Source organism: Eublepharis macularius, chromosome 4, assembly GCF_028583425.1.
Source record: "Eublepharis macularius isolate TG4126 chromosome 4, MPM_Emac_v1.0, whole genome shotgun sequence".
Taxonomy (NCBI): Eukaryota; Metazoa; Chordata; class Lepidosauria; order Squamata; family Eublepharidae; genus Eublepharis; species Eublepharis macularius.
This window is the reverse complement of record NC_072793.1, coordinates 44264262-44390170: the sequence shown is the minus strand read 5'-3', so window position 1 is coordinate 44390170 and position 125909 is coordinate 44264262. Positions and strand designations below refer to the sequence as shown.

At 44.9% G+C, this 125909-nt stretch overlaps 3 protein-coding genes across 6 annotated transcripts; 1 reads left to right on the top strand and 2 right to left on the bottom strand.

Annotated features, from left to right (window-relative positions):
* Positions 1-59211: 59211 nt before the first annotated feature.
* Positions 59212-63297, bottom strand: LOC129327416 (protein PET100 homolog, mitochondrial-like). The gene is made up of 4 exons (XM_054976048.1): positions 63217-63297; positions 62036-62122; positions 61215-61247; positions 59212-59629 (listed from the first exon to the last, which is right to left on the bottom strand). The coding sequence occupies exons 1-4, from the start codon at positions 63241-63243 to the stop codon at positions 59552-59554; spliced, it is 225 nt and encodes a 74-aa protein (XP_054832023.1). The 5' UTR covers positions 63244-63297; the 3' UTR covers positions 59212-59551.
* Positions 63298-63326: 29 nt separating this feature from the next.
* Positions 63327-81010, top strand: LOC129327415 (pre-mRNA-splicing factor SYF1). 2 transcript variants are annotated; one of them, XM_054976046.1, is made up of 19 exons: positions 63435-63554; positions 65195-65343; positions 65953-66076; positions 67612-67809; positions 68356-68490; positions 68657-68821; positions 70612-70756; positions 71130-71281; positions 71788-71907; positions 73920-74051; positions 74788-74919; positions 76169-76282; positions 76865-77027; positions 77502-77692; positions 77908-78030; positions 79244-79415; positions 79525-79651; positions 80546-80658; positions 80825-81010. In XM_054976046.1, exons 1-19 carry the CDS (start codon positions 63510-63512, stop codon positions 80884-80886), a joined length of 2562 nt encoding a protein of 853 aa, XP_054832021.1. In that variant the 5' UTR covers positions 63435-63509; the 3' UTR covers positions 80887-81010. The 2 variants fall into 2 exon arrangements, with proteins under 2 accessions (XP_054832022.1, XP_054832021.1); XM_054976047.1 differs by lacking the exon at positions 65195-65343 and having other exon boundaries at positions 63327-63554.
* Positions 81011-82103: 1093 nt separating this feature from the next.
* Positions 82104-125540, bottom strand: LOC129327388 (calmodulin-regulated spectrin-associated protein 3-like). Of its 3 annotated transcripts, none has more exons than XM_054975995.1 (17): positions 125279-125540; positions 108383-108648; positions 102547-102681; positions 102115-102213; positions 98403-98541; positions 98116-98255; positions 97473-97566; positions 96178-96229; positions 94573-94649; positions 93785-93857; positions 90440-92162; positions 89314-89450; positions 86303-86529; positions 85980-86076; positions 85661-85779; positions 85169-85287; positions 82104-83825 (listed from the first exon to the last, which is right to left on the bottom strand). In XM_054975995.1, the coding sequence occupies exons 1-17, from the start codon at positions 125424-125426 to the stop codon at positions 83523-83525; spliced, it is 3948 nt and encodes a 1315-aa protein (XP_054831970.1). In that variant the 5' UTR covers positions 125427-125540; the 3' UTR covers positions 82104-83522. The 3 variants fall into 3 exon arrangements, with proteins under 3 accessions (XP_054831970.1, XP_054831971.1, XP_054831972.1); XM_054975996.1 differs by having other exon boundaries at positions 94573-94646; XM_054975997.1 differs by lacking the exon at positions 125279-125540 and adding an exon at positions 109995-110050.
* Between the last annotated feature and the right edge of the window lie 369 nt (positions 125541-125909).

Below are 125909 nucleotides of genomic sequence, written 5' to 3'. Positions count from 1 at the left end.
GTTTATCAAAAGTATTTTCATCCTACTATTGTGGTGGGGGGGATAAAGGAAGTAAAATATTGGAGACTGCTTCACACACTACATTTTTTCAATATGTACTTAAATCTTACATGTGTTTGTAACATTTATACCTACCATCTTCGTATCACAGAGACTCAGAAGTGGCTGTCACTTCCTATGGGATGTGCGTGCGGTAGCAAAGCTGGTTTTAATGCTCTGCAATGTGTAAATTGATCTTGGTTCATGCCTGCTGAATTTCACTTTCCTCCCCACTCTTAGCGCTGGCTTCCTTTTTCGGTATGTGAGCTAACGGCTGTCTGGCTGCTGTCCACCTGCTGTGTGATGAGAAGGGTCAAGACCCCCAGCAGCCTAGCCTGACATGTTTATTTGATGTCCTGCTGCAGAGCAGCCTTAGACACTCCCAGCCCAATCTGCTCTGGGGAGAGCTTTTAGTCCTCCTGATCCCTACTTGGGAATTATCAACTGCAATTAATATCCATTTGGATAATTGCTGCATAGCAGATGCCACGTGGGTGGGTAGTGGATTGGGGTGATGAATTAGTGTTAATGTTTGGTTGAAAGGCATTAACACCTGGATAGGTTTTGACCTGGCCACAGGAGGTAGGAGAAGGTTATCTAAGTCAATAACATGTTAAAGAGAGGAACTCTGCCACAGCCATGCAGGCTGGTCTTTGTGCACAGGCAATAGAGTCAAGCAAGCCCCTTGCAGTTCTCCCAATTGATGCTAAAGGGCTTGATGTCTGGAAAGATGTCAGCCCTTTGTTGCACTGATACTAATACTAACCAACTTTATTGTAGCATAAGCTTTCGAGAATCACAGTTCTCTTCGTCAGATGCACAGTTCTCTTTTTTTTAAATAAAATTTTATTGGTGAGTGGAAAAACAAAAGAAAATTTTCCAAATTTAACACGTATAATCCCATTTTTTCCCCTTACTCTGTCCCCCACCCTTTTCCCTGCCAAATGTGATCATTAGTATCAGTACAGTGTGTTGCACTGATACTAATGATCACATTTGGCAGGGTGACTTAAGCCAGCTTTTGGTTGACCAAGGCAGTTCATGAGGATTTTGTCATTAGATACAATGATTAAGGGGCTAGCCAATTGCAAAAGTAGCTAAACCAGGCCATCCGGAGGCAAGGTAGAGGTTTCTGCATACTTGGGGGCTCCCTCGGTACTCGGAGAAATCAGACTTGGCAAATTAACTTCCCCTTAAAAAATACTTCAAGTAGCCGAGTGTGGATTGAATATACACTGGGAATATAGAATGCTGAGAGCAGTGGATAAAGAAAGGGGGGAGGGGGAAGTAGCCTACTTAAGCCCTAATTATTAAATTGGGGGGGTGGGGAATGGGGAGTATGGATTTCCAAATGTTGCTCTCCCACAGCTGCTTATGAGCCTCCAGTATGGCTGTGAAGGTGGAAATTCTCTCACGCTGTGGTGAAATTCAGGAATCTTCAGTCTGTCATAAAATAGTAAATAGTGACTATGAACATTCCAGTCTACATCAGAACAAGCCAACACTTCCAGCCTAGCAAAGAGAGTGCCTTCCATCACCAACCTAGTCATGTCGCACAGTAAGTACTACTTGTCCTTCTGCTCTACCCTTCAGCTTCAGTTTTACCTTGCTTTTGCTGCTAAATAGAGAAGACAGATTCAGCACTCACCCATCCTTGACCCATCTCAACAGAATGACTTTCTCCAGCCCTCTCGCTTGCTTCTCATAGAGATTCCAGCACGCTCATTCACATTTTGCATAGTAGTGTGACAACACTGCCAAGTCCGTATTTTATTGCCTTTAATTTCATTTTACTGCATGCATGGAAGCTTCTAAACCACTTCCTGAAGCAATCATTTGGAAGGTTATGTACCAACTACGCTTTGAAAAATGGTGGACCATGTTAATTGATGCCATACACTTTAGGAAAACAGGCGTGTGGGTGTGGGTGTGTTGCATTATATATTCCAACTTTGGGAGGTCTTGACCTGGGGCAGATTGCTGATAACCCCCCATTCACACGCTGATGAGCCTGCATCCGCCTAGGTTTCTGACTATAAGAAGGTGCTCATGCAAAGATTTTCCTGTTGGTGCCTAGAAACTGAATGTTTCTATGAGAAACAAAAGCATAAGCTTAAGAGATGCATCTTGCAAGTCACAACACCAAAAATTGAACCCTGTACTTCATCATTGTTAAAAAGTCTCTGTGGTGTCCAGTATGCCCAAAACATAACTTTTTGCTGAGTACCTCACAGCTTAAGATCCATAGAAGCAACAGGTATAAGGCTTAAAGTCACGTCCCATTGCGTTGGCAGAACTGGATGTGTCCACTAATCTGTAGAATGCATTTTCTGTGTGTGAAGGAGAGCTCACACACATGCAAGCAATCTTGTCACTATGATATATGTCTGCTACAGAGAATATACCCATTCCCAGCATTCAAAGCACACTTTGATATTGTTGGGAAATATGATTTTCATACCCTAATAGTGTGGTTTGCTATACCGAACACACGTGAACCTGCCTCATACTGAATCAGGCTCCTGATCCATCAAGGTTAGTATTGTCTGCTCAGACAATTCTAGATCTTTGCTATACGTGAGGAACAGGTCATCTAGATCTTTTTATTTTTCTAGATAGCAACTCTTAAGAGTAAGGATGGGGAACAGGTTTTGCTATTTTTACAGTTATGCAACTGGCCACTAATGCTGTCTAAAACCTTGCTGGTAACCAGGCTCGAAAGCTGTTTAAAGAGTGACTTTAGAGATGTTCTATTGCTTGAAATGAAATCTCATTTCCTAATTACTGGAAAGGCTCCAGCAACACCTCCTGGACCCATCAGCCCTGTGCCAACTAGTCTGTGCAGTATGAAGGCGGGGACGCCACTGATTAATTTTTCTGATACAGTAGCACCCTTTTCAACCACAGCAGGCCTTTGAATCTGTCCAAGCCTGTCCAGTCTGCTAAAGGAGATATTCTAAACCTCACCCATTATCTATTCATCCTCTGGATCACACAGCCCTCTTTCCTCCTGTTCCTCCTAATTTGGTATCATGGCTCCTTTAAACGGAAGTTGTTAGTTATGAAGGTAATAAAGGGTCAAAAAAAATTCAAACTGACAGTTGCACCGCTATTGGACGCTGTACTTCATTCCTTACTAAAAAGGGGCTGTGGTGTCCAATATACCCTCAACATAATTTTTTGCTGAACAAGCCACAGCTTAAGATCCATAGCAACAACATGTTTTGGACATGTCCAGTTATTTGGTCCTTTGGGGAGGAAGTCATGACTCATATTAATTTTGTGTTAGATTACTCATTTATTTTTGAAGATGTGAATGTACTTTTAAACTATTTGTTTATCTCTTGGAACCTAACCAACGGTCAATGGAAATGGATCCTTTGTGCCCTTACAGTCGTCAAAAAAACTTCTACTATAACACTGGAAAGACAAAAGCCCACTTCCTGTAATTCATTGGATTGAGAACCTAATAAAATTATCAACATTTGAACGTATTGCATATAGGTGGCATTTGCATATGGACTTATTTTTAGATGTTTGGAAACCTTAAAGAATCAGCCCATTTGCGGCCCAAATTGGCCCAGCGTGAAACATGTGAGCGCTTCTGCAGCTAGGGTTTCCAGATGCCCGCCAGTGGCGGGCAAACTCCCAGGGATTTGCCCCCTCATCTGCCAATCGCCCAGTGATCAGCAGGAGGGGGAAACCTCAGAAATGTGCGCTGCATGTGCACTCCAAACCGGCTCAGCAACGTCACTTCCGGAAGTGATATTGCATTGGCCATGGGAGCATTCCTGCACTTCATTTGGGGCCGATTTGGGTCTCAAATGGGCTGAATCGGCCCCATGCGGAGCATAGAAGTGCTTGCGTGGCCAGCACAATGACATCACTACTGGAAGTGATGTCATTGTGTCAGCCCCAGGGCGTGCATGCATGAGCGGCACGAGGTGCCAGCTCTCCCTACCTCCCAGTGGGTGGTGAGAGGGACCTGGCAACCCTATCCATGGTGTGTACAATGACATCACTCCTGGAAATGACGTAGTTGCGCCACCTTGGGAGGCCAGTTCCCCTGTCTTTTTCCCCACCAGCCAGGTGAGTGGTGGCAGACAGTGGAGGGTGGGACCAGCAACCCTATACCATTTATCATCATTTATACTGCACTTCATTTTCAAAGTGCTGTGTTTGCTCTGCCAGTGGCCTAAGCAGGGGAAGATTGGTGGGCCATAAAATGGCTCAGGAGGAAGAAGCCCCATGGCCCCTGTGATACTGCAGCATTGGCAGGGACAGCTTGGCTCAGACCTGGGCAGAGGTGGTGACAAGTATGAGCTCAATGGACTGCACTGATGTTAGGCCTAAACAGCTTCTCTGTATCTCACCCAATCAGACAGAGATTGGAGAGTGGTTTATAATAACTTTTATTGCAATAAGAAGAGAGATCCAAGGCAGTTTGATGCCTGAAAAATGGTGCCCTCTTCCTCTCCCATGAGCAGCAGAGTTTTTATAACCTAATAACCTTCATGACATCAAGACATCGGCACAATTAATTTTAAGGTGATTGGTTAACAGTTCTTGCACAGTGAGAAATTTAGCACACGTGCAGTCTTTTAGGGTGCAGCTTCTGTTAAATACACATGAGTGACCTTATGCAGTCAGCTATTGTCTAGCTTGTTATGACCACTCTTTTCTTCTTTCTGCATGTATCTGAAACAGTCCCTGCTTGTTAGCTCTTAAGACAGGGCCTGCGTTCTTGCAGTCCACATCTAGTATAACTAAACACACAGCTTCTCAGAGCAATTATGCTGTAAATTACTTAGGAAAAACACGTGGCTTGCTTGACTGAGCTTGGCTAGGGAGGTTTGGAAGAAGTTGCTGGCCCTTCTTAAGAAAACCTAAATGCCCTTAAGCCCTCAGAACTGTGAGACTGCATACAGCCCATGTCTGAAGCAACTGTAGGGCCACACCATTCTATGTTGTGGATTTTTGCTCCAGAATGGCTTCAGTGTCCTCTCAAATGTTCTGTGCAGGCCCAATATTTTTTATGTGAAGAAACAGGCCAAGAAGCTTTGAACACTTTCCGCTTTGCCAGAGCACCCTTGATGCGCTTTCATTCCTTTCATTAAACTCTTGGATGAGTGCTTTAAAACGGAGGTTGGCCAGCAGAAGAATAAGCAGCTGCTGAAAGACTCCCCCCCCCCCCACCACCACGCTTAATGAAGCAAGCCTAAGACATGGTGAACACAGAAGAGGAGCAAGCTGTGTTGTTTTTCGCTAACCATGCTGCAGGAACAATCCAGTAGGTGCCAATAATATTTGCAATGTGCTTTAGTACAAAGCATGGTGCTCTCTGTGCAGGAAGGGGACTGCTACACTTTTTAAAATTGTAAACTGAGCACTCTTAAGCTTTTAGCAACACTATGGCATCCTGGCAACAAAACTGCAGCCTCCAGGGAACATATAAGGTCTGTGCACAGCAACTGGGCATTTACTGGGCAAAACTACTGTCAATGCAGAAAGCCATTTGGGTACACCAAGTCCCCAGACAAAACTGAACGCACATATGATTTCCATTCTGGGTGCTAGCATGGAGCGACTTGAGGTGAGAGAGAGAGAGATGGTTTCTTAACTGCTATCAAAGTTTGCAACAAATTTGTTTGACGTACATGTTTGTGAGAAGGCCAATATTCTGTCCCCTAGAGTTCCTATTACAACCCCACAGCAATTTGCCACACTAGAGGACTCTACACTCTACACTTCTTCCTAAAATCAGGAGCAACCCCTCATTAAGTTATTCCTGAGAGAGCATATTTAGAGAATATCACCTTAACAATGCTATACTCATGGAAAGTAGAACAGGATAGGGCAGGTCAGCTAACTTCTCTGAACAACCCCATGGACTTCTCACCTGGCAAAGAATCAATGAAGGCATAAAGCCAGATAAATTATCCATTTTATCAGCCCTCCTGGGACCAGTGATCAATTCATCTATTAGGACAGAGAAACTAGACTTTGTGGCTTTTGCACAACTGAGGTTGTTTTTGACGAAGCCTCAATGTGGAGTCTCTCCTGGCTGACACAGCCTTTGTTCCATGCAGTAAGAGTACTTTTCCACTTGGATCTTCATCGCTTTCAAGGAGAGAGAGTTCTTGCACCCTTAGGACCAGCTTTGCTTTCCATATCTGTCCACCAGTTTTCCTTTCCTACCAGCTCTCCCCAGAGTGGTCAGGTACCATAGAAACTTGCTTTAGGTAAGCTGGCAAAATGCAGCTATTGTTGGTACTAACAAGGCTCTAGGGGAGTGAGTGCATGAAGCTCTGAAGGCCTGAATTTAAAGATTACACAGCGCGGCAGACAGTAAGGAGAGTAGTTCTCCACGTACAGTGCATGTAAGTAGCATCTCAGGTAAGAGCGTGGAATAAATGGACCAAGGGGGTTCTGCTTTGAGTTCTTGTACCTGTGGTTTAGGAAGAGTGGGTACTGCTGGGATTCTTTTTTCCTTGCAAGCAATTCTGACTCCAGGAACATCATGAAAGAGAGACTTTATCTCTGTTAAAGATGTTGGTAGGCAAAAAAAACTTGAGGGGCTGTCACTTCAAACTATTCTATTACATTTGTTGGTAAAGTAATTTCACGACATTTAGCATGGATACAGATCACTGAAGTTCCCAGCGTTGTGTTTTGTGTTTAATGATGATGCCTGATATAAGACTGCAGTTCAGGTTCTGTCTCTTTACTTATCCAGCATTTATCATTAATATAGTTTCTTGGATGTTTTCTGTTTTAACTGGTTTGCTCCCATTTCCTCCTGCTTTCTTACCCATTCAAATTGGTCATGGGATCAATTTAAAAAATTACTAATCCCGCAAGGGAGACGCATCTGCACATCTGATGCAGGTATGCCTCTCCTCCTGCATCACAAGGCACATCTGTATCCCATTGAGCTTGCAGGATGTGAATGGGAATGCGCATATACATCCAAGGACATTAGCTGAATGTAACTCTGCTCAAATAGGAATTGGAATCCTCAAGCTATGTGCTTGCAAGAAAAGAGGAATAGGGAAAAGTAGTCACTTGGCAAATATGACTTTGGGGCAATTTTTCCCAAGCTCCTACTAGAATTGTCAAAGCATAGATGCTTATCACGCAAAAATGGAAACTGACCTAGTCATAGAGAAGAAGATTCCTTCTTCAATATTACAAGAACAATCCGTTTAAGGCTGCCAGTTCAAGATTTCAAAAACGTGGGATAAGATAAAGGGATGGTTCCTATTCTATGCATTTCTATAGAACTGTGGTGTTCCAAAATAAGTAGCATCAGTGGTAATCCACGCTCTGATCATAAAATGTTAAGAGTGTTATATGTGAGACTGGCTTTGAAGATGGTCTGAAAACTTCAATCAATGCAGCTAGTTATTGGTATGAGTTACAGACATCATACCACACCTGTCTTAAAAGAACTATACGGGGTGTCAGTGCATTTCCAGGCACAATTTAAATTTGGCATGTAAAGCCTTGAATGCCTAAGGCCAGAGTATCTGAAATGCCACCTCCTGCAGCATCAATCTCTCTACCGCTTGAGATCAGCACTAAAGGAACTACCTTGCATGGTCCCCACCTTCAGAAGTTAGGTGGGCAGCAACCAGAGACAGAGCTCTTTCAGTGGTAGCACCTTGCTCATTGAACATCTTCCCCTCAGCAATTCACCTTGCATCCAAGCTGTTATCAGTTAGGCACCAGATAAAGATGTTTTGACTTGCCCAGGGGTTCGTTAGTTTTATCACATGTTGAACCCCTGTAGAAGTTGTTTTGTCGCTGGAAGGTTGTAAGGTGATCAGACGACCTCATCAAATTTGGCCATTGATTGTTTTATTGCTGCTAGTTGTTTGGACATGTTTGATTGTGATTTTAAAGTAATTTTGGACATTATTTCTTGGCTACAATTCAACTACTATACATGTTTTATCAAGCCTTGTTTTTTATGCAATTTAATGTTTTTTCACATTTATGAAACTTAGTTGTGAGCCATCTCAGACATGTGTACAGGTAGGCGGTGAACAAATACTCTAAACAAATATTAGGATAGATAAGACTATATTCTGGAATAATGCTTTACATCCCTAAAAATAGAACACATACAGCTGGCAAGCTCAGGAGTCCCCAGTCTTGTTGAGCTTGTCGGTACTTTTAGACTTTTGAGATTAGGGAACACGTGCCGCCACAAAATAGTTATGTGGTGGTAAAGCCATTCACAAAATATTGGAAGGTTGCAAGCCAGGCATCTATTTTTAATGGGTTCCCCCTGCAGACCCAAAAGTGCTGCCTCCTGGGTCATCTGATGCATGTCTTCCTCCAGTGTGGTATAGGAAAACCAGGATTGGCTCTGTTTGCTTTGGGGAAGGGATGCTTTGTCTAAGAAGCTAATTGATGGAAGATGGTGGGCAGCATGGTGTCCATGGATTCCACATTGGGGATCACTGATCTAGGGGATGGCCTAGCCTCTTCAGCTTAAACCTGGCACTGGAAAGTAGGGGAAAGAGAGTAGGCAACGATGTGTTTAAGAGCCAAGCTACAAGTGACGCCTTACACAGGTTGGACACTTGTCAGCTTACCTTTTTTTAAAAAAAAAATATTGCATGAATATCAACAATACAAAGAAGTAGGGTAACAATCTTAATACAGAAACACTTGTCAGCTTACCTCAAGTTTTGATGGGAAATGTAGGCGTCCTGGTTTTACAGCTTGGCTCTCCATTGCAGCTGCAAGACCAGGATGCCTACATTTCCCATCAAAACCTGAGGGAAGCTGACACATGTCAAACCTGTGTCAGGCATCACTTGTAGCTTGGCTCTAAGAGAGCAATAGTCTCACAGTGGCTGTCTGGCTACTTACACTACTCAATTGTGTTTATCTCTCAGCATACCAGATCCCAGGCCACCATTGTGGGGCATCATAGCATCACCAGCAAAGCAGAGACATGTCTACCAAGGTAGGTAGTCAAGGAGATATATTTTGGGGGAGATATATTCTAAGAACATATATATATAATTGGTCTCAGTGCCTTGAAGAGGAGCAGAAAGCAGGAATTTTGAGAAGTGCATTGGTGGCTCCTTGTGACAGCCATGGAGAATTTCACTGGAAAATCCAGATAATTAAAACCAGAGCTTTTTTTCTGGGAAAAGGGGTAGTGGAACTCAGTAGTGGAACTCAAGACCACACAATGACGTCACTTTGGGTCAGCTGAAACAAGGGGGGAGTTTTTAAAAGTTTAAATTTCCCTCGGCGAAAATAGTCACATGGCCAGTGGCCCCGCCCCCTGATCTCCAGACAGCAGAGAGTTTAGATTGCCCTCCGCGCTGCTCGGCAGCATGGAAGGCAATCTAAACTCCCCTCTGTCTGGAGATCAGGGGGCAGGTCCACCAGCCATGTGACCATTTTTAAGAGGTGCCAGAACGCCGTTCCACTGTGTTCCTACTGAAAAAAAGCCCTGATTAAAACAGAGAGGAACAAACGGGAAGGGAAGAGGCAACCCCAGAGTATACGAGGTTATTTTGTGGAAAATGGAATGGGGATAAGGAACCAAAATCCCAGTTCTTCCCCCATGTATCTATCATCCAGCTGATCACCTGATTTTGACATTTTCTCAGGTGCTGAAGAAGAGTAGACTTGGAAGTACGAAGAATCCACAGAAGATGTTCCTGTGCTCGCTCAGAGCCCTGTCCATGCCTGGCCGTCAATACCAAGCTCTGCCTAGCGCCTTTCTTGGTGATTATGATACCAGCATCCGCTATGCCAGCACCAGGACTGCCAAGATGCCTCTTTCAGTGAGTGAGTGAGTGGCATGACAGCCCAAGACTTTTCTGTGCCCCTCTGCCATACTACCCTGTTTGTCAATCATCATTGCAGGTCAACCTCTCTCCCCCTCCATTAGAGATCACCCACTAGGACTGATTCCTTCCCCCTGACCAGATGCTATTTGGGACCTTGCTGCTGCAGTTTTGGGGGGCTCATTACCTGTTATTGCAGTATAGTCCTGCCTTAATCCAGGACCAAGATTTGATGCCACAGTTGAGCTTGTAAAGCTGCACTAATCCCCTGGCATCCTTGTACCCCAGAGGATTTGTGTGCCACCTGTTGACCCAACAACCAGCCAACTACACCAGCTGGGCCAGGCCAGCCTTTGACATTCAACTGCTCTTCCTCACACCATGGCAGTAAAAAATCTGAAGCTTAGCGCTCTGTTCTGGTCTAGGTTCAGGGTGTGTGCTCGCCTATCTTCCCTCTAATCCAGTACATAACTGTGAAAATTTTCTAGTAACATCTCCTTTGGCTTTTACACGCTAGATGTTCACCAACTACCAAATCCTTCATTTCTGATGATGACATTAAAGTTGTTGTTGACTTGACAGTCCTTACCCACTATCACCCTTCCAGCTTTAACTGCCGTTTCCCACCATTTAAAAACTAGACTCTGTGTCTGTGCATCATGCAGTGCGCAGAGAGCAGGGTTTCTGACTACCCAGTAACGCATTCTTTATTTGTCTAACTTGAGGCACGCGGCACGCATCTCTGCCACAAACTGTGCCTGCCTGGTTCAACTTATCTCCAGATACTCTCACGAGAAAGCAAAGTATAGACTAAGGTCGTAATGAAGAGATCCTGCTGCCAAAAGAACCCCGAGTTATTTTCTACAATCCTTTGGCTCCTAAATGGAACATGGGCAGAAAGAACAGAATCAGAGTTGTTTCCTCACCTCTGTGGTTAGGGACTAAATATATTAGAAGGATAGCAACTCTAGGAAGGAAGAACTTTGCAGTCAATGCTAACTGGACCATTTAATTTGCTCCCTCCTGGTTAGTCCATGCCAACATCTTCCACCCTGTTGTTATTGTGCTAAACATTTATTAGCATAGTGATTAGTAATGGTCAGGTATTTTACACCTTTGGGAAAAGTGATAACTGTATGCCCAAGATGAACAGGTAAGCGGTGTAGTCTTGATAGGGTTAAGACTTAGTGGCAGCCAGGCAGGAGCAGTCAGGCTGCCAGAACAGCCCAGAGGCCAAAGGCAGTTTAGGAACCAAAATTCAGAACTGCTGGCCCAGCACTGAAGTCCATACCTGGCCCAAGACTGAATTCAAATGAGAGGGGAAATATCGGACTTGAAGTGGAGCCTAGTGGTGTTGTGGCCTTTCTAGAAGTTTGACCATTTGTGGATAAGGACAACAAAGTATAGTCTGACAGACTCTGCCAGCAGCCCAGATGACACCAAATCCTAATAAGATTTCTAACCTTGTGAGGAAGGATGTCTACTTCCTTGAATTTCCTTGCAGTATAACACATGTGAATGTACACATACACAAACACGCAGATACAGAGGCATATACACACATTCACTAATGAAGTGTGTGTTGGCTCTTTTGATACAATTATCCAGGATAATCTTTATGCAGATTATGGAGATCTGATGAACAGACCAGATTGGATGCCTGTGTTTATTAAAATATGGATTTTGATCCCCGTGCAGCGAATGAGGCTGTGCGGGGGAGGGGTGGCACTGAGCTGCAGAAGGGGGTACTTTGTGCTACAGTTCCATATAAATCATTAAGAGCGGCAGGCATCAGGGCTGTCACAGTGGGCACAGGGCAAGCGAAGTGCGCCGTGCTGTGAGGTCCGACACGAGCAGCACAAGGGCATAAACAGTTTTGTCCCTGGAGGAAGCAACCTATTTCCAGCAGTGCGCAGAGGAGACGTGTCTCACAATGACAACAGTAGACGCCAAAGCTGAAGATGAGGAGAAAAAGGAGACAGATTCAGAGCCAGCATCAGATCCAGCATTAGTACCAGCACCAGAATCCAATTCATCCAGCGAGGTAAGGTTAACCCAGGTCATGTTGTGATGGAATATTAATTGGGGATTCCAGTCAATGGTTCCAATTTCCCCACTGCTGTGGAATTTGAAGTTTTGGGACTGGTCTATGCCAATCACTGAGTTTTAGCCTCCAAAGAAAAAAGTGACATGTCTTAAAATAGGATTTGGTGGTAGAATTCTAAAAGGTAGGGCTAAGAATGCAGAATAGTTTGTCCAAGAGCTTTTTAAGATACCCACATTATGCTGGAAAGGAAACATTGTGCCATGCCCAGTTCTGCTGGCTTTCCCCTATTCCTTTAATGTTCTGTTCAACTACCATCGTTCTATTCTTGATTAATTTGGTCAGTCTGTTCTGCCCTTTGCTCCCCTCCATGATAAGCATTCTGACTTGGCTCCAAGTTAACTCTCCTACTATGTCCCATGGAGCACTTTCTTCTAATACTGGCATTAAGCATCCCATGGGTTTGGGTGCATTGCCAGTGTATTGCTCTCTAACTTGGAGATTTTGTTTCAATAATGCCCATACTTTCTTGTGCAATAGCTGATTCAAATATGTATGTGGACCTCTCAGTGTTGTGACATCACTTAATGACTTGCAACTGAATGTATGAATAGCCTCCATTGAAAAATATTATGCTTGCGGGGATGGAAGGTGATAAAATTCTGTGAATTCAGTAACTGAGTGTTTTGCTAGTTTCTGAGCACAGGACAGAAAGATGCTAATATGAGCTCTAAAATGGGACTGCTACTTTTGGGCTGCTATTCAATATATATCCACTTGGTCCTCTTATGCTTCTAAAAAGGGCTTTCTAATTAGATTATGGGGTCAAATAAGTTGCCAATTTAATCATTGTTTAAACAAAATTAGATGCATTTGACTACTCCAATTTAACCCCAAAATTTAAAATTGCTTTAAGAATTGTTGTTGATGCAGTGGAGATACTAGGATGATATTTGTAATGACCACCAGTGCTAATTCATATTTATTTATATCCCATCTTTCTTTATCATGGAACTCAAGATTATACAGAGAATTCCTCTGCAGATCTCCCATTCAGACATTAATCAGACCCAACACTACTTAGTTTCAGCATGGTTGTATTGTTACATGTCTGTCAACTATACTCTAGAACCACTGCTTATGGAGTCCCCTTGCTTCCTCATTCACCTCTTTTACATCAACACATGAATAAAAGTACTGAACAATTAATAACTCCTTAACTCACCAGTTAGAACAGCATAAATGTTGTAATGATGTTTACAAGTACTTAGGAAATCCAGTGTTTAATATCCCCACTTTCTCCTTAATTGGGATATAATTGACCTCCAGTGACATTTGAATAAAAACTAGCCCTGCCACCCAAAGGAAGAGAGAGAAGTTGAAACACCACAGAACAACATCATTTATTTCAGGAAAATACATAGGGCATGAAGTGACATGTCTAAAAGGGAGAAGTTTTACTTGTTTTATATCTTAAGTAATTTTATGAATTGCGATCCTCCTCACAAAGCACAGAAGGCTTAAAAACAGATCCCCCCCCCTCAAAGAACAATTGAGCATGATTTAGGCGGAAGAGTTTCTGTGGTGGGTCAGCAGAATTTGAGTAAAATGGCACCTTAGAGACCAACAAGATTTTCAGGGTGTAAACTTTCAAGAGAGCTCCCTTCTTCAGACAATAAAAGAGGCCTGTTCTCCTCTTTTACCCACCCCTCTGTGTTTTACTGGTAGGAGTTGGGCTGCAAGGCCGCTGTCTGTGGGTGGTGTTAATGGGATTTTTGCTGTTTTTATCAATGTTTTAAATGTAACTTACGTTTTTACTGTTGTAACCCGCCCTGAGCCCACTTGCAAGGAGGGCGGGATAGAAATCCAATAAATAAATAAATAAAATATGCCCACCTACCATAGAGCTCTGTCTCTTGACAGATCAACTGATGGATGTCCACAACACCATCCATTCCCTATCATTTGTCTCAGTACATAACAATCAGTTGGCCAACCTCCCATGTGAGAAAGCAAAAGACACACACACCCTTCACTCATCCACATTTTTTTATCTTGTCACTTCTTTGGGAGTACTGAAGACAATTATACTTTCAATTTCTCTTTGATTCAAAGAATATGGGTGATTGAAGGTCAAGCTGCAAACGCCAAAATAATATGAGCTGATGAGGCGGGGAGAGAAGCAGGGGGCCAATTTGAGGAGCAGAACATGATTATGTATGGACCATGAGTAATTGTTGTAGGCCATTTTGCTGAAACACAAAATTGGGCTAAGTTAAACTCATGAATAAAAATGCAAAATAAAAATTGAGAGTATAGGGGCTACAGCAGTGTCTTAACTTTTAATTCACTACCACCCATCAAGTAAGTAAGTAAGTAAGTAAGTAAGTAAGTAAGTAAGTAAGTAAGTAAGTAAGTAAGTAAGTAAGTAAGTAAGTTTGTTTGTTTGTTTGTTTGTTTGTTTGTTTGTTTGTTTGTTTGTTTGTTTGTAGTCCACTTTTCAAGGCGGATTACATAGTGTGAGATTAGTACAATCAGTATCAGGAACATTTCCATACAGTATCAAAGACATTTCTATACAGTGTTAAGGACATTTCCACAACAATATCATAGGATTTTACAAAGATATAGCATTAGCAAGGATTCAATACAGAGTTGAAGAAGTTTGCAGTAATGTTATTTATTGTCCCTCAGAAGTAAAACATTAGAACATAAAAACAGTACTCTTGACAAGGCAACTTTATATATATATATATATATATATATATATATATATATATATATATATATATATATATATATATATATATATATATACACACATATACATATACATATACATATACATATACATATACATATACATATACATACACACACACACACACACACACACACACACTTACAATATGCAGATCTCCAGGATACATTAAATAAGGCCATTGTGACTTGCTGATGGCCATCTGCCAACTGCTTAACATCAGAGCTGCTGTAGCATAGTGGTTAAATGGTTGGGCTATGAATCAGCACTCTACTGGTTTGAATCCCACAACTGCCATGAGTTCAGCTGGTGGCCTTGGGTAAGCCATTCATCTCAGCCCCAATTCCGCAGCTGTATTGCAGACAAAATTATAACACTGATTTTGTTCAGTGCTCTGAAGGGCACTAATCTGTCTAGAAGAGTGGCATGTACACCCACTGTTCTTATTAGGTTTGGTTCCCATTTGCTGTCTGTCACTTTTTTAGTACCTGGAATCTAGGAAATGGGATTTTAACCTCAAGACAGGGTGAACAGTATAAAACAGCTTTCCTCTGCTGTCAGAAGCCACTGCGAGATGGGAGAAGAGGCTGCCTAAAATCTCAAATGCCCCCATTTGCTCCCCAAGATTTGTAGTTTGCTATTTGGGGCTGTAAGGCTTTCAGTGTAATCATTGGGTAGGATTCTCATCCATGACCTTAGGCCAGGAATGAGTGACTGGTCCAACCTACCCCACAGCATTGTTAAGATGTAGAGTGAGAGAAAGGAGAGCCTGAATTCTGTAAAAAGATTGCTGGAAGAAATGTAACTGATAGGGACAGAATGCAAAAGACGGACATCAGATGTGACTATGTTTGGGGTAAAAAATTGTATCAGTGGGTCTCTTCTAAAATGGGGGTTTACCACATCTTGGAAAACTTAAGCTTTTGATCTATCCTCAGGATATAGTATTGAGCCCCGTGGGGCAGAGTGGTAAGCTGCAGTACTGCAGTCCAAGCTCTGCTCATGACGACCTGAGTTCGATCTCAGCGGAAGCCAGGTCAGGTAGCCGGCTCAAGGTTGACTCAGCCTTCCATCCTTCTGAGGTCGGTAAAATGAGTACCCAGTTTCCTGGGGGTAAAGTGTAGATGACTGGGGAAGCCGATGGCAAACCACCCCGTAAAAAGCCTGCCAAGAAAACATGATGCGACATCCCCTCATGGGTCAGTAATGACTCGGTGCTTGCAAAGGATAATCAATCAATCTATCAATCAATACTTTATTGCTTCAGCACAGCCATAGCAAATAACAAGAAAAGTACAATATTATTAATACAAATTACTACATCATAAAATTTAAACTGAAATTGACAAAACTCCATCAAGATCTTTAAATCCATAAAATCCATAACAGCATGTAGTATAGTATAATACTACTAAAGGGAACTTATTGCAAAGGATACTCAGTAAAGGATACTCGGTGGTATCCTTTACCAGGATATAGTAAATCTCAAATTTAAACAAGTTGAGATGTATTCAGATGAAATGAAGAGAGGTCAATATTACTAGTCAGCTGAGATCTTTCCACTCACATGTGACAAAATAGTAAATTTTCAGTGGCATTTTTATTCCATCAAAATTAATTTGAGAATTGGAAAATACCAGCCTATGAGTTCTGGTTATTTCTCAGAGTTTTATTACAGCCCACCCCACTCGTCCTTTCTTTTCATCAGCAATCTCTTTGTAAACGTAAAAGAAAATTGCTGACAAAATGGTGAGACAGCAGGTCTCTTTTAGATCTCTCTGGAAATCCAAGTTAACTGGTCACCTGAGGCCTTTTCAGCAACATGTGAAGCAAGGAGCAGGCAGGCAGGGATTCCGAAAACCATTCAAGGGACGCAGTAGAGGCATTGTTCCATTCTGCCTTTGAGGACTCTGGCAAATATAGTGGCACAAGGACCAAGTGCAAGAGAAACATTGAGAAACAGCAATAAAGGAAGTAAAACCTGTTCATGCCACTGATGAGAAGTGGCTCGTCATGCTACATTGACCTGTCTTGGTGCCTTCCTTTGAAAAGTATAGAGAAATCTATAGTTTTATGGTCAGGAAATAAACACATCTGACATCAAGGAATAGGGATGCTACAAATTTTGCCATAAACATGTTTAACTGTCAAACATACCATGTTCAAAGGTGAAATCAGATGTGAATCAATCACTCAATCTGTTCAGTTTGTGCTGAGCAGTTGTGAACTCCTGCCAAATTAGTTGATAACAGTTTTTCCCCAAACTGCACACGCACAAAGGCATTGCCAGTTCAAATGGAAAGGCACCCATTAGCCTCAGGAAGAACTAGTCAGAGGAATACCAAAGGGTAGGATGTTATTGAAACACACAGCATGTATTGATGACAGATTTATATGATTAGTGACTGATTTAATTGTCTGTTTTAACAATTGCCTGCTGAACTGAGCAGGTATGTAGTAAGGATGGGAGGGTAGCAGAACTCAATTAGACTGTAGGAGAACATGCATGTGTGAAAAGCCAACTGCACTGTACTGCACTGTTAGTAAGGAATACAGGGAAACAACATGCCAAGCACTCACAAACCAGTCAGTCAACTATCAAACTGATAGTTGAAAAATCAGGTCTGAGTTTGCTACTGGAGACCAGGGCGCAAATCAAAGAGGTGGGCATTCAAGCATCCTCAGTAAGGAACTGAAGAGTCCATCTTAAGAGTGGTTCAGCTATGGGACAGGCTCCCCAATTAAAAGAGATACCAGACTACCTTTAATGCTCAAAGTCTGTGGTTGTAAAAGGGTCACAGTAGAGCCAAACCTATTATCCCACTGCCAGACATAGAATGTATCCTTGGATACATACAAGCTATCTAATCATGATGCATTTCCTTCCTTTCTGCAGCAGGATGACGAGAGTACACTGTTAGAAAGGCCAACCCAGATGAGATTAATGCCTTAATTCCTAACACTTGCTGGCTTTGCGCCAGCACTGACATTCCTCCCCATCCACCCCCGCTTCCCCTGTAGTCCTATCACTTCCTCTAGCCTTAATCCTCTCTGCATCAGCTTAAGGCGGCCGGTTCTTGATTGCTGATTGTCAGAAGGATTCTTTGCTCTTTGCCCTCTCTGGATTCTAATGGTACCTTCCACTTCTTGTATAACTCAAGCATACCTTGGGGTTTCTATTATATTTGCAGAAAGGTGATCCTCCTTTGAACAGTGCTATACCTTCACACAGATAACCCTATATGCCATTTTTCCTGTAAGCTTGAAAAACTATTGTTATTTCAGTCCCTGTCCTCATCACCTTTCTCTCTCCCTCCATTTCTGTAATGCGGTTTGAGACTCTCCTTTGCTGCCTCCAGAAGACCACCTCTGAAATTCAAACCCCTCCCTTGGTGTGTGTGTAAAGCACCATCAAGTTGCAACCAACTTATGGCACCGCCATGGGATTTTCAAGACAAGATATGAACAGATGTGGTTTGCCGTAGCCCGCCTCTGCAGAGTGACCCCATAGTCTCCCATCCAAGTACTAACCGTGGTGGTCCCGGTTACGCGTCTGAGACCTGAGGAGATCAGATTAGCCTGTGCCATCCAGGTCAGGGTGCCTTCTACTAGAAGCGGCTCCATATTTTACCTTGCACTCAGTTCCCTGCCTCCACCCAGTCATGGCAGGAAACTTCCTAGAGAGAGTAGGTGACAGAGACTAGAGAAGTCCCAGGCTTCTCGAGCTTTGTGTTAAGCTTACTCTCTGGTACTTTTTTACGCTTCTATCTTTGTTTTTGGTTATGAAGTTAGGGACAGGTGAAAGGTCCCAGTCCCTCAATCAGTCTGTCAGTCTGCAGAGAAGGGCAGGACAAGCCAATATCACTTCCCTCCACTCCACCTCCTTCTGGGGACTTTGCAGTCAGAGAAGCAAACCGAGGGAGTACAGCCTCATACTGCATGTCCACTCTTTGTAAATTACACACCAAAACAAGCAGCTTTAATATCGACGTGCCAACTCTCCCACCTTTGAGCAGAGCCAGTTGGTCATAGAACTGGCCTGTCATCCCTTGACTGTCATTCATATACGTAGGCTTACACTTGCCTTGTGGATCTTATCTCTTGGCACACTTAACTGTGAACTACTACAGTCAGAGCCCCCCTCAAATTATTTTGGAGAATCAGAGAAGAATTGATTAATTTAATTTCATTTACTTCATTTATACCCCGCAATTCTTCCCATTGGGGACCGAAAGCAGCTTACATCATTCTCCTTGCTTCCATTTACCCTCACAACAACCCTGTAAAGTAGGCTAGGCTGACTGTGTGTGACCAAACTCAATTGCCCTTTCTCTTCAAAGCAAGAAAAGTAAAGGTGAGTTTATTAAGATAAGGAAGGGCTGCTTTCTTTAATCAATCCTCCAGGATTTGGGGAATAGGTTTAAAGTGAAGAGGAGAGGTTACACTGTGTTTGTGGGAATGACATAAAAATAACAGATGTTATCTGCCACAAACCTGCCACTCATTGTAGGCAATGCAGTAAGAAATTACAGTACGTTAAAAGAGAAATTTAAATAAGATAATGTGAGCAAATGCGATGGCAACACACTTTCAACCAGAGCAACTAAAAGTGGTCAAACAGTCATAAATGTAAGATAAATATATTGTAACCAATCCTAGATACAAGGAGTGGGACCCAAAACCCATCCCTCTAGTTTTTCAAACATTATCAGATCAAATGATAGCAGCTGTCCACTGAATAACACCAAGTCCTGCGTACTATGCCTTTAAAAATATTATTTTAGTATCTTCTTTCTGATAGCCAAAAGATTCAGGTTTATTGTCGAAATATTGTCGAAGGCTTTCGCGGCCGGAGAATGATGGTTGTTGTGGATTTTCCGGGCTGTATCGCCATGGTCTTGGCATTGTAGTTCCTGATGTTTCACCAGCAGCTGTGACTGGCATCTTCAGAGGTGTAGCACCGAAAGACAGAGATCTCTCAGTGTCAAACTGTGGAGAAGATGTTAGCAGGTAATTTATATCTACTCAGGAAGGTGGGTTTGGGTTGCGTCATCCTGGAAGAGTTTCCCAGGGTTTGTACCCAGGGTTTCCCAGGGAATGCTAATGCTTCACTGTATCCTGAGGAGGTTCTTTTGCATATGGATTGGTGCTTGATATGCTAATCTTCTCTGCAGGGCTATTGTAGGATGTAAAGTATTTTGTTAGCCTGGTGTTTTTCAGGACTGGAAACCATGCTCTATTCATTCTTAAAGTCTCTTCTTTCCTGTTGAAGTTGTGCTTATGCTTATGAATTTCAATGGCTTTCCTGTGCAATCTGACAAAGTAGTTGAATGTGTTGTCCAGTATTTTAGTGTCCTGGAATAGGATACTGTGTCCTGTTTGAGTTGGGCTATGTTCAGCCACTGCTGATTTTTCAGGTTGGCCAAGTCTGCAGTGTCTTTCATGTTCTTTTATTCTTGTTCTCACAACAACCAAGATTCAGGTTTATTTGCTGTGTCTGAACCTAATATCACATTCCAAGGAATCAGGCTATGTATATTGAATTGCACGTGTATGGCAGTGAATCCTTTGACAACAATTGGCTGAACAGGTATTATGGCACCGAGTGTTAATAAACATTCCAATTGCTCAAAGATCAAAGCTATCTGGATATTTAGAGTCTAGCTTCTCTGAGGGAAAAGAGTTGGTTTTGTCAGGATTGAACCGTATGTAGACCCTAGGAACATAAATACCCTTCTGAGGCAGGCAGACCCAGGAAGAGGTCCTAGAAGAAAGGAAAACGTTGGGGTAGGTTTTCCAGAGAGAAGATAGCACAGCCGATGTTGAAAAATGAAGCTTGAGGAAAAGAGAAGATTTGAAAGTATTTGAAGTCATTTATTGACTTAATGAGCTTCAAAGTGATATTGATGTTTATTTGTTGCAATGCAGGATTTTGTGTGTGTATGTAGTCGATACAACAGGAGTGTATATACATGTGGATATGTTCACATATGTGCTCTCTATATTCAACCCATGCAAATATGGGATGTTTTCTGGTATAATGTAAGACCATTTTCTGAAGAGTCACCATTTGGATCTGATTTGTGTATACCCGTGCATGTATAAGAAGTTCCTGAGAGACCATTGGCCTTTCATAACTTCTAAGGCAAGAAGGGCAGGATTGTTGTGCGCATGAGAGACCACATCTGACCCTAGAACCCAGGCTGTATCTCTGACCCCTCATTTTGCACTTAACAGCAATGATTCAGTCTTACAGAGACTATCCATGAGGCAGTGTGAAATGCAGTCAGTTACTGTGGGAGAGATACTAATTTAGAATAGATCAAAGAATCTAAACCAGACCTGATTAAAGCCCGGGAGAATCCATCCCGCTGTGAGCTGCCTATCTGTCTATTTTCCACTTTTCTCAATGAGACTCCAGGAAGATTACACAGTGCAAATCAATATGAACACCAGCTGGGATATTCAGTAAATAATACAATAGGGTATGCATTGCAGAAATTTGAAAAGAAGCATACATTCGAGTACAGGAATACAGAAGCGTACATTTGAATACAGAAATACAGAGATGACTGTTGAAAAACAAACATAAGTAATTTGAATATGACATATTCATCAATGAGGAAACTACCCAGTAAGAGCATATCTATGTCAACTGACAGTATGCAGTAGTACAGTCTACACTCTCTGTCCTTTTACCAAAGCCTCTTTCCAAACCATTCCCTTACAGCACACCCGACTGCCTGTGTAAAAACTCCTTCCTGAATAGTTCAGTTATGCATGGTTTGTGGAAAGCCAAGAGAGTGGCCATTTAGAGTGCCTCTTCAGGCAGAACATTCCATAAGGTGGGGGCCACCACAGAAAAGGCATGCGTATAGGCAACCTGTTGATTTTGCCCATGGGCAGGATGGTGTCTGAAGAAGGCCCTGTTCAGATGAGCAAAGCTGCCATAGTAAAGCATAAGAAGGAGAGATGGTGCTGAAGATATGAGGGGCCAAGGCCATAAAGGGCTTTGTACATAGCCAATATCTTGAACTGACCCTGGTAGCTGATGCGTAGCCAGTGGAGTGACTGCAGAATGGGAATAATATGCATGCTCTGCCTTGCTCCTGAAAAAAAATGGACTGTGGCATTCTGCACCATCTGGAGTCTGTGAGTTGACTTTGAAGGTAGACTAGGGATGCCAGTCCCCAGCTGGTGGCGGGGGATCCCCCACTCCCACCCTCCACCCCCACCTCTGCTTACCTGGCCAGCAGCGGGAATGCACATCCTGGGGTGCACTCCCACGTGGCACAGCATGCTCTCAGGCAGTGCAGTGTTCTCTCACGTGCTGCAACAGCCCAATTCAGGCTGGATTCCGCAGAGGCCAGATTCAGCCAATTTGGGCTGAATACTGAATCAGTCCCAATTCGACCCCCTGGGGAGTGCGGGAGCATTCCCAGGTCAGCACATGACCCCCATATGATGATGTCACTTCCCAGAAGTGATGTTATCATGCAGGCTGGGAGCATACGTGTGACAGGGGAAACCATAAGGTAGATGCCGAGCCTCCGACCTCCTGCCCGGGGGGGGGCAGGGGGCAAGGGACCTGGCAAGGCTGATGCTGAATGTATTATAATAGTCTAGTCTCAGTGTTATGATGGTATGAATCCAGATGGCCAGATTGGCCATGTCAAGGTAGTGGGGGGGGGGGGGTCATCTTCCTGCATAGTCCGAGTTGGGAGAAGGACTTTTTTGCAGTTGTATTTACTTGCTTCTCCATCAATAGTGCTGGATCCAGCATAACCCCTTGGCTCTTAACTGAGTCTGCAAGAGTCAACTGAGCCATGAAGCAGACAACTAGTGGCACAACCAGTTTTTATGGGAAAACCAGTAACATATAGGAAATTAGTTTCTCAGCAGGTTGAAGCAGCTTATTTTGAAGAAAGGAAGGGAAATAGACAGTGGACTGAAAAGCCAGCATCTAGGTGTTAAATGTAACTGGGGATCAAGGTTTGGGGGACTTTCAACTTTGAACTTCATGAAAGCCCTTACATGCTTCTAGTTCAATACAAATGGGCTGTGAGTTTCAAACTTTGATAGTTACGTGGCCCTACCCTAATTTTAGTTTGTTTGCTTAGCATATTTATTATGATGCTTTTCTTCCCAATGTGGACCCAAAGCACCTTACAAAAACAATACAATATAAATTTAAACAAAATACAGTGTTAAGAAAGAAAGGGGTAAGGTACACAAAATATCCTGGGCTAGGCTGATATCCACCATGTTGGTCCATCAAGGCCACAAGCCCTTGGCCAAGAGCCACACCCAAGGGCTTGTGCCTCTGGCCTCGTCCAGACTCACCCAAGTACCTGCAACAAGAGGGAGACATATGCTCATCCTGGATCTTATAAACAACTGGCAGGCATCTCCCCACAATCCCCCTCCCCACTGATAATTCCAGGAAATACGCTTGACTGCTTTACTATTCTTTCTGTATTTCTCCCCATCACCACCCCAGGGGTGGCCTTCTTGGCCATCCCGCTCTCATGAGGATGTGTCCATGCTGGTTTTAACATGGTGGATGGCTGCCTAATCCAGGCTTCAGATGACAAATTCTTGGCACTTCTTTGAGCATCTTGACACTCCAAAATTTCATTCAAAATATTCAAGATCAGAGAAGGGAGAAATGGGTCGTTCTCAACCTTCAATGGCTTCTATTTGTAGTTCCCAGAATTCCCTTCTTTACTGGGCTTCTTAGACCAAGACTTTTGTGTTTTAGATACTATAGCAATCCTGTCTACATCATGAGGGATGTTCAAAACAGTAAAAGGCATGTAGGGATTGCAAGACTGTAACCAACTATGCCATGTGTTTCTTTTTGCTTTCACAATCCATAGTCAGGTCCTGCAAACTGGGAGCACTGGCATTCACCAATTGTCCTTTTGTTGCTTGGGACCTCTGCAGTCTAAAGTGGTACAATCCAAGACAATCTGTACTATGTGGTTCTTCTGCATGTTCAGGCCAGCTCTTAGTACCAATGAGCATGGTTTCACTGGGATGCCCTGGACCTTGACCATATTAGTGTTCTCCCTTTGAGCAGACAGTTGCTTGTGGGACAAAGCCATCCTGTTCTATATTTTATAATCCTCCAACATTCAAACCAAGAAATAAAAGATATATAATAAAAATATGAGTCCTTCCCATTCAGTCCACTGTATTTAATAGATTTTCTATCAATAACCTTTACATTTTTGACACCTGATCCATGTAGTTTGGATTGTATTTCATCAAATATTATCTTGTGGTTTTTTGAAATGTATATATTATAGTAAACATTACTTGTACATCATATTTTATGTTATCCTTAGTATTTCCCTCCTTCTATTCTTTGTTTGTTTGTTTGGAATGTCTTTGTCCCCTCTCTCCAAGAGATCAGCAGCAGGCTATCAGAGACGTACCGGGGCATATTCAAGAAAACCATCCAAGTACTAGAATTGTTAGAAGAAAACGCCTGTGGCCACCTAATAGTTCCATTATAGCCAGTTGCACAATTGACGGCTCTATCACAACAAGGTTTCTACTTGTTAAAAGACAGGATACCGATGCAAGGAATCTCTTCTCTTTTTCCTTCACTCAGCAGCTGACTGTGATGGGTTACAAAAACAACTCCAAAATGAACAAATAGATTATTTACTGTTAAACTTCAGTATAGAGCTATCACCGACTTCTTACGAAAATAGAGAGGAAACCAAATGGATACACAGTGAGTGAATCTTGATGAGGTGAATAGTGGTGGATTTTTTTTAATTGCTGAAGTTTTCTTTAATTGCAAGATGTCACACTTTCTATAATTCTAAAGACTCAATTCAGAAAGCTGCTTCCACCTGTAAATCTTCAGATTACTTCTCAAAGCCAAAAGGTGGTCTCCTCCTCAACGGAGACATCTAAAAGATGATTCCAAGAATAAGCACCCAAACCTCCAAACTCCCCCTTATTGTTTCCCCTTTTCTTGTATAAAATACACTTACCACGTTTCATCATATTCAGAATAATAACATATATGTTTGCTACAGGCACCAAACCTACAGACCAAACACAGCATTGTGATCCAGCCCCTTAGATCAGGTGTGTGTGTGCTGAGCCACGCCCTTTTACTTTGTTGGTGCCTCCTTACTGTACTGTTCCAAGTAGTCACATTAGTGGCTTTGCCAGAGAACTCACCTTGCCCTGCACAAAGGTACAAATGAATGTGTGAGGGGGGAAGAATGGGATAATGCCAGCTGGTCCTGCCTCCTAGTTTCTTCCCATTTGTCAGAATTTGTACACAGGGGCTGATACCCAGATGCTCCAAGGTATATAGGTTCTGAATGTACGTAGTATAAATGTCATCTTCAAAGCCTACAGTTATTTGGGTGTCTTCATGCACTGACCTCTATGTACAAGTTCTAGTAAATATGTGGGGATTCAGGTTGATGCCAGCAGGCATGCTCCCCCCCTACACACACACACACTCAATCACTCACTCACTCACTTGAGGCACTAAAACCATGTTTTGTATTTCCTTTAATATTTTAAAACTGAACACCATCTCATCATTTTTTATCCAAAATCCAAAGAGCTATGAGAATGACTTGTGGAAGAATGGAAGCACAGGATTTGCAGTGGAAGAGGCCTTAGGGGGCTTCATTGCACTATATTCTTCTTTAAAAAATAACCCCGCTGGCCCCCAGACTCATCTGGGGGACCAGATTGCAGGCTGCACAGCAGGGAGACCAGGAGCACATGGCAGTCGCCATGTTTGAAGGGCAGTGAGGCTCCCAGTGGCAGCTGCGGCAGCAGCCCGCACCACCTCAGATCTAAGCCAAGGCCGGCCAATCAGAGCTCCCTTTCATCACAACTTTGGAGTGGAGTAGGTGGTTTGGACACTGGACACCAATCTGTTTGGGGGAAAACAGGGACCGCAACCTCAGTTTCCCTATTATTGGGATCCCTATAAGAGGTGTGGAGAGTGAGGCATGACAGGTGCATGCCCAGCTCGGGGGGTGAGGAGTGTCAGGTCCGCCTCACTCTCAAGTGGCAGGTGGGTCAATCAATGCTTAGATCACTGCCTTATGCAGTGACAATGTTCCATGAGCTGTAAATCAATAAAGTTGTGTCCTCTTTCAACTCCATCATGGTTGTCTATTGTGTTTTATCACCTTACCCCTCCAGCTCTCCCGCCCTTCAGCACTAGCCTGCAAAACAGCATTAAAATTACTTGATTGAAAAACAGAACTTTCACTGAGAGAAAAAAGGGGCTTTCAAATCTGATACAAGGAGACAAGCAATACACAAGTATTGGGACTGTCTAGAAATCAGAGATAAAGAAAAGTCACTGTCTGTGTATGTACAAATTTTAGGGTTGTTGTGCTATTCCCCTTTTGGTTTGAGTATTTTTGTGGCGAAGGCAGCTTCACACATAAATTTTCTATATGGATATATTTTCTGTGTGGCCTTTTGGTGAACCCCACATTTATGTCATATGCTTGTTTCATCATGTTGACGTGCATCAGGAAGCCCCTTTAGATGTGGGATCCCATGACATGATGAAAGACATCCATGTGCATTTGGTGCACATGATAGTATACATATAACGTTCTATACGGAAACTATAGCCATGAAGGAAATTTGCTTCATGGCAAAGCATTCGTTGATAAGAGTGAGACAAAGCCCTTCACATAAACATTTTGAGGAGGCATTGGTGGTCCAGTTATAGCATGTTAACAACCAAGCTAGAGTTGAAGTTCTAGGTATATATGCCCTGTGTGGCCTGGCTCTCCCATTAGGCAAGTTGAGGTAGCCCATCTCAGGATAGATTTAGGATTGCTGTTAAAGAGCAGACAATATTATTTTGTTCGTTACTTTTTCATCTCAAGTGAAGCAAGTGAGGCATTATCTGTTTTTTCTGTCTCACAATTCATGTGATGCACACTTTCTGAGTATTAAGTCAGCTCTATTTTAGTGCTGCAGAAATAATACTAATTCCAAAAAGACAGCCTACCTTCTGCTCCAGCTGTTTTCAGATTTTCCTGTCCCATTAGCTCTTCAAACCCAGCTCCCACAATATGTCTCTTCGTCCTTATTTCTCTGTAACTCATCACTTACAAGAGTGAGAATCTGATTGGATCTTCCCCCTGCTATTTGTTTCACCCTGGGATCTCTGACAGTCAGTGAACAAAGCCCAAACATCCTTAAAGCCACAGAAGTAGATCCCAGATATTTTCTTAGCATTTGCCTCCAATGAGTTGCCAGGAGTGGCAGAGAAAATTAAAACCAAAAGCTCCAAAAAACAACCAGCAAAAAAGCTTGCATTTAAAAAAACATTTGTGATTTATTTTTACAGGTGCCTGAACTCTATTCAGTATCATTCTCTGCTAGAATTGATCTTGTGATTAAGAGGGTGAGCCATGAGCCGGGAAGTCCCCAGTTCAAATACTATGTCAGGCACAAAGTCACTAGGTAACCTTAGGCAGATCACTAGCCCTTATCGTACATCCAAAGTGTGAAAATGGAATATACATGGAGGGATCAGAACAGCAAGTTCTGCTCCTGACTGACACATGTACATTGTAAGATCTGAACAGAGCTACTGTGTGCATACATAATTATATGCATATGCAGGGTTTTTTTTCTAGGAAAAGAGGTGGAGGAACTCAATGGGTTGCCAGCACAGGGGGTAACTGCTAGCGGGAGGTGGCACCCCTGGTACCACATGCGCATGCATAAAGTCTGCGCACACTTCTGGGACTGCACAATGACATCACTTTGGGTCAGCTGGAACAAGGGGAGGAGTTTTTAAAAATTTAAATCGCCCTCAGCGAAAATGGTCAAATGGCTGGTGGCCCCCGCCCCTTGATCTCCAGACAAAGGGGAGTTTTGATCACCCTCCGCGCCGTATGCGGAGGGCGATCTAAACTCTTCTCTGTCTGGAGATCAGGGGCGGGACCACCAGCCATGTGACCATTTTCAAGAGGTGCCGGAACTCCGTTCCACCACGTTCCTACTGAAAAAAAGCCCTGTGCATATGGCTGTCCTCACATGATCAGGAAACCCTGGGTTCCCATCCACACAGAACTCTACATGTGGTATAACATGTAGATTCTAATGACACCTTACAATGAGCACATGTAGATCATGGGTGGGGCTAGCCACCCAGTCCTACTCTCCCTTGTCCACACATTCATGTTACACACTTTGCATGAAAAGAGCTTCAACCCCCAGCTCAATGTAGAACTAATAACATTGGCCTAGCAGACAGGCTTTGGGAAGGATTGTGATAACCTCAGTGAAGTGCTGAATACATTCAAAATGTGGTCTATGGATTCTAAATATTGTTATTAATATTAAAATGCTTTTCTTGCTCTTCTCTTCCCAGTGAATACTGTTGTGAAAGCCACCCTTGCTTCCTGATTGGTACTTATATCTTAGAAAGAAATAGGCAGTTCCCCTCCCCCAGGGCTTTTTTTCTGGGAAAAGAGGTGGTGGAACTCAGTGGGTTGCCCTCAGAGAAAATGGTCACATGGCTGGTGGCCCCGCCCCCTCATCTCCAGACAGAGGGGACTTTAGATTGACCTCCGAGCTATGCGGCGCAGAGGGCAATCTAAACTCCCCTCTGTCTGGAGATCAGGGGGAGGGGCCACCAGCCATGTGACCATTTTCAAGAGGTTCTGGAACTCCATTCCTCCGCGTTTCCCCTGAAAAAAGCCCTGCCCTCCCCTGATTCTCCATTCCTCCCCAAATTTCATTTCTCATGGGGGAATTATTTTGCTTATAAAGAATAGAATAAATAAGATGTTGCAGTTATACAAATTGGAATAAGATCACATACTGACTTATTGTATATAGCTTGTACGAGGTTATAATCTGACAAGGGGGGAAATGTATGAATATATAATCGAATATATAATTGCTAAAATAGTTTGTAGATATGGAAACATTGATAAAGCTAGGGATAAGCAGAGAGGATTGCTATATTAATCAGTTACATAAAGAGATAATATGAAATATTGTAGTAATAATAGAATGAGGAGTTTTTACTTTTTGATTATTAATTTTTATTACTAAGTATGGGGAAGGAGGTGGGAGGCACTAAGTATGTGTAGTATAGAGGAATAATTTATAGTAATGGGACTTAACAGTTGCAATCTTTATTGCTATATGGATAAACTAGCAACAAAGCCCATTGTGGGAAAAAATACAATGGGCTCTAGAAAGGGGAGGGGGGCAGGCAGGCATTGCCACTTGCTCCGCTCCTGATCCCGACCTTGGTTTCCTGCTGAAGCAGCGCCCTCTGGAGGTGCACCAGGGTAGGAGGTGAATCGTTTGGAACACGTTTACTCTTTTATATAGTAGGATATTGAAAAAGATTACGTTTTTGTGCACTCTGTATTCTAAGAATTCTTGTAGTGATAAGTCGCAAAACCTTCTTGACCTTATTAACTTTTCCCTCCCCCATCTTTCTTTTTGTATCCCTTTTTTTTACTTTGATAAAAGAAAATATATTTTTTAAAAAATTCATTTCTCCAAATGAAAGAAGAATCCACACAGCAGGGAAAGCGCAGCCACCATGTTTGTGAACCACTCTGTACCAAATAAAACAGCAGCAGCAGCAGCAAAAAAAAAAGTATTTGTAATTCAATAGCATACAGAACACTAGACGGTTCCACCTAAGACATATGCCTTCCAGTTCTAGCCGAGTCTTTTACAAGAAACCAGATAATCGCACAAGTGTGCTCCTAAAGTCCTGATATTGTTGACAGTGGTTGGCTGTAAGACGAGACCATGAGGACGCGGGATAGCTGGTGTCAGGGCATGTCTCCAGTCTTTGTTTTTCTGTTGCAGACGGGCTCCCCAGAACAGGAAGGGTTCTTCGATCTACTGACCCATGTACAGGGAGGGCGTATGGATGAGCAACGTTGCGACATTCAAATTGTGCATAGCAAGAACAGCACGGACCCTGAGAACAGTGAGTGAAGCAAGGTGCTTTCGGGGTGGGGGGAGGAGAGTTCAGGAACTGCTTGTATGGTTGATGCATCACTGGCAAGAGGTAGCAAAGCTCTTCAGTCTGCCACCAGCACCCCTTTTCCCCTGTAGTAGTGGTCCATCTAGATCATTTGGTATCTCTGAATATGGTCTGTATGGTTCTCAGCTAAACTCAAACATCAACAGTCTGATATTGCTTGCTCAGTAAGTCTACGTTGTAGTTCTCACAAGCTTTCTGTATCTGCGACTGGAATTGTACTCCACGAGCAATCTTAGGTAAATTACAGAATTACTGGGATCTTATACCGCTGGAATATTATCCTATTTTATGAAAGCACTGAGTTGCAATTTAGAAGAGTAATGGTGCCAAATAGGTACAGGAACGTTTCGAACCTAGGACATATAAAATCCTGATCCCTAGGAAAGAAATGCCAACACTAGTGCTGTATTATTTATCACTGCCTATTTTCCTCTCATGACCTGTGTTCCTTGGACAGGTGACAGCCCCAGCCCTCCACCAGAGATGGACCATTTAATGGAAATGCTGGCAAACACACAGAGCCGGCGGATGGATGATCAACGTGCCACCTTTAACTACCTCCCGGGCTTCCAGAATGCTGAAAATAATGCTAGCAGCAAAACAGCTTCTGGGGCCACCAAGGTGAGGGCAATTGGGAGAATGTCTGGGGATGGGGATGGGGGGACATTAGGTTATCTACATGCCCAGAAAATCACACAACTGGGCTTGCTATAGCCTCAACCTGTTTCCATCAGTTCAGAGGCCTCTTGCCATTAAGACTGGAAACAGACAATAAGAGTTAAAGAGGTGAAAACGGAAACCGCGTTGCCTGTAATGTACATACTGATTTCTTTTTTCCTCACTAATATAACATACATTTTAAAGATTGTTGAAGCATTACAAAAAACTGCAAAGTCTCTTGTTTGCAGATTGCTCAAGGATCATGAAGGCAGGGTACATATCTATTAAATAAATAGACTGATTTACCAAAAACGATAGCAAGATGACCACGCACAATCAAGTGCTGTGATGCCTATATCTCATCTTCAATGTTCTGCAAAAAAAAAAATCTGTCTGCTTAAAGAAACAAAATCATTGCATCTGGGCAGCCACCATTTGGTTGACGTGTAAAGAAAGCCAAGCTGCTTACTGAAGCCACAGCCATTAAACAGAAATTCCACCTCTATTACCACAACAAGCCCTTCTGCGGTTGCTTCCACACTAGCATTTAGTCGGGAACTGCCGTGATTTGTCCATGCAATCCTGACAACACGGTAGTCAGCCTATTGCATTCCAGAGTTTTCTGCGTTGCTTTCATATCTTTTTTTCTGGGAGAACAAGGAGTTTAATCTTCAACTGGCCCTGTACAATCAATTGAAATAACTCACTACCTTCAGACCAAGTAGGGTTTGGAGAATTTGAGCTGACTTCTCATGCCCGTCAAGATCCCATTTATTGCGTTCCTCCTTTTCCTATGTTATGATTACGCCTTTTTGCATACAGCTGATTATTTAACCTAACTTGAGTGCCATTGCCTTAGTTAAGGTTTAACTGATGCTGATGCTGGAGTCTCTCATTCTCAACAGTCATGGGACATTTTCATAGACAAGACAGGGTGCCTGTCTATTTTCCCTCCCGGATTAATTGCTGCCTAAGTGGGGGTGGTTTCAATCAGCAAAATGGCACAGAGATTAAAAGCTAACGTGCACGCACATACACTAACGCCGGTCACAGATCTCAAACGTAATGTGTAGGTCAGACCTCAAGTCAGCGCCTTTTAAATTGTCACCTAAAATCAATACGGAATCAGCAGCGTGCATTTCATTTTTCGTCCAGATTCTTTCCTGCCTCAACAACAACTGCATGAGGCACAAACAGCTCAGCAGAAAAGTTAATGTGTTCAAGTGTTCCACTTCATGAGACGTATGAAAACGTCCTACTCTTTGTATGCTAACTAGTCCCTCATGCCTTCTACTCTTTAAATGTTTTGCGTACCCTCATCTGTTCTCTCTCTTATAATGTCCAGCCCTTCCTGGGCAGAGATTTCAGTCTATAACATCCGTCCACTATGGAGGAAGGAATTGAGACTTTGGGTCACAAACAAACTCTGCGGTACTAAGCATTTTTACCTGGACCAGTCCTCTCCGCACATACACATCATGTCTGTTTCCTGTGGCCTTGTTAACACTTCTGATGCAAATATTAACCTTGCCTGTTGGCTCTCTTTTGACAAAGTGTCACTAACCTTGCTTCGTTATGAGTGTTCTTGTAATAGTCTCCTCATTATTCAACTGATTAACTCTCTGTTTCTCTCTTGTGTTTTCTGGCTGGATCTATGAGGCCATCTTTGTGCTGTGTCGTGTCTTGTCCACAAGAGGCTGCTCCTAGCTGACATTTTCAGCATAGCTTTAAAAACTTGAGACTAGATGACTTTGGGGTAGGGTGTAAAGAGAAGGCAATTGCAAATCTAGTACATTTCCTTGAGTTAACAGAATGGAAATGAAAAGTTAAGAGTCTGTACAAAGCAGAGATTAGGAACGGACTCTGGGGAAGAGGGGCAGGGAGCAAAAGGGCGAGCCCAGACTTTCCCCGGCAGACTTTCCCCTGGGACAGCCACCAAGCAGTAGCACCAGCCCGGGAGGCAATATGCTCAGCGCTGCAGAGGAGCCCAGCCTCTATAAAAGGCAATGCCGGAAAAAGGCATTATTTAACTATCCTAGAATAAGCTATCACATTTGCAAGGCTTGGATAGCACCCACCCCTTTCCTCGCACACATGCTGATCATCATACTGGTGGACTGCAAGCGATGTAGTTTCAGTTTCCACTTGACCCTAGCACATGGACCTTCCAAAGGCAACAAAAATCAGTTCCTCTACAGGAGTTCTGGTGAAGCTTCAAAACATACGTGAGCGAGGATCCCAACTCATATAGGGAGTGATCAGCCTACTGCCAAGAATTATCTTGTCTGACATGAGTGACCAAAGTTTCCAACAGTGAGTTTGAGACAGTGAAAGGTTCTGGAATAGGTATGTTCAGCGTTGGGAGGAATGGGGCGTTGATGGATGTACCCTGAAGACTTGAACAAGGGCAAAGTTATGTTGGTAAGTTCCCTTGGTAAGATATTTGGAATTAGAACACATGCCTCAAAAGGACAACCCATCGCTAACATGGAACAAAAAGGGATGGTCTCTGTTGCAGCCGCTGAGAATAGCCAAGGAACACACTGCACCCTCCCAGCCTCTTAGAAGCTTTTCTCAATCTGTGTTCAATCTATATGTGTCTGTACTTGTATATATGTATTTATTATGCAAACACCATGGGGAAAGGTGAGAGAAGGTCCTTCCTTCACTACACTACCACCATGGTATCTTCTTCTTTGCAGAAATGAGTATCTCCCCAACCCTGGTCAGGGAAAACAGCAGGCAGACAGACAGACAGACAGACAGAAAGACACCGGCCGATGCCACCACCAAGCACAGCACACCGCCACTCGCCCCCAAACACCCCCTTCCTGCAGAACCTGCCCCACTCATTCTCTGTACATGTCCTGCCATTCCAATAAAAGTTAAGTTGGTTTCTTCCTTGTCAGTTTCCTTAGAAGATCACCCTTAGTGTGAAAAAGAGGAGCTATTCCACTAGCACATGAAACCACTACTGTTGTTAGCGTGGTATGAGGTTGCTCTAGAGAGGAACATATTGGTTTCCTGCCATACATACAAGGAGGAAAACATGTAGATAAACTGCACTTTAAGAACATGGTAGAATGCTCTTAGAATTCTGTCTTCATCTTGGATATACTGAGCAGTACTGATGGACTCATACTGCATTTCAGTGCTTTAAAGAAAGGTGTGTTTCTGATACAAGTGACTGATGCCCTCCTTAGCATATTTAACACGTCTGGTATACACAGTTTCTTTTCTGAATTATGAAGTGAGAATGAAACCAATAAGAGGATCACAATGATCATTTACTCTACATGTCATAGTTAATGTTGTCCATACATAACCTCCCTCCAGCCCACATTCATGTTAAAACTCCTTATACTGCATAGGTTAATCATGTGTACTCATAACAGTAAGAAAGGCATGGAGAAGCAAAAGGCAGACAAAGAACAGTAGGTAAAGAACATGTACAGTGTAGTTCCCACTGTAGTTTTAAGGGCTCTCCATTTTTTCTCTGCTATCTAACTCTGTCCCTGAGAAAGCCACGACAGAAGTACACACTCAAGATATACTATGTCCAGGTGGCAGGGTGCAGAAGCACATAATTGAAAATATTCTGTAAAAAAGTGATACCTATGTTCCCAGGAGGTCCCCTGTACTTAGGAAATCAAACATGCCCATCCCAACCTAGTGGTGGTCTGTACCAGCTGAAAAACAACATGGACTGGAGCATCTCGCATGCCTGAACTATGAAATACTGGAACATCTGTACCTAATGAGCACACGTGAAGCTGCTCTATACTAAGATCACTGTTATATTAAGATCAGTATAGCCTATTCTGACCAGACCAGCTCTTCAGAGTCTTCTTGAGTAAATATTTTGCACATCACCTACTATTGGTTCCTTTTAGCAGGTGATGCCAAGGTGATGCCATCTTGGACCTTCAGCATTTACAGCTGATGCTCTGCCACTGAGCACAGCCCATCCCTGAAGTCTGAGCTGCTTAGGGATAAATGTTACGTTGTATGGGAGGATTGTAATTGGATTTCCCCACACTTTTTTGTAATTTAAGTCAGCTGCAGGGGGTTCCAAATTTTATCATAACAGCAGTAATGGATAAAAAGGTGTTGTACTTTTCCCCATGCTGTCTTCCCAGTTTGTCAGTGTAATCCTAAACAGAGTAAGATCCTTCTAAAGCCGTTGAAGTCAGTGGGCTTAAAAGGATGTAATTCTGCTTAGTATGCAATATAAAGCCCATATACCCAAAGCTGCTGTTGGAAACATTCGGATTAACCATGCTTTCCCCAAGGCCAATGCACTCAAAGTGAATCAAAAAAAAATTGAGAAACCCACTGTACCATCCTAAGAAGCGTTACTCCCTTCTAAGGACACTTAGAAGTTAATGGGCTTAGAAGGGTATAACTCTGCTTATGTTAGCATTGCAAATCACAGAAGTCGCTCATAATATGTAGCTTGGTCCATATACATGCCACTCTATAGCCATAGTGTCCCTGTTGCTGTGAGGAGGTTTAGAGTCACAAAAGATTGTGTTTGATCTATGCTCTGTCTCACAAATTCCCTTTCTCCTTCTGATTAAAATTCAGCTCTGTTTAGAGGAAATGGAATTCTAAAATGATAATAGCACCTGCATCACCTCCTGCTAACACTCACTTTTCCCAGCAATGACGAGAACGAGTTCACCATGCATCTGCATTAATAGTAGATCTTTGACCCAGCATCTGTATGCTCTGAACATAAAACTGTCAACATCTGTGTGCTTAAATGGATGGAATAAGTCGCTGATGTGTCAGCACCTGAGCCTGTAAGAACGGTTTACTGAGTTGTACAACTCTTGACAATGGGCTTCCATAAAACTGTTTAAAAATAAAAAATGCCTATGGGTGAAGTTAGGTAGGAAATGTTGGTTGCAAAGAAATATAAAATCAAATATAGTCTTCTGTATTTGGAAGGGCGTCTTTTATTACAAAGGTAGCATATTTTAGTTTTGAATAGTTATCCAGTTCATGTACTTCATACACATGAAACTTCCCTACACAAGTCAGAAAACTGGTCCATCTAGCTTCACAGATCTCAAGATTCGGCACTACTGTGAACCCCCACCCCCATTTCAATTTTAAACTGTTCAAAGACACACACACACCAAGCCTTTCCCCTCTTTCCTCAACAGTTCCCATCATGTTCTGGACAACTTCCTTTCAAAGTCCATGACAAGCCTTCAAAATGGGTGGGTGGGGGGACACTATCCACTTCCCAAGAGACCTTGCTACCATTTCTAGAAAACTGAGAAGGCTCCATTTTCATGTGGTCCGGGTGTGTATGAGAGGAACTCACACTCTGTCCTTACAAGGGACTCATAGACTCCATTGAATATCCTTGTGGACCCCCAGGGTCCCTAGAACTCCATATGAGGAAATGCTGATCAAGCTCAGTGCTGTCTGCTCTGACTGGTGGTGCCTCCACTGGACACAAGCTTTTCACATCACCTGCTCCCTAATCTTTAACTGGAGAAATCAAGACTGAACCTTCTGCATGCAAAGCAAGTGTTCTATCATTGACCCACTGCCCGTCCTCTTGAAAGAGTTTGTAGTTCCCATTGAGTTACACATATGTATGCCTTATACTGTTTGACCGCTGGTCCATCATAGTTCAATCCTAACTATTCTGACTGGCAAGACCTCTCCAGAGTCTCAGACAAAAACCATATTTCCCAGTACCTGCTTAAGACTGTTTAACTGGAGATGCCAGAGAATCTCCATCACCTGGGGCAGTTGTTTACAACTATCATCATGAGTTCTGGTAATCTCAGGTGACTGACAGAAGGATTTTAGATTAAGACAGAGAACAAAAGGAATCAGGACAGGAATTAAGAGTTTGGTTAGTTTATCATAACATGAACTTTTGTAGGAAAGATTGTACACTAGTTGATGCATGTTGGATTAAAATCACAGTATATAAAGTCATGTGGAATGAACAACACTGGAGGTAAACAGAGTTAAACATGATAATGGGATTTCTCTTCATATATCAGCATGTACACTTTTTTCAGTATCTCTTATTCCTGGGACCAGCATAGAGCACATGTAACATCCACAGAAAAACATAGGAAATAGCACATTTTCTTTACACTTTTCACTTTGCTTCCTTTCCTTCTAGGACCTTTCCCCAGCTCTCACTCTTCATTTCTATATTCATTAAGCATGTATATTAATTTGTTACATTCATTTCACACCTTACTCTAAATTGTCTAGAAAGATATTTTAATCTTTTTTGCAATATAATGTATTTTTATTTTGAAAAACAGAAAAAGGGATTGTATAACATAATTGTGTAAATCAAAGATAGTTATATATAACAGAATATATAAAACACAAAGTATTTTTCCCCACCACCCCTTCATGAAATTTCTTAAGACACTTTCTATGAGATACAATAATACTTACTTATATTGATACATTTATATTGAACATTTTAATTACAAATTTAATAACTAATATATTTTACAGATAATCATTCTTAATTTTCAGCTAAATGATTAAAAAAGCTTTCCATTTTTCCTGAAATTCTAGGATTAGCCTATTATGTATGTAAGATGTTAATTTTACTATTGACACATATTCAGATATTTTATTCAGCCATTCTGTCAAATCTGGAGAGCATTCTCCCTTCCATTTTCCTGCATATACTACTCTTGCCACTATTATCATACATTTAAATAGTTGGTTATGTATTTTTATAATATTACTTGGCAAGATATTTAACAACACATTTTTAGAGTTCAGCACAAAGCAAAACTTTAGTATCTTTTGCATTTCTTCATGTATTTCTAGCCAATATTTCCTCACTTTTTTGCATGCCCACCATATGTGATAGAATGTTGCATTCATATTTTGACATTTCCAGCACTTTCCACTGTAATCCTTATTAGCTTTTGCAATGTCCTTAGGAGTAATATACCATTGAAGAACATTTTATACTTATTCTCCATTAATATTTGACATTCTGTACTCCATAAATTCTCCCACTGGCTCATACATATATTTTATCTGAAGTTTTGCATCCATTTGATCATACAATTTTATCATACAAAGATATTCTAATCTCAACTGATCTGCAAATTAATTTAGGCTGGGAATTTGTGATTTCTCAAAGGCCACCCAATATTCCCACATAACGGCTTTCATAGATAAGTGTGGACTTGAACTTGGGTTTCCAGCATCCAAACCCAACACTCCAGTTACTGTACCACACTGGATCTCCAGTCCCCCCTACCTCCAGACACTGCAGAAGATAAAGATGTTTAGGGACATGTCCTGCTCACGTTGCAAAAGTTCTAAGGGAAAGCTGCTTTGGAAGAGTAGTTATGGGATGTGTGCGGATTCCCTTTGCTGTTCCTAATCAACCTCCAAATTGCTTTCTCTCTGTATGGTTTTGTATGCATGTTTATACAGGCACACATTTGGAATCTCACAGAATAAATTTGCTGTGATTTAGAAGCACCAGTTGCTGGTAAAACACATATTTGGCATTCTAATGCTTTTTACAAATATTATTTTATTTTGCTGGAATTAGCCTACATATAAATAGTAACGTGTAGAGAGGACTGCATGCCTATAGAAGAAAATAAAATGTTTCAGCATGTAAATATAAATTGATACCAATCATACACGTGTGGGCAGAATTACAGAGAATCACCATATATGGTGGCAGAGGAGACTGATATACATTCAGCAGGCTGTGATCACTTCCCACAAAAACAGAGAAAGAGTGAGCAAGTATAAGATTCTTTTGAAAGTGAGAATGTGTGATCAGATTCCCTATTAAAATTTGAATGGAATAAAAGCTGCAGAAATCAGAGAAATGTACTAACAGCCACCAGCTCAGCGAAATACCGGAACATTAAAAAGGACACAAAAGGGGGAAGGAAATTAAAAAATCACTTCCCAAAGCCACAAACACCACCCTGAAAAGCTAACTAAGCACTGTTCCGCTCCAGCAAATTTCCAAGGACATATGGACCCAAATTCATATTTGAGGCTCAATGTAGGAGGCATAGTGGCCCTACAAAGAGGTGCATCACAAAGGTGCCCCTAAGCTGAAGTCTCTAGGGCAGTCTGTATACACAGGATTTCCTTGTGCCTATCAGACCATGCACAGGACTCTGGCTTAGCACACATTTAACAGCCTGTTCCACAAACTTCCCATTATTCAAATACACCACGTTTCCTGTGTTGATGCAACCTTATGAGACCATCAGTCACCATCAAAAGAGCACCTGGTAATTCCAATGTTTTTCAATACATTAATTTAAATAGAGAATGCAAAATTAGCTTTTCTACCATGGCAACCATCAGTTCCAGCGACACAGTTAGCTTTCTCCACCTGGCAAAGGTCACAAGCATAGGTAAATGCTTAAGAAGAATAGCATCAAAGGAGCTAAATGCTTTGATAGAAACATAGGAATTTGGCACATTCTTTGTACAATAATATCAATCAAATCTTCTCATTCCTACTCTAGAAAATATTTCAGTTCTTCAAAAATCTGGTGAAATACCTGGACATGATTTTCTTCAAACTTCCAATGAATTACTTCATTCCTGTAGGTACAGAAACCACACCACAGAAGTCATTTCTCACATACGTTCAATGGTGGACTAGCCAAAAGAGCTACCAATTGAGAATGACAGAAGGCCGCCATGCCTGGATCATAGAGTTAGGCCTGCTTGCTTGAATGCAGCACTACACGCATCCACACTGCAGTCGACCTAAGCAAATCGCGCTTGAACAGAAACCCTGGAAGGAAAGTAAGATCTAAATGTAACAAATTAATATATGTGTCTAGCAAGTTATGTATACCTCGTCTTTCCCCATGACTCAAGGTGGCTTACAAATACAAATCTAAAACATTTAAAATACAATACCTCCTGAAAATGCCTGCATGCCATACCCCATTAAATGATCTAGCAAATAAAATGGTCTTGCAGCACCTCCTAGACGCCCCTAGAGACAGTACCCCCTGCTCTCTGATCGCTTGTTCCATAGATGGGAGCTACAATGGAAAAAGCATGAGCTCTGGTTGATGAATTAATGCCAGTTTGGTAAATATAAAAATACATAAATACGTCACTGCCATACACACACTCAGGGGTTTTTTTCTGGGAAAAGAGGTGGCGGAACTCTCAAAACGGAAATGAGGAAGAAACACACGGGATTCTTTGAAATCATATTATTTTCAAGCTCTGTTGCCAAGTATTTTCAAGAGATGCCGGAACCGTTCCCCCGTGTTCCCCCTGAAAAAAAGCCCTGCACACGCTACAGAACAGTCCTGGTGTGCATTATATAGAGAACAGCCGGAAAAGGAAGCAGCTTCTGTGTCAACCTATTTGTTGACCCATATGCACAGATAATGACTGGCATTGAATACTGTGTTTATCAACAAATATAAAAGGAGGATTTTTAGACCTCTCTGAGATGCTCATAGCATAAGCTGTTGGGGGAATGCACATAAAAGTGGGGGGTAATTGAAAGATGACTGCATACATACACATATAAGGGAATGAGCATATTCAAACATATCCGGGGATGATCGCTGTGGGATTAGCATACATATGCACATAATAAGAATAAAGGAGATACCTGAGATGTAATGTAGCAAAGATAAATAAACTGAAGGTACATGCTCACACAAACATTGTAACAAGATGGGTAAACCACACACATGTGGAGAGATTGTACACCACACAGGAAAGTGCAATGGGTATACATGCATGCATATCTGAGGCCAGTACACATTAAGAATGTGTATCTGTACTTGTTTATATATGGGAATAAGGAATCTGGATTTATGCAGTTGACCATATAGGGATTACACAAAAATAAGTACATAGAGATGGCACATTTATTTATTTCTATAAAGCATTTTTATCCTGACTAGAGATGGGCATGAACTAGAAAAAAACCGAACCATGCGTTTCACGGTTCGTCACGTTTCACGAACCACAAACTTTCACTAACCTGCCCCGGTTCACAAATTGGTTCGTTTTGGTTCGTGAAAATGTCACTTCTGGGCCAGCAAATCACCACTTCCAGGTCAGCAGAAGGTCTGCAGGAAGTCCATCCCCTGTTGCCTAGGAAACTGATTGACCGGAGCGAGGCTGTCTGTAGTGATGAACTGAAAAATGAACCAAACAAACCAGCCTAAAGTTTGTGGCGGTTTGTCAGAAATGGGATCTGACGAACCTCTGGTTCATGAACCACAAACTGGCCTGGTTTGTCACAAATTTTGGTTCGTATTTCAGTTTGTGCCTATTTCTAATCCTTCCTGATTTATCTCTTCAGATTCAAGGCGGCTAAGAAAAAATAAAACAACCATGTCCTGAGGACACAAAATATAACAGTTGAGTTAGCAAGATCAAAACACAGATTAAAAATCATAACTTTCAAATTTAAAGGCACATAGAATTTAAAAAAACAGCAAAATCTGTTGAAACTTATTTATAATCCATCAAGTGCTCTCTAGAATAAAGCTGTCTTACAGGTCTTCCTAAATATAGCAAGTGAAAGAGTACTCTGCACCAACTCTGGAAGGGCATTCCAAAGGTCTGGGCCCCCCACTGAAAAGCTAGTTCTGACTTAGCTGTAACAATATGAAGAGTCCTAAGGAGGGAACCTTCAGGAGAAAGCTGTCTGAAGAACATAGGTAGCCAGTGCAGCACACATTCTAGTTATGTGCTCCAAGCAACTCATCTCAGACAGGAGCCTTCCTGCCACATTTTATACCAACTGAAATTTCCAAGATATCTTCAAAGGCAGCCGCGCATACAGCAATTTACAGTAGTCCAAACTAGAGGCTGTAATAGTATGGATCAGCATAGCTAGGACAGCAAAATTTAAATAAAGGGACAGTTTATGAGCTATGCATAATTGAAAGAAGGCACTCATAGCAACATCATCAACCTGTTTATCCATTGATAAGTCCAGGTCCCATAGTACCCCCAAGCTATTACATTAAAGTTCAATCCCATCTAAGTCTGGTAGATCAACACCAGCCAAACATTCTGCCTTCCTAACTAGCATAACCTTGGTTTTGTCTGGATTAAGCTTCATTTGCTTTACCTTCAGCCAGTTGATGGCAGCCTCAAGACACTGGCCCAGGAGGACCTTCAAAGCTGCCTCTTGGATAATGAGATATAAAGCTGGGTGTCATCTGCATATTGTTGATGATCCACTCAGAAGCTCCTCATGGCCTCAGACAATGATTTCACCTAGAAGTTAAAGAGCATTGGGAATGTAAAAGAACCTTGAGGAACTTACGTATCAGGTCCCAAGACTCCCAGCTAGTTGACTCAGCCTGTCCTAAGGTATGAGAGTCAGTATGGCCCAGGATCGATCCCCACTCTGTCCCACAAGATGACCTTGGGCCAGTCACACACATACACACCTTCTAGCTTACCTCACAAGGTTGTTGTGAGGATAAAATAGAGGATAGAAGAACAATGTGAGCTGCTTTGGCTCTCCATTGGGGAGGAAGGCGGGATATAAATAAAGTAAGTAAATAAATCTATAGGCTACCAACAAGAAAAGAACAAACTCTTGTGGCTTGTGGACTGTAGTAATAATCAAATAATCTTGATAATCAAATATCTTGATTATCAAATGCTGGGTACATATTGGGCACAATTGAATAGTTGGTCCTCTTGAATTAATTAATTATAGTGTAGGGGTAGCAGAAATTTGAAAAACAAGAATAGATTTGAAAACAATGCTGAAAAAAACATAACCAATTTGATATGACATATTAAACATGGAAACAACCCAGTAGGAGCATGCTTACAGCAACAGTACTAGAATCTAGAGTCCCTCCCTATCCCTTTTCCAAAGCATCTCACCAAACCATTTCCTTACAGCACAATCCTATTACTTATTTTAAAAAGCCCTCCTAAATAATTCAGTTTTTTACAGTTTGCAGAAAGCCAGTTGAGTGGGAGTTTTCCTGACCTCTACAAGCAGGCCGCTCCATAAGGTGGGGGCCACCACAGAGAGGGCATATGTACAGGAAATTGTTGGTATTGCTTATATGTGGGGTGCTGCCTTCAGATGACCCTGCTCAGATGAGCGAAGCTGCCATGGTGGAGCATAGGGGGAGGGGCAGTCCCACAGATGCAAGGGACTTTAAGGGCTTTGTTTGTGATTGCCAAAACCTTTAATTGAGCCTGGTAACTGTTGGTTAGTCAATGGAGTAACTGCAGAATGGGAGTAATATGCACGCTCTGTCTATAGGGTTGCCAGGCCCCCTCAACCTCCGGGTGGGGGATAGGGGCCTGCCGTTTACCTTGGGGGAGAGGGGGTGCCCGCGAGCAAAGTGTGCTCGCGCCTCCCCCCCACAGGCACAGTAATGTCACTTCAGAAGTGATGTCATCACGCAGCCCCTGGGAGCACGTCCAGGCTCCGCAGGGGCTCAAAACAGGCCCGATCCACACAGAAATGGGCTTGTTTTTGAGGCACTGCAGAGCGCAGGAGCGCTCCTGCACTCTGCAGCGCCTGAAAATGGGCCCATTCTGCCACGGATCAGGACCATTTTGAGGTGCTGCAGAGCGCAGGAGCGCTCCTGCACTCCACAGCGCCTGAAAATGGGCCTGATCCATAGCAGAACAGGCCTGTTTTTGGGCACTGTGGAGCGCAGGAGAGCTCCTGCACTCTACAGTGCCTCAAAACGGGCCCGATCCTCGGCAAAACGGGCTCATTTTCAGGCACTACAGAGCACAGGAGAGCTCCTGCACTCCACAGCACCTCAAAACCAGCCTAATTCACGCTGAAACGGACGTGTTTTGGGGCTCTGCGGCACCCAGGAGCTCTCCTGCACTCTGCAGTGCCCAAAAACGAGCCTGGTTTGCCGTGGATTGGGCCCATTTTCAGGCGCTGCAGAGCACAGGAGCACGGTAGCAGCGGCCCCGATCCAGGCCAAAATGTGCCCGATCCCAGTGGCTGCTGCGCACAGGAACATGCCGCGGGGGAGCCCACAGGGAAGGTGCGCGCCCCGATGCCAGTTAGGTAAGTGGAGGTGGGGTGGGGGGAGCGGGGGTGGGGGATACCCCGCCCCCACCAGGGGTCTGGGATCCCTATCTGTCTAGCTCCTGATAATAATCGAGCTGCGGCATTCTGCATCAACTGGAGTCTCTGAGTTGACTTTGAAGAGTAATCTATGTGGAGCGCATTAGTATAGTTGAGTAATAATGTTACTGTGGTGTGGCTCCAGGTGGCCAGATTGGCTGTGTCAAGGTAGGGACTATCTTCCAGGCTAGATGGAGTTGTGAGAAGATCTTTTTTGCATCTATATTCTTTTGCTTCTCTAGCAGCAGTGGTGAATAGAGTATAACCCTCAGGCTCTTAACCAAGTCTGCAAGGGTCAACTGAATCCCATAGAAAGTGGGGAGCACAATGTTCTTCAAGATCTCCGCCTTCCCAACCACCATCATTTCAGGTTTTTTTCTGTGTTCAGTTTCAATTTGTTTGCTTTCAGCCATTTGACCACAGCTGTCAGGCAATGACTTAAGACCCCTACTGTATCACCAGGGAATTTGAATAGCAAGATATAGAGTTGAGTGTCATCCGCATATTGACAACATCCAATTCCATAGCTACAAATGATTTCTCTTAAAAACTTTACCCAGAAGTTGAATAACATGCGGGATAAGATTGTGCCTTGTCGAACCGACAAGATAATTCCCATACTGAAGATAGTTGGTCTCCATCAGCAACCCTTTGAGTTCATTCCGTGAGGAATGATTTGAACCAGTCCAAGGAATATCCCTTGATACCTACTTCTGCCTCCAGATGCCACAATAGTATGGCATGGTGTATTGTATCCAAGGCTGCTGATAGATCCAGGAAGAGCAACAAAGAAGGATGGTCTTTGTCTACACACAGACAGAGGTAATCAACTAATGCTACCAGAGCCATCTCCATCCCATAGCCTGAAACCAGACTGAAAAGAGTACTGAGCAAAGAGTTATCCAAGGTGCAGGAATGTGGTGGTGGGGATGAAGTGCACTCCTACGTGCTCCAGAGTGCCCCTTCATACTTGTTTTCTCCAAGGGAACTGATCTCTGTTGTTTGGAGAGTAGTTGTAATTCCAACAAATCTCGAGGCTCCATCTGAAGGCTGGCAACTCTAAAAGTAACATCAACTTTTTCTGGCCTGTAAACAATTTCATAGGTAGATGTTCCTCAGGATTTGAAAAATTAATTCAGGTGTTCCTCTGTGAAAAAAAGGTTGAGAAACACTGGTTTATCCTCATTTTTCCCCTCATTGTAATAGTGATTACATCATGGGCCAGCCCCCCAGTGGGCTCAGGTGATCCCCCACCCCCACCTTTCGCCCCCTGGCCCCATTCACCTGACCAGCAGGGGGAAAGAAGAGGAGGCAGACTGGGGCCACCAGAGCATGCAGCAGAATGGTGCACGCACGTGATACAGAGGCTCTGATGATGCACTTCCTGTTGACAACTGGAAGTGATGGAGTCGATTTGGCCCCCACTAAGACCCCATTGCTTCTGTTTTTCAACTAGAAGTGACATCATCAGTAGAGTTTCCAGATGAGCTCCAGGAAAATATCAGACTTGGGGGGGGGGGTACTCACCTCAGGAATGATCTTTGCACACTCCCAGCCCTGGCGCAATGATGTCACTTCTGGAAGTGACATCATCATGCCACCATCCCCAACAGTCCCCGCCCCAGTCAGCAGCTTCTGCTTCTCCCCCTCCCTTCCCCCTCTTCAGGTTTGCCTCCTCCACCACACCACCTTCAGGGCTGCCTCTGACTGGCTGGGGCTCCAGCCCAGCCACAGCCACCCCTTCATGCTGGGGGTGGGGGAGCGGAGGAGAATGGCACCTCAGTACCTTCTGTGTTTTCTCTCTCCTCCACTGTGGTGAAATGAAGGCACATCAAAGGGCTCACCCTCTGCCACTGCAGCTCTTTCTGGGCTCCTCTGAAGAGAATCTCTTCCCCACTTCTTCCTAGTTACTTCAAGCAGCTCCCTCACAAGGAGGCAAGGCAGAGAGTAAGGACAGGTGTCTGAGGGTGAGACTTCAACCAGAGGAACTGCTTATACCATCTGAGAGGCGGGGGCACTTTGGACCAGTCTACGAGTGGCGCCAGCCCCCAGGCCAAGGCCTGCCTGTTCCACTGCTGTAAGTGGGGCAGGTTTCTGTACACTACACTGCTCTTTCCCCTTCCTCGCCTTCCCTTCCTTCTCTTTCTCTCCCTCCTCTCCAGCCAGGTGGTCGACATTTTCAGAACATTTCGCCCAAACAGTCCAAGGAAATACTGGACTGTCTGGGTAAAAACTAAACACCTGGCAACCCTAATCATCAGGGCTTCAGAACATACTCACGAGGAAGCCAGATTGGATCCCTGCACCTGCAACATGACCTGCCCCGTGCTTTGGAGGTAAGGCCTCAAAGGTCTTACCTTTGGTAATACACAGAGGTCCCCAGTAAAATGTACTACTACTACTACTACTACTACTACTACTACTACTACTACTACTACTACTACTACAAATCTGCTCTCCCCATGAATGGGCTCAGAGCGGACTATAACATATATAAAATACATAAACATGTTATTTTAAAACCAGATAAAAATATCACTAATACAACAATACAGTTTCTAAAAGACAGCAGCACACATACTGCCTGTCTCAAACAGCAATCCGTAGAGCCAGATGGCCAAATGCTAGATGTTAACAAAACAGGAGGTAAACCTAGGGTTGCCAGGTCCCTTCACTCTCCTAGTGGGAGATTGGGGAGCTGGCGTGCGAGTTCCCAGTTGGTGTGATGATGTCACTTCCGGGAAGTGACATCATCACACAGGTCAGAGGGCAGCTCAAGAGCACTCCCACACTCACCAAAGGGCTGAATTCCCCCCCCCCCGGTGGGGCCCGACTTGGCCAAAACGGAGCGCTCTGCTGCAGGGCATGGGAGTGTGCCATGCCATCCTGGGGTGCGCCATGTCATCAGGGGGGTGCCCTGGGGGCGCACCCCCCTACTTGCCCAGTAAGTGGGGGCAGGGGGTGGGAGATGGGAGCAGGGAACCCCCCCACCCTGGGCGGGGGAATGGCAAGCCTAGGTAAACCCTCCCCATGACAGGAAGCCAATTTCATTGTCCACCCACCTCATACACCATATGCCTGGTGGAACAGCTTTGTCTTACAGGCTCAATGGAAAGATAACAATTCCTGCTGGGTCTGGGTTTCCACAGACAGAGAGTTCTACCAGGCAGGAGCCAGGGCCAACAAGGCCCTGGTCCTGGTTGAGGCAAGGTAGCCCCCTTGAGGGCAAGGATCACCAAGAGATGTTTATCTGTTGAACGGAGTGTCCTTCAGGGAACATAGAGTGAGAGGTGATCCCATAGATATGCTGGTCCCAGCTCTCTAAGGGCTTTAAAGTTTAATTCCTGATCAAGTCCTTGAACTTGATCAGGAATTCCACTGGGAGCCAGTGAAGCTGGCACAATACTGGTGTTATATGTGACTGGAATGGAGACTTGGTCAAAACACACATCGTCAAATTCTGTAGCTAGTTCGCAGCTTGAGAGGTAGGGGGAAGTTGCCAAACTTGGCGGAGATAGAAAAATGCTGATCTGAAAACCACTGTGAACTGGGCCTCCATAGATAAGGAGGCATCCAGAACCACACCCAAGCTTCTCACCACTGGCACAGGTGCAAGCAGCGTGCCATCAAGGGTTGGGAGCTGGATCCCAGAACCTGACAACCCGTGGTCCAGGTGCAGGACCTCCGTCTTAGTAGGATTCAATTTCAGTCAGTTATGCTTTAAACATCCAGTAACAGCCTCCAAGGCCCTGGCCAAGTTATCTGGGGCAGTACCCGGTCAGCTATCCATCAACAGATAAAGTTGGGTATCATCAGCATACTGATGACAACTCAACCCAGAACTCCGGACCAATGGGTGAGAGGATGCATATAGATGTTAAACAACATTGGGGAGAATATTGCCCCTTGAGGTATGCCACACAAGCAACATCTCCTCCCCAAGCGCCACCCTCTGTCTCCGACCATGGAGGAAGGAGATCAGCCATTGTAAGGCAGCCCCATGAATCCTCACATCTACGAGGCAATGGGTCAACAGGTCGTAGTCAACTGTATCGAACATTGCCATGAGATCTAACAACATTAGCAATGCTGACCCACCTCGATCCAGGTGTCTGCAGAGATCATGTGTGAGACCAACCAATGCTGTCTCTGCCCCATGGCCAGAACGGAAGCCGGACTGGAATGGATCCAGGACAGAAGCGTCTTCCAGGAATTCCTGCAGTTGTTCTGCCACCACTCATTCAATCACCTTTCCCAGAAATGAGAGGTTCAGAACTGGGCAGTAACTGGATGGGTTGGTGGGGTCCAAAGATGGTTTCTTTAAGAGGAGCCACACCACCACTCCCTTCAATGCTCTAGGAAAAACCCTGGAGTTTAAGGAGAGATTAACAATGGCCTCCACAGAACTCCACAGCCCTTCAACACTGGCCTTCACCAGCCATGATGGGCAGGAGTCCAAAGGACGGGTGGTAGGCCTCACACACACACCCTCACAGGATCCTGTTGATCTTGTCCTGAGAGAGGAGACTGAAATGATCTAATACAGATTGAGAAGATGGCCAAGGGGCCTCCAGTTTTCTCACTGTATCAATCATGGCTGGCAGGGCATGACGGAGAGACAAGATTTTGCCCACAAAATAGCTCCCCAAAGCCTCACAGTTGATTCCTGAATAATTTGACAGTCTCCCTGTGACAATAAGACGAAAGACTGAACTATTTTAAACAATTGTGGTGGACATGAGTTTACAGACACAATGGAGGCGCCGCAGAATTCCTTCTTCGTCACCTTCACTGCCACCTCATAGGCTTTCATAAGCGTCCTATAAGATGTTCTTGCCTCTTCTTCCTGACTCCACCTCCACACTTGCTCAAGCTATCATGATGTACAGGACTGGTGGCCTCAACCCAGATGAGGGGAACAGCTAGCAAAACCCCGTAGGCCAGTTCACACAATTTACAAAACTGGTAAGTGAGGGAAAGTCTCCCAGTTACTCAATAAAGCTGCCACCAGTCGCTTGGTAGTTTTCCAAAGTACAAGAGTGGAGGGACACACTCTGAGCCTGTAAGGGAACTAAACAAAGCAAAGCCAACTCTGCAAGAATGGTTTTGCAAGGTAGTCTTTACAAGCAAAATACTTTGTGGTAGGTGATTCTCGAGTGTTTACAAAGAGGGGGGTTCAGCCAAATGATTAAAGGCTTTGAGATTTCAACGTTAACAAACCACACAAGATAATAGCACTATTTTATTTAAGGTGCGAGGTCATAATAAAGACATGAGACAGAATGTAAGGATAAAACAAAAAATACCTATAGCTTTATAAGCTCTAACTATACATACCAGTATGTCAGCAGAAAATAAATCCAGGTGTTGTCACAAAGGCAGAAGGCACAATCTCTAATCAAGGAGCAAAACGGTTAGGCTTCTCAGCAAGCAAACAGGTGGTCATCTGAGTTTCCATCCAGTTTGAGTCACAAATGAGACCTCTCACAGGACGCACAAACGAGATCTGAAGGTCTGGATCTCTGCCTCCAAAGAGACAAGACTAGACCTGACCAGCCTGGAGTCCATGTTGGATAATTGGATTTTATGCCATTTTGGTGCCTCAGTGGCACAGGCCCTACAACTAGAGATGGGCACGAACCGCATTATGAACTTCAAAAACCCACGAAATTGGCGATCGCGTGATCACGATCCAGTGGTTTGTGATTGTCCATGGCCAATGAACCAGCATTCGGGAGAGGCCTGGTTCAGTGCGTTCGGCCGCGGTTCAGAAAGCCAGACGCTCAGGCGCCAGCAATCAATTCCCCTGGAAACGGAGCCGGGGGAATGCCTGAACTCTGTCTGCACTCATTCCATCGCCCTGGAAACCCGAATGGAAGCCCAGCTTACCTTGATCAGCAGGTCTTCCTTCCAACCACGGAGCTGCAAAGCGGTTACAAGTTGGGAGAAGACACCCAGGGGAGGGAGGGGGAAGGGGGTGTTCTGTAGCCATGGGCACTCCAATCTCATCCCTGCAAACCCTGATAGGCAGCTCTGATGGCCAAACACAGACCTCCTGCGTTGCTCAATTGGACCTGCACTTATAAATAGCCGTGGGCTCCCAGGCTGGGTTTCTCTTTCAGCAAGCAGTGGAGTGGGACAGAGCTCTTGCTTGCCACTTGCTAGCCTTTGGGGAGAGAGACTGAGAGTATAATTGAGCTTGGATTTTTGTGGGAGTTTCCTGGGGGCCTTGGATTGGAGAGGGTATAACTCCAAGATCCCTTTTGCAATCTTGTCCAAACTTGGGTGATGGCTGTAGGAAAGCCTGCAAAAGACTCCCCGGGAACGTGGGCTCTCTAAGTGCAACGGGGGCCGTTCCGTGCCCCACAAACCGCGAACCAGATCAGCAACAGAAAATGTTCGTTGCGGTTCGCAACTTTGGGATCGTCGTCGGCACTGAACCGCAAACCGCTGGTTCGTTAAATTTTTTTGGTTCGTGCCCATGTCTACCTACAACCAATCAGGCAACAAAATGCTGATGTCACTCACAAGAGGTGGCTATGTGCAAAAAGAGGGATGAGACCAAGGCTCCAGTCCTTGGCACCAACCGTCAATCTTGCAGGTGCAAATTAGTCGAGAATGTTAATTGGCTCAAGACTATACATGGAGGCTCGCTCTTTCCAACAGCAGAACACGTTATCTTATCTCCAAGGTCATAGCAAGTGGAGACTTTGGAGACAGGTTTCTCTCAAGCAGCTACTAGCAAGAGAAGTGGGGGGTGGGGGTGGTAATTGGGCTTAAGAATTTTCCTAGCAAGCAGCTAAGCTTCTTGACCAAAGTTTCAGGAGACATAGCCTTTGTATAATAAGAAAAAAACAATTATTTTCACACAAGCCATCTCAGCTCCCACTTTATCCAACACAGCTCCTCAATGTACCAAGGAGCAGGCTAGGTGCTGGGGCAGAAAGGGTGATGAGGAGTGATTTCGTCGATGGCTGCGGAGAGGTAGGCATGCCAGTCCTCCACTAGCTCATCTAACAAACCACAAGGGGGGCATCGGATCCTGCAGACCAGTCTGGAAACCAATTGGATCTATCAGTCTCCATGGGCAAGCGTAAATCTGCTCATTGCCTGTGAACGTATACCCTTCCCCCAGTATGCGGGGCCCTGGTGTAGTGGAGTGTAAGTTAGTCTGTGAGAGGTGTTTTCTTCTGGCTGAAGGAAACCCACACACAGCCTCCTATAATTTTGGGAATTAGATTTGTTTGGAAACGTAACCCATCCCACCCACCCACCCCATTGCTAGATGTTCTTATGGTACTGAGTGTAAAGGTTTTAGGTTCTCTGCCATGAGGTAAGTTTTGTGGTGAGAAAAATTCAGAGGTCACTGAAGCAGGAGGTTTATTTTAAAAAGAAGAAAATTTATTTATGTACAGGTTGTTTTTAAAGAACAGATCATCATCCCAGGTATCCCAAAATTCAAAGGAGAAACCTGGCCGAGGCCCATAAATTTAAGCTAGTTATGGCCTCGGGTTGTGATTTTAATACTTTCAAGTACAAACAGGCTTTGCCTGACTAGCCACCAGGTTAAATCCTCTCACAAGATTCCACCCATACCAACCTGCCCTTTCCTAAGAGTCAGACTAATAATGGGTATGAGGGCTACTCATCACCAGAGACATCCCTCACAACTCTGTCCTCTCCTAGAGATAGAGTTAAAGCACAATACTAGGCAAATTACACACAAAACTGACAACTCTCTCCCTGAGGTAGCCCTGAACTGAACTGCTGCAGCATCTCCCTCCAACATTCCTTATCTGCTCTGACAGATGATTGGATGCTGGGTCTCAACACTCCCATAGGCCTGGGGATGAAGCAGCTGAGTAGCTATTCTACCTCTGGTGGGCAGGACAAACTTCCTGTCTGTCACAAAGTCCAACAAAGTTCTGATTTCCAGTATGACAACTACGTCAATGCTTTTTTGGTAATATAAAATATAAAATTCTTTTTTTAAAATTCTCATTTTTGGTGCCCCTGCTTGCAGGTGCCCTTAGCACATGCTTAGTCTGCCTATTGGGTAATCCAGACCTGTAGAGGAAGGAGATATTTGGGGGGTTATATTTGGTTTTAATCTTAATGTTGTAATTATTTGTAAGGCACCTTGGAATGAGGAAAGGCAGAATATAAATGCTTTAATAAATAATAAAAACAGGGGAAGACCTTGGCCTCTATGCTCTGTTATTGGCCCTCGGGGATGGGAGCAAATGGTTGGCCATAGTGGGAAACATGATATCGGATTAAATAGACCACTGATCTGATCCAGCAGGCCTCTTCTTATGTTCAAAGTAAAAAAACCCAAATGGATGATTGCATGTTAATGTCAAGTGGGGGGGGGGGGGGCGCTGCTGTTTGGGAGACAAGGGAAAATTAAATGTCCATATTAAAACAATTTTGTAGTCTAAATAATCCATCACCAAGCCAAAAAGCCTAGCTGTTACAAATTCTGAGCCGAAATAAAAAGTCTACTAAACACTATGTCTATTGAACTTTAGATAAAGAGAAGTTAGCCGTGTTAGTCTGTACTTGCAAAATGGTAAAGAGTCCCGTAGCACTTTTGCATCTAACGAAGAGAGCTGTAGTTCTTGAAAGCTTATGTTACAATAAAGTTGATTAGTCTTAAAGGTATTATTGAACTTTAGGGGCAGTAAAATTGGGAGGGACTCATCCCAAGTTCCATCTCCAGTATTACCAAAGGAGTCAGGAAGTAGGCAACGTGGAAGACCTCTGCCTGTGGAGAACCACAGCCTGCCAGAGTAGACAATACAGACCTCGACAAGTCAGGGGTCTAACTCAGTAGCCCTTTGCACACAACCTTTCCACACATGGACAACCCATCAACACAGCACCCACATGGAGGAAGTACCAACATGTCTGATTCCTTCTTGTGATTAGGAACAGTTGGAACACAGCATCCCCAATCACGGGGAGACTTCACATGTGTAGATGACTCCACAACATGATTCACAAGCAGGTGATTGACCGGAGGCAATTGCATGCCTACTCCTACTCACCGTGTGTTTAGTTAATGATCGGAAGGGTTATGTGTAGAAGGCTAGGATAAGGAAATTCCTGTGTTCATTAGTGATCATTCAGACTGTACTTATTCTTGTCCTCCAGTAACTAGTTTATGACTGCACCATCTGAGTTGATGGAATCAGCATTGGTTTAATTCAATTTCAACTGAATTTTAATGAGCTGTTTTTCATTTAAAAATATTAGTCTCTTGTTTCCACCCACATCTTAGGGATATTGTAGGCTACAAATGCAACTAATCAGATAAAAGCAACCAGGGAACCCAAACTCAGGTGTGCTCTATTGATTTATTTATAACCGTAATTTCCACAGCAGGGGTTAGCTTGAGCAGCTCATTTAGCAACTACAGTTCTTGAAAGCTGGAACCTGAAGGCCTCAAAGCTTTATTTATTTTTTTAAAAAATGTATGCTTTCCCCCTGAGCAACTTAGGACCCCAGGTAGGTAACAGTACAAAATACAATAAATCTGTATATAACACAGAGATAAAAAATAAAGCACTAAAACCAGAAAGATAAAATAAATTAAAACTACATTAACACACCAATCTAAAAACACATTATACTCAGCTAGCAAGATATTACTCCTTTGCAGAATCATTCTATTTTATAGCCTTGCTGGAAAGCAAGGAGGGCATTATAAAATGTGCCTTTGACAAGAGGCACTGACAGGAGACTGCACTGGGAAGAATGAATCTGCTGCAAGCTTTAAAGGTAAGCACCAACATCTTGGACAAAGACATGATTAGACCTCAGAGTAGGAGCAGCCGTTGTCCTCCTCCTCCAACTAGTCACTGAAAATACAGGGCTGTATTGAGAAGACCATTCTTTCCAATAGCCTCTCTTTTCACAGGATAACAGTCCTCTGACTGAAGAGAGGTCAAAAGTTTATTTATTCCAGGTGTAAAGTGAAAGCCCAATATCCCAGCCAAAGATCACTCAATGGCATCTTTTTCAAACTTAAAATCAATCAAATCACTCTTGAAGTCATTAAACATTTTAAAAAATCACAATGATACAAACAAAATACCTCTACCACCTATGTACAAGATCTATGTGGTAGCAGATCTGAGAGAATTTATCAGCAAAGTACAGTGCAGAAACATCATAGCTAAGTGCCTAACCACTAACATTTTAGAACTCACTCCTGAGAGCTGTTAATTGCCAAATGAGTCTAAATAACTGTGCTGGAAGCAATTCAATCAATGTAATGGTAGTGGAGAAGATTTGTGGTTGTAGTAACTTCATAGGCTTCCCAATGGACTTCTATAGCACTTTGGCCCAAGATTTTTACCCCCAGTGCTGTAGACGTCTACCAGTCCTTTTTAATACACTCATCTCTCCTGTAAACCAGAGGGCTGGAATTCTATATGGAGACAGCAGAGGGCACTGGGGAACAACCTTGTCTACTATCTGACATAGGCTATCATTCCAGGCTCTTACCAGACTTGCCTAGCGATTGTAGCAGGAAACACAGCACAGCTTGCTGTATCGAAAAGTTATCACTTTCTTGCCTTGTGCAAGCATCTGATTCCCGCGTCATCAGCCTCAGTATTTACAATTTGTGAGTCACTCTTTCAAACATGTTAGGAGGAGTATAAATGATTCAGGTCCTCAGCACGTAATCACCTATCATTGGCCTGAGACTCAAGGCAGATTACACAGTGAGTCAGTACAGTCAATTTCAAAGATATTTAAGTAAACATGTAACAGGGTATATACATGCAAATTTGCAAAGATTTAAACCCACAGAAATCCAATACAGAGTTCAAGAAATGCTGAAACAGAGCAGAAGCAAAAACAACGTAGGAACTACCCAGTAGGATGATACTTACAGCAATAGTAGTAAAGTCTCTAGTCATTCCCTGTCCTTATCTTTTTACTGATGCATCTCTTTGAGACTGCTTCCTTATATTACAGTTCTCACATCTCAGTAAAAATCCCTCTCGAATAATTCTATTTTGTGTCGTTTACAGAAAGCCAGGAGAGTGGGAGCTTTCCTAACCTCTTCAGGTAGGCCATTCCATAATGGGGGCCACCACAAAGAATGCATGCGTACGGTCAGGTGTTGATTTTACCCATGTGCAAGGTGACACCTACAAAAGGCCCTGTTTAGATGAGCGAAGCTGCTATGGTAGAACATAGGGAGAGAGGCAATCCGGATATAATGGACAAAGGTTGTGAAGAACTTTGTATGTGATAGACAATACCTTGAATTGAGCCCAGTAACTGATAGGTAATCAATGGAATGATGAGGATAGGGCAAGAATTAGAAACACAATTGACATTTGTGTTTGCTTCAGCAGGAGGGCAAGGACTTGGTCTTACCAGAAGATGCTGCTCCAGATCTCCCAGTCGTCTCCATCTTACCCACGGATGACTACTTCACTTTCATCAACCGCATCCATACTATGCAGCTGGAAATTGCTACAGGAAAAATAAAAAATCCAACACCCAAAGCTGCCAATGCCCAGGATCCTAGCACCTCCTCCTAGATAATCCGCAAGGCGTCCTTTCTCAAATCTCGCTGTTCATAAAGATATAGCATGCTTCGTTTTGACCTTATGTTTCCACCACTTCAGACCCAATGACCTAATCTGCAAACTCCTTTGATAACTAGCTTCTCTCCATCTTCTCCCTACAGGTGCTTAAATTTCTTGGTATCCCCTCTTCTTGACTTCATCAAAACCCAACATGATATCACCTTTTCACAAGATCAACCACCCTTAAAAGCATGCACATATCTTGTTTACTCTGCTTCCCAATGGGACACATGCATCTCTGTACCAAGAAGACCCAATATCTCAGCATATACATTCCATAATCCTGTTTTTCTTCCTGTTTTAGCAATGTTCCCTCAGCTTTTTTAGTACTGTATATACAGTAGGTGGCTGTTTATGGAACTGGATTGTATCTTGGGATAGCAGAACATCATATACATACTTTGCAAAGTGCAGATTGTCAGAAGTGTTGAATCTAGCTTTCACTGTGTTTGAACCATGTAAAAAGAGGGCAAGCTACTGGGCAGGAAGACAGCTAGAGCGACAGTTCTGAAAATAAGTGTTTTCAGAATTTTCAGAAATCTTTAAGGGTAAACTCTTTCCCCAGGGAAAGTTATCTTCCCCCTTCTGTTGCAGGTGAAGACTTTGTTTCATTTGGTATATCCTCAGTGATCCCTCTTTCATGCCTAACGTTTTAAATATTTTGTTGTTTTTATGTCTCTATATGTCTTTTAAAGCCTGATTTTAACTGTTTTAATGTATGTGTGTTGGTTGATTGTAATGGTTTTATAGTGTGATTTTTAGTATGTATGTTTTGTTAGATGCCTTAGTGGCCTTTATGAGGGCAGAAAGGTGGGATATAAATTTTGTTAAATAAAAATAAAAATGTAAAAAGAGACATCACAGGGCATTCTTCACCCACATTGTGAATTCTACTTCTCTTTGGCTTCACAATTTTCACAAAAATGCAAGATAATCCTGTTCAGCCTTGCCCTTCCTTTCTGAGTTGAAAGCAGAGAGCCCACTTCATCCTCTTAAAAAATATTTTTATATTGCCACATGTACATTTATCCTTACATCACCATTATTTTTATTTTAAGGAGTGTTAAGAACTGCTTCAGGGATTGTGGGAACGGTGGTTTCATAACCTCACAAGAGCAGCTAATAACTCTCCATAGGCTGCTCTTCCCGATTCCATCTCTGAATTGTTAGGCTCACCTTGCAACTGAAGAGCTACACATCACATCATCACATCAGTGAAGACAGATATACCTTCCTCAAGAGACAGTTGTGGGTTTTTTTCCTGCTGTTATATGAACTCCGATTTCTCTCACTATGATGTAACATAGTGGTTAAGTGGCTGGATTGCAAATCAGCACTCTGCCAGTTTGACTCCCATGAACTGTGTAGGTAGCCTTGGGTAAGCCACTCCTCTCAGCCCCAGCTCTCCAGCGGCATTGTGGGGATAACAACACTAATGTTGTTCACTCCTCTGAGCATGGCACAAATTTGTCCAGAAGGGTGGTATGTAAGTAGTTATTTTCTCTTCTGTTGATTGGGGTTATCAACAGATCTGGGGGAAAATGTCATGTCCCTTTTACAGAGGATGTTATTCACCAGGTAATGTTATTTACCCCGTGCCATGAGAAACTTCAACTATCCATGTCCACACATTAAACCTCCATTAAAGGGGTAGGGTGGAGGGAAGGTAGCATGGTATAGCCCGATCTCATCAGATCTTAGACATTAAGCAGGGTCAGCTGTTATCTGAATTGGTCTCCTTACTAGTAAATAGAATTTGTGGGGGGAATTAGCAAGGGAGACAGCTTTGCAAGAGGCCGGTAACCGGTAACCACAGGGATCTTATCACCAATAATTTACAGAGTCCTTTCCCAAAGATATACACACATGAAGCCGGTGTTCTTAATTAAAGGGTAATTTTTATTCAAGGGGTAAATGCATACACACACAAACACGCAAGAGGCCTAAGAAAAGCAGTGGTGAAGGTGGAATAGATTTGAGGGATTGCAAGGTGATAATTACCTATCCAAAGAGCAGGCGGTCTGTGGAGGGAGAGCTTCAAACGCCAGCATTCTTGGCCAAGGGAGCAAGAGGCTTAGGGCAAACCTCAAGGGAACAACGCGTTGGATCCAGTAAGCATGTATAATTTGAATGAGGCCAGGGCCCTATCTTTATAGGTGAAATATGCTGAGGTAGGAGAACCCACCTAGCCGTTAGAACAGAGACTCCAACAGTCAGTTCCTGGGATTGACAAAAGGTTTGATTACCTTGATTGGTAGCTGCTGGGGCATGTGAAAGTAAATGCAAAATTTGTTCTAGCGCTGCACAAAGGGGTATTTTGTTAATGAGGTCCACTGGAGCTAAGTTGATTAATTTAGTTGGGGAATGCACTTTCCCAGGAACACTGTTAATATTTATGAATGTCATTTGACTAGCTCCTCAATCAAGGACAGATCTCATCATGGAAGGAGGGAATGTATTAAGTAGGGATGACTCTGTGAAACCTTTGTTGCACTGGATTCCTTAGGGGCTGGGGAGACTGCAAATCTACTCACTGCAAATCTCTCCGCATTCCATTCATGCCTGGATCTCCCGGGTGGGCTTTAGCAACTGTTAGCTGGAGGCCCTCTGGTTTGCAATACAAACTGCCATTTTAAATCCAGAGGTCTGGTGATGAATATCACACGTAGCCATGTTAAAATGGCTATTAAAGATGGCGGAGACTGGACCGACTGCTTACACGGCCCTAGTTGCTATTTGGAAGTAAGAACACCAGGGAAGTCTCAGCTTGTTCTGCAGAAGAAGGCAATGGCAAACCGCCTCTTCTCCTCACTTGCTAGGGTTGCCATAAGCCAACTGCAACATGATACCACACACATACAGAAAGGGGCAAGCATTTTCTCCCCAGATGGCAACCTTTATGCTTACATGGCTTCAGCATCAGCAGATTTTCAGCCTCCCTTCTTGCTTTGGGCAAGTCTTTGGCTTTGTTTTACTCTTTTATCCACTCTGCATTTTCAGAGGTAAACCACGCAAGACAAATTACACAGGGATGCTCAACTGAAGGGAAACGCAATGTTTGCCAGGAAGTATAGTTTCAAGTTCACCTCTCTCTACAGAGACAGCTAGACCGTTCCTCAGACGGTCTGTTAATTTCACCTCTCTACAGAGCAGCCAAAAATTGGTCTTCAGAAGGCTGGTGAAGTTAACAAACCCTCTGAGAAGGAATCTAGCCGGCTCTGTAGAGATTCAAACTACACTTCCTGGCTAACATTGCGTCTCCCTTGAGTGCCCTCGTGTAATTTGTCTCATGTGGTTTAGGCTCTCATTCATTCATGAAAACAGGTATTTATTATTTTAAGCACTTGTACCCTGCTCTGAATTTAACCTTTTTAAAACCACACAATGGGGGTGGAGGTGGCTGCTTTGTGAATGCCATACAGACCAGTTGGTTGGCACTGTTGACAACCAGATAAGGAGATAGGATGGAGGGGACTTTGTGATTGCCAACACTTGCATAACCAACTGGTGCTGGAAGTAGGTTCCTCCTGGAAGCAACTGAGTCTGGAAGTGTGTCTTTCCAAAAAAAAAGGTATGAACAGATCTCTGCATCTACTCTACTCTGTGATTACAAAGTAGAAAATTGGCTGCCACCACTCTCAAAAGAGTACATTTATGAGCAACTAAATCAAAGAAAAGCATTTCTTTCCCATAATTAAAATGCAGCCATAACTGTCCAGAGATGCAGTCCTAGCTCCAGCTCTATATCTGAGAAGAAAATATCTCAAAAGGGTTTATAGGAATGGGTTTTAGTACCCTACAAAATCCAAGCAAAGTCCAATCCAAGAGGGGCAAAGCAGCTTACATTATCGCTCTCTAGATGGTATGCCTGTACTAAAAGCTGTGTACGGGATCAGTCTTCTCATACAGTATCTTGGTCGATCACATTTTAACCTTCCCTCCCTCCCTCCCTAGAGCTCAAGGTGGAATACATAGTTCTGCTGCTTCCCAATTTTATCTTCACAACCCTGAAAGGTAGGTTAGGCTGAGTGTGCGACTGGCCCAAGATGAAGTGAGCTTCATGACTGAGATGGGATGTAAACACAGGTCTCCTCAGTATAAATCTGACACACTAGCCAGCATACCACATTATCTGTACACCACACTGGCTTTATTGGAAGTGATTCACATGAGCCATTTTTCTTCAGTTGAATCAAGGGCTTTAAACAGTTGCAAGAGGCAAAAGAGCAGCTCCAAGAAGAAAGAGTCCACAGCCACTCCTGACTTAGCCTTGCCTTGCCTGTGGAAGGCTGCAGGACCCTAGCAGATTGGTGTAGAACTATTACTGTGGAGCTGTGTTGCAATTATTTTCACCTCATTGTCCGCAACGTCTTTTAGAGCAATATTTGAAAACAATAAAGTTAAAGCAGAAGGATCCTTGTTTGGCAACTTTTGGGAACTGCATCATCTGCCTCATAAAAATACTATTCTTCAGTCATCTGCAGCAGATTCTCCTCCCGCTTCTTCCTCATTCGCTCTTTGAAGGCTTCCAACTCCTTCCTCTGAAAAAGAGGAAAAAACCCTGTTCTATCACCAGTCAGCTCTCCATGTCACAGATACATCTCGAATCTAGTACAAAATCTCCTACAGTGGAATCCTAAGCAGACTTTCATTGACTTCAATATACTTAGAAGGTGTAACTCTGCTTAAGATTGTCGTATCAGACTCTCTTTAGTAGCTAATCCCTAAGGCAAGAATAGATGTACTAGTCCTTACTCTCCCACATAAGCTAAAGAAAATACATAGGACAGATGTGCCTGGCAATACTTATTCTTTTGTCCTCAGCCTAGTAGATCCATGTTTTTATGTATTTATTTACGGACCACCTTTTTCACTGAGACTCAAGGTGGTTTGACATAATAAATAACAGTAGCAGCCTTTATTAAAACATCTCTTTAAACCACTTCCTTACGGTACATCCCTATTATCTGTACTGTGAGGAAATGGTTCAAAGAGATAGAAAGCATGAGAATGAATGTTAGCATGGGTACATCATTTAGGACAACTGCAGAAAGCAATAGCCAGGGAAGAAAAGGCTTACCAAAAAATGTAAGGGTCGCTCCCTTGTTACCCACTTCTCTTAACACTAGCCATGCATTATTTTAGGTGCATGTATGTGCTGAGAGAGGATATATTTTGGCTCTTTACATCATGAGACTATAAAGGAGGAGTGTGCAAAACGGTCAAGAAACCTTTCTTTCAAATTTCAAGAAAGGATGATCTTTCATGCTGCATTCTATAAACCCGAGGCATTGAAAGAATAGCATGACCTCCATGTATTACAGGAGCCAGTGTCCCACCAAAACTCTGTTCCATCATTAATTTTATCCTTTGTTCATCAGAGTTTTTAATGAGAGAATTTAGCCACATGCAACCTATGCCACTCCTATTCCAATGTTTTGAACTCTCTGATGGCAAAGTTTCTGCTCTCCACCTCTATGTTGATAGATGCCCCCCTCCCCAACAGGAAAGGTCAACTTGTTGGGTCATTCAAGAACATAAAAGAAAGCCAAAATACATGCCATGTGCAGTTGTGTGTAATTTTATTCCAACTGGGCTTTTTAAAAAACAAAACAAAAAGCAGTCAAGAACCTGGAAACCTAAACGTTAAAAATAGACAGACAGAGCAAAAGCATTTAATGTTTTTCCCCAGATCATTTTTATGATGAAAACAGTTCTTGTCTGATGCTTTTCTCTCTGCAGGGCTGTGTTTTTTTCCTTTCAGAGAGACAGGCAAGAAGGGCTGATTTTTGTGCACGTTAAAGGGTCTACAGAAAAAGGTTAAATGTCTCCTCCCTACCCACCAATCTTTGCCTCAAGAGCCCAGCCTCTTGTGCCTGATTTTCGGATTGGTCTCTTTGAAAAAAAAATTGGAGCAAAATTATATTCAGCTGCACATAATTTGTAATTTGGCTCTGAATATCATACCAAAGAGGCAACGCAAATGCTATATCAGATTCATTATAGCAGGAAAGACACATTCTTCATAGAGCTACACTCTGCTAAATCCATTGAGGTCAATGGTCTTAGAAGGGTATAACATTGCTTTAGATGGCACTGACAATGTTTGTAACTGAACCTTATTACCTTGAAATCATCTTCAGGTGGAAAGATCTCTCTCTGCAGGAAAAGGATCACAAACAGCATCATACAATTGTAATGACTAGTGGAATGTCAAAAAGACGTGCTTTTTACCCAAACAGATTTTTCCACACCTAGATTTTACTGTAGAAAACCACTTACCTTCCAAAGATACCAGTAGGATAAGGAAAATAAGACCGACTGGCATAACCAAGCAAAGCATGCTATATGTATGCTCCAATAATTCTAAAAGGCCCTACCAAACCAGCCTGTCTCACTTGAGATTTTTTTTCTTGTAAACAAAGAATACACCAATCACAACACCTCAAACAACGTTTTTGTCTTAACCTCTAGAAAGGAAGGGGTACTGAAGAGGTTACCTAATTTCAACAAGCTGCCATTGAAACCCTATCGAGGAAAAGCATCATAGGACATGAATCTTGTGTTCATATATAAACATATGGAAAGAACAGGGGGAGCTTTGAATTTTCCCTGACAGAGAACCCACGAATTCTGGCTCCTATTCACTCTTAACACAGTAGACAATCCTGCTTATTCTACCATTATAGACTTTTGTCAAATGATGGAATAGAGCCAACCGGGTTAAAGATGAGAGGTGGACAGAGCTAACATTAGCATAATTGAGGGAACCAGGTTCCCGAGGAAATAATCCAGTGAAACAGCAGGATTTGAGCCCAGAGATAGTGAAAAAGTGCCAGGGACTTTCCAATCCACAATCATGGCTGAAATCAGCAAAACTGAAACCACACAAGAATTAACAATGAATGTGTTAATCTACACTGTCCCCGGAGGGAGGATACACTCACCTTTCGTTTGATTACATATTCCTCAAAATACTCTGCTTGATTAGAAATCCAGAACATGGCAACAGGAAAAGACAGATAAAGTATCATCTGGAAGAAAAAGAGGAGAAACAGAGTCAAATATTAACACAAATACATTGGTTGTTGTGGATTTTCTGGGCTGTATCGCCGTGGTCTTGGCATTGTCTTGGCCACGGCAATACAGCCCGGAATAACACAACAACCATTGTTCTCCAGCTGTGAAAGCCTTCAACAATATAACAAATACATTGGTTAAGATCAGTCAAAATACACAATTATATTAGATTTTGACTGCCCACTGGGGCAGAACCCCCTCTCCCCCGCTTTTGGTACAAGGAAAGGATAATCTAAGGAGGAAAAGAGCTACTGCCAAACTCTACAGGTTCTTCTTCTCATCCATGGGAAAAAGAAAAACAGCTCCATATCACAGCCTTGCCCCAGAGAGAAGTAAAGCGGGAAACAGCCAGGTTTGTGCTATTTTAGGATGTACCATGTCTCGCTGTGGATTTTCCTAAAGATAGGAGTGTACAGATCGCAACCTAAAAAATATTGGGTGCTGAAATCCAGAATACTGAAATGGGTTGGGGATGGAAATTCTGAACACACATGCACATTTCTGCATGCATGCAACCAGTCATCTACTGCTTTATTTATTAGTTGAACAGGCTCACTCAAGCAATCCAATGGTTTGTCCTTCGAAAGCACTCTCGAAGAAGTACGACAGGGAACCTAGACCCTGGAGCCACTTGTTCTTAGGCTGTCTGCAATGGCTAGAGTAGGAACTATACACATCTCCGGACAAGGTTGGAAGGCAACCTTGATGCAGCCATCATGCCGAAATTAAGCAGGTCTGGGGCTGCCTGTGGAACCTTACAGGAGCCTTGAGATCCACAGAAAAACATGGTCTGAACATGTTAAATAAATACGTTCTCCTACGACGATGCCAGGGAAGAATCAGCTCGATTTCCTCCTCCCCCATCCCTACAGTGGGCAGCCACAGAGTGCGTCAGCGATTGCCCAAATAACACTCGCTGCTCCCAGAGGCAAAGATGGAAAAGGTCGCTCTGGGCAGGAATAGGTCTCTCTCTCCTCCTCCTCTCTGTGTCTGCAAATACGAAGCTAACCCCAGCCCTCGGGAGCCCACCACTGAACTTAACACGGACCCGGAACACCTCCAGCTTCACCCCCATCGCGGAGCCGTGAAGGAGCTACGCGATGCCCCGCCCTTCTCGACTTGCTGGGCCCGCCCCATTAGCTCCTCCTCCCCCCTCTCGTTCAAAGATGGCGCCCCGGAATCAACACGGCGTCGAGGAGAGGAAGCCGAAAAACTCGCTTCGCTTCTCCCACCTCTGAGGACTAATGGGACCTTTGTTGATGACGTAAACAGAGCGGGCAAGCCTGAACGGTCCGTCAGAGTGACGTCATCGGCAAGCGCCTACGACGGGGAGAGGCCGCGATGCCAGAGCTGGAAACGGTGTTGGGGAAGCGCGAGCTCCTCTTTGTGAGTAGGGCGTGCGGGGGCGACTCTCCTCGATGGGGGCCTCGCCAAGTTAAGCTTTGTTGAGCCGCGGGGGCTTTTTCTGACCCATGTGGAAAAGGAGACTGTGGCTTGACGCATGTGCAGAGTGCTTTCACCTGCACCCTGTGTGACCACAACTGGGCCCCACGCATTAGAAGGCAGGGCTGCCAGTTCAGGAGGCGCGATTGGGATGCCCCTTGCGCTTCTCGTTTCAGCAAATAAACTACTCTTCAAGGGTTGCGGTTTCACAGGTTCTGTGGCTTTCTGATCCACGTCCAAAGTTGTCAAATATTTAGAACTGGAATATTGACAAGAGCTGTGATTTGTGGGGTAGATGGAGAAGCTGTATATTACAGTATAAAATATTCATTCAGATGGAATCTTTATTGTAATATCCAGGATTTTGACAAAATATTCAGCAAATAGGCACTGTACTAACAAATTGCTATCTCAGTAGACTCCTGTGCCTGCCTGTACACTTCTCTCTACTAATCCACCTCCCCTCTAGCAACAATGTTATTTTCTGTCCTTACTCGTCCCTGAAGTTCACATCTCTCTTGGATTCTTTCCATACGTCCACTGCCAACAAATGGTATTACCACTGTCACCAGTGCCTTCATTCAACTTAGCAGCCTGTGAGTTAATTGGTAGTACTCTGGTGGCAAGAGGTTTCAATTCTCATACCTTATCTTCATGCTGCTGTGCCCCTTGTCTCTTCTCTCTTTCTCATAATATCTAGTACAGAGCATTATACTAGGTGATATTCCTGCCAGTCACTGATGCAGACAGAGTTTCTGAGAGTGATAACAAAGTGACTTCTGTGTCTCTTAAAATTTATCAAGATGAGTAGCCATGTTAGTCTGTCTGTAGCAGAGGAAAAGAGCAAGAGTCCAGTAATATCTATAAGACTAGCAAAATTAGTGGTAGGGTATGAGCTTTTGTGAGCCACAGCTCACTTCTTCAGGTACCAAATCAGATACCAGATCTTCAGATACCATGCTACTGGACTCTTTCTCTTTTCCACTCTTAAAATTTGGTGTTGCTGTCACTAACTTGTACTACAAAGCAGGCCAGTTATTCCCTTTTTGCAAGTATGGAGAGGGCAGAGCTGGGTGGATTGAGTGTGGAATAGAGATGCTTGTTTAAGGTCACCTAATAAATTTGTAATTGGAGTGAGGTTTTAGCGCTTGTTTCACAGTTTGTAATCTTATTTGCTGAGACTCAGAGAGGATGACAAATAAAATTATGCTGTAAGAACAGTAGAATACACATAGTCAACAAAATTAGAGAACATTACACTAAAAATACAGTATAATGCAGACAATTATGCAGTATTCCAAGATTGGAGAACAATGCAGTGAACCACTATATAAAATAAGTAAAGCTGGATTATGACATTAATGGATAATGTTATAAAACCTCCATAGTATACACAGTGAAGACTGTCTTAAGTTTCACAGGCATTTACTACAACCTTATTTGTTTTATTAAAAATGTCCCACTGAACAATTCCAACTCACTGCTCGTAAAGTTATGAAACCTTCCCCATTCAGTAGCCTTAGAGGTGATGACCTGCACCATCCTCCTTCTCTGAAATTTTCCTCCTCCCCTTCCTAAAACAGGAGGAAGAAGATCTGCAGTATGAGGAAGAGATCTTGCGGAATCCCTTCTCTGTCAAATGCTGGATCCGTTACATTGAATTCAAGCAGAATTCTTCCAAGAATGTCTTGAATCTAATCTATGAGAGAGCTCTTAAAGAGTTGCCAGGCAGGTATGCATTTCTCTCTCTCAAACACAGAGTGCTTCAGCAAACCTTGCATTGGTGCAGATAGAAGTAGAAGCTGAGGCTTTTCCAGAACACCTTTTAAAGATATTCTTATTTAAAAATCTGCTTAGGCAAAGATATCTCTGATTCATCAAGATCTGTTTGGTGAGTTTGCTGTTGCCTCATTTCTTGTCTGTACCAGAATGGGACAAAATGAAAACATTATGAGCTGGTTGAGCCCCTTGTTGACCTTGTCAGCCTCTCCATATGATTTATTTTGGCAAGAAGATACCCTGACTCCTTCTATGAAAACAAGGAATGAAAAGGCAGAGGTCCTAGATGCATACCTTTTGTGTATGCGTCTAGTACATTTTTATCCTATTCTTCTTCCAGCAAACTCAGAGCAGCATAGATGGGTTTTCCTTTATCTTTGCAATCCCTGTGAGTTAGGTTAGGCTGAGAGAGAGTGGCTGTCTCAAGGTGACCCAGTGAACTTCATGGCAGACTGAGGGGATGAAACCAAGTCTCCTAGATCATAATCCAACACTCTACCCAGTGTACAGCGCTGGGTGTCACTTCTTTTAATGCTAACAACTTTCTCTATTGTGTATGCAGCTACAAGCTATGGTATAATTACCTTAAGCAGCGGCGGAAACAAGTGAAGAGCAGGTGTGTCACGGACCCCAGCTATGAAGAGGTGAACAATTGTCATGAGCGGGCTCTTGTCTTCATGCATAAGGTACAGTGGTAAGCTGAGAGGACTGGTGAAAGCCTGGGAGGAGGGAAGTCATTCTGATTAGTAATCTGGCAGAGTTGCTGTGGGAATCAGTGTGAAGGGTTCACATGAGTTTGAATTCCAGAGCAGTTTTCCCACAGTATCTATATTGGCTATAGGAAAGAGCATTTGTGATCATACTATAAAGCTCTCTAAAAATTTATTTCACTGGGTTCCTGCAAACTGGAAATGGGTTGAAAATAATTCCGATATCTTGGTGTCGTTATTTAAGGCTTTTTTCTTAGTTTGTTGAGGGTGGCACGCAAGAAGCATTGTTGTCCATGATCATTCAACTCATTGCTCCCACCAGAAAACAAGTTTTGTGGTGTTCTAAAAATCTGGAAAACAGCAATGAAACCAGAAAAACCCTTGTGTGCATCAACGGTAATGCTGATTCTTTCAACAGTCTTAAAAAACAATCATCTGTCCCCAGCTTAAATCTAAGCTGTCCCCTATTTAGAATATTAGATGCTCATCCAAAAAATAAGAACCTGGGAAGGTACCAAGGAGCCAACCCAAAATAATCAGAGTGGCACATCTTTATGAAAGAAGACCGAAGGAGCGGTGCGTTTGTTCTTTTTTTAAATCTAGGGAGAAAACAATTAAGAGAGGACATAAAAGTTTATAAATGTATGAGCCATTTGGAGAGAATTAGTAGAGATAAATAAATCTCTTTAAGAAAATAAGGATAGGGATAGACCAATGAAATTGATTGGCAGCAAGAGAGTCAGGACTAACCCATGAAGTTGCCCTATACTGCATCAGAACATTGGACTATTAAGACCGGTATTGTCTACTCCGATAGGCTCTCCAGGGTCCCAAGTAGAAGTCTTTCACATGATATATGGCCTGATCCTTTTAGCTGGAGATATCAAAATTGAACCAGGGATCTCTGCAGGCAAAGCAGATGCTCAGCTACTGAGTCACAGCCCTTCCGCAAAAGCAGGAGGAAGTATTTCATGTAATGCATAATAAGGAATTTATTGTCACAAAATGCGTGGGTGGCAACTAAGCAAGGCAGCTTTTAAAATAAAGAGCTAAATTTATCAATGGAGGATTTATTTAGCAACAGCTGTTATGCAAAATAACTAAGCATGGAATCTCTTTGAACCAGTGTGGTGTATGGTTAGATTAAGAAGATCCCATTTCAGATCCATATTCTGCCTTGAAGCTCACTGGATGATCTTGGGCCAGTCATACTGTCTTGGCCTCTCACAGAGTTTTTGTGAGGATAAAAATGAAGAAAGGAGAACCATGCACACCAGTCCCAGTTCCTTGGAATAAAGGTGAGGTAGAAATGTGCTGGAAAGATAGATATGTTCTACTTGGTTACCTACCAAATTCTGGAAGCAAAAATAACTATGTCCATCATGGTCTGGTTGTGAATTTGTCAGTGGCATCTGGATGGCCATTTGAAACAGCATGCTGGAATGGATGGACCTTGGGTCTGATCCCATAAAATGATCATTAATATTCCTATTTCCCCATGTTGCCTACAGATGCCTCGGATATGGCTAGATTATTGCCAGTTTCTCATGGACCAGTGTCGGATCACCCGCACACGCAGGACCTTTGACCGGGCACTCCGGGCTCTGCCTATTACACAACATCATCGCATCTGGCCACTCTACCTGAAGTTTGTGCGTCTGTATCCATTACCTGAGACAGCTGTACGGGTCTACCGCAGATATCTGAAAGTAAGGGGATCACCCAGTTCATAATTAATGTATCTTGCCTAAGAATTGCCTAGTTGCTAACTCTAAAACAGGTCTTGTAGTTTGAGCAAAAGGCTACGTTCCTGCTGTGTTGAGTTTCATTCCATTAGTGGCATTAAGTATGAGCAGGGAAGAAATTTACCCTTATATGTAGAACTAGTTAGACTGTTACTCAGATACATATGATTTTGTGTGCAAAAGTATTTCAAAGCTAGAAAAGAGGAGAGAGAAAAAATATAAACACAATCAGAAGACCATGGAACAAATAATCAGTGCTAAACAGAAAAATTGGGAGCCATGAATTTCTCTCATTGTCCTTGATCTGTTGTCTCAGTACAATTTTTATGCCCTTCAGTCTTCTGTCCCAGAGAATAAATGGTACCAATTGAACGGTCTGCATATATAGAAGAGTGGCTGTTATATTTATTCCTAGATACCTGTGAGTTGCCTTTTCCAGCAATGCAATGATTAATGTACAGCCTTCCAGTTGCCACTACTTTGGAATTCTCAGATATGTTTATGTTGCAGCTGAGCCCAGAGAACGCAGAGGAATATATTGAGTATCTGCACTCCATCGACCGGCTGGATGAGGCTGCCGTCCGCCTTGCTGCAGTGGTAAATGATGAACGCTTTGTCTCCAAGGAAGGGAAATCCAACTATCAGGTGAGGCTCATGGAGAATCCAGCCAGCCCTATCCTGTAAAATGGTATGGAGATTTCTCTCCTGTTCTCTGCATAAACATGACTTCTGCAGGATCTGTGCACTCATTGATTTTCTTGCTTCCCAGTGGCTTCAGGATCTCCCTGATATTCTGTGCTCTATGTTGCAGCTGTGGCATGAGCTGTGTGACCTCATCTCACAGAATCCAGACAAGGTCAAGTCTCTTAATGTGGGGGCCATCATCCGGGGTGGCCTGACCCGTTTCACAGACCAACTGGGCAAGCTGTGGTGTTCCCTGGCAGACTATTACATTCGCAGTGGGCATTTTGAGAAGGTAGGCATGTGGGCACAAAGGGTTGCATATAAGGGCTCAGCTGAAGCTAGATCCCAGTGAGACATTTTTAAAAGCAGAAAGAGAAGAGTTTAATTTCTTGAACAGTTTCATTTAGTTCCAGAGTCATCTGCTATGATCAGGAGTTTATGGGGGGAAATCCAGAGTGGCAGCTGCCTTCAGTCTGATCTTAAACCAATTTGGAATGGGGTGTGCTGCTCATGGTTTGTATGTTCATCCTATTTTTGCCCATTAAATAGGTTTTTCAGAGTTTTCTGTCAGTGCAAAAAAAATTTAAAACCTGATTGACTAAAAGTCTGTCTATATGCACGTGCATACAGTGAAGCTTTACTTAAACTATTTTCGTTTCTCTTTATCTGTTTCTATTCTTGGTTTTCTTCTGCCTACCTACCTTTTAAAAAAATTGTTTTATTGGCTTTTGTAGATAACAAGGAACAAATAGTAGACAAAGTAACCCTTGCAATTTACCCCAACCCACAAAATCAAAAGGAAGAAATCTAGAAGGTCGCCAAAAGAGGCAGCCAAATAGCATAAAAAGCTAGTGAGCGGAGAAGAACTGGAGAAAGGCAGTGACATGAGTGGAACTCACATAGGATCTTCAGTGCATAGGAGATGAGAGTATCTTGCTGCTCAGTGAAATATATTGTGTCCTGCATGTAGATGTCAGGGTCTCGTGGCCATCCCTCTTGCTAGATGTCATTATTTTCTTTTAGCATGGAGATTAAGCATGGAATGCTGTAAGTTCATCACCAGAGTCCTTGCAAGGCCTGAGTTGGATGCCTCATACATTGATTTTGACAGGTCACACTTTTTTGGATTTTGCATGGACCAATATGGCTGTAGAACTTCTTCTACCACCAGTTTCTTAAGCTCACTTTCCTTTTCTGATTAAAACCACCAGTTGAGCAATTTCTGTTCCATGTCCTGCCGTGCAGAAAGCATTCCTAAAGTTCACAGGGACTTCTTAATTATGGGATTCTTAATGAAGACGTTTCCATCGAGAAGCATAGCAGGGGCTCTGGTTGCTCCATTCAAGCACTGCTTAAGGAGTTGGAGAGTTTTTCTCCTGTTTTTCTGTGATGCTCGGTCAGAGTTTGACTTCTCTGCTCATTTTCCATTGATAAGCATCTTAGCTTTCTTAGTATGATCATATGAGTAACAGTGATCACATGACCCTCTGAGCTATCACAGGTGTTGGTTTGTTTGTTTTTAAATCCCTGTTTTGTTTTCTCAGATGATGCTGAGGTCAGCAGAAGAGAAATGGAAAACATGCCACATGGACACACATGGCTCTTCAGGCCATCTTGAATTTGAATTCCCTCTCAAATTTATTTATTTAATCCACATTTTATCCACATTTTAATTCAAATTCAGACCAATACGCTATTTTAGCAAACATGGAGGCTTTATTGGATAATTTCCACTACTCAGATTATGACTTTTAAATGCACAGTTGCACTCCTAGCTATTGTAAGGCAATTAGCACTTCAGGCTGAGTCATAGGTTGCTGTTTAACAGCCACTGTTTCTTCGCACAGGAGGTGTGTTACCTGTTCCAAACACACACTCTCTCATGTTGCCTGTTTGCCCCTTGAATAAAGGCAAGAACATGCCCTCCTGGATATCAAGGGGAGGCTTGTGCTGTCTTGAAGGATCAAGATGTCACAGCCGTGGATGCTGCTCGGTGGCTGCAAGTTAGAAATGAGGCTACCTTGCAGCATCCCTTGGGCATTTGATGGGTGCCAGTGATCCCTTTGTCCCTGTCTATTTTAGGCTCGAGACGTGTATGAAGAAGCGATACAGACGGTGATGACAGTGCGGGATTTCACTCAGGTGTTTGACAGCTACGCCCAGTTTGAGGAAAGTATGATCGCTGCTAAGATGGAGACACAGTCTGAGATGGGCCGTGAGGAGGAAGGTAAGAGCAGCACAGCTGGTGGAAGGCAAACTCTACTCTTGCCATTTAGGAGGAGGCTTGGCCGGACTCTATCAGGGGACACATACTGCAGGGTTTCCCTAAATCCTTTAAATTGTGGCAGATTTTGCTCGCTGTAGTTTTGACTTACATGAAGCCTTGAGTTAACAGGGGGCTTCTGTTCTGCTGTTTTTCTGCCTTTTCCACTGGTTGTGGGCACCCTGAGTCCTAATTCCTTTCTTATTTGAGTGCTTCGGAGCTTGGCTAAATAATCACTAGAATATATAAGTAAGAAGACAGAGAGGACTTCTCAGCTACCTGCTGGTTCTCTTCCTGCACTGTCTCATGCTGGCCTTTCTTCTCTGTGGGAGCATAGATGACGTGGACCTGGAGCTGCGCCTGGCTCGTTTCGAGCAGCTGATCACACGCCGGCCCCTGCTCCTCAACAGTGTCCTGCTGCGTCAGAATCCTCACAACGTTCACGAGTGGCACAAGCGGGTGAAACTGTATGAAGGCAAACCCCGGGAGGTAGGGAAGCATAATGAGAGCAGAGCCACAGTGTTGGCCTGAGAAGCCATACATGGAAAGTTTCTTTTACATAAATCCTGGGCTACAGCATCAAAGATGGAACATTGAAGTTCAGTGATTTGAGCTCTCTGAACTCTCTTCTAGGAGTTGGTGCCTCCACTCCATGCCCAGGCCAGCGGAGACAGTTAATTGTTTAGTGTGTGCTTGAAAAAATCATACACCTATTCTGGGGTATCTCTTCTTCGTATCTCTGTGTCTGAGAAGCTGAATGCTCCGTCAGCTAATGGGAACTCAGGCAGTGCCTTTCATATTAGAATCAGCACCGTTAGACACAGGGGTGATTATGGATGTTGGTCCAGTTAATCTGCTAGCTTGACGGCTGCCACGTGGGAGGGAGCTGAAGCTTCGATATGATGAGGATGTCTGTGGTCGCAGTGACACCCAGCTTCATGCTGAGAAAAGAGCCTCCTGATGCCTTTTCTAACTCCTTTGCTTACCCCCTGCAGATAATCAACACATACACAGAAGCTGTGCAGACTGTTGACCCTTTTAAAGCCACTGGAAAGACTCACACCCTGTGGGTTGCGTTTGCCAAGTTCTATGAAGTTAACGGACAGATAGAAGATGTGAGTGATTCGCTGGAGTGGGGAGCAAATGCTGCCCTTGCTTGTGCCCTTACAAATGTTTCCTCCTTCACTTTGCTGCTGCCTAGATCAAGAGTGAGCAGGACTTTGGTCGAGATAGTGCAGTTGCTTTTAAGTAGATCCAAAAGCGTTTCTGATACTCTTGCCTCTCAGTCAGATCTGCCTAGTTGGCTTAGAGTGGGTGTATCTGCACCATTTCCGTTCTCTGTCACAGCCACACTTGAGGCTGCTTCTCCACCACCTCCGCCATCTTCTTCCCCTGCTGGCCTCCCCCAGCCATGCCTCTTTCTAGGATTTGACAGTGGTGGGGCCTCTCTGTACCCCAGGAGAAAACTTCCCAATCAACCTGCTTTTGTCTTTTCCCAGCCACTGCCTCCAGGACCAGATAAACTAATCAGTAGCAGCAAGGGAGCAACACAAGTTTTCTGTACTTTAAGAAAACCAGGATTGTGTGGGATTCTTTTCTTTTTCCTTTCCCCTCTTTTCCCTTCCCTTGAGTAGAAGCACTATGGGGCTGCTGTTTAGTACAAAAAAACAAATTCCTCTCAGAGACAGGAGTAGGAAGGGATTGTGAAAAAAATGGAATGTATTTTTATGAAACCCGTTTGGTTTTCATAACCAAATGAGTGGATTTTTGTATGGACTTCAGAGGAACAGAACACATGGTTAGATGTTGGCCATCACTCTGAGTAATTGCCTACTTTTAAAAGTGTGGGCGAGGGACTGGCTGCAGTTGATCATTAATTTGTAGAGGGAGTGGTCACCTTCCTGGCTTTGAAGTATCCTTATTCTTGCCAGTGAAGCACTGCAGAGTGTACTGAAATCTCAGATCTCCTTTTCTCCTTCCCAGTGTGCTTCCAGCCTTGCAGGTCTCCCTTTCTGTTCTCTGCAGCATCTTTGCCTTTGCTCACCCATCTCCCACCTTTGCAGCCACTGGAGAGGGGTGCTTTGGTAAAGGGGTAAAGGGGAAAGGTTTTTGGGGGAGGGTTGCTTTATCATTTCCAGTTGACCAATCTGGCCACTCTTCAGTGGTGGCCAAATAAAGGTGTAGACAGTGTAGAAAAATAAAAGCTTGTCCCCATTTTACTGGATCAAAAAGAAATCCTTTTAACTTTCGACAAAGTAAAATGCTAACAAGTGGAGCTTATAGCAATAACTAGTCCTTAATAGTAAGCTTCACAATAACTCTGCTAGTTTTGCAATTGTGTGCACAGGAATAAAACCCACGGAAGCTGGCAAGGCTAATTTCTGAGTAAACTTGTAAAGGAGAAGGGTGTTAGCCTGGTTTTCTTACTAAAATGGGAGGGCTAATGACATGCTTGTCCATTGACTGCAATGTTCTGCATGCTCACTTGCCTGGTGTATGGACAAACTGTATAACTTTGAGCCTGAGTATTTTCATAACTGCAGGATAGGCTTTTATGCTTTAAAATATTGCAAGTTGCTGTTAAACATCTCAGATTTTTAGAAACTCCTTGAGACCAAATAGCAGACCTTGAACTGTTCATGTATAAAACGAAAGTTTTAATTGGCTGCTTGTGATCATCAACCCCTCTCCTTTTTATGGGGTGGGTGATAAATTCTGTCATATGTAGATGGTATCTGCAGTTCATGTCAGTGTATGGCTGAGGTGCCACTTATGATAAGCTCCACCTTGAGCTACCATTTCCTATTTGGCTTCTGTTCGTGAACCTTGGAGCCCCAGTAAACAAGCAAACACGATCATGTAAGGCTGACATCTGCCTGCATTTACAATAGAGAGGATTAAATTCTGGGCTGTGACTGCAGTTCATTACAGCCCTAAACTCCCTGAGCATTATAGGGCTGTAGGGGCTTTGAGGGAAGGAGTGTGGCTCATGGGTGGCAAAGCATTACCAAAAAGACTGCGCATGACTTGCCACACACTCTGAAGCCATGCCAGAAAATAGGTGCTGGAATTGTGGGCCCTTTCTGGGCTGGATTGCCCTTCATCTTACTTTACTTCCTTGCCCCAGGCCAGAACCATTTTTGAAAAGGCCAACAAGGTGAACTTCAAGCAAGTGGACGAGTTGGCCAGCGTGTGGTGCGAGTATGGCGAGATGGAGTTACGACACGAGAATTATGACCAGGCACTGCGCATTCTGCGGGTAAGGCAAATTGGGGGGGGGGGTGTCTTCTGAAGAGAGGTGGTTGGGAATGAGGAAATGAGGTTCTTCTTTCAGGTAAAGGATTGAAGTCCCTGTGTTCAAAGCATAGGAATCCTTGTTTCTGTCCACATTTCTGGATATGCTAGCTGAGGTTCCCCTTTACTCCACAACAAGAATGCACATCAGGGTTAGAGAGAGGCTGCTAGAAGCCAACACTGCGGTGATTCTGTACCTCAAACGAATAAAAAGGAACATCTTCCTGTCGAAGAAACGGGCTCTGTGCAGCCCCCCAAAGGCTGCTGCAAGTGTCTGTGGGCCGTTGGGCACAGGGCTGCATTGCAACCCTCCCCCTTTGTGCATCTACTTTCTTCCCAAACGGCAGCTGTGTTGGAAGGAACTGTCACTTTCTTTTGTTCCTTTAGTCCCACTGATGCCAGTGGGTCTAAAACAAGCAAGGAGGAGTCAACGCAGTGTTAGTTGGACCTGTGGGCTCATTGGGAAGGGTGCCTGCAAGAGGCGGCAAAGCAAGATTGACTGGCATTCTGCTTCCTCCAGCCATGCCAGCCTAATGCATGTCCTGGTGCAGCCCTTTGACTGGAAACAAGCGTTTCAAAGTAAGACCAGTTTATAATCTCAGTCTGTCATCTCAGTCTGTCATCTGGCAGTCTGTCATCTCACCATCGCGGCAAGCTGTTTCCTCTGCACTCACCAGCTCTGTTGCCTCTTGCCTTGGCAGAAAGCCACAGCTATCCCGGCTAAGAAGGCAGAGTATTTTGATTCCTCGGAACCTGTGCAGAACCGTGTATACAAGTCCCTCAAAGTTTGGTCCATGCTGGCTGATCTGGAGGAAAGTCTAGGCACCTTCAAAGTAAGTGACCCTTCTGTGCTTCTGTTCTCCCATCCTCAGTGACAGCTTTGCCAGGATCTCTGGTTGGAGCACTAGCAGTGGCCCACCTCACACAGATGGTAAAAGGATCCCTTTAGGGGGCTGTCCTTTCATTATCTTTGCCACTATGGGCCCAAACAGAAGTACATTCTCCCTGCCTGATCTAATGATTAAAGCTGATTGAATAATCTCCTCCTGCTCATAAGTGTCTGGAAACCTTCTAAGCACTGGGCAATAAAGGTCTCCTTGAGCTTGCCGAGAGACAGAATAAGGGTCAACATCTGGGAATTAGACTAAAGACAAATTAGAAATCCAGCCCCAGTTTAGCAGGCAAAAGGATTAACCGCTGGGACAATCTGCCCTGGCAGTGAATGACTTTTACTGCTTAAGGCCTTCCAAGTCTCCCATGTGTCCTTTCAGCCAGGCAGAAATGAGTTATTTTTGAATTCAGAAAATATTCCCTGAGTTTTGCTTGAAGCCAAAGCTGGATAGTCTGTGGGTCTCTGTGCTTGTTGTTGTATTTAGGACTCTTCTAAGACATCCAGAATGAAAAGCTTCTTCTGTTTCTTTGACATCTTCAGGCTGCTCTGCAGACACCCCCTCCTATCCCCTTTCATGGCTGTACCTATGAAATAATGCCATGAAAATGTACTATGGCCACAGCAAGGCTGCTGCAACAGAGCCATTGGGCTCCCAGCATCTGAAGTGCTAAAGACTCCCTCATTCGGGAGTTATCTCCAGAGAACTGGCATCCATTATACAGAGCTGGTCTAATTCAGTGGCATGCTTCTCTCCTGCCCAGGCCAGCCTTTCATAACTCATACATATCTCTTGCTCCCAGGCCCCGCAACCGAATCTCTGCCAGGTTTTTTGGTGCAAATGTATCCACGGTTCTAAATAACTTTATTAATCCTCTTAACTTCCTCTTTTGTTTTCCCTCCTGCTTCCAAACTCTTTGAATCTGACAGTGGAGGTCCATGCAGGGCCCTTTGTCTAGAACAGAGCCTTGGTTAGTTGTCTGGATAGATGTGACTGTGGATAACAGACCAACAGACTATGCTGCAAATGGCATACTGTATTGACAACAGAGACACAGACATATGTTTACATATTTCCTACCTCCTGATCTCCTTGCCCTCTGTTGTCGAGGGAGGGGGTAGGGACTGAACGCCTGTTATTTTCTAGTGGCCCAGATTAGTACTAACATTTCTCTGTTTTGCCCCCACCCCAGTCTACTAAAGCTGTGTATGACCGCATTCTGGACCTGCGCATCGCCACCCCTCAAATCATCATTAACTATGGTCTCTTCCTGGAAGAGCACAGCTACTTCGAGGAAAGCTTCAAGGTGAGCTGGCCAGATCCATACCTCCTTGCAGAGCCCATGTGACCAGTTTAGGGGGCCACTAGATGTTGAAGGCCAGCTTGTCTAGTAGGAGAAGGGACCTTTGTTCCCAAACAGCAAGACTGTGCTGCGATACTGTCTCTTAGGGAGAAGGAATTGTGCAGAATATTCAGCCTGATGAATGAATAAAACTCTACCTTGGATTATAGGCTGAGTAACAATGAGTACTATAGAAGCAGGGACAAGTTCATAGGCTGCATAGAGAAAGAAATAGAAAGTGGTTCAGCAGTTTATGAGGATGAAAGTAGAAGCTCATTGGTAGAGAAGACATTCTGCATGCAGAAACTCCCAAGTTTACTCTTGTGGCATCTTCAGTTTGAAAGAGTTGTGGGTTGCCAGACTGGGGAAAGACCTCTTTCTGTTAGAGAGCTGCTGCTAGCTGGGGTAGATGATCAGGTTGACCAGTGGTTTCACTCCCTTTAAAGGATCTTTGTATGGGCAAGCGAGTGTGTTGGTTTCTTTGTCTCCTGAAAAGTTCAAGAAAGATACGAATGTCTCATTTCCGCCATCCATTCTTGGTTTTAGGCATATGAGAGGGGCATCTCCTTGTTCAAATGGCCAAATGTATATGACATCTGGAACACCTACCTAACTAAGTTCATTGACCGCTATGGTGGCAAGAAGCTGGAGCGTGCTCGAGACCTCTTTGAACAAGCACTGGATGGCTGTCCCCAGAAATATGCTAAAAGTATGTAGAATTATGTTATCTTGTGATGGGGAGAGACGTCAATCCATCCCATGTGGGGAAGCAAGTTGGAAAGAAAGGCTTAGTCCCAATCTCCCAGCCAACAAAAGTTGGGTGATGGAAAATTACAAGGCCCAAGAGGCAGTATCAGACGTCTTTTTTTGTACGTGTGTTTTGGTATTCTGGGTGGCAGCTGCAGGGAGTCTTGAGTCCAACGGCACATCTTCCTAGAGGACTGATTCCACTTCTCACGGGGCATTGTGGAATACGGCAACTCTTGGAAACAGGGCCTATTTAAATATCTTTTCCTCTGGCATGTGACTCACCATCCCTATCCAGTCCTGTCTCCACTTAGATGTTTTTGTTACTCTGGATCTGTCCTTGTAGGCTCCAGAAGGCCAAAACACCTAGGTGAGGAGTTTTGACACAAAGGTTGGGGGTGGGATTGTCTAACCGTAACTTGCCATTTTTTCACAGCTATCTACCTGTTGTATGCCAAGCTGGAGGAAGAATATGGGCTGGCACGTCATGCCATGGCAGTGTATGAGCGGGCCACTCAGGCTGTGCAGCCCTCAGAGCAGTATGATATGTACAACATCTACATCAAGAGAGCAGCTGAAATCTATGGAGTCACGCACACCCGTAGCATCTATGAGAAGGCCATTGAGGTCAGTTTCTTCTCTATCCGCAGTCCACAGTATAGATCTTCGTGAGCTCAGCCCAAAATCAAATTGCCTGACTCTGGTTTGCAGGGGATTTGCAAACCAGAGGTTTTGCTATTTAATGGCTCAACAGGAATTAGTTCCTATGGACTATACACCCCCTTAATGATCCATCTACTGCCCTAGGCAGTACACAATACATTTTTTGCGTCCTTTTGCAGGTTCTGTCAGATGAGCATGCCCGGGAGATGTGTCTCCGGTTTGCCGACATGGAGTGCAAGCTTGGTGAAATAGATCGAGCTCGTGCTATTTACTCCTACTGTTCACAGATGTGTGATCCCCGGGTAAGTTGCCTCCACACACACATTCAGATACATGGCTGCCAAGTCCTCCTGTTTCCTAGTACAGAGGAGCATAAACATTTATAAAATACTAGCTTCTCGTTCAGCTCAAAGATGATTTCTTCCTTGGCAACAATAATATGCTTTGTGATGACAAAGACGATATAAGGACTCAGTGGTCAAGGAGAAGAGGGTTGTGGACATAAAAGCATCCTGCTTTTTTTCCAATAGATGAAAAGCATTCCAGGGTGCAGGAGGGTCACTCCCTAATTGCAGAGTCACTAAGAAAATTCTTTGGCGGGCAAGGCTGCCTGGAAATTGGCTGTATGGAGCTTGGGGCTTCTGCTGTTGGAAGAAGATGAAGCTCTTTCTGAGCAAGGCTAAATGCAAATAGCCTCAATCCTAATCCCATCTGTGTGTGCCCAGACAGGAGCTATTTATGAAGTTGGGTCTGGAATAGACGGGCATAGGAGAGGCTGCCACTTAGACAGGTTCCTCTTCCTTCAACCACTGAAATCGCCTAAAACAGACTCTCTTAAGTACTTGCTTCGTATTGTCTGCCCTGCCTCTCTAACTCCACAAACAAGTCTGCCCAGGGCAAGACTAGAGGATGGGAATAGGCTCTGCTGGGCTTGGCAGAATTTGCACCATATTTGGGAAAAGGCCATCTGTCGTGCTGAATGCAGTGCAATGAAGAAATGTACTTACACAACAAGAATATTTGGAAACTTTTGGACAGCATGTCCTGCCTGCTATCGTGTTCTTGGTATCATTTATTGTAACACGGTTCTTGCTGATCATTGCCAAGTGCCTGTAATTATTTCATAGTGAAATACCTCACTCAGGATAGTAAGCAAGTAGTTTCTGCAACAATTGTATACAAAAAGATAGTGACTAGACCACATTCTAAATTGAACATTGCTTAATTTGAAACGAAAGTATCCTCTTCCCTTTCTTCTACTTGGAGGGCTGATGCACTCCAACTAAGATGGGAGAAGGTGTTGCCTTTCCAGAAGGTATGCTTTATATACCTGTGTGCTCATCACTGACCATTCTTGGTAGCTGCATAGCCAGTGACCATTTGCTCTCAGTACTCTCCTGCCATCATCGTTTTTCCTTAGCAGTTTTCTGAGGGAAAAGGCAAGTGAAGTGGAGAGGGAGAGGCTCCGCTCACCAGTTAACCATGAAATCACCATCGCCTCTTTTTCCTCTCCAGACCACTGCTAACTTCTGGCAGACATGGAAGGAGTTTGAGATCCGGCATGGGAATGAAGACACTATACGAGAGATGCTGCGCATTAAACGAAGCGTGCAGGCCACCTACAATACCCAAGTCAACTTCATGGCTTCCCAGATGTTGAAAGTTTACAGCAACTCTACAGGGACAGGTGAACTTTGGCCCCCGAGACAGAAGAGTGCTAACTTCACCTCCTGTTCAGCTGTATCCTCTTTTGCTACCTGCTGCCTCTCTGAGTCACGATTGTCCTTTGGTTTCAGTGTCTGACTTAGCACCCGGGCAGAGTGGCATGGATGACATGAAGCTTTTAGAGCAGCGAGCGGAGCAGCTTGCAGCTGAAGCAGAGCGAGATCAGCCTCGAGCTAAGGAGAAGATCCTGTTTGTCAGGTGCGTGTAGGATAGGTCAAAATGGTTTGCTTTCTTCCTGTACCAATGCAATGATTTCAGGGTTGGGCAAGAACCAAGCCCTCTGTTGTACACTTGGGAGTGGCCTGAGCCCTGGATCCCATTTTAAGCAGACCGTAAGGAAATGAGTGTGTGTGGAAACTGCTGCTGTCATGAGAAACTTAGTACCTCTTCTAAAAGTTTGCTTCCTACTGTGGGATGTGCATTCAGTTGTGCATGTGAATAATTTTCTTATCTGTTTACAGGCTTGAGGGATGGCCTTCGTAAGATTTAGATGGTGGCGGCATTGAACTGTCGCAGGGGCCATAGAAACCTTTCTTTGTATCTTGTGTGCAGTACAGCCCTGAATGTTTCCTAGCATTGTCATTTTTACGGTTCAGGAAAGAACTGTTTGAGCCAGATGATGCGTGTTCGTTTGACATTCATCAGTAGCTTCAAGTAGACTAAAGTAGCCTCGGTTTATACAACTACTAGTTTTGTCCATTAAGGGCTGTGGTAGATGAGGAGCGGAAGGGAAGAAGAGGTCGAGAGGGTCACCGCAGTGTCCTTGATGAAGCAATGGGACCTCTTCAGTGCTATTTTCTGCCCCCACGTAGAACTCTTACCCAAACGTGTATATTTCTTATAATGTTTGCTGCAGTGGCCTTCAGGGCAATGGTTATGGCTGCTAAGCTGCAACAGGCTATAGAGGTTCTGGTGCAACGGGTAGCTTGTGCTTGTCCTTACAGCCTGAGGTGTTGCAGAGTGATAAAGAAGGAAGATAGCTTGACCCTCAGGTGTCTGTTCTCTAAGCAAAGTGTAAGGAGCCAGACTGAGACCAGAATAGGGTACAGGCTGTCTTGAGCTTCAGCATTGTCTCTCCTTCCTCATTTCCAGGAGTGATGCATCCCGTAGTGAGTTGGCTGAACTCTCCCGCCAGGCCAACCCTGATGAGATAGATATTGACTTGGATGAAGATGGAAATGAGAGTGAGGATAATGAGCCTGACGGTAAGAGGGAATGGCTGTAGGGTTTTGTCAAGTTTTTACAGGATTCTCAAAACCCCTGCAATGGGTTGATGAAACTCCAGGTCACTGAGTGACCACCATAGCGGACTGAAAACTTGAACCTAGTCCTGTCCTCTTCTTAATCCTACACTTCTACGTATTTTTGCAGAGGTCCAGCTGGAACAGAAGAGTGTCCCTTCTGCTGTGTTTGGAGGCCTCAGGGATGACTGAACGGGACACTGCACAAGCAAGGGCTTCTCCGGGATCACTCATGCTCACTGTTTAGTTCCTACTATTTTTTGTTGCAACCTTTTTTCAGTCTGGCAAGTTACTATTTATAAAACAATATATCTAATGGCTGTTGCTGTTCTTTTGGGGGGAAGTGGCTAGTGGAGTAAGCTACCCTGCTCCACAGCTCCATCAGGCTGGCTTCTTCACACATAAAGTTTTAACCCTTGCTGAGTTTCATCCCCAAAATCTACATCCTAAACCTCCTGGAAAAAGGCAAGAGGAAAGAGTTTAACTCCTCCTTCCAACTTGTGATGCTTGTTCAACGTCTGTGATTACAGCTCTGCTTTACTCGTAAAGAAGACTGAACTTTTGAGCACATGAAGTATTCTACAGTTTCTTAACTAGTAGTATAATCTGATCATCAATATTTTAAAAGTTATATAGTTTGAACAGTAGAGCAGAAAGGGGTAGGGGTGCCAGATTTGATTAAGGCTTCGTGTTAGCTCCTGACTTCTGTGCCTAGGTGACAAATGACTTCATAAAATGGCCGCAGGAAGTAGTCTGAAACACACTTATGACTAAGCTGACATTTAAGAGTAATGAGCATTGCTTGGAAGGTACACTCAGTTCTAGAGCTTAACTTACAGTTGCATGACTCTGCTGCTGGTAGGCCTGCTACCCTGGCAGCATCCACCCTGCCTGCTCTGGTAGTTACTCCAAATCTTGTTTCCCAGTCACCATCCAACTGTTGGGAGTGGTAAGCGATGCTATGACTTCTGTATACAGTGATAGAAAAGCATCGTTTTCTTGCTTGATCCAAGCAGTACCTACTAGACCATCACTACTATACTCAGACACCAGAGTAACCAGCAGTAAAAATTCCAGGAATAGGTCACTTTAGCAGAGATGTCGCATAATCAACATTTAAAAAAATACAGAAACACCCTGAGAGAGAAATGGCAGTTTGCCTGTTGTATTGAAAAAACATGTGAATTGCAGCTATTGGACTCTGCGCTTCTGCAGCTTTTCCATAGGCTTGAGATTTTTTTGTCTTCCTCCCCACCCCACAGTTCATTAGTGGACACAGTTGACCACAAGTGCATTCAGTGTTCATGATTAACCATTTGTGAAGGTACAAGTATGCCTGCTAAACAATGGTACAGTCACAGTCTTCTCTCTATAGCCCAAACTCACCAAAGTAATGACCAACAGAAAGCTCATTTAAGTTACTTTATTAAGCAGACAGGGCAAAGTCCCCAGCTGCTTTTTACAGCAACCCCCCCAACCCTGCACTACACTGTACCCACCCAAAACACCTACTTGACATTCAGTCAGCAACAGGCAACCACAAGAGACCAGGAATAAGTTGCAACAATACAACTGGGCTGGGGACTTTGAGCTGAACAGCAGTGATTCTCTTTCCTACACCGTAAGAGCACCTGCTACTCCAGAAGAGCAGGAGGCAGACATGGGAAGGAGAAAGATACCCAAAGCAGTATTGGTGTGTGGGAGGGGGTGTAGTGGCACTAGGTGATCCCCTGACTGACAGGCCCTTGAAAACGTGTATCCTACATTCATTGCCTACTCATGGCTCAGGGCTGGGGATACAGCTCTGAGGGGCAGGTCAGTGAAAAGAAGAGACGTAGGAGAAATCTATTTTAGTGGCAGCTTAGTTCATGTTGCACAGAGGCCGGCTCTGTGACCAGAGCAACTACCAGCTTCCTGGTACTTAACAGAGGTGACCAGCTAAAACTTGTTCTGCCTCAACAAGAAACTGACGCCCTACTCCTATCCTGCCTCCCCCCACTACCCCCCATTACTGCTAAACAATTATTACAAGTAAATAGCCCTTTCCCCTTCACCAGAGCATCCTCATGAACAAGGAAGTAGACCAAAAAGTTGGCAAGAAGAAAAACATTTAAACAAGAGACCCCCCAAATGGAAAAACATACAAACACACTCACTCCCCATACTCTGCTCTTCCCCCCATCATGCCAACCTCATATACAAATTTACCTTATCCCACTGTTCCAAATGCAATTTGATCCTTTTTTATATACAAATAATTGAAAAATCATTAAATAGCTCCAATATATATATATATGTATAGTATGTATAATATAAACAGGGGCTGCCCAGGCAATGAAAAACCCAGCACATGGCCAGGAAGGGCCTGAGCACCAATCCCCCAGGCAAGCAGGAGTCGGAAAAAGAGACCCTCATTGCTCCAGCTGTGGATTGACATTCAGATGGTGGTTGGAGGCAGATGGAGCATGCAGAGCCCAGATTCCAACCCCCAGGGCCCTAGATGTAGGGCAATGTCACTATGGCAACTTTGAGCCTCTAGCTTATCATGGGATTCGGCAGTTTCCAGAATATCCCCAACCACCCTCCCCTACAAAGCCAGTATCAGTCTCCTCAAGGCAGATACCAGAACTAGCACCCCCAAAGCCCCATTCAGCAGCTGGTTCTGATCCATCCAGAGTGAGCATTGATCCAGGACTAGATACACACTCCTACTTCTCAACCCCAACCTACTCAAGCCACCTATTACAGAAAGCTGCCTGCAAGGTCCCTAGCTCAGCTGGCAACCCAAAGTCCAGGCAGAGAGTTGACACGGAGCTTTTCAGTCTTAGTTATTTTGGTGTGCCTGGCTTCTTGGGTGTGCCAGGCTTCTTGGTCTGCCAGAGGTGGCCTTGGATGGTGAAGGCGTCAACACTCATGGACATGGTCTTGCTGGGAATCTGAGTGAAGCGCTTGCGATCAGAGCTGTACTTGTAGATGCCTTCAATCATGGGCATCGTGATGGTGCGAGGCCCGTAGCCCGCCAGACGTGTAAGCTCTTCTGTCTCCCCTGAAAGTGTGTAGAGTGCCCGGAACTGACAACTCGAGTCACGGAAGAGGATGAGGAAGTGGTTGGCTTTGCTCTTCTCAACTTCCTAAAATTGAAAAATGGAAAGGCGGGAATTCTTTTGGGCCATGCCTTAATGGAAAAAAAACTGTTTAAAACCAGGTTGTTCTACATTCTTAGAATTGCCCCACTACCACAAGCAAAGCTGGAAAAGCAACAGTCCCACACCCTGCTTGCCTTCCCTGCGATAGCAAGGGAGACCAATTGTGCAATCAATTGCCCATACCAGAAAGGGCTCTCCCATCATCTGGTATCAACCATCTCCCATCTCTCTCCTAGTGGTCTTCCTGAATTCTGTACACCTCACCCCCAGTCAAAAGAAGCACAAAAACTTTTTATCACTTCACACAGTGATAAATCCCAGCGGCACAATGTGATGTCATGTTTTCAAGTATCCACGTTGTAAGGGTGGAAAGTTGAATCAGCACGTGAGTACAGCATCTTATCTTGCTGTACCATGCGAAAGCTAATGTCCACAACCCCGCCAGTCCAGCCACAGATAAAGCCAGCATTTTCCACTTCCAAATTTACACAGAGGAGACCCACAGGATAAGACCCCAGTGCACAGTTCAACCAGTTTAGGCACCAAAAGAATTGCGTGTTCAGGTCACACAAGAGTTACATAATTTTATCATGTTTTCAATGGTTCACTGCAGAACTTTGTCAAACTTTAATCAGGGGCTGATGGGTTGAAATTAAGGTATAACTAAGCAGAGAAATATGGGATAAGTGAGAGATGGGAACTATAGAGTTCACCCCATGAGATCTCTTTTGCTGCCTAACCATCATGAGCAAAAGATGACATGTTTCCAACTTATTCTTGACAAGCATGAGGGCTAGCACCTTTCCTGCTCTTTGTGGATCCTAAATTCTACCACTTGCCCGATACTGCCCATAAACTTTTACCCAGTTCTGCAAGGTAAGTCTTAATCCCAACACTGATACACACATGGCTGTTTCAACCCATGGCCAGGCCCCTAGGCTTGCAGGTATTTCCGGGCTCTCTCTGGCACTTCAATCTTTCACCCCACTGCAGCTGAAAGTCCAACCCTGGTCCGGCAGTATGTTAATATGACAATTTGTTTCACTTCAATAAGGAAGCAGCTAATCATTTTATTAATACAGATTATATAAGATAATCAATTAATTGTTATTTATGTGGAGGCATGGCTCTTAAAAAAAAGTGACAGGCCGCTAGTCCCCGCAGGGCTCCTAGGCTTCAACCTAGTCAGCCTTATGAATAATGCGGCCCTGGATACACTCAGCTACACACTATAGAGAAAGGCAGTTAACCAAATGAGATGCAATCATTGACTCTTCCATGGCCCATAGCAGTCAAGCCAGCCTCCCAGCCCTAGTCCAGTCTCTTACCTCTAGGATGCGGTTTTTCTGGGGCTCGTTGACTTTGCCAGCAAGGCAGCAATGTGATAGTGCATTGTGGATGATGTACTTATTGGATTTGGCACTGGGCTCCTTGTATAGCTTGGGCCCTGCAAATGCAGAGAGAAAGGAGAGATCAGCAATCAAAGTAATGCCCTCTCTAGAAAGTAAACAATGCCCAGCAATGACAGGTTGAGGGGTCTATAAATCCCCTAGCAAGGGAAGGGATTTGGAAATTCTTGGATGCATGCCTGGGGGTGGTATTTTGGAATTTCCTGCATTTTGCAGGGGGTTGGACTAGATGACTCTAGAGTTCCCTTTCAACCCTGTGATTTTATGATTCTGTGCTCAGACAGGTTGAGGTATCTGGCTTCACATGTGCCCTTGGAAAAGAAGGGCGAATTCAGTGGCACCACCCTCTGAAGAAACTGCAAAGGAAGCTAAAATACGTGAAATCAAAAAATAAGGCAGGAAGGGCTTTACCAGTGTATTCTGGGATGGAAGCAGGTGAGGAAGCAGTTGAGGCGTTCTCCCAGTCACGATCCCGGTTCTGGTTCGGCAAGAACCGGCTGGGGGACATTGGCCCAGAAGGAGATGCAGCTCTGGGAAAATGAGGAGACAAGGCCATAGCATCACAGAAGCCACTCTGTTTTCTTGGCGATTCTCCAGCCAGAATCTCCCAGCCACAGACCAAGCCCCAATCACCCAGACCAAATTGCTAGAGCCCCTGTGCTTAGACAGAGCCTTTCTGCTCTGGAACAGAAATTCCAGGAAAAACTATGGAGAAACAATGCATACTCACCTGGAAGATCTCTTGATGGACAGTGAATTAGCAGGGTCATTGGCCACGGTTGAGAGAGAGAGCGTAGACTGGGAGTACACCTTGCTCAGCTTGGAGCCTAGGAAGAACGAGCAAAGTAAGGGAGAGCCACACCCATCTGTATGAACATAAAGCTAGGACTGAAAGATGAACTTTCTCCAGAGCTATACCCACTCCGCTGCACAGCATCCTGCATTCTAATTCCTAGGCAGCTGGGCATTCCTATTTACATTCTTGCCGGCCTGCAGCAGATACAACTTCCTCTCCCTCCACAAGCCCTAGCCATGCAGCGGCACAGCTCTTACCAAGAAGTCCTTTAACAGGGCTGCGTGAAAGGGCAGAGTCATCACAGAAGACCGTCTTCGGCCTCCCCTTCTTTAGGGCACGCACGGTAGTGGGCTTGTGCCGCAACACCTTGTCCAGATCCTCCATCAGCTTGAGCTGTTGACGCCGCAGGTACTCCTGACGGGTGAAGTCCCCACGTCTTGGCCCCACTTCCTCCTCCTGCCGGGTACGTTCCTCTGCCTGCAGTCTAGGGAAACACCGACCCAGAAGAAAGAAAATAAATTCTGGGGATTAAAAGGGAACATCGATCGATTCCACCCAGACCAGGTTTTTTTTTTTTAATTAGCAAGAAGTTCACTGCATATCTTGTGCAGTTACTATGTAACTGCTATACTGTGCAATTAGGTTATGGCAGCAATTTTCCAACTGCATTCCAAAGGAATGTGGAATCCCTCAGAAGCTTTTCTGGTGTTCTTCCACAAGAATCGTCAGTAACGGCAGAAAAGCTTCCCTGAAAGATTGCTGGCTTCCTCAGAGCCTCTCTTTCCCTGAAATAGGAAGCTGGCAAGGAGTGTTGGGAGTGTTCCAAAAGGCTCAGCCAGTTCCCCAACTGAACCAAACATATGCTGTAGAATATACCCTAGAATCCTCACCATTGCACAGGGATCCCATGACTGACACACAGGCATTCCTCAGCAGACCATCTCAGGGTTTTCCCCAAATTCAGGATGTTTCATCACCACTGGGCTTTTTGTGCAATCTGTCACTGTATGTTAGGGCTTGGATCCCATGGAAGATTTCTACACACAGGATTTCTGTTTGCAGAAATCCCTGCCTCTCCCCTGCTGCTGCAGCCCACAATCCCCCACTGATCACTGCTCTGAGGGAAACAGGACAGGAACAGCGTGGCCGGTGTGTGTGTGAAAATCACCCACCCCTTTGTCTGCAGAAATCTGTGTGATCCAAGATGATTAGATCCAGTAGAGTAGAAGCCAGTCTCAATATTTTGTTCTGAATTGCAAGTTAAGTTAAAGCTTGCAACAAGTAGATGAGCTGGTAGTGAAAGCACATTTCTCTTACTGCGCACTCATTCTCAAGGTCAGAACAGACAATTCACAAAGAAACAGAAATCTTTATTTCATTTATACCCCTCCTTTCTCCAAAACAGGGACCCAGAGTGGGTTTATCTCCTCCTCCTCTCCTCCATTTTATTATCACAATAACTTTGTGAGGTAGGCTAGGCTGAGTACAAGCAACTGGTCCAAAATCACCCAGCAATCTTCCCTGGCAGAGTAGGGATTTGAATCTTGGTCTCATAGAGCCTTATCAGACACTCACCACTACACCACGCTAGCTCTCATCTTCTTGCCACACAGAAAACAGCCATGCCCAGTGTTTACCCAGTGCCTCCTTTGTGCTGGACATATTTGCTTATCCATTCCAAGCAATGGAGCTTGCATCGGAGAGACTCTTTGCAGACTGTTCCAAATTTTTAAACTACAAACAGATTTACAAAACGAGTATCCCAGTTCTCCAAACATTTGTGGCTTACGGCGCCTAGACTGCAGAAACAACTCAGCCCGGGGCAGGCCAAAGTGATTAGCAGAGTTCTCTGATTCTTCTTCTGCTGATTAGTAACCTATGGCAATAATGTGAGACTATAAAGGCTCTTAATGCAAATACCCTGCCCTGAAGCAACTCAGACAATAGAAACAAACGCTCTCTCTCTCTCTCTCTCTCTCTCTCTCTCTCTCTCTCTCTCTCTCTCTCTCTGCTCATCGTTTTAATCAGAGCTGAGTGATTCGGTTCTAAAGAATGCCCAAGTTATGCCTTAAGAAACGTCTCAAAATAAATGGAGCAGTTTCACATAATTTATTGCAGTTCTGATTTTTCAGTTTCGGATTCATTCAGTACTTTATACCTTTGCTATGGAACATAGAGAACAAAGGACCCCCTTCCAAACATCAGCACCACTTTCCCATGGGGCAATCCTACACAGTGACAATAAACATGCAAAGGCTGGAGCCAAGAGCGCAGGTCCTTTCCCACCCAACAATCAGCAGCCAGAAGGGAGGCAGCAACCAGATGAGAAAGGCTCTTGTGATTGGCCCCATCCACACCGTTCCATTCCTGGGAAGGTTAGGCCCAGGAAACGGGAATCTTCCTGTTCTGTATGGGGTTGTGCTCCCCCTAAAGGACTAGGTTCATAACTTGGGGGTGTAACTGGGCCCAGGCCTTCTATTAGATAAAAAGGTGGCAGTGGGGCCTGGGGGTGCTTTTCACTGGCTTCGGGCCCTCCTGGGCAAAAAAGATCTTTCCACTGAGGTGCATTCTCTGGTAAAATCTAAGTTAGATTACTGCAGTGAGCTCTATGTGGGGCAGTCTTTGAATACTGTCCAAGAACTACAGTTAGTATAGAATGCTGCAGCCAGAATGCTGACTGGAGTGGGTTGTAGGGACCGTATCACTCCAGTGTTGTTACATCTATATTGGTTCTCAATCAACTTCTGTGTCCAAAACAAGGTGCTGACATTGTCTTTTAAAGCCCTACATGGCTTGGGGTCATCCGGAAGGATTTCCTTCTCCCATATGAAGCTACCCACCCACTTTGGTCTTCTTCAGAGGCCCTGCTTGGCAACATGAGAGCAGACCTTCTCAATCTTAATCCCTAAACTTTAGAACTTCCTTCCCAGGGAGATTTGCTAGTCTCTCTCTCTCAATCATTATCTTCTCCAACCATGAAGACTTCTTTGTCCTGTTCAGTGTACCTCCAGTAACTCTTATCGGCCCTCCTCCCTGGTTGTGTTGAGTCTGTATGCTGTGCTTTTATTAAAGTTTAAATAAACCAAATGCTGGTTTAATGTTTTGATGCTCACTACCTTGGAAGCCCTATTTGGGTGGGAAAGTGGCATAGAAATGTAATAATAAGTAAGACTGCATCACAACAAAACAGCTTCTCACACAACAGGGTGTGTGCACGTGGGGGCCAAAAACAAGGAGGCCGCTGCGTCCCACTCCTATCCTCCCTCACCTGGCCTCCTCTTTCTTCTGCTCCTTCTCAGCCTCCTGCCACTGCTTCCTGCGCCGCGCCTCCTCGTTGCGCCTCTGCTGCCTCTCTAGGAGGGTGGCACGCTTCTGTGCCATCTCTTCCTCGGCTTTCTCTTCATCCTGCACAAATACAACAAGATAGTAATAGATGAGGGTTCCCTAAGGGATGCAACAATGCTCCTAGCTTCCAACAAGGCATGCGCACAAACACGAACAGGCAGAACCCAGGCTTTCCTTTTCCTACACTCCCTTGGACTGAAGCTAGCTTGTCATCCCCTCTGAAAATGCCTCATGTTTGAGCCTTGCATAGGACACTGTCTAGTTCTACTCCTTACTTCACCTCTGCTCTACCTGTTCTTGTTCACAGTGTATGTTTATTATTTGTACAATCCTGCCAGCTATCAATTTTGACCAAAATGGGGTTCACATCCTCTGCAAAAGATAGGACCAGGACCCTAATTATAAGAGATGAACTTCACAAGTGTTTTACTGATGTCTGGGGACAAAGGATTATGTCTCACAATTAGATTAAGACGAAAGCTCAGGAATCTCTGCCTAGGATTCCTGCTCCAACTCCTAAGCTCCCCTGGCAGAGATCAGCATGAACATGATCTACATTCCTGGGATCTCTAATCCAAGTCTGAACTGTTGCTCCAGAGCTCACTTACGCACGTTACCAGTCTCAGTGCCAGCACAGGATGCCGCAGAGACTTGCATCTCCACTCGACAGCAGCAGCTTTTGAAACAATTCAATCTTACTTGCAGCAAAGAACCTAGAGTATCTGAAATGTGACTCTTCCTGATCTGAGTGTCTCAAAGGGGGATTTAAATTTTAAGAGGCACATGTGCATGCACACATACAAATAATCTTCCTTAAAAAACTGCTGTATCATCTGTAAGCTATTAGTACTTGTAGACTCAGGAATATATTGATGGATTCCAAGGGGGTAGAGCCGACACAATGCATCATACTCCCAGCACCTTGAATCAATCAGCAAGAGCTCAGATCGGCATGGCAGTTATCCTGTTTCATTTAACTACTGGCTGATTCAAGGGAGAACACTGAAGATTCTAGTAGCTCAGCAGTAACCCAGGGGTTAGGTTCCCACCTTGAAAAAGAAGCCCAGGCCAGCCCGAGGCTCAGCATCCAGTGCCTCAGTAATGGATTCCTCCAGCGAATCATCACCATCCACATCTTCATCCTCCCCCTTCAGGCTCGACAAAGGGATTTCAATCAGGCTACTCCGCCGGTCACTTGGTGAGGAAACATCACTGGTGCCATCACCTGAGACACGGCCACTGCCCCCTTGTGGAGGCACAGAAGCCACAGGTCTCAAGTTGCCCTGGGCTTCTGCTTCTGGCATGGGCAGCTCCTCATCCTCGGCAAAGTGGATGGAGGAACGGGTCTGCATAGGCACCTGGCTTGGTGAGAACTTGCGAAGGTGTGGAAGGTTGTCCACATTGTGAGGGGGCGTCAGAACACGTGTTAGGGGTGGCAGTTTTAGCTCAACCGGCCGTGTGTGTTTGGGGCTCTTTGGAGGAGCTGGGGCCGGAGACTTCTTAGGAGTGGGCTGAGGTGACCGAGACTTGCGGGAGGGGGACGGCGATGGCGAAGGTGAGGACAGCTCCAGCGAAGAGCGTGTAGGAGCCCCATCTCGGCTGGTCCTTGGGGCGGGGATCACCCAGGCTTGCGCACTGGGTTTCTTCTCCTGCATGAGGCGCTGCTGCTGTTCACTGAGGCGCTGCATGTCCAGTTGCAGCGAACTCAGAGCAGTGTTCAGCTTGGCCACTGCCCGGTTGTAGTCGCCTAGGTTTTCATCGAGTGCTCCCTTGGTGATATCTGGGGAGAAGGTCACCTGCTTGTTATCCAGACGAGCACGGGAACTTCCAGCCTCGTCCTCAGCCTCCAGTTGGGCAAGCCGTTCCTCCAGACCAAGCCGACCATCCTCAGACTGAGACTGGGACTCAGGCGCCTTCTGTAGCTGCAGGAAGGCACTCTTGCCCAAGCGCTGGCGGTGCCGGGCAAAGATGGCTTCAATGCGTTTCTTCTGGGCCTCTATGGCACGCCGCTTCTCTTCCAGCCTGGCTCCCAACTGGCTCATCTCTGAACTGAGGGCAGGACTCTGGGCAGGGCTTTCTTCGGGTGGCACAGGCCCAGCCTCTGAGCCCTCAGAGCTGATGCCACTGGATTTGCTGTCTGTGGCTGCCAACTTCTTCTTGCGTTCTGCAAAACTGGTCATGCGCACACCAGAAGTGGAGGAAGCAGTGCTGTCAGGCTGCGAGCTTAACGAGCTCACGCATGAGGTGGAATCATCCGGGCCACCCGCTGGCCGGGACGGCTCCTCTGCATCAGAGTCCAGGCTACCATCCTGGGCTGGCTCTGCGCCATTGGGAGGCCCATTGTGGCAGCGGTAAACTGCAGACACGGGTGCCTTTTCCGGGACGGAGGCTTTGGGTGGCTCTGGAGAGTGCAGGTAGAAGCCATCAGGTGCCCCCTCGGGGAGCAGCCGCTCACTACTGTGAATAATCTGCAGTGCCTCCTCAATGGTGGGCAGGTCAGAGTAGCCATCGCACACTCCGTTCTCCACAGCCAGGCTCTCTTGACCCTTGCGCCCTGCTCCATGAAGCGACGGCGTCACTAACCCATTAGGGGCCTCAGCCACATCACTGGATCGTGGGCGGGGGGAACGTGGCAAAGAGGAATACAGGGCAGGTGCCAGACTGTCAGAGCTAACTGAGCGGAGGAGGCCCACTGGGTTGCCCATCACAATATCCACATCGCTGTCCAGACCGAAGGGGATGCTGAATGAGACGGCTTGGGACAATGGGTGGCTAAGAAAAAGAAAGAGCAGATTAGGAAGGATCTTAAAAACCTGAACAACTGGAATATCCTAGGTCCACCTCCCACCCAATCCAACTTGTGGCCTCTTATCACCTCCCTCCCTAGAGGTGTAGGAGCCCCAGAAAAAAAGCAGGCAAAATTCTGGGAAATATTTTTCCAAGCATTTTTTAAAACAAAATTCTGATAGAAAAGCACTGAAAAGAAACTCTTATGAAATATTTTCTATTTTAGAATGAGTACAATTCCTCTCAGGGCAACGTTTTTCATATGCAAAATGTACAGCATGAAAAAGTCTGAGGGCTTTTTCATTTCTTCCAGTGGAAAATTGAGCGCTGAAAAAACCCTCTTATACTGTAGAGATACACAATATTTTCAAGGAAAGAAACTTCTGCATATAATTCAATTTCCCCCAATTTTTTCATTTTTGTGCTCCCACCCCCAACCAAACATGGTTTCAAAATTGTTGGAAAATTTTCATCTCTACTCCTCCCTCCAAACTGTACATCCAGATGTAGAGCTAAAGAGGAGCATGGGATAAACCCTCCCCCCCATCTCTCTCTCTCACACACACATCTTCTCCTTGACCAGAGCCTGAATTCTATGATTAGAAATTAGTATTTAAACCCCAAATTCTGCATCCTGAGAATTTCGTTTGTATGTTTCTAGCTCTTGGGATGTGACTAGAGGCACAAGCAGAACTTCCTGAAGTCTCCACAGCCTCCACAGTGGAATGAGGTCAGGGATAGGGCTGACCAGGTGTCTGGTGACCAGTGGAACAGCTTCAGAGATCTGCTTAGTGCTTTGCAGCCTAACATGGCTCACAGCAGTGGCATAAATGCAAAATAAGTTTGGCTAAATTTGTGTAATTTAAAAGGTTACAATATTCAGCTTCTATAAGCACAACATTTTAATCATTCACATAAATTAATTATTCCCCTCTCAAGGTAAGAACAATCTGAGGTAGGAAGAGCTTTCATTCGATAGCTGGAACCACAACCATGGTTAAGATCCAGGAGTTAGCTGTGTTAGTCTGTAGTTGCAAAATAGTAAAAAATCCATGTATCTGATGAAGAGCATGCATCTAACGAAGAGAGCCATGGTCCTCAAAAGCTTATGCCGCAATAAAGTTGGTTAGTCTTAAAGATGCTACTGAACTTTTTACTGTTTTGCAACTGTGGTTAAGGATTTCCTCTGTGTGTGTGTTCTAGACTGTATAATAGGAGAAGTCTCACGGGGTTTCTTGAGCATATTTAATTGGTATTTTATCACATCCATGTCATTTTCCTCACTTCGGGTAACATGACTGACTTAGGGTACTTTTCCCACAGATTACTCGCATTCAGTCTCATTCAGCAGACTTGCCGAGCAGTGCTTCTTGGCTTAACGTGGCTAGGAATAAAACCATTGCTTTTTGAAGTACAGTTGCACGCTTGTTGCCCTTCCACTCGGGTCCTAACTAAACGCTTACCAACATCCTAAGCACCCCCTTCAATTCATCCGTGCCTCTTTGGCCTCTACCATCCCTGGCTCTCGACTTAAGCGGCTCCTGTGTATTCAAGCCTTCCAAGACTACCATCTCTACCATCTCAAGGTGTCTCCACTTCCCTCTCACCTGAGCTGCTTCTTGCTCCATGATTTACCAAAGCCTTCTACATGGGACATAGATGTAGAGTGGTGCAGGGAACCTAAGGAGACAAAGAGAAAAGTTACCACCAAAGGGTGGCCCGGTGGCAACAGCATTCTAGGCATCAGTGGGGCTGGCTGAGGAAATACCTCTCTGGGGGGCACGGAAAACATAACCCTCAGGGTTAAATCCCGGTAAGGAAAATGCCTGTGAAAAATGGACCATCACTATACAGGATAATTTAGTAAGATTTCCCCCTCAGAAAAGCCGGTATTTGGAAGCAAAACACTTAGTGTTTCTGCATGAGTATGCAAAGATCATGAGATAAAGCTTTGATCCCTATTAATTGCTCAGATTATGACAACAGCCATCTTTGGAGGTTGGATTTTGATTAAGATTTATTTTCTCATGATTAATCTTTTCAATGAAGACCAATTTAATGGTGCCGTGCCCTTTAAACGTTCAACAGAAACCACCCTGGTTCACGCCAACTAACAGCACAATCTGAAGACTCTTCTGTAACAGACTTACAGGAGCCTTATAACCCCTGAAAAATGAGCAGCACTTCCTCAAGGACAACCGGAGAGGTAAAAGACCACAACAATAAGCCCTTAAGCAGGTCTGGTCACCAAAGATATTTGCAGTCATCACATCAATGGCCACAAAGGACTCCCAAGAGGCTTATGGTTAGTTTAACCTTGTGACCCAACAGAATTAATGGACTTCTCATTTCCCCAGCATGGGGTAGGCAAGGAGGAGAAAGCAGAGTTTCTTACCTAAGGAACCACAGAGTGGGGACTGTGCCTGCCCTCCAGGCAGCAGTGGGTGGCGGAAACTGAACACGGGAGAGCTGCTAGTAGAACAGAAGGGACAAGGAGGAATTAAATCAGAACAGGGACATTCTTCCAAAGGGGAAGCTAGACATGAGGAAGGTGGCCAAGGAGAGCTGGTTTGCAATGGTGACCCTAAAGGGCTCCCAAATTTCAGCTAGGGCAGGCAGGTTTGACAGAAACTCAAGGAGGAATTTACACAACTCTGGAATCACTGCATTACGTTATATGTGCAACTTGCATACAGTGCAAAATGCCACTCTGTCCGTTCATGTTTAGATTTCTGCAAATGGAGTGAACACGCATTCATAGACATGCAGGAACAAGTTTGTTTAATTTGCTGCCTAGAGGCATTCCCATAGCTTAAGAATGGGAGGAGATCTCCACTTACCTGAAGATCAGAGGCTTTCCCTATTCCCCAAGAAGAACTGCAATTTCTACTGGCCTGGAGCAATTAGAAGACAACTATCCCAGCCAGAAGAAAGCTTCTCTTTACCAGGCATAATTCACGCCAAGTAAGTCACAGAGGCTCCCTTGATCATCCACTAACAGCTGGATCAGGAAAGGGAGCATTTCTCTTCCCGCATGAGCTCGAGCAGGCCTGAACTTCCTCCCTGGAGTGCAAAGAGCCACCTCCCCGCCCCCCTTACCGGCAGCCTGAAACCTAAAGAGGCAATGACCCACCATAAGGCACAAGACGTTTTCCCCACCCTAATTGCTTGAATAATTTCTTGTAGATCAAGTTTCTCCAAGTAGCATCTAATATGTTAAGAGGCCTTTGGGCAAGCCACAGCAGCAAAGTCAATCCTCGGAAACTGGGGTTCCCCCGTAAGAAGAGGCGGCAACCAAATGCTGAGGCTCCCAGGATCTCTGAGAGCAGGAACCCTCGCGTCAACCGCACAGGGCTAGTACACTCAGCGCCCTGCAACCACAGCGTTGCTTATACTTAAAGCCACGTCCCACTCAGACTTCCTAGGGTGAACTACGATTTTGGGGCACTCCCGAGGAGGAACAGTTATACCGCCAGAAGCTCCTATTTGAAGCCCACAAGGCTGTTTAGTTTTGTCTCCACCTCTGTCAATGTTGAGGCTCCTGGACAGGTTGTTATCTGGACAGTGTCCCATCTAAGCATTCCCTACAGCACTGATTCCCAAATGACAGACCTATTTTTAAATCCCGAGGTGTGGTTTACCAGGCTGCCAGCCGCTGATGCTGGTGACGATACAAGCCAGGCTAAGAAACTTTCACTTCACAGTCAGGAGCTAAAAGTTTCTCGACAAGGCAAGTTCTGCCAGGGGCTCCCTTTATGGGAAGGTTAAGGTAAGAGTCCTGCAGAAGAGGACCTATTAGGGAGCCATCGTCCCTTCTCTGAAGCTCTATGAGCCCTGCTGTAACATTGGGTTGAGTCTCCCATTTAAAAATACCTCCCACCTGGTTTACTAAAACACAGACCCCACGTCTCAATCCCAGCACTGACAATACAGGGACAGCCAGAAGGGGGCTCAACGTGGCACTAAGCAGTGGTGGAAGTACAAAGAGAAGCTCACTTACCTGTTGTTGTTCCCACTGTTGGGCGTCAAAGAGTCATTCACTCCAGGGGAATCTGGAAGAGACGCAGCTACTTTAATAAGCAAGTAGGGAGGGGAAAGAGCAGGGCTAGAGATTAAGTCAACAGAAGGTCAGGAGAGGGTGGGAATGCCAACCACGTGTACCGAGGTGCAAGACAGAAACCTGCTCAGATCTCAACTCACACAGGAGGCCATTGTTCCAGTACTAGGACATGCCAAGTCCCAACTGACTCCACTGCAGCTCCACTTACTCAGTGGGGCCCCAATTTGGGGAAGAGAAGAAGCACACTGACTACGATGGACTACAAAGTACAAAACCCTAACACAGCAGGCGGAATGGGTGTGTGCTATACGCAGTCTATGCTGTACAGCATAGACTACTTGAGCGTTACTGTCTAGACATCATATGTTGCTGTTTGGTATACAGAATATATTGAGAAAATGACCTATTCATGAAACAAAACCACAAAATATACCTAGATAAGCAATGTGATTTATGCATGCAATATATGGGAAAAGGCAATATGAGAACAATTTACATCCTATGAAAGAATCCACAAAATGACTTCACAGTCGTAAGGGGAAAGGAAATACAAGTGTGTTTGCTCAGTTAATCAGCTGAAAGGGACTATTGTTAGGTGCAAAGAAAAACAGGTCACTTGTATTTGGTTTATGCCTCCTACATTTTGTGGCCTCTGCCAAACATACACCTGTTAAAGGAAGTGGCTCCTAGGTGTTGATCATACAGTCCAGAACCCTTCAGGAGCTGAAGGTGATTCTTTGTGAGGCCTGGCATTTTTTCTTAAAAGTTCTGAAAACCTCAGCTTTTCTCTGTGTGTGGATCTCAGTGTTGCAAAAAACCAAAAAAAACAACGCAGCTAGTCACAATGACACCAAGAATCTAGGTGCAACTGCAATCAAGACATCTTTGGGCTCCTTTCTTTCTCCATGGCACCCAACCTTCTTTCCTCCAGAATCCAAACACTGTAAAAATCCAATTCTCAGACTCAGAAGTACATAAAGTAAAGTAAGCCCATTTTGCTATGTTATCACTAGGTGTATTCTCACTGTATTGGGAACTCCTGGTGGACAATATGCCAACCCCTCTGCATAAGGGCAATGTAAACGTGGTCTCTACCTTGTAATGCTTACTGCAGGACAGTAAGCACAAGGTACCCATGCAAACCTGGGCATTCATGTTCTCCCTCAAATAACTGCTCACCAAGCTACGTGCAAGCACTTGTTTGCAAGGGCACCAAGCACTTGCCACCTTCTTACCTTGGAGACTGGACAGCTCCTTGGGGCGCACAAATTCTGGCTTGAGCACCTCAAAGCACAAGAACAGTTCTGCCAGGAATACCCCAACGTTTACCTGGGGAAGCAGAGCAGTTAATGAGTGAAGCACTCTGAAGAGGGGGCACCCAAGACCTGAAACTTCTACTTTCTTGAACAGAGTTGGGGGCAGGAGGAGTTTTCATCTCTATCAACTGCAAAACCTGAAGCAGAGCTCTCCCAGGCTGCAGCCAGAGCCCAGGAGGAGAATTCCTTCCTAATGCCTGAACTTCTTCCCTCGCCCCCTGCCAGCAGCATTCTGCCCTCCACCACAGAAGAGCCCCTTTGTCCCTGCAAGATCCAGCCCCAATTAGTGTGGCTGGAGGCCCCAGCCAAGGCTCATTAGGGCCAAGGCAGGCTGTGCAGTCATACTGGCTGCTAATCTCCACTAGTTCCACTTGAATAGCCACAAGAAACATGGGACCAGACTTTCCACCCCAAGGCTGCAGTCCACTCTTTCCAAGCAGCCACTCTCCCCTGAAGCCACGTAGGCCTCCTTACTGCAGCCAGGCTACCAATATTCCCCTCCAGTGACAGACCCTGCCTGGCCAAACATGCTTCCTGCTGCTCCCTCAAGTCCAAAACTCACCCTCAGGGCAGGCGGCATGTACAGAAGGTCCTCCAATGACAGGAAACAGCAGCCCCCCAAGTAGTCCGAAGAGAAGCCTTGGATCAGCTGCAGGTTATACAGGCTGTCTGCCACTGACATGGTCTCCTTCAGGCACACGTCTACCAAGCAGGGGAAGTACACAATGGCAAATTAGCACAGGGGTCACCCACTCACAGAGACCTGCAACCTCAAAAGGGCTGCCTTACCCCCTAGATGCCAAGCCCTCAACCAGCAGTTGCCCACAATACAAGCAGCCTCAGGCTCACCCTCCAGGCGAAGAAGCTGAGGGCAGTAGTAATGTATAGTGGCAGCAATAGCACCGCCATTGGCCAGATCCTTCAGGCCCGTGATGGCAGGGAAACAGGGAGTCTGCTTGGGCAGTGCCTTATCCTTCCGATAGCGGATCTGGGTAGAAAAGAGATACAGGAAGAATTCATTATATAGTCAGAAGCTAGCCCTATATATGGGGCCACCCTGGAAGCTGCAACCGTGCCCTTGCTACCCGGGGCTCCCAACCTTAAGCATCTCTGCCCATGCTGCTCCCACCTTTCCATGCAGCAGCCCTCACAAACTCTCCTCAGGGTTGGACACCCAATGGGTTAGTTAACGACCAGGCGACATCAGGCCCATTGGCCCAACCAAAAACAACAACAAAAGTGTGCACACAATAGGCTACTTCCCACCCCCACCCAGATACCAAAAGCAGTGGGCATGCTGGGAGGGACAAGGGCATAAAGCAGGGAAGAAGGGACAAGCGAGAACTTTGGCAAGAGTCATTTAAAGGCAGCTTAGGAGAAAAGTAGGAAGGAGGGAGGTGAAGGAAGCAGCCATTAGAGAGGAATAGAAAAGGAGACACCCTCCCTTCTATAGAAGCTCTGGATCACCCTGCAGAACAAGAGCTCTCTCCCCACCTCACCAGTTGCCGTAGGGAGGGGCTCTGGTCCCACACCCAAATCCGTGGTCTAGATCACCACTAGAGTTATGGGGAGTGCTAATTGGGGCATTCTGCACTACAGCGGAGAGAAGAGCAGTCTGTCGATTTCCCCTTCTGTTGAACTATCACAGGTGATCAATTTCCCACTCCAAACATGCTTGTCCTCACCCCAGGACACAGCAGACAAGACAACAAAGCAGCCCCCACACCAGAGAGACACACAGAGCAGGGCAGGCCGTGCGTCAACAGGGCAAGAGGAGGAAGGGACAGGTGCACAAACAGACAAACACAGACACCCAGCAGGCCAGCAAAAAGAAAAAAAAGAGAGAGGCAGATAGTTAAGTGGGGCACCCCTATTCCTGCTGCAATGAGCTGGATGGTGGATCAGGTGGAAAGGGTTACATCTCTGCTCTGCATGGAAGAGTTGGCCAGACACAATAAGCACTGCAGACTACTTCCCAGATGACCACAGAACCAGGAACTCACAGAAAAAGCCTCCCCACACACTAAACTTAGTGACAACTTTGGGGGAGGGAGGCCCCAAACAAACACAAAAGGGGTGGGGGGGGGGAGAATCACCTAACTGTGGGGATTGAAGCAGGTCAGCTCCAGTCCAGCCGTGTCCTTCATGATGAAAATGCCCTTAATCCTTAATTCCCTCACCACCTTCTACCTTTTAATTTTAAAGGGAAATGAAGATAGATGCCCAGTCCTCAAATAATCCTAGGACACAGGGTGCCAAATAAAAGGAGAAATGCAGTCTTAAATTTGCTCTGAGGTCTGAAAAAGGAGGCTACTGATCATTTGTGTGTAGATGACTGCAGCAGAAAGGCAAAAGATAGCTAACTTCTCAGAGATGCTGTGGGCATATGGCAGATCTCTTGCACCTGTGACAGAGAACCAGTACGGTGAACTTATTACAGTGCTGGACTAGGATCTAGGAGACCAAGGTCTGAATGCCCACTCACACACACACTGTCCCTAACCTACCTCGCAGGGTTGTTGTGAGGATAGCAGGGAGGAGAGAAGAACTATGTACACAATTTGGAAAGAAGGGGAGGGGTAAATAATGAAGTAAATAAACTGCTTCTGAAGGCAGCTGCTGGTTGCTGTGAACATGTGGGAAAGCCCCTGTGACATCTCCAGGAGGCTCCCCTCCTAAAGCCATAAGCAAGTGTGCAGCACATGGGAATGGGTCAGGCCCATTGCAGCAGGAACAGCCCGAAGTTCAAGAACAGCAATCCAAGTAAATGGCAAAGTGGTGCAGGCGGGCGGGCAAGCACGCGCGCCGACGGATACGTTACCACAGGAGGCTTATTCCCCGACTCCTTCAAACAAAAAGCGATGGCATGCTGGATGCAATAGCAAAGAAAAGAGAGAGCCTGATCAATGCACCCGCAAGGAGGGAGAGAGGAGGGAAGGGCTGCTGCCTTGCAAGACTGGGGGGTGGGGCACGCAGAAAGGGGAGATGGGGACTGCTGAGGCCTCGTGTCTTGCTTCGATTGCCTTTCAGCATGCACGTGAGATCCAAAGACTCTCCCCTCCTAGAACATCCCACACCCTTAAACACTGTGGCTTACCCAGACCATTGGGGCAAAGCATCCACTGGCTCCAGCCTAGGCTGCACCGAGTACTGCAGGGCAGCAAGCAAAAGGGAAGGGGCAGAAGGCAACACACAGAGGGGAGGGGATAGAGGCATGTCATGTAACTAGCATGCTGTTCCTACTTGGCAGCTCCAGGCATGAGCTGCCCTGCTCTGGCTGTCTCTTAACCCCTCCAACATAAGAACCAGCGGGCTTTTTGTTGAGGTACCACAGGCTTGGTTGCCACTCCATTAGGCCCCAAGAAGGCCACATAATCTGGGCAGGGAGGAGAGAGGCATGATCCTATACAGATACGCACGTGCGCATAGCTAGGTAATGTGGCCCTCAAGTAAACCACCCCCACAGGAGGCCACACAGCTCTGAGAGAGAGAGACCAAAGCAGGCATAGATTTTAGAGGGAAGGGAGATGAGAACAAAGGATGCTGGGATATACCAGCATCCCAGCAGCTGGTGTCTCACGAGGAACACTCCTACTCCCTAAGACAAGTGTCCCCCTCTGCCCTCAGTCTCCCACTCTAGTTACAATGTCGATTCCACACAGAGCAGAGCAAGTAGCAAATGCAGCCTTAAGCAGAGAGTTACACCCTTCTAAGACTACTGACTTCAGTGGACTTAGAAGGGTTTAACTCAGCTGATGACTTAAGTCACCCAAAACTTTATCATAGGGAAGCCCTAACGACACACACAAGCACCCCGGCTCCAAGGTCCTAAGCCCCCAGCATCCTTTGCTCTGGGTCCCCCCCTGGCATGCAGCACAGGAGTTGAGGCAGCGGGGAGATAACAAGTAAAGCCACCCACTTACAGGAACCAGTTTCCAGTACCACCTTGTGGGACACTGAAGCAGAGGAAGGAGAGAGGCCGTGGGAAGAAGAGGAAAAAGATGCAGAAAAAGACAGCTCTGTCATAAACCACACTTCAACTGTATCACACTCTCAGCGCTGGCAGCCAGACAGGCAGCTCGGCTGGGATGAGGTTACCCTGCCCATCAGGATCAGAGAGGGGATGGCCTCCTAGGCCCCCACCCCACCCCTTGCAATGACTTTAAGGAAAAATAAATAGACACGGGTTGTCCAGGAAGACTATGGGCGATCCAGGGGGCAAAGCAAGGCTGAAGCAGATGGAGTCCACTTCACATCATGAAGATGAAGCAACAGATTTTCAAGAGGAGGGAGGGAGAGTCCTCAACTCTGTTAAGGGGAGATCAGAAGGAAGGAAGCAGACTCTACCCTCTACGGTAGGACAAAACAAGGGAGCTGCTCATACACAGAACAAAGCCAGTGTGGACACAGCCATCTTTTCCCTTCGCCCACTGCACTTGGAACAAGGGACAGGGCCCGTTCCCTGCCTACCACCCTATGGTTTCACCTCACACTGCAGACACTAATCCCCAATCTTCCCCCTCTCACTCAGAAGGAAGCTGCAACAGCAATGCACACACACCTTGGGGCCACTCACGGAGGCCTGGGTCTGGCCATCTGTACCAGGAGTGGACCGTTGTGAGCTCTCCTGCTCAGTGCTTTGCTGCATCTTGAGGATGACCTGCAAGGAGGTAGCAGGGAGTAAGTCATAAATACGCACGTTACACTCCCTTACTCATAATCCCTGTACCACTGAAGCTCCCTTTCCGATATGTCACAGCATCCATGTCTCCAAAGACACGAGTGTCTTTCTAATCCCAATCTAGGACAGGACCAAGGAGCAGTCTTTAACACCCTTTTTCAGCCTTGCAAGTCAGAGATAGTGTGGTGCCGTGGGTACAACTGCTGGGCCTTAGTTCACAAGACCGTTGCATAAATCAAGTGATACAACCCCATGTATGCTACCCTGGGAGAGAAGGATGATGCCCAGGTGTCATCGATAAAGGTAACGCACCATATTTATCCAGTGAAGCAGCTTCTGGTCCCAGGAGCTGGCAGCTGGATCAGTGTCTGGAAGAACATTTAAAGAACTGGTGGCTTCCACAGCAAATGCCATCATCAGTGAGTCAATCAAGGCCAGATGAACACCCTGTAAAAGTGAGGCAGAACAGAGATGGGATAGGTTAGGCACCTGTGCTGGCCAGGAGGGCACCTACGCACCAGAGCTGGAGATAAGCACACCCATATCACTGTCAAGGTAAGAAACACCAAGAAAAGAGAGAGCTACCTGCCCACTAATGCTACCCTGGGTCAAAACAGCCTTAATCCTCAATTATGATGGCTGCATCAGATTTAGCTTGGCTTACTTCTCTTCCTACTCATTCACAGAAACACAGATCAGCTACAAACAGCTCTTCCATTAGGGAGCAGCACTACCCCTTTTGGCAGAAGTGCAACTGTTTTGTTCCCAGTGAAGTAAAATAGAAAACCAGGGCATTAGCACATGCTGGAGCATGCTATGTTGGACACTGTCATAGGGGGGGGGTATAAACAGGAATAGTCAATTGCCATACGTTTGGGGTAGGAAAGAAGAAAGCCAAAAAAATGAGAATGCTAAAAAATGATGGTGACATCAAAATCCTCCTTCTGCCTGACCAAGCTGCCTCTGTCTTACTCTATCCCATGTCTCAGACCACAGGACAGCTTGGATTATTTAACTTAAGCTTTTAATGCAGTTAAGATGAACCTGAATGAGGTAAGAGTAGCTTTGCAAGCAAAAGCAGCCAAATATGGGGCAATCTTTATTACCATCATCATTTTTTTCCATGTTCATATATATATTTGTAGTTTTTCCATCCTTCCCTCATTTTCCTATTCAATTTGTTTCTTTTATACTGTTTATGCACATAAACATGAGTCAATTTTCACATCATTCTATCAAAATTCATTACTATAGACAGAGGGGAAAAAATATTTTTCCTGAGTTTCTGTCAGAAGCTGAGATGTTTAAATTGAAACCTCCGCTAAGCTTGTATTTAGTTCCAGCGAAGAGTTCCTCTTCTTCCAGCTTCCTTCTAACTGCTATTGATGGAAGGAAAGACAGGCAGTAACTACGCCTCCCTCCATCATGCCTGGATCCAGCTACAGAAGACTATTCACTGGGTATTTCTATTGGTGTTTGCTGTTAGTTGCTTGGGGAATGAGGCTTGGCTGAAAAGTGGGATAAAAATATGGAGAATGCACGCTCGGGGCTGGGGGAGAACTGACATCATATTCAAGGTAGATGGCCAAGCAATCGTGGCAGAAAACCTGATCGTGGCATCAGTTTTTCCATCGGTGTTCACCCTTTGTACTGCTTCCTGAGATGGCCAAGGATCTCAGGATCTTGGGAGGCTTCTGCAAGGATCTAAACCCCTGACTCTTATGTCACATCCACTGAAGGACTGGGGCTGCTCTCTGAAAGTTTTTTGGCATCTTTCCAATTTGCCAATCTATTCAAAGCTCAGAAGTAAGTGTGGAACCAAGTGGAGGAAACTTGGGACTGCTGGAAAAGGAGCCAACTTTGAAACTTCTCTGTCTTCCTACCCTCGGTGCTGTTCATAATGCTTCTTTCGTTGTCATGTCTTTCGCTTTTCTGCATAAACATTTCCTCCCTCCCCTTATTACCATCATCATTAAGCAGTCTGCCTGCCCCTAACCCAAATTCTGTATGAAATGCTTCTCAATGCCAGCCACAGATACCTGGACTCAGAACACTGTTGATCTAGGAGCACCAATTTTGGTTCCTGAGCAGATCTAACAGTAGAGCTTACAAGACAGTTATCTCTGGCATAGCCTTTATCAAGCATCACCTTCTGGTATCCCAAAAGAAAAATGGAATACAAAAATTCCTCTTGAAATGGTAATCCCAATCTCTATTGATGGCGACAATGACTGATAAAAGTTGACTCTCAATAGACTGATGCTAGCATAATACCCATCACAGAGTACAAAATATGGAAGGGGAGAACACAGCTTCCCTTCCTCAGCCCTGCATACTGAAAACAGACAGGACCATTGGATCAGAAGACAAGAGGGCTAAAGGTCTGCCCATGCCAAGAAAGACCCTCTACCTGAGAAGGAATCTCCCATTAGAAGCAGGCCATTTCCTATGCTCCAATAAGGAAAGGACATGGGCCTTGTGGGATGGTATTTTTGCCTTTTAGGGGCCTTTCCACAGAATGGCAAGGAACTCTCCCCAGAACAATACGAGTTTGCACAAGCAGCCTCATCAGCCCTGATGCTTCCTGGCAACCTGATCCGTCTTTTTTCTATTAACAAAGATGTAGGCAAGGCTCATCTCGAAATGTTCCACATTCATACTGACAGCCAGTTTATACAACCAGCAGAATCAAGTGGTAAAACACACCTTAGAACGTACCTCTTCAGGTACAGGCAGAGATGAAGAGGGGCTGCATGTCTGAATTCTCCCTACCAAGGAAAGATCCCAACCATAGCAAAATAGTATGCCATGAGGCTAAACTGAAATCTTCTGCTCAGCATGCAGGTCTTCTGCATGCTGAAGAGGGAGGGAGGTAGCTTTGAACTTGCAGAATCCTTATTCTACCTGCCACTTGAAATGATATGACCCTAGGAAGAGCATCATCACGTTATTTTGCTGGCAGACTATACTGATACGTGTTACCCACAGTTTTGCTGATAAACTTCGGGAAGCCAGCCCATCCTTATAAACTGGGCTAATATTTTTTCTTAACCAAGGCCATAGTGTTAGATAACCAATGGAATTATAGCATCCCCATACTGCATAGTATTTCAGAGAATTAACTTGATCTAACAAAGTGTGGGGGGAGGACTGAGCATTAATCACACAGCACCAGTCCTCTAGAAGCACTAGAGAAAGTGGACCAAATGTGTGCCTGATATCAACTAGGTCCTGCAGACAGAGGCATCAAGTAAAACCAGGTGACCCTATATAAGCTCTCCAGGTACATTTCCCCACCCCCAAAGCCCTCCTGGCAGCCTAATCTTCTACACGATAGCAGAAAGAATTGCAGCAGTGAAGAAGATGGTTAACTAGACAGTGAATAAGGGCTGGGAGGGTGTAAATATAGATTTCATCTCAGGCATGGGGGGGGCATGGAGAATGGCATGTACCAAGCTTAAGACCAAAGCTCAGATGTGTCTTCCTTTTAGAAGGCTCACACCAAAACACACACAAGATGAAAGAGACCATTCGCTGCAACACAGTATTTCACTGGCTTCCTCTACATGCCCACCGCTGCCACCCCCCCCCACCCACCACACACATCAGAGCTTGGGCTCATCCCAATATGAAAGAGTCAAGCCACACTTCATGGACCTAAATAAGAGCTGCTCTGGATGAAAACAGAGATTGTACCAAATGAGGGCACCTGCTTTCCAGTATCATTACTGGCAGCATGCCAACATGGCCGCCGCTGCCGCCGCCACTGTCTCCCTCCACAGGCCAACTTATCTGGGGGGGGGGAGGGCGTAATCCAACTCCCCGTGTGAGAGAGGGCTTTCTGTGCCACTGCACCATCCTGTCCCATGGCACACTCAGGAATTCCATGGGAGTTTCCAGAAATTGTATCAGAATCAAGAGTTATCATCTTTGCCTTCCTCCCGTCTCAGCTCTCGCAACTGGCAGCATGTTCCCTGCAGCAAAGCATAGGAGCTCCCATCCCTCTTTTCAGCCTCGAAAGACTCACCAAAGCAAATTTAATAACCATCAGTGACCCGTTCAAGGCAGACCAATCCCATCAGGCACCTGCTGGCAGAGCTACATCAGCAGCTGGGATTCCCCTCTCCTCTCTCCACAAGCACACACACACACACCAGGGGAATTATATTTGCTGACAGCAGAAAGCAGATATCTCAGCCCCCTCCTTCAGGGCTTTAACAATTCAAACATCCTTCTCAGCACCAGTCAGAGAGAAGCAACATTTCTAGCCTCACACAACAACCCACAGGCCAGGGAGACCCTCCCACTAATATCAACCAAATCCCACAGCAGAAGGGAATTTCGGCCATCTGCAGGGCAGCCAGATTATCAACTGGAATCCTCATTTCCAAACCCTCGTGCAGGGGATGAGAAATGCCAAACCGCTGCCCCCATTGCACTCTTCTTTCTCGCAAGTAGTAACATCCGCAGACAGTTCAACCATCTCTCCATACCTAAGGCACAGATACAGGATCCTACCTTCCTTCCTTAACAGTACAGGAAAAAATCTTCAGCCATTCCATTCGCCATCTTGCACTGTCCACTGACAAGCCAAAGAGGAAGAGGAAACCCCAGCGTCTATATTCTGCAAGTAAAAGCAGCACCATAGTAGAAGAATGCAGAGGAAGAGGGTTTCTTCTTCCACCTTGGCTTGTCAATGGACAGTGCAAGATGGCAAATGGAAAAGATTAAAGATTTTTTTCTCCTTTGTACTTTAAGAAATAAGCAGGGATACGTAATCAAAATTAGCCTTTGCTCCTGGCTGGGTTAACAGCAGCAGTAAGACAAACAAAAAACGTTCTCCCCAACCTCTAGGACATCCTTCCTTACACTTTTACATGCTTCTAGCTAGCAACAGCAGCCCTCATTAATGCTGCACTGAGCAACCCTGAATTCTTATCTGTCAGAAAACAAGAATAGAAAAGGTCTCACACCATGCACAGAGGCCCCTGATTCTTGTACACCTTTGAGAATTCAGGCATAGCTGGCAATAACAACCACCTGCTGCATATTACCACCCATCTTAGCTCCCTGGTATAGCAAGCAAAGAAAACATTGATGCTTCAGGCTGCTTGAACAGGTTCCACTCCCAACAGGTAATGTAAACCCTGGGAAAAGCTATTCCTGGGGTGGCTTCAGCCACACCTCAGCCATCCCCACCCACAGGGAGATGAGGAAAGGGGTTCCCACGGGTGGCTAGGATCTAACCTTGTAAAGGTCCCACCCTTCCACTGCGGCGCCACACAGGACACTCCTACTACTAACACAGCAAGAAAGAGCAGTTTGGGGATTTGCCTGTCACCCTCAGGGCCTTCACCAGACTCCTTGCACAGGACAGTCCTGGAAGGTGTCTTTCTTACACAGCCATAAACAAGAGCTGCTCATTTTATATCTGCCTATTCTCAATCTCTAGTAGACCTCATTGATTGCCTTGAGGGGAGATATTTTCAGAAAAACTTCTCCAAAATACTCTGAGTATTCATCAATGGCCAATACACCCCTCACTCTTAGTCACTAACAGTGCAATCCTAAAAAGAGTTACTCTGTTCTAAGCCCATTGATTTCAATGCACTGTAAAACAACCAAGATTATTCTAACTACAGCAGCTCATACTTAAAACACACACACATTCATACACACTTGCTCCCACAGGCAGGATTCTACCAATTTATCAAAAAAAAAAACAATTTAACGTATGAATTCTGCAGACTAATTTTTTTTTTAAATACAGCATTCCACAAGTGCAGATTTTCTCATCATAGAGTTGCAGTAGTAGGGAAATAGTAGTGGCTCCAGAGCTCTGAAAGGGACAGGAAACTTGGGTCTTGAATCACTCTAAACTTTTAGCACTCCCTGGACAACCCAGGGAGCCCTACAATTGATTTAGAAGAATGGTTCCATCAAATAATTCTGGAAATAAGATACTAATGTGCCCCTTCATCTCTTCTCCACATGTTTTAGCTCTCTTTCTTCTGGTAGTCTAGGGACTCCTCCCTCCCTTTCTTTTACCAACATTTCCAAAAATGGTAAGCACCCCGTTCCATCTGCAAGAGCCACCAAGAGGAACATCAGATTAAGATGGCACCCTGAGAATTCCCGGCAGACTTACCAGCCTGATTGGCTTGTGGTGCAAGTCTGCCTCCTTGACAGGCTTGTCTTGGAAGGTGGGCACCAAGCCACGGCGGGCCAAAAGTTGTAGCAAGGCAGCATTATCCTTGGGGGCTGAGGCACCGTCAGGGCCTGGGGGTAAGGCCTGACGCCAGGCACGGCAGTAGATATCAGATGACAGTAACAGGCGGATAAGAGGCGGCTTCATGTGCTCCTGTTCGTACTGGTCTGTATAGAATGGTTCGCGCAGCTCAGTAGGGACGTGTTCTGTAAGAGGGAGAGAAAGAGTCATCCTACGTGTGCCCATTCAGCTCGACCCGAAATATCACATCTATCTAATCACATCTAACTAAACTTATCCTCTGCACTCAACGTCCTAAAGCTTTCTTGGCCCTTGGGAACTCTTCTTAGGTTATTGTCCCCCGCTTAGTCTCACATCAGTAAGGTACCGTGGCTAAAATACTGGACTGGATTCAAAGCCCCATTCAACCACAAAGATCAGTGGACCGCTTTATACAAGACTCTTGTCTGCTGTGAGAGTAAGAATGAGACATCCCATGTACATGTGCCTAGGCCTCAAACAAAGGTGGAGAACAAATGTGATGAATTTTCCCCAGGGCCCTCCAATGTCCACCTTTCCTTCAGCTTCCCTGTTACCATAGACTTGTTATAGATAGGTTATAAAGAAAAGGAGCCAAGAGGAGACTGGCTCAAGCCCAATTCCACAAGATGAAAGGGAGTCTGAACAGCCTTCAAACTCCTCAAGGCCATCAAGGATCCCTGATGGGAAAGGCTCTCTTTTCACACCTTTCTGCCTGGGTATGCAGGGATCAGGTAAGCAGCAACTGACATCAAGTCCTAGGTAAGCACGCATCAGGACAAATCTCTCAGTCAGCAGTCTCCAAAGAGACTGAGCTCAGGTGCTAGAAACACCTCCTATTTAACATCCACTGGCACAGTGTGAGACCCTAGAGAGTCATGCTTTCAGGACCAGACTTTTAGGTGGAAGTCCAGAGCCCGAACTCACAGGCTCAGCAGCCCCCCCCCCCCGCATACTTTTAGAAGTATACATTACCATCTAAAGGGGGGGAGATGCATAAGCCGGGTGCCCAAAATTACCTAACTCCACCACTGCCCCAATGCACATGCCTGCATCCCATTCCCAGTATGTACAGATATGCTATGTCAGGTCAACCTACATCCCTAGCATCATTTGAAGGGTTAGTGAATGAATGTTGCTGATGTCTCATCCCTTCCTATGCCCAGAAAGACATGCTAATTCCTACAGAAAGGTAAGTTTTCTAGCATGGACCACAACCCCGCCCCCCCCCCATCCTGTCCACTGCACAGATTCATTGTTCATTAGGATGCTTTTCCTATTCTAACAGCATCCCAAGAGACCAATAGCTACTTTAAAAGACAACAAAGTCTTGGGAACATGGACAAACACCCTTTTTTGTAAGCCTCTGCATATCCATACTTGGAGCCCATTCCTCTAGAGACGCACAGCACAGCCCCACCAGAACAAGGGATGCTTTTTAACCAACTACTTAAGACTTTAATTCAGACAGGTTTTTATCTATGCTAGCTTTTCAAATGTGTGACTACCATACCCTGTTGTGTCTGTTTTCATTGAATGTCCTGTTGATCATGTTGTATTTTGCTGTCAATGTCCTAACTACTGATTATATTGTATTCACCTGCAGTATTGAAATCCGCCTTCGATCTCAGTGAGAAAGACGGACTATAAACAAACAACAACAAAAACAACAACAATAATAACATTAACTAGTTAAGAGGCAAGAGACGCCCTAATTGCAGAAGCAACTGAAGGTTTCCAGCACTACATGGGAACAGAATCCTCAGAGGCATGTGACTTGGTAATGTTTGAGGGTTTTTCCCCAACTTCATTTCCACAGCCCAAGCCCTGTCTTTGCCAAATTTTCCATAAAGCAGGAGGAAAGGAAGAAGGAATAATACAGATGGAGCATTAGCTAAACCAGCACAGAGCTATACGCTTGGGAAGCAGACTAGAGGATTTGAATCAGAGACTGCACAGAATGTAAACTAAGGGCCAAGCTAGAAGTGACAAGTTACACTTGAATGGAAAGTGAACAGACTCACGTGTATTCCTCCCTGTTCACTTGCACTCCACTCCAGCATGTAGGGCCAAGCTACAAGTGACGAATGACACTTGAACGGCAAGTGGAGGGCAAGTGAACAGGGAGAAATACACTTGCTGTTCAAGTGTCATTCATCACTTGTAGCTTGGCCTGTAGTGATCACATAGTGATCAAGTGGAGCGCAAGTGAACAAGGAAGAATACACGTGAGTCTGTTCACTTGCCATTCAAGTGTAACTCGTCACTTCTAGCTTGGCCCAGAGTCTCACAGGAGGTACCTTCAGCTGAGCATTGAATTGAGAGCTCTCACACAAACTCACCTCAGCAAGCAAGTATAGCAGAGGCAAGCAGCATAGGAACACCTACTGGAGCTGGCAGTGAGCCATAAGAAAAGGACCATTATTATTTGCCCTAGCAGCCTTATTCACCTTCTTATTCACTTCTAACTGCTCCAAGCAAAATACAGGAAGGGGCAACCAGTACTTTCACTTCATCCTTTCATGGGTATGGGATGGGGGAGATAAGAGATACTGTTTCTGGATTTCATGGGTTACACTAAGTCAGGATTCCTTTGCTTTAGCTACTCATAAATGCTTTTAAAGATTTTGGCTATCAGACATGACTTTTTCACCATAATTTCAAATATGGGATCGGCCTTTCCTGTATTGGTTGAAGCAAGGAGGGCCTCCCCTTAGATAGCGTCAAAAGACATTGAAGGGGCTGGTAAGTCCCGAAAAGAAAAGAAACCACAAATAGGTACCGCAAATGTCTGTGGTGTTGGAGAAGGAAAATAATCATCTGGGCCATTTTCACACGTACCTGTATGCATCTGGAAGATCACGCGAAACTCACGGCATGAAGCATCTTCCTAGTACAATTTCCCAGCATGATCCCCTTCACTGGTGTAATGACGTCAGAAATCGCACCATTAAAGGGGATCGTGATGGGAAATCGCGCTAGGAAGACGCTTCATGCCGTGAGTTTTGCGCGATCTTCCGGAGGCTTTGGGTGTGTGAAAATGCCCTGTATTTTATTTTACTCTGTTTAGAGATCGGGAAGGGGGACAAATCTATCAAACCATGTGGATACTTTTGTAACTCCTCTCACTCCTAATTTTATATTTATCTAAATACAGGTCGGTAGACACACACCTTTGAAAAATGAACATTTCAGTTCTACCTGTACAAAATAACAAAAAAATGTTTCCTAAGTACAGGAGCCCCCAAAACAGTGAGCAGAGGGCCTCTGAGTAATTAATCCAGGAAAGGATTACAAAGCTTCTGATTCAAAGCACTGACTGTGGTGATTTCAGACACCTCTTCTCAAATGAAAGTTGCCTTCAGAGTCTAGGGCAGCAAAGGCAGAAGGCCACAGGCGGTGAGCCTCAAGCCAAGAGTGGTTTGGCTCTTCCCCTTCGGCCCACACCAATGCTCATGCCTCAGGCAAGCCTTGCTTGAAATCCTACTTGGAAAAGGGAGGGGCAGATACTTCAAGCAGTTGCTGGTAACTGGCTGGGTCAGGTGACCATAATTTCCTCCCTTTCTCCATACCTCAGGCAAGCCAGTTTGAGATTATACATTTGTTTTGCCAAAACCTGTACTCCTTGTACCTCCTTTGCTATAGAAAAAGAATGGTGTATAGTGGGAGTTTAGGACAAAGCTTCCAATAAGCTTAAGAAGACATGGTTGCAACACAGGCATCCCTTTGCTTACTTGAGAACAGGAACTGCTAACTCAGCTCAGGGCCTTCAACACCCGGGGCTGCAACTGGCAGGTGTAGAGAAAGCAAACAATTCATACTAGCCTCTTGTGTCCTCTCCGACAGCAAGATAACACCGGAGCCAACACGCACGCGCTCTACTGGCTGTTTCCTCAAGAGGCCAGGCCACGAGACTTAAGCTCTACGTGTCAGCTCCTGCCAGTAAGTAGGCTGGGAGGGCCAGGACATTCCTGAGAAAGCAAGCGAGCAAAGGGAACAGGTGGAACAGCTTTACCAGCTGATTCAGCATCACCTGATCACAGCCACATCTGCACGAGACCAGACTTGTGGCTCCAACCCCGGCTTCTGCCCGCCCCATGGCTGAGAGCCCAAATAAACAAATCCCTCCATCCATCTGGCAGAGAGCCCATCACACCCACCCCAAGGACTCAGGGCATCCAACACGGGGAACAGCTTGTTTGGAAAGGAGACACAGGCATCTTGAACAGAAGTGCTTAGGTTGTGAATGCAGCAGGTGCTCCCCGCCCCCCTGCCCAAGCATGGCTTCAGTCAGGGCAGGGGGGGGCACATGTTACCTCTCCCCACTGAGAGGCACATGCCTCTCCCCACTGAGATCACCACCAAGGAGAAAGCTCAGACACCTCATATGGCAAACAAAGTAGAACTTGCCTCAAGCAGCACAGAACTATAAAGGAATGCAAACAGGCCAAGGCAAAGACTAATGGCTAAATGCAACAAACATGGCTTCCTGTCCCATGACAGTGCCTGTACCAATCCTTCCCAAGGACCAGCAAGGCAACTACTCCTTAGGCACACTCTCTTTTGCTCAACTGCAGTGAAGATGGGCCGTTTGCCCTACACAGAGACACGCCTAATATAGTAAACAAGCAACACAGCTCCAAAAATGATCAAGTCAGCCTCCCTTACCCATCCTCACACATGTATTACTTTTGTTTAGGGAAGGAGCCTCTCACAGTATGCCAAGCAGCAGTGTAAGAGTAGCAGTGAGAAAGTCCAAACACACACCAGCCTGAGAAACACCTACACCTTTCTTCTTCCACCTACTCTTTTCTGGAAGCCAGCAGAGGAAACGTGTCCAATATAGGCTGGCTCAGGGAACTAATCCTGCTGGCAGGCAGAGCTCTTTATCTAAGAAGGAACAAGAGGAAAGTGCATGATACTAGTAGGGAATTGTCAAGGCCTTGTCCTGTCTTTGCAAGAGAAAGCATCCCAAGCACGCACACGTTGCTCAGCTTGGTCTCCACAGTCCTCAAGAAATGTCTGGTTATCTCCAAGAGGGTTTCTTTACAGCAAACATAGACAATCCTCTCCTCTTCCTCCATGACGGATTCAAGATCACCACAAGGAAGGGGGATTGTTTTTGGTGACTTGCACCCAGATCCAAAAGCTACACAACACCAAAAAAAAAAAAAGGCTCAGATAGACCTCTCCTGGGCAAGGAGGGAGGAGGAGACCATTATGTGAATGACAGGTAGTTGTAGCAATGGAATGACGTTATGGTAAAACTGTCTTGCAATTAGAATTGCCAGGATGTGCCTACCAACCAGCAGGAGAGTTGAGGGCAGAGACACGAAGGGAGTCAGCTGTGCCAGTACATCAATTCTGGGGAAAACTCAGAAGTGATATAGGGTAGCTCTAGGAATTGCTGGAAAGCCACTCCATGTCACTTCTGGGTTTTTTCCCCCAGAAGTGATGTGGTGAGGTAGCCAATTTCAGTTTTTTTAAAAAAATCTCTCCCCCACACAGCACTCAGAGCCCCTAAATGAAAGAGGCAAGTTGCACATTGGGTGTCTCTCCTTTAACCTGCTGGATTATCCAAAATACCAAATGATTTACAAAACAGAGCCACAGTTGTTTGGAGGCTCTCCTGTGAAATGGCATATGTGCCATGAGCAAATCTGTTGTGCTCCCCTCAACACTATCCACAGCAAAAGAAACAGGTGTATGCACTGGCCATGTAGCTAGATAAACTAATGTCAGATGAGAGGAGCATAATTGCGATGCAGAATGAACAAACTTTCCGCTTGTGGGATAAAGAAATGTTCCTCCCTGAGCGCAAATCAAGGAGAATGTCAGTGATAGATGAGTGGGTTCAGCATCAATTCCCTATGAGCTACTAAGCCACAACAAATATGAGGAGCAAGAATGGAAAAGACCTAAGAATGTGGGTTACATTGAGAATTCTGGGGTGGTGAACACTCTAGAGAATAAGTTACAATACCTAAGGTCTACCCAAGCACATTTGAGGGAACTGTGAGCCACAGCTTTATATTTCAGAAGATGCAGAGCTACCAGTTCTCACCAGCCCCACATGCCGGCTTTACTATCATATTAGACCAAAACCAAAATACGATGCTGAGAAGTTGCACTGCTCTCACGACAGGAAGTCACTTTATCACATGGACCTTTACCTAAAAGCAAGTAAATAAATAACCATAAGAGGACAGGTACCACAAATTGAGCTTCCCCAACCATTAATGTCCAAGGAAACAATCCTCCCATGCTCCCAACCAGCAGGCAGGAGACTTAACACATAATGAACAACAAGTATGATGCCAGACAGCATCCCAGAGTGACATGTAACTTGATTGACATATTAGACAGCAGCCCAAATGACCAGGATTACCTTTATCCCACCCTTCCTCCAAGGAATTCAAGGTAGCATTCTTCCATCCCACATTTTATCCTCACAACAACTCTGTGAGGTAGATTAGACTGAGAGTATGAGACTAGAGACGGGCACGAACCGGAAAAAAAGAACCATGTGGTTTGTGGTTCGTTAAATTTCACAAACCAAGAACTACAAACTTTCACGATCCTGCCCCCCTGGTTCGTGAACCTGTTCGTTTGGTTCGCGAAAATGTCACATCCAGGTCAGAAAACTGTTACTTCCAGGCCAGCAGGAGGTCACTTCTGGGCCAGCAGAAGGTCTGCAGGAAGTCCATCCCATTGCCTAGGAAACTGATTGAGTGGCACCAGGCTGTCTGCAGTGACAAACCAAAAAACGAACCAGCCTAAAGTTTGTGGCGGTTCATCAAAAATGGGATCTGATGAACCGCTGGTTCACGAACCATGAACCAACCTGGTTCGTCATGAATTTTGGTTCGTGCCCATCTCTATATGAGACTAGTCAAAGGTGACCCAGTCAGCTGATCTGGAATTTGAACATGGGTGTCTAGCCCAGCATGCTAATCACTATACCACACTGACTCTGCACTCTTCTTGAGACAATGACAGTGACTGAATCAGAGGCAGAGAACTTTATGATTGTAAACGGAGCCCACAATTTGTAGGGAAATGCAGCTTATCAACATGATCATCAGTATCTAGCTAGCCAATACCTTCAGAACATCTCATGATCGCAGTGCAAGGGGAACCCCTTTTAAAGAACCACCTCAGCATGTTTTGAAGAGAAGACTGTACTCCCAGGACTGGAAAACGCAGTTTTGTTCCTGTTCCTAGCCCCAGCCCACTTAATAACCCTCCAGATGTTGCTCTCATATCACAACTGCAAAGTACGTTTAGAGAGACATTTCAACACTTAGCAACCCAGATGAGTTGAGATAATTTACAACAGTTTTGCTTAAAGCAAATGGGAAGTTTCCCTCTATTCTGAGGAACATTTAAAATATGGAGTTCTCATTTTAATCAACATATGCTATCTTAGGGGGTGGGGAGACATGAATGAAGACAGAGCAGTAAGAACATGTAAGCAGGTTTTGGAAAAACTCGGAACATCACACATCTTTTAGTCAGGCTCAAACTACCTGTTATCTTCAAACATGTAACAGCAGTCTAACCACCCAATCTTAAGAAAAGCAAGAAAAGCCACTTCTCAGGAAGGCAAGCAGGAACAGAGAAGTAGTATGTGCACCTGTGCATTTAATCCTTTCTGTCCCAGTGTCTCCCTGCTCCACGTTGTTCCATCTGTGACTCTTGAAGACAAACCGGCCCTCACAAACTTGCATTTAGTAAAAAGTCCAGTAGCTCCTTTAAGACTAACCAACTTTATCAAGGCATAAGCTTTCGAGAACCACAACTCTCTTGGTCAGGTGCATCTGACCAAGAGAGCTGTGGTTCTCGAAAGCTTATGCTTTGATAAAGTTAGTTAGTCTTAAAGGTGCTACTAGACTTTTTACTATTTTGCAACTACAGACTAACACGGCTAACTCCTCTGAAACTTGTATTTACAACCTCACAAGGGGGCAAAGCCACCTGGGATTTGGAACAGGGAAATGGCATTGGGGAAGAGAGCAGGATTTCTTACTCCATCCAGCTCTTGCTGTGCTCCTATTCACACCTCCCCTGCATCAGAACCCTCGATTCTTTTCCTGTGATAGAAAGGGTCAGTAGGCTGGGCTATCGTTTCTTACGTTCAGGAAAATCATGGAAGTTTTATGCAACACTAGCAATGGGTCTTTCAAATCTTTTGAACATTTCTTAAACCATGTCAAGGGATCACTAGAAAATGCCCCCAAAGTGCAGAGAGGTGATTCTAACATGAGTTAATGATTATAGGAACACAGGGAGGTAGTATACATCAGAGGTAAAAAAAAAAAATCCCTTCTGATGCTTCACAGCACTCTGCTTTGCCCACCCTTCCCAGAAAGTATGACCCAAAAGAGAATCAGCTAAGGAAGGCTCCTCTACTCCCACCACCACCATATGCAAAGCAACAACTTCTCTGCTGGTTGCTAACACCCATACTCTTCAGTAACCCTGTCCTCCTGCAGCATGAAAGCACAGAAGTCTGTGCAAGCACATGCAACAAGTGCATCCCAGGGACTGTGCAGGAGCCAGAGGGGCTAAGGCAGAACCGGTATCCAACACAGGGAGGCACCCACAGAGACAACAGATACTGACATGTTGCAAAGGCCCCGGGATGTACATACAGTAGCCTGAAATGACGTTAGCCAATTTTCTTATCACTGTCACTCAAGTCTGCAACCTGGATTCTATTTCCCATCTACAGGCTGCTTCTTCTAACACAGACCACAACCCAGGTGAAGGGAGCCTTGATGTCCAATAATCCTGCACTTCAGGCAGAGCTGCTGCATGTCAGGAAGAATATGCTTAACAAGCAAACATAGAAAAGCAAAGCACAGCATCAAAAGCAAGACGCAACACATCAGGGAAGTGAGGGAAAGTGGAAGCTGCTGTTACATGGGAGCAAACAAACTTGGGCTTGCTCTCTAAAACTGCCAAAACGGGGAAGGGGCGAGCAGCATGGTCACTCTCAATCATAACATACCAGAGGACATAGATATGTGGCCTGATGAGCAACAAGAAAGAGAGCCAAAGCAGCCCAAAGAGATCAAAGGAAAGAGTTTTTACGGACCCCCAACATGATGCAGGACTATGTCAAAGGGCAATAAAAGATACAGAGATTGAACCTATACATGCAGCAAGAGTCCCAAGATGATAAAATAGAGTGTATTGTTTCAGACTGCAAGCAAAAGCTCAGATGTTTAATGCTTGCCTATAATTTAAAACATATCCCATTCCTTGTAAGCAGAAAACTACTACCCCAGAAAGGAAAGAGCTGGGATAGAACCTCCTTCCATGATGTGCTTTCTGCTTGAATTTGAAAAGTTGCAACCCGCCCCCTCGTCTGCAGCCTGAAGTCATGTAGTCTACCCCACTACAACTTTCTTTTCTTTTCTTTCCCTTTCCCTTTATTTATTTATTTATTTATAGCCCGCCTTTCTCACTGAGACTCAAGGTGGATTACACCATGTTAGATTAGTACGGACAATATCAAGGACATTTCCATAAAGAATGCCAATGTGTATGAGTTGACAAGGCCCATATGACTAAGGACTAAGGAAGAGTCAGCTTGAGAAAACTGACAGACACACTAGAGCTAGCAGAAAATGCTACTAATTTGGGCAAGAGAGAGAGTTTCCCTGCTTGAGGATCCATCATCCAGAACAGGAGTAGGCTGCCAATCCCGTGGGCTGTTGCTGTTGTACAAATGTCATGCCAGATGGACCCAGATCAAGCTCTTCTCTTGGATACTTGGAACATGAAAAAGAAACATGGGTTTTACAGTGCAAGAGATTTGACTTAATTGAAGAGACAAGTTTGGGAAAAATCACAGGTGAGAGACGTAGTCAAGCAGTTGGACTGGAGAGAAAAACAAAGCAGTGGAGCAGCACTCACCTCCCTGAACAACAGAAAAGAAGAGTTGCTGAAGTGACTGCTGTACCTATGGTGTGGCCCTTGACAGAAGCTCTAATGCCATCTCAGTACTGTGGCATGATGTAGTCCACACAGGAGACAAACAAACTCAGGCATTTTCCATTCAAGAGAAGAAGCCACTAAAAGCATACCACGTCAGCCTGTATGGGAATGCTCAGGCGGCAGCGAGTTAAACTAGACTGAAGCCAAGTCCCAAAGAAATGGCAACAACCTTCCCATTCAACTCCAGCTGGCCTGCCATGGGCCAGAATTCCAAATCTCTTCCCTTCCACATGGAAGTTCTCTACCGCTGCAGCTACTTCAGAACTTCTTTGCTATCAATGATCTCTAGCCCCTTCCAGAGAGTAATGGCGTGGTAAGACTGGGTGTGTAGTTAGAATCAATACAGGGAACAAGCAAGATCAGGTACCAAGGACAATGAAGCAATCACTAACAGGTTGACAGAGGCATTGGTAATTTTAAGCCACATTCAGGATAATGCAGTGTTATGCACTGAGGTGGGCCTGACAGTGTCCACTATGATCAAAGAGATCAGGGAACAGACCAGGCTTCTACAGAGTCCTCTTTGGTCAGAATGAGCCTCCTTAAGATCATCACCACGACTGAGTTGCACCCCACTTGTTAGTTGCACAAGGGCACTACTGCTTGTAAACACTAAATGACAGAAAGACCCATGTGACGTATGGACACTGGGTCTGAGAAAGATTGAAAACCATTGTCTTAATGGGAACTAATGTTGTAACCTCAAGGCTGACCAGATATTTGACATCCTGCTTATTAGTATAAACAACAGTGCATGGGTCCTGTGTTGATGGTGAAAGAAACATAATACAGCTCACCCCAGGCCAAGCAGGAGCCTCTTCCTACTCAGAGGACTCTTCAAGTATACAGGAAATTACAGCTTTTTAAATCAAAGGGAAAAACCAGCTTGAGGAGGACTAAAAATGCTCCAGCAGCTGTCACTCAATTAAAGGGGAGAGGGCAGGGAATCAGCCTGCTCAGACTCCTAAGAGCCAAGAAAAAACTATGCAGAAATTTTGCAGGGCAGAATTTCCCAACCGTTCCCCCTCTCACAATTCCTTATAGATCTCCAGCTTGGGTTTTTTTTTCTAAATCCAGTCAGTGAAGACACACAGTGATATGTATACACCTACAGTCATGACTACTGGACCAGACGGAGACTGAACTCATTCTTTAAGTATATTTCATCCTGCCACACCAAACAAGTGCCATTCTACTCTAATCCAAAATGGGGGTCTATCCTATACCCATGACAATGAACTCAAACAGGTTTAGACAACATGTTTAGGGCAAATTTTAGCACTTGTATATACAAAGGCAGCTAGAGGTTTGTGCAGTTCTTACTGTGCAATTCTATGCACACTTACCGGGAGTAAGCCCTAGTGAATGCAATGGGAGTGACTTCTAAGTTTACCCCCATAGGATTGTGCTGTTAAGACTAGTAGAGTCTTCCTCCACAGATCATACAACAGACAGCTGAGAATGCAGGTCAGTTCTAGGGAAAGCCAAGGAAGGTTTAGGTGTCAGACCTACGTACCCATTAGACAGTCTTGAAAGCAATCTTGGTATCTCTTTGAGATCAGGCACATCCCCGCTAATAACTACCCTGGCACCAGTTCAACTAGGAAAGCACTTTGTTGGAGATTCAGTTCATGCCACTTTAGTCTGATAAAACAAGGCATACAGGACTCGATCCCCGAGATGAACATTCAGCTTCATGATGGACAAGAGAAACCATACAACTTCACAGCAATGTAGGGCAGAGATTTTTTTTTCTCGATTTCTTTTTCAAAAGGGATTATTTGATGGCTTCATGCTCTTTTTTGCTTCACTGGTTGCCAGATAATATCAAACAGATATTAAAAGAAAAAGGAACCATAAAGTTAAAAAAGAGGTAGTTAAATATTTTTATCAATGCCCTAATAAACTATGCCCACAAGTGCTAAAGGAAGTAGAGGCAGAAACCTCAAAACCACCAGCTACCATCCTTGAGAAATCTCACAAGACAGGAAAGGTTCCCATCAACTAGAAAAGGCAGGCATTGCATCTATATTTAACAGGACAAATAGGAGAATTCAAGAAATTACAGGTCTAGCTTCTACTTCATAAGACATTATTAGAACAAAGCAGCTGTCACGAAAAATCTGTAAACACTTAGAAGAAAATAAGGTGATTATTAGCAACCAACATGAATGTGTTAAATCAGACCACGGTAAGTCAACTTATTCTTGTTCTTTGACAGGCTGGCCTATTTGAAGCTACTTAAAACTTCTGACACATTTCTGTATGATATACATTTGAGAGGGAGAAATGAAGACCTGATGACACTATCATGAGGCAACTATTATTCTTCCAAAAGCCATACTCAAACATCAAATTAAGAGGTTTTTTCATTTTTAAAAAATTGGATGTGGTGCTCAGCTCTGGGTGATGCAAAGCTTCAGGACACTACAGAGGATAGAATGCTCACACCTCAACAAAACATAACTCTGAAATGCAAGCAATACAATAAATGTCAGCTACATATTTTAAAAGTTGCTTTCACTCTAGTCCAATATATGTATATACTCCTCAGTGTTCACTGGAGGCTCATTGAACTGCGGGGGTAGTGACTTTGGGTGAAGCCAAAGATGTTATGTCTCTGTTCATGGCCTCTAGCTGTGCCTGAACTAGCTCTGGGTCAGCACTGGCGTATAATTACTAACTTTGATCTTGGTTTACATGGATTCAAAAATCTAAGCAAGAAGCAGAAATCTAAGCAGTGTGAAGCTATTGTAAAAAAAAAAGTATTCACTAATGGAAGAAAGCTACCAAATACTCAGCAAGTGTTCTACTTAGCCTGGTTGATCTTTAATATTACCTTCTAGGGACTCTACAAAAGCAAAATTCAGAAGAGCACAAAAAAGATTATGAAATACAGAAAGGCTGAAAGAAGATATATCTGCTTAACTTGTAGAAAACATAGGAGGGAAGATGAAATAGTCATGATGACATTCAGACTCTGCCCTTCTTCAAAGGAGTTTGTTTTATCGTCACAACGGCCCTGCAAGTCAGGATAAACTGAAACATAGCAGAGACCACCGCATGACGGTCATTGCTGAGTAAGGATTTGAACTCAGCACTCCCCAGTTCATGCCTAACACTTCCTACTAGGAATCAAGGACAAATATCCACTCAAAGATGAGGCAAGTACAACAGTAATTCACCAGGAGTAGGAATGTCCAACCACCATGGGTCCCAATTGCAGCAAGAATGTTCTGTCCAGTCAGACATCAAACAAAAGACAGCGGAACACTTGCATCACTTCCTGCCCCACCCTTTGCTGCAAACTCTTGAGGATAGAGGCTGTTCCACTTTGTGAACCAACACAGAAGATCCAAACTTGCAAAAGAATCAACTCCAAGGTGCTACCACATAACACATAATTACTAACAATTAGCAGTGTCAGACAGGAAAGAAACCCTGTTAAGGGTTAGCCAGTTCCTGACCCAGTTATGGGTAAGTCACCAGAAGATGGTTGGGTAAGCCAAGTGGATCCACTACATAGCACTGGTGCCCATAGTTAGGAAAGCTGACTCTCATCCCTGGGGATATTCCAGAGATAAAAAGGGTATCTTGCCCTTTTTACTCTCTTACTGGAAGAACAATACAGGCAGCAGCCTATCCAATTGCTCAGTAAGAAGCAAACTGGCTTCTAATGTTCCAGCCAATGAACACATAACACTTAAACCACAGAAGAATAATTATTACTTCCTCATTATATGTAATTCTGAAGTATTGGCCCACCGTATACAGCGACATCTATGCAAATGGCCAAGCACAAAGAGGGTTCTGCATACCTGGGGAAAACAACAAAGAAAAATGCAACTTCCCCCTTAATTACCAAGCCGGACCACCATCACCTCACATCAAAGGGAGTCAGAGATGCATCACAGGGAGCTAAAATTCTAAAGGCAACCAAAACAGTACCTTGCAACAGTTCACATTCCTAAGGCAATCCAAAACAATGCCTGACCAAACACCAAGGCCTCCAGCTCCCATAGTACCAGGAGATCTCACCACAGAGTACCATGCCCTCAGCCAGGAACTGGACATCAGATGGAACAAGCCCCATTGGATAACAAGAGCAGTGCACCTTGGCATCTGTTGGGTTGCTACAGCAGCTCAAAATGGCAACTGAAGCAAAGCAAAGCCAGTTTACTAGACTTCAGGCACCACAGCAAGCTGGCTAGACAATAAGGGGGAAGAGTAGTCTGAAGAGGGTGCAAGGAGGACCCCTCAACTGTAAATTAAGTAATTTGGTAGATATTAAGCTTGTTGGCATTTCACATTCACACTGACTTAAATTACCTATCCTTTAGGTCACCATGCATTGCGTAAAACTCCTGCCTGGAGACCTACTGAGAGCTGCCCCCATCACCCTAGCTTATCCTGAGAGCTGCTAACAGCTCCTGGTATGAAGTAGCAGGTGTCGGGTGAAGAAACAGCTTGGCCTGCATGCTGAAAATGCCCTCAAGTCTCTAACCTGAAACTTCTGCAAGTCACAGAAAATAGTACAAATCCTCCCAGGTTCGTCAGCCACACCGCTGGACTTTGAACCCAGCACTGGCTCAGCAAGAGTGATCTGGCCTCCATCCAAGTCAAATGACAAGTCTCTCTCCCTTCACCACAATGTACTGTTTGTGTGTCACTAATATGACAAGGAAGGGCAGGGACAAGGGGAACCTGTTCTTGCTTGGGGTTTGACCAGATCATGTATTTACATTAACGCCAGCTTAAGAGCTGGTCACCCAGTGACACTCCTGTGAGAGCACACACAAAATACACACATGGCACTTCAATGCCAACCACTACTCTTTCCCTTTCAAGTTTCTTCATGGGATGGCTCTTGTTCCTCACTCCTAGGGAAGTCACATTTCATCAGTTAGGGGGAACAGCTTTTGGGCAGCAAAGCTCTTACAGCCAAACATGGGTGAGGGGAGAGACAGTTATTATTTGTGCCACAGCCTCACAAAGTCTTTCCCCTGTTCCAAGCTCTCGAGCTGGCTTGCATCCCAGCAGGCTTCAAACCCTACTGCATTACTTCCAGGTCAACAGCCTCAGAGGAACATCCACCCCCAGCCCCCTGGGTGGAAGCCTGTTGCCTCTAACTAACAAACTCAGTCTCCCAGCTGCAGGTGTGCTGGCAACATGGAGCTCCAAATATTTCAGCAACACTGCCAGGCTAGGGCTCTAGAGTACACACAAAAATTACCTCACAGAGAAACAGTGCAATCCTAAGAAGAGACCACTTCAAACAAATATGGACAATTTGTATGGAAGCATGATACTTAAGAATACAAAGTATATGGGCTATTGCCCTTTCAGCAGCAGGAAGGGCTATAAAAGATCACCACTAGAAGTTCAAATCTAGGGGGGAGAAACAAGATCTGGGTTAGTGAAAGCAAGAGAACAGTGATGAAGTCACCTCTCCTTTGGTATAGCACCAGCAAAAAGAGCTGTCCTCACCAGGGATTCTTTGCTGCCTTTTTTTCCAACCCTTTGCACTCCTCCCAATGCCTAGAAGCAAGGCCAATCCGTAAATCCTCACAGAACATTAATTTCAGGCCTAGCACAAAGAGCAGCAACTGGAGCCAGGATTGCCCAGGAGCACAGTGCTGGGCCTGGCATTTCAGGGATCTGGATGGGACCGCACTAAAATTACAAACTAGCTTCTGCTTAGAGCCTACCTGGACACCCTGTACTGCTATGGCAAGGCCTAAAGATTAAGCACGTGGCATCCCAGGCAGTGTTAATTACTTCATCCCTCTCTTTTTTCTCCTTAAAGCAGCCACAGCCTGACCTAGCAATAAAGAAAAGAGAGGCTCTTATGGCCGGGGATGTGCTCTTTCCTGATGGCCCTGTTTCCCCTCAAGGAATATGACACCTGCATAGAGGCCACTGGATAAAAGGTAAACACCAACAGTATCATCACAGTAACTACTAGGGACACCCAACAAGGTGCAGTCACAATGACACCCTCAGCCTTCACAGGCCAGCAGGTTATCAGGCTGCCCAGCAAGTTGTGTGTCAAGCCCTCTGATCTCACAAAATAGAACACTAATCACGCAGAAAGATAGCGGCAGCCTAACAAAGGCCCTACTGAGCAAGGGAGGAAATGGAATTATGAGGGGCGCAAGATTTACATATGGGAGCACTAAGAAAGCACAGCATGCCCTCTCTGTGCCATCATGGCAGCCCCCCCCCCGCCCCCATTAAAGAGGCTCCTTCACAGTCTCAGGGCAAACCCTTCTACCTGCTTGGTTAAAAATTACGAGGAGGCTCCCATTAGGAGGAAAGGTACAAAGATGAGCGCCAGCTGGCTCTGCCAGCCCCACCCGGACTTTCTGGTCCAGACGGCGGCGACCTAGCCGAGCCCATTGTTACCGCTCTAAGGACGGGCTGGGAAGAACAGGAGGGTTTACCAAGGCAGCCCCCCCCCCCGCCATTGTCGCCGACTGCCAGCAGGTAGGGCAGCCCTGGTAGCCGACCGCGATGGGGGAGGGGAATGTATGATGCCAGCCTTCTCCAGAGAGATTGGGGGGGGGGGGAGACAGAGAAAAGAATGCAGCTCTAAAGCGAAGCCCAGGGAGCTTACAACCCGCTAGAGCGCGATCCGGTCGCAACAGCGCCCCGACGGGGGGAAAATCACAGCCTCTCCTCACGCCCCTCCTATAACAAATCAGGAAGAGAAATCAATAGGGCTCCGGTCTCTGCCCACAGCACAGCACGCCAGCCAGCCTCACCCACCCCCGCCAGCGGTTCCATTGGTACCTGCACCCCCGTAGCCCTTAGCGAGCACCCAAGCCAGGCTGGCAGCGCTGCGCGCCCGAGGGAAATCATACTGATCCAAGGGCTTGATCTCGGGCACCAGGAAGCTCTTCCTCATGGCCGCGGCTGCAGCGGGCGCGGCGGCCACCATGGCCCCCCCACCGGGGTCTGAAGCTGGTTTCGGCCTGGCTCAGGGGCGGCTGCGGAGACCGGAGTGGCGCGAGCAGCGACGGCACGAGCCGAGCGCATCCCCGGCCGCCGTCGCCTTCCCCTCCCGCCAGCTCCAGGTGCAAGCGCCCGCCCCGCCGTCCTCTCCCTCCCGTGCCCACGTGATCCCGGCCGTCAATCAAGGCGGAGGCGGGGCTTGCCGACAGGTAATTGCCCCGGGAGAAAGCGAGGCGGCGGGGGACGAGAGCCGCAGCTCAGAGTGGGTTGGCCGGGCGCGTGCGCGCTCTGCAGCAAGCCGGCCCCGCGCTTGTGGGGGGAGCTTAGAAGCGCTCATCTATTCATTACGCGCGGGGAGACACGAGCGGCAACGGGAGGCAAAGCTGAGCCTGGGATTCCCTCCCCCGCTCCTCCTCCCTCACTGCACAGACTGGAGGCGACCGCCCCAGCCCTTTCTCCGGAGAGAGAC

Excerpts from the sequence above, each read along its gene's own strand:
- LOC129327415 (XM_054976046.1), top strand. The coding sequence starts at position 63,510 with ATGCCAGAGCTGGAAACGGTGTTGGGGAAGCGCGAGCTCCTCTTT. Across the intron at positions 71,282-71,787 it reads ATGAAGGCAAACCCCGGGAG|ATAATCAACACATACACAGA; the intron begins GTAGGGAAGCAT and ends TACCCCCTGCAG. Across the intron at positions 79,652-80,545 it reads GAGAAGATCCTGTTTGTCAG|GAGTGATGCATCCCGTAGTG; the intron begins GTGCGTGTAGGA and ends CCTCATTTCCAG.
- LOC129327388 (XM_054975995.1), bottom strand. The coding sequence starts at position 125,426 with ATGGTGGCCGCCGCGCCCGCTGCAGCCGCGGCCATGAGGAAGAGCTTC. Across the intron at positions 108,649-125,278 it reads TAAGGGCTACGGGGGTGCAG|AACACGTCCCTACTGAGCTG; the intron begins GTACCAATGGAA and ends TCCCTCTTACAG. Across the intron at positions 89,451-90,439 it reads GCCTGGGCTTCTTTTTCAAG|GATGAAGAGAAAGCCGAGGA; the intron begins GTGGGAACCTAA and ends GTATTTGTGCAG.
- LOC129327416 (XM_054976048.1), bottom strand. The coding sequence starts at position 63,243 with ATGGGGGTGAAGCTGGAGGTGTTCCGG. Across the intron at positions 62,123-63,216 it reads TGAAGCTGGAGGTGTTCCGG|ATGATACTTTATCTGTCTTT; the intron begins GTCCGTGTTAAG and ends TTTTTCTTCCAG. Across the intron at positions 59,630-61,214 it reads CACCTGAAGATGATTTCAAG|AGGAAGGAGTTGGAAGCCTT; the intron begins GTAATAAGGTTC and ends CCTCTTTTTCAG.